The sequence below is a fragment of the Aulonocara sp. 'chitande type north' Nkhata Bay genome, linkage group LG3 (assembly GCF_057382095.1).
Source record: "Aulonocara sp. 'chitande type north' Nkhata Bay isolate Kocher_YH1m ecotype deep benthic linkage group LG3, A_spYH_male_GT1.1, whole genome shotgun sequence".
In the NCBI taxonomy this organism is placed as follows: domain Eukaryota; kingdom Metazoa; phylum Chordata; class Actinopteri; order Cichliformes; family Cichlidae; genus Aulonocara; species Aulonocara sp. 'chitande type north' Nkhata Bay.
In genome coordinates this window covers 7,833,326-7,976,259 of record NC_141346.1, presented here as the reverse complement: position 1 = coordinate 7,976,259, position 142,934 = coordinate 7,833,326, and the positions used below count along the sequence as shown (strand labels likewise).

The following is a 142,934-nucleotide window of genomic DNA, read 5'->3' as shown; positions in this document are numbered from 1 at the left end:
AGCCACCTCCGTAAAGTTGTACATGCCTACAATTGTACTGTTAATGAGGCCACTGGCTACCCCCCTTTTCTCCTAATGTTTGGTAGGTCACCACGGTTACCGGTTGACCTTCTCTTTGGTATTGAGCAGGAGGATAGTTCAGGCTCCTACCAGGACTATGTGGACAGATGGAGAAGGAGAATGGCTGAAGCTTGCACTGTCGCCTCCAAAAATGCAGCTAAGTCGGCTGGCCGAGGTAAAAGGTAAATTCCTATAATTTATAATCCTTATCTTTATAATCTCTTCTGCTATTTGCACATTCTTTACTGTAAATTCCTAAGTTAATTTGTAAATTTTTGTAGTAAATTGTAAATATTGTAAAACTTTTCTTCTGTCATTTAATGGTCGGGCATTGTACAGCTACAAGCATTTCACCCCCATGTCATACTGTGTATGGTTGTGTGTGTGTGACAAATAAAATTTGAATTTGAATTTGAAAAGGCAGTACAACAAAAGTGTGCATGGTCCACCACTTCAAATAGGGAGTCGTGTCCTTGTTATGTTATGGAGAGGGGTGGGCCAGGTAAAATCCGCTCCTATTGGGAAGACAACATCTACATCATTAAAAGACAAAAGGGGGAGGACAGTCCTGTGTTTGAGTTAGAGCCAGAGAATGGTAAAGGCAGGACAAGGATTTTGCACAGGAATATGTTGTTGCCTTGCGATTTTCTTCCGCTCCCAGCAGATAAGGAGGCAACTGTAACTAGTACTAGAACAAGGAAAAGACATTATAACAAACGGAAACAAGCATGCATACAAGTGGGGAGTGAGGAGGAGGAGGAGGACACAGATGAGTTTTCTGATGCGGTTTTCACCTGGCCTTATCCTGAGCCTCAGTGTTCACCCACATTGGACCCCACAGCGGCAGAGTTTATGCCACTAAGGGACGGGGGTGAGCCAGATGAGTTTCCTCACATGTCAGGAGATGGCCAGGGGGACCCCAGCCAAACTGATGAGGAGAAGATGGACAATATGGAACCAGAGGATGTGGCTATTGTGGGTGCAGGGGAGGTGGACAGCAGCTCTGATGTCGAAGAGGCTTTGGAAACAGACCAGCCAAGTCCATACCCAAAGAGAGAAAGGAGGAGACCACAGACTTTGACCTATAGTAAACTTGGACAACCAAGTCTTGAAGAAAGAATAGTGGCCACTAAATGTGTGAATGTTCAGGGTTACTGGCAACCTTGGTAAAAGAGGAAGACTTATCGGAGAAATAAGAGAGCGGAACCAGCTGTTCAAACCCCCCCTAAGCTGACCGCTGGAATTGAAGCGATGGGACGAGGCGCGACCTCCCACGCCGAACGCAGCATGGTTAACACCTTGGAGACGCTTACAGCTGCCGTGAAGACTCAAACTAACACCATTGAGCGTATGATGGGATACATCAGAGAGGGGCCTGCTCACAATAACACCCTTGAGCGAAAGTTGGATAACATCGCAGAACGGCTCACTGCAGCTGTGGGGTCTCAGAACCAAAAGAATGACAACACCACGGAACAGAAGCTTGATACCATCATGGGGAGGCTCGCAGCGCTCCAACGGGAAATCGAGGCCCCAGTGTCAGAGTGCTAAATTCGCTGCTCGCATAAAGGAGAAATCAACAATATTCTACATTTGGACACCACGGCGCCAGCTGCTCAGGCCCAAGGCTGGAGCCCACCAAAACAACTCCCTGATAACGACTGTGTGATGACTATTCTTCCCATCCCATGAAGGACACCTGGATCGGCTGGAGGACTGTTTACTTAGCCTGATACAGCGAAGGACACTGTCTCAGCTGAACTATGGACACGCACACACATACACTTACACTGATAAGCACGCACTCATCCCCCTCCCTTCCAAACGCCTTCGATGCTTGTTCCTGCGGGGGAAGGCAGCGGGTCTGCGTGCCGCGCTGAAATGGTAGCATGGTGCAGGACGACTGCTGTGTTCCTTCGAATCACCCCCCACCCCCCTATCCATCCCCTGTGGCTTGTCATGTGCTCTGATGTTGTGATGTGGACATTAATGTGCTCTCTGTGCAGAGGAGTTTTTTTTTGTTTCCTGTTCTCATGCTGTCCTCCCATAGGTTGCCCAGCGTGTGAAGAGGTCTCTTTTTTTTCCTCTTGTACTTTTCCCAATGTTGTGTAATTTTTTCAGTGTTATTCTCCCAACGCTGCCGATCTCCGACTGTATTCCCTTGTGTTGTCTTGTTGTTGTGTGTGTAAGTCGGGGGGGGGGGTCCTATTCCTCTGTGGGGCAACCTGCATATGGCCAATAAAGCATTCATTCATTCATTCATATAATATTTACACTTTGTACCCCTATTTCAGATGGTAACAAATGTACCTATGTTGATTGAGATATCGTGACACATGGATTGCAGGCCGAACATGTGTATGAGTAAAGGGAAGATGCTCAGTGTTCAGATGAGATGTGGACAAAGTTAACGCCCTTACAGTAAAATAGCATGGTAATTTGATAGATTGAAATTTGGACTAAAAAAAAAAAACCTAAACTGATACAAAAGGAGTACAGGGAGTGCAGAATTATTAGGCAAGTTGTATTTTTGAGGAATAATATTATTATTGAACAACAACCATGTTCTCAATAAACCCAAAAAACTCATTAACATCAAAGCTGAATGTTTTTGGAAGTAGTTTTTAGTTTGTTTTTAGTTTTAGCTATTTTAGGGGGATATCTGTGTGTGCAGGTGACTATTACTGTGCATAATTATTAGGCAACTTAACAAAAAACAAATATATACCCATTTCAATTATTTATTTTTACCAGTGAAACCAATATAACATCTCCACATTCACAAATATACATTTCTGACATTCAAAAACAAAACAAAAACCAATCAGCGACCAATATAGCCACCTTTCTTTGCAAGGACACTCAAAAGCCTGCCATCCATGGATTCTGTCAGTGTTTTGATCTGTTCACCATCAACATTGCGTGCAGCAGCAACCACAGCCTCCCAGACACTGTTCAGAGAGGTGTACTGTTTTCCCTCCTTGTAAATCTCACATTTGATGATGGACCACAGGTTCTCAATGGGGTTCAGATCAGGTGAACAAGGAGGCCATGTCATTAGTTTTTCTTCTTTTATACCCTTTCTTGCCAGCCACGCTGTGGAGTACTTGGACACGTGTGATGGAGCATTGTCCTGCATGAAAATCATGTTTTTCTTGAAGGATGCAGACTTCTTCCTGTACCACTGCTTGAAGAAGGTGTCTTCCAGAAACTGGCAGTAGGACTGGGAGTTGAGCTTGACTCCATCCTCAACCCGAAAAGGCCCCATAAGCTCATCTTTGATGATACCAGCCCAAACCAGTACTCCACCTCCACCTTGCTGGCGTCTGAGTCGGACTGGAGCTCTCTGCCCTTTACCAATCCAGCCACGGGCCCATCCATCTGGCCCATCAAGACTCACTCTCATTTCATCAGTCCATAAAACCTTAGAAAAATCAGTCTTGAGATATTTCTTGGCCCAGTCTTGACGTTTCAGCTTGTGTGTCTTGTTCAGTGGTGGTCGTCTTTCAGCCTTTCTTACCTTGGCCATGTCTCTGAGTATTGCACACCTTGTGCTTTTGGGCACTCCAGTGATGTTGCAGCTCTGAAATATGGCCAAACTGGTGGCAAGTGGCATCTTGGCAGCTGCATGCTTGACTTTTCTCAGTTCATGGGCAGTTATTTTGCGCCTTGGTTTTTCCACACGCTTCTTGCGACCCTGTTGACTATTTTGAATGAAACGCTTGATTGTTCGATGATCACGCTTCAGAAGCTTTGCAATTTTGAGACTGCTGCATCCCTCTGCAAGATATCTCACTATTTTTGACTTTTCTGAGCCTGTCAAGTCCTTCTTTTGACCCATTTTGCCAAAGGAAAGGACGTTGCCTAATAATTATGCACACCTGATATAGGGTGTTGATGTCATTAGACCACACCCCTTCTCATTACAGAGATGCACATCACCTAATATGCTTAATTGGTACTAGGCTTTCGAGCCTATACAGCTTGGAGTAAGACAACATGCATGAAGAGGATGATGTGGACAAAATACTCATTTGCCTAATAATTCTGCACTCCCTGTATACACAACTACAGTGCACGGTAGTTTGGGTAACTTTTAAAAAAATGGTGTAATGTAACCTGGTAAATAGTCCATGCCATTCTATTGTTCTCTATGGATTGTAGATTGAAAGGCACATTTATGTCGGGACGACATTTCTCGAGTCGGGGAGAGTGTGAGAGATACACATATTGACGGGGTCGGGTTATGTTAAAAAGTATAAATTGTTATACTTTGTTCATTGGTTGAAAGGTACCCCACACTTCTTTTTTTTCTTGCTTGTTTGTTCTGGTGTATTTTTCATTTGAACTGTTATTGTGCCAGAGTACTCATATTTACAATATGGCATTGAACGCCCCATTGGTGTGTCAGGAAAACTCTTTTGTACGTAGGTTCCTTGAAGGGGATTGGAGTCGTTCTCTTTTTCCACTGCAGCCAAGGGCTAGGAGTTGAAGAGGAGTTGCTGTATGTTTTTGTCATCGATCTGATTTTGAAATAAAGCATATGCAGTGAGAAAGCAACTCCCGGAGTCATCCCTGCCTTAAAGCTGCAACAAATGAAATCATTAAAAATTATTTGGTGTTTTTTTTAAATATATTTTTTTATTAGTTTTTCTGTTTTCACAAATAGTACATAATTACATAACATAATAAAGTGTACAATTCAGAACCAAAAATAAATAAATAAATAAAAACTAACAAAAAATAAAAATAAATAAACAAAACAAAAACAGACTGATAACTAAGCACAGAACACCAGCTCAGTTCCATCTAAAAATAAATAAATAAATAAAGAGAGAATACAATACAGTACAAAACCTGTGGTCCCAATAGTACGTTGCAGTTTGAACACTCAAGAGAATCCTTGTAACATAATATTAGAAACATCAGGTTCCACATAATTCAAGTATGGTTCCCACACCTTAAAGAATTGATCTGTTTTTGAATGCAGTATACATGTAAGATATTCCAATGGTACTAGATCCAACACTACTCTTTGCCAACCTTTAATAGTTGGTGCTTTTTCATAAATCCATTGGAGTAGTATATTCTTCCTTGCCGCATAGATGAGAACACAGTGGAATCTCCTATTATTCTTGGATATTAATCGCCGCCTGGGGAGGGCCAGTATGAGAGACAGAGGGTCCAAACCTCCAGGTTCATTATGACATCTATAAAGAGAAACTTCACAATTATAATTTACAACTGAGGAATGCAAGAAGGTCCTACTTCTCTGACATCATCACTAAAAACAGCCATAATGCTCGGGTCTTATTTTCTACAGTTGACAGGCTAACAAACCCTCCTGTGCCAGTGGCAGCTGAACTTCATTCAACCATGGCCTGCAATGACTTTGCCAAATTCTTCACAGACAAAATCCAAAAGATTAGACAAGCAGTTGGTACATCAACAGCAGATCCGGGATATGTACTGTGTCCACCGAAAAACTGTTTAAACACCATCAAACAGTTTCACCCGATTAACAGCAAAGACCTGGAGGACATCTTAGGTCAACTGAACTCCGCCTCTTGCTGTTTAGATGTCCTGCCAACAAGTTTTTTCAAAAAGGTCTTAAAGACTTTAGAGTCAGACCTGTTACAGATCGTCAACTTTTCCTTAACCCTTTACAGCCGATCGGAGCGGGCACGCTCTGTTTTGCGTAACTATTTTTAAATCCCGGTAGCTCTGCAACCACGTGAGCTAGCGCAATCATTTTTTTTGCATATGAAACCGGAGGAGATGTACTTACATCTTATGCCATCAGCTTGTCCTAGGTCTCAGTTTCCTTCCACATATATCTTTGCAAAAACTGTATAAAAATCACTTGCAGCAACAAAAACATAATATTCCAGAAACACGATTCGCCGATCCGATCAGCTGTTTGTAACACTTCCTACGTCCATCAGCGCGAACTATCACATGACCGCATGACCTGCCCGAAACCGGAAGTGACGTCATTTTGCGGAAATGTAGTTTTTTACGATCGGGGCCTTATGAGCTTATACTTGTGTTTTAAAAAGTTATGTTTGAGTTTATGACTTTCTGTGTTGTTTCTGGGATGCTTAGGACTCATATTTGATGCATATGCTGTTATTTTGCAAATTTGCAGTATAATATTTATTTTCGTTTTTCCTGCAGTATATAAAAATTGGTGTATTTCAAAAATAAAACTATGAAGACACTCAAAATAAATTTCCTGTGGTGGGAAACTAGTTTGTGCAACTTTTTTGTATTTACAGTTTTGAGGGATAAGCCTCTTAAATTTCTCTAACTAGAAATATATGTTAAAAAAACAAAAACGATTTTCAATTTTTTTTGTAGTTTATTGCACTTTTTTGCAATTTATGTAATTACTATGCACCTAATGCAGACATATTATTAAAGTTTGGGCTATAATGGTTGTATTGATGTATAGCAACTTGAAATGCTCCCAAAAATGGCTCCACAGCATGTAAAAATATAATATAAGCTCTGGCGGACTTGGTTCTATGGTAAGTCTTAAAGGGTTAATGTCAGGTGTGTTTCCAGAACCACTAAAAACTGCTGTAATCAAACCTATACTGAAAAAGGACAATCTTGACAAGACACAAATGAAAAACTACAGGCCGATCTCAAATCTCCCATTTTTAAGTAAGATCATTGAAAAAGCAGTTTCTCAACAGCTCAGTTACTTCTTAAAACAGAATAACTGCTACGATGCCTTCCAGTCAGGTTTTAGACAGAACCACAGCACTGAAACCGCTCTGACAAAAGTGTTTAATGACAAATGTCTGAACACAGACAGTGGAAAAATGTCAGTCTTAGTTTTACTGGATCTCAGTGCAGCATTTGATACAGTTGACCACAACATATTACTCAAACGACTGGAGAACTGGGCAGGTCTTTCAGGAACTGTACTAAACTGGTTCAAAACATACTTAGAAAACAGGAAATACTTTGTATCAATAGGTAACTTCACATCCGAGCAGACAAGTATCACATGTGGAGTTCCCCAAGGTTCCATCTTGGGACCCCCTCTGTTTAACATTTACATGCTCCCACTGGCACAGATTATAAACAACAACAAAATAAACTATCATAGCTATGCAGATGACACACAAATATATATCACAATGTCACCAGGAGACCGAGGCCCTGTACAGGCTCTTGGTAAATGCATTGAGGAAATTAATGACTGGTTGTGCCACAATTTTCTCCAACTAAACAAAGACAAAACTGAAGTAATAGTCTTTGGCGCCAAAGAAAAACGATTACAGGTCACCAGAGAACTTCAATCTATACATCTAAAAACCACAAACCAGGCGAGAAATTTGGGTGTAGTGATGGATGCAGACCTAAACTTAGAGAAACACATTAAGACAATAACAAAATCAGCTTACTATCACCTCAAGAATATATCAAGGATAAAAGATCTGATGTCTCAACAGGACCTGGAAAAACTAGTCCATGCATTCATCTTTAGTAGGCTTGATTACTGTAACAGCATCTTTACAGGTCTACCTAAAAAATCAGTCAGACAACTACAGCTCATTCAGAACTCTGCTGCTCGAGTCCTCCCTAAGACCAAAAAAGTGGACCACATCAGTCCAGCTCTGAGGTCTTTACACTGGTTGCCTGTCCGTCAGAGGATAGACTTTAAAGTTCTGATGCTGGTCTATAAAGCTCTGAATGGTTTAGGACCAAAATACATCAGTGACCTCCTGACACAGTATGAACCTTCCAGATCCCTCAGGTCATCTGGATCCGGTCTTTTATCAGTTCCCAGAGTCAGAACCAGACACGGAGAAGCTGCATTCAGCTTTTATGCCCCTTATATCTGGAACAAACTCCCAGAAAGCCTCAGATCAGCTGAAACACTCAGTTTATTTAAATCCAGGTTGAAGACTCACCTGTTCTCAGCTGCATTTGAATAAAGCACCAAATCCACACTTTTAAGCTTAAATTTCAAAACTTACATTTAACTACTGATTTTATCTATTGTTCTGATTTTATCTGTTTTGATTTTACATACTGTTTTGTTTGTTTGTTAATTAGTTAAGCTTAAATTTCAAAACTTACATTAACTACTGATTTTATCTACTGTTCTGATTTTATCTGTTTTAATTTTACATACTGTTTTGTTTGTTTGTTTGTTTGTTTGTTTGTTTGTTTGTTAAGTGTGTTAGAGCTCTGGGTAGCTCCCCAGCTGGGTCTAGACTGAGTCTAGAGAGTATTTTAAATTCAGGGAATTTAAAATAGAAAGTAGCTCGTCCACAGAAGGACTGTGCGCGAACAGGTGTGAAATGTGTGTGTTTAGTTAGTTTGTTTGTTTGCTTGTTTTAATCAATTTTAAATCATGCTTTTTATTTGTTTTTGTTTCTAATGTCTTTGTAAAGCACTTTGAATCACCTTGTTGTTGAATTGTGCTATACAAATAAATTTGCCTTGCCTTCCCTTGCCTATTCTTAATCTGATTCCACAAAAGCATAAAGAAAAAAATTGACTGAAAGTCTAAACTCTCTGGAATAGCTGCTTCAAATTCTTCTTTTTATGTGTGACAGGTGAGACCTGGGCCCTATTTCAGGAAGCCGGTTTAGAAAACTCAGAGTGAAAAACGATACTCAGGGTTGAGTAACCCCGAACTGTCCAACTCGGAATATTCGGTTTCAGAAAGGCTGATAACAATTAGTTCAGTCAACGCGGAGTTGCTTTAACCCCAAGTGAAGCGCGCGGACGAGGATACATAAAGCCCTGATTAGTGGAGCACAGATTAAGCGAGTCACCATGGAGACGGAGGGAAAGAAGGCGCGGTCAATGTATTTTACAGCGCTTGAGGCCGAAATTCTGATGGCAGCATATGCCGATAACATGCAAATTCCGCGGAAAAAAGTAACACAGCCTCAGCTGCAAAAGAAAGGGAGCATGCATGGCAAAACATAGCCGACAGAGTCAATGCGTGAGTGTTAATATAAACATTGATCTAGGGATTTCCACCCATTTAACACGTTATTTTATCATATGTTATTTTATTTGTTATTTTATACATTTTATTTTGTGATGTGATGTGAGCGCAGGTGCAACCCAACAGGCCCCAAACGTGCCTGGCAGCAAGTAAAAATGAAATATAAAAATATAGTCCAAACAGGTAAGGTGTAATTGTATTATGAGCCACAGTGCTTGGTCTGTTTGTCCCATGTAAATCAATTGCAGTTAGAGGCTACATTAATTTCCTTTCTGTAAGCACTTATTGAAATTATCTGAGCACATTACAAGTACATATTTGCTTACTCTGTATGCTCAAATGTGGTCCGTTATAGCCAACAGAAAAAAAGCGGAGGCCCGAAAAACAGGTGGGGGTCCTCCACCACCACCACTCACAGAGGCTGAGCAGTTGGCCCTCAGCCAAAACAGTGGGCGCCCTGTGGCCGAAGGCATCTCTGCGGGGACATCCTCTGAGTCAATAACCCCGCAAGACACAAGTGCCGACATAAGGGGTAAATTCAAAATAATACATGATGTGCGTACATCCTTTCTTCACAGTCACCTTTGCAGTGCTACTCATTCATCTGATAAGCTCTTTACCATAATGGATTATTTTGTAGTGAAGTTATTTTCCTACTGATTTTGCCTTGCCTCAGTCTTGGTTGTCTTTGAGAGCATAATGACAATGAAGTGTAAGGTGATTGGTATGTTTGTTAATTGCCATTTGGTCCCTTGTAAGTTTAAGTGACCTTTATAAACCTCATATTCTATCAGTTGATGGTGATGGTGTACTGCATCTGGTGCAGCCTCCTGTTGAGCCAGACCAACATGCAGTTGTGAGTAATACTCCACAGATTATATGAGTTTACAGTAGAACAGCAATGTTGTTTATTTCTTTACTACAGGAAAATAATGAAGAAACATTGACAGCTGTTACGGAGGAGGAAGCAACAGAGACACTTTATGAGGTGTACATCTTTTAATACTTTGTGTACAGGAAATACAGGCGACCAATAAAGCCAGTTGAACAAAAAATCTGTTTATCCTTCTTTCAACATGTTGAGGTGATGGGTCAAAAGAAATGATTGTGACATATGGTGTCTCTGACTGCGCTTCCATCTTGTATGTCCGTGGGAGGGTCAGGATGTTCATGGTTTGGATCACTGCTGATGTTTGGTTCAGAAGGACAGTGTTCTCCTCTAATTGTGGCAATGTTGTGAAGAATCACAAATGCCACAATAATGTCACATGCCCTTTCTGGGGTGACCCTGAGTCTTTGCAGGCACTGGAACCGGGCCTTAAGCATTCCGATAGTCATTTCAATTCTGGCTCTTGTCCTGCAATTAGCCAGATTATATCGCTGCTGTGGGCCCGGTTCAGGGTCAGGGTAAGGGGTAAGCAAATAGGGTAAACATGGATACCCCCTATCACCAAGCAAGTAGCCAGTGAACTCTCCTAAGACAGAAGGATACACTTCAGTTCAAATGTCCCTGAAGCAATTGGTCTTTATATATTTTAAAGTATTCTCAACTCACCATGTCCAAATTTTGTGCTCAGTGTACATTCACGGAATATTTGTGAGTCATGGACAGAGCCTGGCCGCTTGGCTTCCACATTTGTGATAATGTTGGCAGCATCACATATGATCTTCACAGTGCAGAGAACACAAATTAGCATCCATTACTATAATGGAATTGTTTGTTAGTTTGAAATGCTACAGGGAACTATGTACCTGCACATTAATGCTGTGGAAAGACTTCCTGTTCACATAGTCTCCTTCATTTACTGAAGGAGCAATGATTGGAATGTGAGTGCCATCTGTACAGCCAATCACGCCTGGGAACCCTGAAAATAAATGTACAATTTAAGTAGTAGTTCAAGTATCACCACATCATAAATTAAGTTTTGGTCATCCTGATACCTGCAATTTTGTGGCATCCCTCTTTGATGAATCTTGTGGGTCTGTGACCGGGGAACACCACAAACGAGTACAGGAGACGTTTCAGTGCAACTGTAACATTCCTGACTGCCCGACAGACGGTAGCCTTGGAAACGTGCTCAGCGTCACCAATATTATACAGAAAGCTCCCGTTTGCAAAAAACCGAAGTGCAATACAAATAATATGTACAGAACTGAGAGGATGTCCGCGATGTGTCACATGAGCAATATTAGGCCTGAGGATGTTATTCACATAACTTATAGATTGTGCTGAGAAACGGTAACGTTCGCACAGAAAATCATCAGGAAATGATAAAATGTCCAAACGCGCTCTAATCACTCTCTCCCGGCGGTGAGCTCTGCGGAGAATTTGGGCTTCACGATCTACTGGCTCTTCAAGGAAGTGGCACGCCATGTCCGACACTTCCTACTGTCAGGTTTCCGACAAAGAGGCGGGGACAGTCAGGGTTAGTTGTAGTAAACCTGCTAGGGGGCAGGTTAGCTTCACGGCGTGTGTCGTCATAGTGACTTGTAACGTTGGGTTGTGTTGTGTGGTTGAGAAGAGGCGGCAAAACACCTAGCAGGCTAGGCGGAAGGATACACACCCACGCTGGTATCAGTAATCCACGGTGGTTCTTTAATACGCATTCTTCAGCAACCGTATAAAAGCCCGGCTGAACGGCTGCGGCTCAACAACAAAATGCCCAGCGTTCATACAACCCAAGCGTTGCAAACAAAACAAAAAAAAGGGTCTGGAAAAGAAAACATAAGTCCGTCCCTCGTTAAGCACGAGCGTGAAGGCACGTGTCCTCATAATCCCAGAGCGAGAGAGAGAGCAGTGGCACACACTGATGACACCATCAACCCTCGACTTGGGTGTCTTAAAGGGACACCACACCATAGTGGCTGTTACATATTCCCCCCGGGTTAAACAAAGGCTGTCCCCAGCCGAACACAGCAAAGGTACAGTTCAAACTTAACCAGCCTCCATACATGGTCAGCAGGATAAGACGTTAAAACCAAAATAGGGGAATGTACAGTCCAAAATTGACAAACTGGCATACATGACAGTGTCCCACATGGTGAATGCCCATTCAAATAAATGTCAAAGAAAGAAAATAAACTTAGGATAGCCAGGACAATGACAGAATGAAATTCCCTCTTATTGGTACATTGCGTTTCCACCGTTTTCCCAAAAATTGCAACAGTAAGCATGAACAAATCACCACAACATGAAAACAGTGCCAACATGAATCGTAGAAAACTCAAACAACGGTCCTGTGACAACAGTAGACCACATGAAACACATCAGAAAGCAAACAAGGTCACTTTATGTCAAATCTGTCAGTATGAAAAGGGTTGGTCCACCTATTGACTGACCAGTCAGCGGTGACCCTAGGAACTCGTCTTGGTCTGAGGTCATAAGAACCTCTAACAGCACACCCATCGGCAGCAGGAGGTGAACTGTTAACCTCTGTCTCCAGAGCAACATCAGCAGTCTCTTGGAAAGAGTTCTGGTCCATGACAAGCGGGGCAGCGTCAGCACAGTCAAAGTCAGTCTCAGCAGGGGCGTTGCTAAAGACCGCGGGAGTTGCGTCAACCGCGTCACAGTCAATGCGGCCCGGGACTGAAAGAGCAGGAGGCAAACTGCTGTCCGGGACACTGAGATCCAAAGCTGCTGTAACATTTAGCTTCGCACGCTGGCTAGACAAAGCTGAGTCCCAGGTATGGAATGGTTGCATGTTCGCAACATGAAAAACTCCCACTCTCTCCCCAGTGTCCACTGTGGTGAGAGAGTAATTCACATCCGACATCCTCTTGGAGATGCGGTAGGGACCCGTGTAAAGCGGGGCCAACTTAGCAGAGAAGTTGGACGATGCATCTGATTTTGGGTGTGACTTTACCCTGACGAGGTCCCCAACTTCATAAGAAACCGTGCGACGTCTCAGATCATAGTAGCGCTTTTGCCTTTCATGACTCTCTCCGAGCACCAAGCGAGCATGTTCGTGAGCATCCCGAAGCGAAGCTCTCAGGTTATCTGAGTGGGACGTTTCCGGGTCGCTCAGTCCCTCCCAGGAGGGTTGAGTGACAAGGTCCAAGGGCGTGTCCAACTCTCGCCCATACAGCATCATGGACGGGCTCAGGCCTGTGCTCTCGTGAGGCGCAGTGCGCAGTGCAAAACAGATCTGGGGAAGATACTTGTCCCAAGAGGTGTGTTTATCCCCAACATAGGCTCGAATGGCCGTTTTCAAAGTGCGATTTACACGCTCAGTTGCATTCGTTTGAGGATGGTATGCAGTTGTTAGTCTGTGTTCAGTCCCAAGAGTCAACAAAACATGCTCAAAGAGTTCACTGACGAAAGGCGTTCCCCTATCAGAAATAAGGTGGGAGGGAGAACCATGTCGGGCAAAAATGTCAGTAATGAACTTGTTCGCAGCAACTTGAGCAGTGGCTTCTCTCACAGCACTCACCTCGACCCATTTTGAGAAATAGTCCACAAAAACAAGGATATAAGCATTCCCTCTTTGTGTGCGGGGCAGCGGGCCAACATAGTCCACCCCTGCGTACTCCCATGGTCTTTGTGGCTGGATAGGGACCATAAGGCCTGCTGTTTTTCTTTGACTCGGCTTAGTGGTTTGACATGAACAACATGAGACCACATACTTTTTCACGTCAGAGTTCATGTGTGGCCAGAAGAATCTGAGACGCAAGCGTGCCAGCGTTTTTGCAATGCCCAGGTGTCCAGCTGTGGGATGATCGTGGTAATATTTGAGCAGATAACCACGGAGGGCAGTAGGAGCAAACAGTTTAAGCTGCTTGAGTGGGTGGAGACCACACTTTGTCTTTGGGTCGAGGAAATAGAGGAGACTGTCATGGACAACGTACTGTTCCAGATCTTGATTATTCTCCCCCGTTTGTTGGTCAGTTTCCAGTTGATTGAGCAACGGGCCTGTGACCGGGTCCTCAAGCTGCAGCTGACGAACATGCAGGCGGTCCGAAACAATCACAGAAGGTAGAGCACGAAGGTCCATGCTCCCAATCACGGCATAGGGAGGGAGAAGATCAATGGGGGCATCCACATCAGGTAGAGGATTACGGGAAAGGGCATCGGGCACCTTATTACGTTCTCCAGGTTTGTGGATGATGCTGAAGTCAAAGTCTTGAAGGCGCAGAGACCACCGAGCAAGCCTGCCAGAGGGATTCGGTCGAGACATCAACCACTTGAGGCTGCTGTGGTCGGTGTAAATGGTTACATGCAAGCCTTCGACATAGGGTCGGAAATGTTCCAAGGCTCAGATCACGGCCAGACACTCCTTCTCTGGAGTTGAGTAGGGCTTTTCCGATTTGTGCATAGCCCGGCTAGCAAATGCTACAGCAACGTCTTTGTCATCCTCATCTTTTTGCATTAATGCTGCCCCAAGACCAGCATCGCATGCATCAGTGTGAATGAAGAATGGACGCGAAAAATCTGGGAACCTGAGGACCGGCGCTGAGGTTATTGAATGTTTCAGAAAGTCCACAGCTGCCTGGCACTTGTCATCCCAGTGAAACTGCACGTCCTTTTTAGTGAGGGCGAAGAGTGGCTCTGCATGGCGGGCATAGTCCTGCACAAAGCGGCGATAGTAGCCAGTCAGGCCAAGGAACTGTCGCACCTGCTTTGTTGTGGTCGGCACTCTGAAGTCAGTCACAGCTCTCACCTTGTCAGGGTCAGGATGAATGCCAGCCGGCGTAACCCGATAACCAAGGAAGGTGAGTTCTGAAAGGCAGAATTGGCATTTGCTCAGCTTTAAAGAGAGGCCAGCGGACTGAAGCCTACCAAGGACCTCTTTTAAGTCAAGCAGGTGTTGCTCAAAGGTCGGTGATGCGACAACAATGTCATCTAGATACACCGCGCAGGACTTATAAATCAGGCCAGCTAGAACATTGTTCATAAGCCGCTGAAAAGTCGCAGGGGCGTTACACAGGCCGAAAGGAAGGACTCTGAACTGAAACAGGCCACAGTGCGTGATAAAAGCAGTCTTTGGTTTAGCTTCTTCAGCAATGGGGACCTGCCAGTAACCTCGAGCGAGGTCTAGTGTTGTGAGAAACTTCCCTCTCGACAGAAAGTCCAGTGATTCATCCACTCGCGGGAGTGGGTAAGAATCCTTCACGGTCAGCTGATTCAGACCACGGAAGTCAACACAGAACCGTGGTTCGCGGGGGGGTTTGTTCACAATGACCACGGGGGCTGCCCATGGTCCTGATGCAGGTTCGATGATGTTATCCTGTAGCATTTTTTCCACTTGCTCTTCTATGATTTGCTTTTTAGCTGGTGAGGTGCGGTATGGTGGCAAGTTAACAGGCTTTGCATCCCCAGTTACAATGACATGTTCTGCCAGAGAAGTGCGACCAAGGTGGCCATCAAACAGGTCACCAAAACTATTTAATAACTCCAACATTTCTTCCCGTTCCTCAGAATCCAAGTTAGCTTCTCCAGCCTTATCATGGAGCTGCGGGGTGTTCTGCAGGGTCATATTTCCACACTCAAGATCAGCTTCCACAAAGCCATTTTCAAAGAGTTCATCAAGACATGGGGGATTATCATCCATAATTACAGTTCTTGTTGGGACATGTATTGTCAGTGAAGTGCGAGTCATGAAGTCCATCCCAAGAACAAAGGGGGATGACAGGTCCTGCACTATCACAAACCGCTGATAGACTCGCTTGCCCATAAATCCAATGGTCAGCCAGGTTATTCCTAATGGACTGCAGTTGGTGCCATTGGCCAGTCTTATTGGGGGAGAATCCCACGGATTCTCTAATGACTGGTTTCGGTGTCTCTTAGATAACAGGTCTGCATTTACTGCTGAAAGAGATGCTCCTGTATCTAGTGTGGCATCCAGAGCCGCCCCATTAAAGTTCACTTTAACTCTGAGAGGGGTGTTCCACGATGCTTGCGAAGTTCCATCTTCAACGTGATTGAGCACTGGTGGCACACTTTGATTTGACAAAGGCGATGAGGGCTGAGTTATTGGTTGGGGGGAGGGTTGCCCCTGTGAAACACTCTCCCCCCCCTGAAGTTTCCCAGCCTCCTGCCCGTTGCTCTCGTCTCCCTGACCCCGCCAGTTTCATCTGGATCCGCAGGCTGAGTTACTGGATGTTGGTCAGGAGACAGCGTTTGGGGAAGCTCCGGAGCCATCCTGGGAGAGTGTCGAGCTCCCTGAAAATCAGTGGAACAGTTAGGGCACGAACGAGAGGTAACACCAGGCATGGCACATTTGAAACAGCGGGGTCCTCCCTCAGCTCTGTTTTTCGGCTGAGCTCGGGAGGGCCGTGAAAGGTTAGTGCCAAGAACAGAATGCAGCTCGTGGGCACGCAGCACTAGATCAATTACTGACTTTACAGGCGTTCCGTACAGTGCTACTCTGTACTTCTCCACTGCGTGTTTACAGATGAGCTCAATTTGCTCCAGTTCAGATGGTGGGTTCCTCAGTCTCCTAAATTCACTGAGCATGTGGGCAACAAACGTTAGCAGAGGTTCTTCGGGGTGCTGGAAACAGTCCAGGATGCCTCTCAAAATCTGCTCCTGGTTGTCAGCAGGCAAGAAGACGGTTCTGAAAAGTTCACAAAACTTAGCCCATGTAGATACGTGAGGAATGAGCACATTAGACCACTTTCTTGGTTCCTTAGCTAGGAAGTGTGGCAGCTCTCTGAGGATTTGGGCGTCTGTTAGGTCTAAGGAGGTTTTATAAGCAGCAACAGACTGCAGCCATTCTTCTGGGTGAAGGCTGCCATCATTAGAATCAGAATCAGAATCAGAATCAGAATGGGTTTATTGCCAGATGTTGAGGTTTACAACATTAGGAAATTGCTGCGGTGCTTCAGTGCAGACAATAAGAATTAAAGTGCTATGTAGAAAGAAAGATATGTGCATGAGATATACATGAGATATATACATGAGAATAAGAATTAAGAGTGCTACGTAGAAAGATATATACATGAGTGCAGGTGGTGATCAGTGCCAAACATGAAATGATGCAGTGACACAGCGTAGGGTCATGTGTTAGTGGCGGGGACAATCATGTGGTTATTGTTCATGTGTCCAACAGCAGAGGGGAAGAAACTGTTCTTGTGGCGAGAGGTTCTGGTGCGAATGGACCAGAGCCTCCTGCCTGAGGGGAGCAGGTCAAACAGACTGTGTCCAGGGTGAGAAGGGTCAGCTGAGATCCGGGCTGCACGCCGCAGTGTCCTGGAGGTGTACAGGTCCTGCAGAGATGGGAGTCTGCAGCCAATCACCTTCTCAGCAGAGCGCACAACACGCTGCAGTCTCTGTTTGTCCCTGATAGTGGCTCCAGCGTACGTGATGGAGGAGGTGAGGATGGACTCGATGACTGCAGTGTAGAATTGCATCATCGTCCGTGTTGGCAGGTTGAATTTCTTCAGCTGCCTCAGGAAGTACATCCTCTGCTGGGCTTTCTTGATGACGGAGGTGATGGTGGGCTCCCACTTCAGGTCCTGGGTGATGGTGGTACCCAGGAAGCGGAATGAGTCCACAGAGGTGATGGGGGTGTCAGTCAGGATGATGGGGGGGAGTGGGGCTGTGTGCTTCCTGAAGTCCACAATAATCTCCACTGTCTTCTGGGCATTCAGCACCAGGTTGTTGTGGCTGCACCAAGACACCAGACGTTCAACCTCCCTCCTGTAGGCAGACTCGTCCCCGTCCGAGATGAGCCCAATGACGGTGGTGTCATCTGCGAACTTGATTAGCTTGACAGACTGGTGGGTGGAGGTGCAGCAGTTGGTGTACAGGGAGAAGAGCAGAGGAGAAAGAACACAGCCCTGAGGGGAGCCGGTGCTGATGGTCCGGGAGTCCGAGACATTCTTTCCCAGCCTCACATGCTGCTTCCTGTCCGTCAGGAAGTCAGTGATCCACCGGCAGATGGGATCAGGCACATTCATCTGGGAAAGCTTGCCTCGGAGATGGTCTGGAAGGATGGTGTTGAAGGCAGAGCTGAAGTCCACAAACAGGATCCTGGCGTAGGTTCCTGGGGAGTCCAGATGCTGCAGGATGAAGTGTAGGGCCATGTTGATGGCGTCGTCTACAGACCTGTTGGCTCTATATGCAAACTGCAGGGGGTCCAGGAGGGGGGCCGTGAGGGTCTTGAGATGGGAGAGAACTAGGCGCTCAAATGACTTCATGACCACAGATGTCAGAGCCACGGGTCTGTAGTCATTTAGTCCAGTGATCCTAGGTTTCTTGGGGACAGGGATTATGGTAGAGGACTTGAAGCAGGCAGGCACATGACATGCCTGCAGTGAGGAGTTGAAGATGCCAGAAAACACTGGGGCCAGCTCGTTTGCACAGTGTCTGAGGGTGGCAGGAGACACACCGTCTGGGCCGGGAGCTTTCCGAGCATTCAGACTCCTAAACTGCTTCCTCACATCTGCTTCATGAATATGAAGAGTTGTGGTCGGAGGAGGTGGTGTGAAATCCTCTTTTGTGTGGGGTGAGGGGGCGGGTGTTGTAGGTGAACAGTTTGAAGGTGGTGATGGCTCTATGGAGGGGGGAGAGGTGGGGGAATTAGTGTCCAAAGTGCCTCTATTGTTGGGGCCGTTGGAGGTGTGAAGGCTGCCTGATGGCTCGTCAAAACGGCAGTAGAAGTTGTTAAGGGTGTTGGCTAAGAGCAAGTCATCAGTGGAGTGGGGGGTTTTAGACTTGTAGTTTGTAATATTCCTAAAACCTTTCCACACAGAGGCCGAGTCATTCTCTGAGATCTGCTGCTGCATCTTCTCAGAGTGCTGATGTTTGGCAATGTCCACTTCTTTAGTGAACCTGTACTTGGCCTCTCTGTAGCAGTCCCTGTCTCCGCTTCTGAACGCCTTACTCTTTTCCAGCCACAGCTTTTTGAGTTTAGGAGTAAACCAGGGTTTGTCATTGTTATAACTCACCCTGGTGCGTGATGGCACAATGCTGTCCTCACAGAAGTGGATATAGGAGGTGACAGTGTCCGTAAACTCGTCCAAGCTGTTAGAAGCAGCCTTCATTGTGTCCCAGTCTGTAGACTCCAAACACGTGCGAAGCTCCTCCACAGCCTCGTTGCTCCACAGTTTTTTAGTCCTCACGACAGGTTTGGAGAGCTTCAGCCTCTGTCTGTACGCGGGGATTAGGTGGATCATGACGTGGTCAGAAAGTCCGAGTGAAGCGCGGGGCACCGCGCGATAGGCCCCGCTGATCGTACTGTAACAGTGGTCTAATGTTCTCTCCTCTCTGGTCGGGCATTTAATATGCTGCTTATATTTTGGAAGCTCATGGCTCAGATTGGCTTTGTTAAAGTCCCCAAGAGCAATGATGAGAGAGTCCGGGAATGTCCGCTCCGTGTGGAGAATCTGCTCCGCGAGTGCGCACTGAGCTGCCTGCGCATCTGCGTCTGGTGGGATGTAAACAGCGGCCAGGATGAATGAAGCAAACTCCCGCGGAGAATAAAACGGTTTGCAGTGAATAAAAAGATATTCCAGAGAGGGAGAGCAGTGCTGAGCAATCACTGTTACATCTGTGCACCAGCCACTATTGATGTAGAAGCAGACACCTCCACCTTTGGTTTTACCGGAGAGAGCGGCCTGCCGGTCCGCGCGCAGCAGATGAAAGCCCTCCAGCTTGAGCGCGCAGTCCGGGATGTCCTCACTGAGCCACGACTCCGTAAAACATAAGACACAGGAGGAGGCAAAGTCTCTGTTCATGCTTCTCATCAGGGCCAGTTCGTCTATCTTATTCCAGAGTGAGCGTACATTAGAAAGGAAGATCCCAGGAAGGGCCGTTCTCAGTCCGCGTTTCCTCAAACGCACGAGTACGCCGGCTCGCTTACCTCTCTTTCGACGTCTCACTTTCCTGATCAGAGTCAGCAGTAAATCTGCCGCAGATGCGACAAATATTGGAAATAAATCCACAGGCGTTGTAGTCCTGCAGTTAAGGAGCTCTTCTCTGGTGTAAGAATATCCAGAGGAGTGCCCAGACACAGAAGAAATGCACAAAAACAAGACAAAAAAAAAAAAAAAAAAAAAAAATTAGCGAACACCTTGGGCTCCAATTTAGCTTGGTGCAATGCCGCAGCAAGGACTCTGGTTGTATTAATTAGCTCCAGTGAATCTGAGTGAGATTGTGACAAGGCTCTGGCGGGCTGTGTGGGGCCAGGTGTTGAGATAGATTGCTGCGTTTCCCTGGTTGGCAGGCCTGGCACATATGGGGTAGAGGAGGCCTGAGGAAAAGGGTGAGTAATCTGGGCAGCTGGCACTTTTGGGACTGGTCGTTTTTGTTGAGTCCACTGCTCCAGAATATTCCTCTGGAGGTCCAAAGAGTCATGAAGACACTGCTGAAGCATATCAACCTCTGCTTGCAGACTTTGCACTTTATGCCCAAGGTCAGCAGTACTATGTCTGGCAGTAAGTCGGTTGGGGTGTAATATAAAGTCTATATCATCACACATGTCATTCAAGTCAGGATGAGTAGCCATAATACACACTTATCAAAGACCCAAATCTATACAAGGTAGCAGTTAAGCAGAAATCAACTTCAGTTCTGGTCACACAAAAATATATGAAACGTGAATTCTGAAGTTTAGCTACACAGCTGACTTTGAAACGTGGAGGTAGAAGGAGTAAACACCCCGGATCAAAAGCATTTAGGTGTAAAATAGATCCAAACTTACGAGTAGCTGTGTATGAGTAACACCTTTTCAAGTCAGATGCACTTAAAACAGCATCTCAATAAGAACAGTTAAGCCACTGAGAATCAATAGCAAATCAGTTTGAAATATAGGCAGCGTTTTTTTTTTTTTTTTTTTTTTTTTTTTTAAATATACACTCACAACATCAGTCCGACGATTTTCCAGAGGACTCCAAACTTGTCCAGTCCTGACACGGCATAGAGGTTTGTCCCGTGGAAAAGTTCCCACTTGCAGAGACCGTACGAACGAAGCAAAGTCTGCAGCGTGAGCTCAGCTGGTGAGGAAGAAAAATCCGGTGCTCTTCACTTCGCATACATGCACTTCAGAAACTATGAAGAAGCGGCATCCGTCTCGCGTCCAAGTAGCGTGAATCCACGTTAATCCAAAAATGTCGCAGTAAAGGCGTTCAGCAGATGACGATAATACATCTCGAAAACAGCGCTGCGGCGGCTTCACTCGTTGCCGTGGAAACACACCTCCGTGATCCGGCGAATCGGACGTCCGCGTCGAGGCCAGCCTGGTCTGTTTCTGCGAAGTATGGCGGGCTACTACTAGATCTACTTTGCCGCGATGTACCTTTTAGTGTATCAATCATCAGCTGCTCGAAGATACTGCATACTGAGGTCCAAGAGAAGATGTTCGGGCGCCATTTTGTAACGTTGGGTTGTGTTGTGTGGTTGAGAAGAGGCGGCAAAACACCTAGCAGGCTAGGCGGAAGGATACACACCCACGCTGGTATCAGTAATCCACGGTGGTTCTTTAATACGCATTCTTCAGCAACCGTATAAAAGCCCGGCTGAACGGCTGCGGCTCAACAACAAAATGCCCAGCGTTCATACAACCCAAGCGTTGCAAACAAAACAAAAAAAAGGGTCTGGAAAAGAAAACATAAGTCCGTCCCTCGTTAAGCACGAGCGTGAAGGCACGTGTCCTCATAATCCCAGAGCGAGAGAGAGAGCAGTGGCACACACTGATGACACCATCAACCCTCGACTTGGGTGTCTTAAAGGGACACCACACCATAGTGGCTGTTACAGACTCACTCAGGCTTCAGCTGAACTCGCTTTGTGAAACCGAAAACCCAGAGTTTTCGTTAACTCAGGGTATACTTACTCAGTTTTTCCACTAAACCGGCTTCCTGAAATAGGGCCCTGACCTTTGTCGGTAGTTTTCCCCTTTTAGGCAACAGAACATGTCCCACTTGAGTTTCTGTAGTTTGGCAGAGGCTTAAAGTCATTTTTACTCTTGTAGAAGGAAACACTGTTTTATTCCTGCAGAGAAATGTGTAGTGGACTCCGCCACCACTTGCCGATACTTATTAGGGTGTGACCCTAACTTGTGAACAGGGATATTCCTGCTGTGGTAAACTGTTCAGTGTAAGTGATGTCCTGTTTTCATTTACAGATTGTCAAGCTGCAGCTTTGCTTTGCCTGGATGGATTTTTGGCTGCAGGCCGAGGTCCCGAAACACCAGTGCTTGTTTTAATTTGTTTTAGACTGGTTTAACTCGACAGCGAAGAGCTGAAGATTATTGTGACAGCTGTGGCTGTCGATGTTGTTTTGTTTATTTGTTTGTTGTTTTTCTTCATTGTATCAGTAGGCACCAATGTGTGTACTGATTGTAGTTGAGAGTGGTTTACTTTCTTCTTTTTTTTTTTTAAAAATATCGTTGCAGACAGCAAAGGCACTCCAAGGAAACGTTTCTTTTTCTTGCCGCTTTTGCATGCACCGTGGTGGTGAGCTTGGGTGGAGACGGCAATGATGAATTTCCTTTTTATAGTGTTTTGCCCAGTTGGGGGAACTGACTATATACTTACAGCTCCATCCTATTGAAATAGGTACCTCCCTCAAGTCACATATTTTATTTAACTTTAGCAACATATGAGGAAATCAGGGGCAGCTCAAGACTTAAAAACCTGAACTACATGCTGGCCTTAAACTCGCTGCTTTATCAGCATCAAGGCGTTTATTTCTTTTCAGGGTTTTACTCCTGCTAAACAATAATCTCACAGATGAACTCAAACTGCACTGATTGTTTCAGTACGACTGTGAAAGACAGCCAAACACACCTGACTGCAGTCTTTAGCTGATGCCCAGTGTCTGATATTTTACACAAATTAGACTCCGAAATTAAATTAATCACCAAGGTAACAGCTTTCTGCTCCCAGCTAACATCAGAGAAATCCCGGAGACGCTGACGAGCTTTCATGTCTTCATCAACAGAGAGGAACCTGAGCTCAGCACACGTGTCCGTACCTGAGCCGTGTGAGTGTGTGTCGGGTCTCCGGCTGATATCCAGCAGTCTGCGCTGACGCTGGATCTCCTCCTCATACTGGACGATGGTTTTCTGAACCTCGCAGAAGATTTGTTGGCAAACAGCAGCCAGCCTCTCCTGTATGAACTCTCTCAGAGACTCAGCTGAACACATGGCTGCTTCAGCTGCGGCGGGTGTGTAGTAGTGACAGTTAGTGACGGTAGTGACAGTTGCTACTCTGCTGAGGTTTGCTGTAAGCGGTCACGTGGGGCGCTCATATCCTACGGATCTCCGCATGGGACATTAAAGCAAAAGAAATGAGGGGGTGTTTTGTGGGATTCCGCAAACGTTTTAAATTATTTCCAGTTTAGTGATGTTATTTCACAGGGAACAGAACCGGTTATTTTCTAAACCTAAAACCTGGGGTTAGGTTAATTGGTCATTCTAAATTGCCCATAGGTGTGAATGGTTGTTCATCTTTATGTTTTAAACCACCGGTGTCGAACTCTAGGCCTCGAGGGCCGGTGTCCTGCAGGTTTTAGATGTGTCCTTGATATAATACAGCTAATTTAAAGGTAAATAACCGACCTCAACATGTCTTCAAGTTCTCCAGAAGCCTGGTAATGAACTAATCATTTGATTCAGGTCTGTTGACCCAGGGTGTACCATGCATCTCACCCCATGGTAGCTGGGTTCATCGTCGGTTCAAGATGGCGCCGAGTATGGCAGCCTCGTCGCGAGCTCCCCCAAGCAACGGCTTTCTTCTGTGTTTTATTTTACTTTTCCTTTATTTTTTCACGAGCAGCACTTGTCTCCTTGTGTACGACCGACAAACCTTACTGGACATAAAAGACGGTCTTTCTAATAACTTTCCGGAGTTCAAGTTTTGCAACACGGACGCTCCGTTTGCAGACCCCCCATTCATCTCACCTGAGACGCCTTTGTTCTCTGGCCCTGGAGGCCGCAAACGCCGACGCAGAGGGAGAAGATCTGGCGTTCTGGTTCGACTGAGACGGCGCACTTACAGACCACCGTTACCCAGTTTATTACTGGCTAATATGCAGTCTCTGGAGAACAAGCTGTGCGAGCTTCGGGCACGGATCTCATTCCAGCGAGAGATGCGGGACTGCTGCGTGATCTGCCTCACAGAAACCTGGCTATCGGACAAAGTACCGGACTCCGCAATACAACTGCCGGGGTTCTCTGTGCACCGCGCGGACAGGTCACAGGATCTTACTGGGAAAAGCAGAGGCGGTGGTGTGTGTTTCATGATCAACAACAGCTGGTGTGATTATGCGAACGTGCACCCGGTCAAATCCTTCTGCTCACCGGACCTGGAGTACCTGATGATTAAGTGCCGGCCATTCTGGCTACCGAGGGAATTTACAGCAGTGATTATTACGGCTGTTTACATACCCCCACAAGCCGACACTGACCGTGCACTCAGGGAACTGTACAGCGCGATCAGCAGCGAGGAAACCGCACACCCAGAGGCAGCGTTTATCACAGCCGGAGACTTTAATAAGGGAGACCTGAAGAAAGTCTCACCAAAACTCCATCAACACATCCTTTTCAACACACGTGGAAACCGGCTACTCGACCACTGTTACACCTCTTTCCGGGATGCGTACAAAGCCCTCCCCCGCGCCCCATTCGGCCAATCAGATCACTGCTCCATCCTGCTCCTGCCCGCCTACAGGCAGAAGCTGAAACGGGAAGCTCCAACCCGGAGGGCGGTGCACTGTTGGACGGACCAATCGGAGTCTGCGCTGCGGGACTGTTTTGATCACGCGGACTGGGAAATGTTTCACGTGGCCGCCAGAGACACTGATGAATACACAGACTCAGTCTGTGGATTTATCAGGAAATGCGTGGAAGATGTCGTCCCATCCAGAACAGTCAAATCCTTCCCAAATCAAAAACCCTGGATTAACGGAGATGTTCGCGCGGCACGGAACACCGCCTTTGCCTCCGCGAACACATCGGACTACAAACACGCACATTACCAACTCCGGAAGACGATCAAAGCAGCCAAACGTGAGTACAGGGACAGGGTGGAGCAACAGTTTGACAACCCTCGGAGTATGTGGCAGGGACTAAACACGATCACAGACTTTAGAGGGAAAACCAGCACACCGCAGACCACGGCCTCTCTATGTGAGGATCTAAACGTATTCTACGCTAGATTCGACACAGCGAACACCATGAGACCGGACAGTGTGCGCACCGCGGATGACGTCAGTGCGCACACTGTGTCTGAGGAGGATGTGCGGAAGTGCTTCAGGAAGGTGAACGCACGCAAAGCTACTGGTCCGGACGGGATTCCCGGCCGCGTCCTCAGGTCATGCGCGGCTCAGCTGGCTGGAGTGTTCACGCACATCTTCAACCTTTCCCTCTCTCTGTCTGTAGTCCCAGCCTGCTTCAAAATGGCCACCATCGTCCCTGTATCCAAATCCTCCACCATCTCCTCATTGAACGACTGGCGACCTGTAGCCCTGACCCCCATCGTAAGCAAATGCTTCGAGAAGCTGGTCAGGGACTTCATCTGCTCTGCACTACCCGACTCACTGGACCCTCTACAGTTTGCATACCGCCACAACAGGTCCACTGATGATGCCATAGCCCTGACACTACACACTGCCCTGTCACACCTGGAGAAGAGAGACACGTATGTGAGAATGCTGTTTGTAGATTACAGCTCAGCATTCAATACCATCGTTCCCTCGAAGCTGGACAGGAAACTGCAGGATCTAGGACTGAGCAGCTCCCTCTGCAGCTGGATCCTTAGCTTCCTGTCTGACAGACGCCAGGTGGTCAGACTGGGCAGCATCACCTCATCCCCCATCACACTGAACACTGGTGCTCCACAGGGGTGTGTACTGAGCCCTCTCCTGTACTCACTCTACACCTACGACTGCACAGCCACTAACAGCTCCAACATCATTGTGAAGTTTGCGGACGACACTACAGTGGTGGGTCTTATCACCAACGGTGATGAGACGGCTTACAGGGAGGAGGTCAGCGCCCTGACCCACTGGTGTCAAGACAACCATCTCACCCTCAACGTCGCAAAGACAAAGGAGTTGATAGTGGACTTCCGGAGGTGCAGAGAAGTACACACCCCCATCACCATCAACGGCGCTGCTGTGGAGAGAGTGAGCAGCTTCCGGTTCCTTGGTGTACATCTGGCTGAGGATCTTACGTGGTCAGTACACACAAACAAAACAGTGAAGAAGGCGCAGCAGCGCCTCTTCTTTCTCAGGAGACTGAAAAGATTCGGCATGAGCCCCCGCATCCTCAGGACCTTCTATCACTGTGCCATTGAGAGCATCCTCACTGGATGCATCACCACCTGGTTTGGCAACAGCACCGCCTACAACCGCAAAGCTCTCCAGCGAGTAGTGCGGTGCTCTGAACGGATAATTGGAGGTGAGCTTCCCTCCCTCCAAGACATCTACAGGAAGCGCTGCCTGAGGAAAGCGGGGAGGATCATCAAGGACTCCAGTCACCCCAGCCATAAACTGTTCAGACTGCTTCCATCAGGAAGGAGGTTCTGCAGCATCCGGTCCCGTACCAGCAGACTGAGAGACAGCTTTTTCCATCAGGCCATCAGACTGCTGAACACGTCATAGACACCTCAGCTTCACTACTGGAACTTCAACATTCAACATCACTTGTTTTGCACATATTCAACTCTGTATATTTTATATATTTTATTATTATTATTATTATTATTATTATTATTATTATTTTTTTTAACTATTTAATTTGTAAAAATGTGCATACACACACACACACACACACACACACACGCACACACACACACACACACACACACACACACACACACACACACACGTAGGAAAATATTTAGTATACACATCCAGAAATGCATACACTATTATATATTGTACATATATTTATTAGTTTCAGGTTGGCCATTCTTGTATTTTGCTCGTTTGTGTTGTTGTTTTTGCACATCTCTGTTGCTTGTGGGGCTCGCACACAAGAATTTCACTCGCATGTGCTGTGCCAGTGTGCCTGCACATGTGATGTGACAATAAAAGTGATTTGATTTGATTTGATTTGGGATACACTCCAGCCACACCTTCTTTACCTAACACAAAGAGAAAGATCACATGCGTCCTCATTACGAGAGGGATTTGTTGGTGTGTAGTAAAAGCGCAACACTGATGAATATTCTCATAACTAACATATAACTTAAGGCCCTTTACATTTGAATGCCTTTTGACATGGACCTCAAACTTACACAGACGGACACAAAACTAAAGAAACAAAAAAGCTTCAGTGTCAAACTAGCTTTACTTTCATGGATCTGTAGCAATTTCACCTGATTTATCACTCAGAGTCAAAACACACAAATGACTCATTCATTTATTAACAGAAAAGTACAATCAAGTTACCTACACCACAAATTAAGTTCACATGAATAAAATGAAATTATTTTCATGGGTTTACTCCAGCTAAGCTAATGAAACAAACAAAGATGTCAATATTGGCAAAATATAAATTTGTTGAAGTCAAATTATATTATTAAATAAGAAATTAATCTATGAAAGGCAATAAATAATGGTTCAACCATTCTGTTTACTTATTATTTTAATATATCTCTCTCGTTTTGTATTACTTTTTCTATACCTGTCTACATGGATTTATCATTTTCAAACACACAAAAACACGACTTAAACCACAGAACACATTAAAACCCTTTCAAATATATCATGAAGAAAGCTGAAAGCTACAAAAACAAAAAGTAGAGAAACATGTCAACACAGGTGAAAATACAAGTCAAAACTAAGACCACAACAGTAACTATGGCAACACCAGCACAAACTTTACCCACCACCTGCAGTTCTTACTAGAGTGACTGTGACTTTGTCTGTGCCTCCAAAGTGACAGTCAAGTTAAAGTGTCAGATACGAGGACATCCAGCATGCTTTGCAGCTGCACTCCATTGAAAACAATGATCCACATTTATATCAGGTAAGGTTTGGGACTGTTATGGTCTCATTGATAGCTGTTAATTGTTCAATCAGTTGTTTAATCTCTGCCTCTCTTCCACAGCATGTCTTTATCCTGTTTTCCTTCTCTCACCCCAACCGGTCGCAGCAGATGGCCCCGCCCCTCCCTGAGCCTGGTTCTGCCAGAGGTTTATTCCTGTTAAAAGGGAGTTTTTCCTTCCCACTGTCGCCAAAGTGCTTGCTAATAGGGGGTCATATGATTGTTGGTTTTTTTCTTTTTTCTCTGAATTTGTTATTGTAGAGTCTACCTTACAATATAAAGCACCTCGATGTGACTTATTTTGGTGCTATATATGTAAAATTGAATTGAGATGAATTGAACTGAATTCATGGCTGTTACAGTTATTAAACAGTAGAAGTAGAAACAGGACATAAACCGTACAATGTTTTGTTCTCCCCCCTGACCTCCTCACTTTCTTCTCTATCATTTGTGTAAGTCAGCAGAGGTTGCTGTCAGATGAAACAGAACTATGGATCCTAATAAACTGCACACAGACAAAGCCTGTGCAGTGACGTCCACAGAAGGACAGTGTCTATAGTGTTGAAAGAGACGCTGCAAATCAAAACAAGAGACTAGAGCCTATCAGGAAAACTAGTGAGTGGACCTCTGATTAAAGAATTTCTACCAAACTACAACTGCAGCTGAACAAATGAGCTGTTGGTGGAACTTTACACTCTGAAATATTGAAAGATTCAAAGGATGAGACAGCTCAGCACAGCATGTTATTAACTTCACACATGAAGTGGTTCAGTCCAGTCAGACTTCAGTTTTGCAGTCACCGTCCACATCCTGTTTCTTTGACTGGTCGTCACGGCAACTCTGGAGTTTCCTCCAACGAATCCTGAAGTCTGTCAGTCCTTCTGACAGCATGAGGCCTGACAGCTGGACAAAATGTGCAGATGATGAAAAACATGAAGCATAGTTTGAACTTGTGTCAAGTTTGTGTTGGTGACTGAACTGCTGACCTGCTGTGAAACCTGCTGCTGGAGCTCTGTGCTGTGCATGTCTGCCTCTGACTGAAGCTTCATTTTCACCACTGTTTGCTTTGTCACTGCTAAAAATGAACCACATATAACAACACAAACATTAGTGTTTGACATGATGACAGGATCTTACAGTGTTTGCATTCTGGACCTCACCTGTGAAACAGAAAAAACTGAATCTGGTGGTGCAGGGGCCATCTTCCCATGTCCCGGTCTTTAAATAAAATGCTCCACAGTACTCAGTGTGATAATAGTTTCTAGGCTCAAAAGGCATCCAGTTAGTGAATGTGGAGGTGGTGTTGTCAGACCAGAAGGACCAGGGATCCCTGTAGAGGCCAATCCACACATACTGAACCCCTGATCCATTCAAAGTGAGCGTGATGTTGGATTTCTCCTCTTTGCTTCTTATACTGGTCAGGTCTGTGTGGTATGTCCTGCAGTACGACTGAGCCGCTGACCAGGAGCGGCTCTCCATCACTAAGATGTAACTTGTATTTTTGGCTGTGAAATTAAAAAAAAAAGGATTAATTTTGAAACACACAGACTATGAATCTCATAAATTAGTAGGACAACTATGCCAACAAATCTTTTTCCTACCATTGTAACACAGGAAAGGGTAAGAATCTCCACAGGGTCTATCATTCATCTGTGTTTGTCCCTGAAGAGCCACACAGTATTCCTTTGCATTTACACAGTCTGGTTGGCCGTTAGCCCAGATCAGAAATTCATGTGTGCTGCCAACATAAAAAAGTTTTCCCTCCATGGACCACTTCCAGCTGTAAGGATCATCATAGAGTCCTATCCAAACCCAAGCATTGATCCTTGGTGAAATTGAGAAAAGCAGTTGGTTGATGTTGCTGTTGTAGATGGTGACCAAGTCAGTGAAGTGTTCTCTGCAGTAACTCTGAGCTTCAGTCCAGGTCTTCAGCTGGTTCACATAGTGGTATTCTCTGGAGTGGGGAGGAAGAGTGGAAAGTCCTCCTGAGAAAAATAAAAAGTTTTTATTGTGGAAACTGGGCTGTTAGACAAACCACTGAAAAAGACTGAAAAATTTAAACCCTTTAAATAGTTATACTGTTCTTTGAGTTTAAATGGAGAAAACTATAACACACAAAAGAAAGTCCTGCTGGTGAATGAGCAATATTTTTTAATTCTGTTTATTTTTCTTTTCTTTTTATTCAAACTGCAATAACTATGTGTAGCGCAATCATGTACAATTAATATTATTAATAGTATTAATAATGTTACAGCATTTTTATAACATAACCTAAATAGAATGAGTACAACAGAGTAACTTTTTCTGTTTAGCAAAACTCAATAGTTTTTTCTTTACTTTTGTAATCTTTTTAATTACACAAAAGTCAAATAACTGGATATTAAAATCTCAAAAAACATGTCAGACTGTCAGGGTCCTGGGCCTGAGCGACCAAGGATCCATGGGCAGTCATGGACTTGTGTTATTTTATGTATTTTTGGTGTTGCTGCCCCTCTTCTCCCTCTTTGCGCACGTGTGTGTGTGTATATGTGTTTCTGCGGGCACCTTCAGGCCTGGTGGGTGTGGCCCTGCTGGCGAACTGGCCACACCCGAAGCCACACACCTGCTGCTGATCAGGCCTCGTCGGGGGAGCTACCTAAGAGAGTCTTGGAGCTCCCACCGACGCGGGATCATTGCGTGAGACTTCCCGTCAGTTCTCCAGCTGGTCTGTTTGTGAGTGTGAACTTACCAAGTGTAATTAAGGGTGCTAACTACTGCCTCTATTTTTCCAGGAGGATTGCTGGATGAGAGGGCAGCAGGCACAGTCTACACGGGCACAAGGGAGCAGACACATGGAGCACAAACACTGGGAGAAGACACGGAGTGGAAGTCGGGGAAAGCACGGGGATTTATTGTTCTTATTTCCACACACTTTAAATAAACGCACTGTTTATACACAGAGCACTGCGCCTGGGTCCTCCTTCCCCACATCCCCACGGTCTGCCACGCCAAACCGTGACACAGACAAAATGTAAAAATCTTAACGTAGCTGATTACCCAGTTGCACAGATTGCTGCTTAATTTAAAACCTTAAGTAGATTTCATCAGTTCAACAGTATCGTCACGGTCCTGGGTCACTGACCCAGTCTTTTGGATTTGTTGCATTATTATTATTATTATTATTCTGTGACTTCATGGTTTTTGATTACTTTTGTTTTGGTTTCTGTGTTAGCGCTCTAGTCCTTTTTTGCTTTGTTAATTCCTAGTTCCTAGATTTTGTTCTGGTGCCCCCATGTTTAGTGTCGGTTTAGTTCTGTCCTCGTGTTTGTGTTGTTCCCCAGTCAGTAATGTCTCATGTTGCTCCTGTCTCTGTACTCTGTTCAGTGTCTAGTGTGGGTCTCTGTCAGTCGTGTACTTCCTGTTTTATTTTGACAGTTCTGCTCTACGTTCAGCCTCTGTTCCCCATCTCCTCTGTGTAATTAGTACCAGCTGTGTTTCCCTTCTGTCTCCCATTTCCTGATTACTAAGTCATGTATTTTAGTCCTCTTTCATCCCCTGCTTGTTGCTGTGTCATCCCTTTTGCTGTGTGCTTTCCTGTGTGTCTCTCCATGAGTTTAGTTCATATTATCTCAGTATCATTTTTGTATTGTTTTTCTTTTGAGTCAGCAATAAAGCTGCTTTTGAGTACTTGTTTTTGAGTAATTAAAATTGCAATCCTAAATAGGGATGCAACGAAACCAATTTTTTCAAACCGATACGATACCGATACTTGGATCTGAGTACTTGCCGATACAGAGTACATAAACTGCTACTTCTACCACACACACACACACACACACACACACACACACACACACACACACACACACACACACACACACACACAAATACAATTAATTGGAAGACAGGTTTTATTATATTCCCTGCCGATAAAAAATAAAATCTTAATAAAAATGACCACAAAAAATTTTCAAGTGAAAAATAAGCACTTCTGTTAAATTATTGCAGAGTCTCCACATTGTAATTTTACAAAATATCACTGAACTATTGGCACTGTCTCGAGCTTTCAGAATAATAAATAAACACTTCTGTGTGGAATAAAATAAATACAAATAAGGTTTGAGAATAAAATAAACTTTTAAATTATTGCAGTGTCCATATTGTAAACAAACAAACAAAATAATGAAAGTATTTGGCATTGACGAACAAACTCCTCATCAGTCCACTGTGCCGTTAAACTGAGGACTGACATCGCGCACACACTGCTTGTCTTTACCCCTTCAGAAAGTTTTGGCACCACTATCTCCCTGATGTATGGGCGGTTGGGAATTTCATATGGCATCTCGAGTATGCTGAGAAGATGGTGCAATCCTATGTTTTCCACGACCGGCATTGGCTGGTCATCCAGAGCGATAAAATGAGTCAGAGCCTCTGCTATTTAAACTGCCCGTGGATTTTCTCTTGACATTTTTCATCACTTTTCCAAAACCTGAGTTAAAGTTGGCTGTTCCAGTCCACACTGCTGACATTTTGTTTAGTCTAGCTACAGCAGCCTCCAGTTTCTCTTTTTTATCTGGAGTCGTCAGTCTCACTCCCCTAACCCTGTGCCTGTTTAGCGCGGGATGTCCCCCTAGTGGCCAATCTAAAAAACTACAACAGAAATGACAAGCCACCCTCTGATTAATGAAATAAGTTGGTATCGGTTAACTTTTACGAGTATGAGTACACACACATTTTACAGTATCGGCCCAGATACCCGATACCAGTATCGGTGCTTCCCTAATCCTAAATACAAACTTAACAATGTGGTATATGTAGTGTATAGTGTATGCTGTACAGTGCAGCGAGGAATGCTCAGACCTCTACATTGGAGAGACCAAACAGCCACTTCACAAGCGCATGGCACAACACAGAAGAGCCACCTCCACCGGACAAGACTCAGCAGTCCATCTGCATCTTTCGAGGATGCCAATGTTCACATTTTGGACAGAAAGAACAGATGGTTTGAAAGAGGAGTAAAAGAAGCCATTTATGTCCACTGTGAGCGACCATCTTTGAACAGAGGCGGTGGCTTACGACACCAACTGTCTGCCATCTATAATCCAGTTTTGAGATCCCTTCCCAGATGCCTTAACGCCCACTCACATCCTGGGCCATCTGACCTCAGGACATCACATCATAGGGTGGGGCCAGGTTTCACAATGAGCTCACCTGAAACCCTGGTTGATTGTGACCCACACCCAGTTTCACACCTTGACTCATGTGATTAGGTAGATGATCATCAGGGGGTCCTTTTGTCCCTCTGTGGGGGGAAACTCCCACTAGGTTTATATCTGGGACTCTCCACCATTTGACCTTAGAACTGAAGAAGCTTCTCGGGTGACAGGTGAAACGTCTTCAAGCAACTTAAAGAAGTCCAGACGCTTTTCTTTACAAGCTCTTTAGACAGATTGTTGATTGAGCATTTTTATACACCGAGTGTTGTTCTTCCTTCAGCCCAAAGATCAAAGAATTGGGATATTTAACAGAACATTTCAAGTTTCTACACATCAATACAACCGTTATAGCCCATTTTTAAAAAATATGTATGCATTAAGTGCATAGTAACTACATAAATTGCAAAAAAAAGAATAATAAACTACAAAAAAACTGAAAATAATTTTTGTTTTGTTTTTTACATATATTTCTACTTAGAGAAATTTAAGAGGTTTATCCCTCAAAACTGTAAATACCAAAAAGTTGCACAAAATAGTTTCCCACCACAGGAAATTTATTTTGAGTGCCTTCATAGACTTATTTTTGAAATACACCAATTTATGATATTGGTACCGGACATAAAAAAGTGGTATCATGCCATCTCTAGTTGTAACCAATGACAAGCCTCTTGTTTACAGTCACTCATGGATTAATACCATGAACTCTCAACTGGCAAGCATATATGAACTGAGTAGGACATAGTGTGTACCATTTCTACGGTTCTGTGACACAGAAATGGAAGGTCAGCATCATGGAAGAGGGGTGAGGATGCGGGGGGAACAAAACAGGGGAAGACGCCACATACATAGGCAGATTCCTAATGAAATTGGGGCAACACTTGTTGTCCATGTTGTCAATCGCGGCCTCAAAGTGGATGAGGCTTGTCGGAGGGTGCAACCAAATGTTGGAAGAACCACTGTGAATTCAATCATTCAAACATTTCATAGGCAGAACAGGTATGTATAGTATGGGACAGTAATCCAACATCTCATAATATCTCATGTTTAGTGTGCATTACTGTAGTTTTACTGTAATTTGCACCACAAAGGATTGAAAGACAGGCTCACAGAGGTGGAAGACAGCCCCCTTTTACCCCGCAGTAAGAGGAAACTATTTGTGCAATGGTGATTGCAAACAATGCAATAAAGTTGAAAGAAATTCAAAGCGCTGTCATAGAGGATAACGGTGTATTTGGTAATATTGGATCTGTGTCAATTGCAATAATGGACAGAGTGCTCAAGAGAAAAGTAATGTGCATGAAACAATTGTACAAAGTGCCATTTGAACGGAAAAGTTAAAGAGTGAAGGTCACCAGTATGTACAGGTAAAACATGTCTCGTATACTCTAATGTTTAGCACTGTAAACTCTTTTACTTTGTGTAGTTTCATGTAGTAGACTAGCAATTCTGTTTCTATATTCACAGAACATGCAAAATGCATTATGTTACACTGGATAGGGAACCACTGCACACATTCATATATGTTGATGAGGCGGGTTTCAATCTGGCCAAAGGCAGAAGGCGTGGAAGAGATCGCTTTGGACAGACAGCAACCACTGATGTCCCAGGTTGGCACGGAGGGAATGTTACAATATGTGCAGCCAACTCAGACAATGGCATCCTCACCCATATTCCCTTTTTGTTCCATATAAACACAACATCTCCTGACTTTTCAGACACTCTTTACAGGGACATAGTCCCTGAGAATGAGAGGGGTGGAGGCCAACTCAACATGAATGTTGTTGTGTGGGATAATGACCGTTTTCACCACTCACATCTGGTCATAAAGTGGTTTGCAGCACATGACACAATGCTGGTTTAACTTCTCCCTCCCTGCTCCCCATTCCTTAATCCAAAAGAGGAGATTTTCTCTGCCTGGAGGTGGAAGGCCCTGCTAGCAGCCATGGATGCAGCATGAGACGACATTACAGAGTCATGCAGAGGGTGGATTCGCCACTCCAGGAGATACTTTCCTCGTTGCATCACAAGGGATGATATCCGTTGTGATGTAGATGAAATTATGTGGCCAGACAGACAGGAATGTCTGGATGTGCCACAAAACCCTAGAACTGAGGAAGCTTCTTAGATGAGAGGTGAAGTGCCTTCAAGCAACTTAAAGAAGTCCAGACGCTTTTCTTTCCAAGCTCCTTTAATAACTTAAGTATCATTTCCTGTAACTGGAGCTATATCAGCACATGAACTGTGTAAAGATGAATGATGAATTAATAAGAACCCCTGTTTTGTTCACTGGTAAGTCATTTGAGGAACTTTTTCCACTATAGTTTTGAAGTGCAACATCACTCTCAACCCAACTGTATATATATAAAACCCTATTTATTGGACATTACTTTTTAAAACTGGTTTGTATATTTGTACATTTCTCTTTTCTTTGCTTTAACCATCTTGTGACTCTTATCTAACAATTGCATTTTTTTAAATCTTTACTGTGACCGAAAATTTCCTCACTAGCTTTTTATTAGAGAAATGCATTTAAAGCATTGAAAAGCTAAATAAAGAAAAGTCAGTTGAGTCTTTTTAAAGATTGCAGTTGATACATGCTTCATTTTAATGCTCCAGTAAATTCATTTTTTTTTTTCATGAATTGTTTTTAAAATCATTATGCCATGTTTCAAAACAGAAGTAAAAACAACGACATCAAAAACTATTTGTTAAACTTTGTGCATAATGTTAATGCAAGAACCTGAGAGCAATTGATAAAAGACAAGGACATTTTACTTTTACTCGAGTTCCTTTGCTCAGAAAAGTCTTTTATGTTTGTGGTCAAATTGACCCCAGGAATCGAAACCTTTCAAAGATGACCTCCATATAATAGAAATAAATAAGTCAAACTTAATGATATTTTTAAGTAGCAGATTACTACTAAGTTGATCAGAAATAATACATTAAACTAAGTCAAATAAAAGAAAATGTTAGATGAACTTAATTTAATTTAGCAGCACTATTTTCTTTTAATTACACTTACAATTCCTAATTTATTTAATATCAATACCAATGTATGTACATTCATTATCTGCAGCCAGTCCTTTCCCTTTACAGTCATAGTCCCTATATTTAAAATCCTTACTCTTACACACCACACTGCCTTTACCTCTCTCTATTTACACATATTTCCCTGTCCTCCTCCTTTGTCTAAGCCCAGCAGTTTGTAATGGCGCTGTTATTAGCAAGTGTTAACTCAGGGCACATCCAGTATGGAAATTCTATTCTTATCCACATTTGATTTGGCAGTGATTTGACGTCAGGTGTCGATAATGATGCCACTCACAGCATTTTGTCTGGGCTTGGGACAAACTATAGGTTTACGCTGGCTTGTTGTTAATAACAGTAATAATAAGAATGAGGAGGAAAAGAAGTGAAGAGAAAAAATATTCATTCCCTAAGCTGTAGAATTGCCACGAATCAACAGCCAAAGTTTAAAAATCTATTTGGTTCAATAGATATCATTATAAACAACAACAAAACAACAAAATATTAACAAAGGAAGATAATTTTACATTAATGCAGGTGTTGTGGTAGGGGGAGATAAAGATTTTCTGACTGTTCTTGTGGTTGATGTGTTAATAAAAAAAAAAAACTGTACATGTAATCTGATTACCCAAATGACATCAGTCTGCCTCTGTGTGTTTATAGGCTACATTTCAAATGTTTAAGATATTAATATTACTGACCTGAGAGCAGCAGGAGTAGCAGTAGACAGGTTTCTTCCATTCTTCTGTATAATAGATACTCATCATGATTATTATTGTACTGTAATTAATATCAAGTGTTTATCATTTAAGGTTTCTCTTCTCCAGTCTAATAAGTATATAGTTTATATGCATATCCAAAATAATTCTATTCAATGATTTTTAAATATTTCAAAACTATCATGTCTTAAAAACGGTTTAAATCATCATTTCTAAGTTTTAGAATAATGGATATAATATAAACATATCCAAGAATATAACTTTAGGATTAATGATGCATAACTTACCTGACAGCTTATCTTCTCCTCTGTTGACTGAAGCTGACTTTTAAGAAAGTCTTTGTTTGTTCTTTTCATATATTTTACTGTCAAATGAGGAAAGCAGAAGGGAGTGACCTCTCTGTAGAAACACACTTTTATCTAAACTATTATTGTATGTTCTGAGCTCTGACCAGTTTATTGATTATCCCCTTAGCTTCTCTAATTGGAGATCTTACGAAAAATTGTTAAACATGAAAATGTTTCAAACTGAATACTGTATATGTAAATGTTTGATATCTTCAAGTGGGCCTATCTGTAATTTTCAGAAAGGTAACACGTGGACATGCAGGTATGTTCTATAAAACCTTTGAGGCAACAAGTTTTCTGAGTCTATACAGTCATGAAACGTTTTTGCAGTGGCACCAAAGTGTTAAACTTTTATTTAACATGTTTCAAGGTGTGCCTCGATGCTCGATGCAGATCTATCATTAATAATTTTCCAATAATTCAATTCAATTTTATTTATACAGCACCAAATTATAATACATCAGACATAATACATGTGAGGCCAAAAGACCACTAACTATACATCAATGCATTTAATCAGAATCAGAATACTTTATTGATCCCTGGGGGAAATTATTTTTTGTTACAGTGCTCCATTATAAACCAACATTAAGACAAGACAGACAATACACTAACTAAGAATAGTACAATATATACATACATACATACATACATACATACATACATACATACATACATACATACATACATACATAAGTCAACAACAAGAACCTAACCACATTCAAATGCCATTTAAGCAGTTTATTATTAAAATATGATCTATACCAGTGTTTCCAAACCACTGTGCCACAAGAAATTATCAGGTATGCCTGGAAAATTATCTGGTTCCACCTGATTAGTACTCAAAGTACGGGCTAGTAACGGGCAGAACAATTACAATCTCTACCACTAGAGGGGAGTACAACTACCAGCTGTAATTAAATTGGTTGCCAACTGCCGGAAAAACAGAAGAAGACGTAGAAGAAATTACATATTAGTCGTAATATGTGTGAAATAGCAATAAATAAATATTTAAAAAGAAAAAAGTAGTCAATCTCACCTGGGTCCTGGAGAAAATTTCGACCCAGATGAAGGCCCCATCATGAGTAGTGGAAAAAAGTGTTGTTAAAAATAACAGTGCATAATAATCAATGTTGATGTTGATCAAGTAGATGTCCCGGACTCTACTATTAATAATACAGCAGTCCCTCGTTTATCGCAGGAGTTACGCTTTAAAAATAACCCGGGATAGGTGAAATCCATGAAGTAACCAACTTGATTTTTTTTTTACATTTATTATAGATGTTTTAAGACTGTAAAACCCCTCACTACATGCTTTATACACTTTTCTCAGACAGGCATGAAGCTGACTTTTAAGAAAGTCTTTGTCTGTTCTTTTCATATATTTTACTGTCAAATGAGGAAAGCAGAAGGGAGTGACCTCGCTGTAGAAACACACTTTTATCTAAACTATTATTGTATGTTCTGAGCTCTGACCAGTTTATTGATTATCCCCTTAGCTTCTCTGATTGGAGATCTTAAGAAAAATTGTTGAGCAGGAAAATGTTTCAATTTAATGCTTCAAACTGAATACTGTATATGTAAATGTCTTCAAGTGTTCCTATTTGTAATTTACAAAAAGGTAGCAAGTGGACTTGCAGATATGTTCTACAGAACCTGTGAGGCAACAGGTTTTTTCTATACAGTCATGAAACGTTTTTGCAGTGGCATCAAAGTGTTAAACTTTTATTTAACACGTTTCAAAGACTTTTATTGACAATAAAACAACTACATGTAGCTGGAAGTGGTGTCACTCCCAAAACTAAATATTATGGTATTTTTGGCCATGTGACCATACCTGTGCTTTTTAAAAACCAGGAATTCTGTAAATGGTGTGCCTCGATGCTTAAAGAAACACACGCAAGGTTACGCTAAAATGATTCTGCTTCACCAACATGCAAACCATTAGGAAAATCAAGCTGTTAATAAGTTTAAAAAAAACAAAGCAAATTAACTCAGGCGTGGTTCTAGGAACAGGCGCAGTTGTTAGTAGGATTAAGTGGGGAAGGATTGTTGAGTCTGTGCTCGTCATTTGTCTCCATGCGTTAAGGACACTGTAGAGTTTGTCACTGAATCTCAGGGATGGGAACGCTTAAGCTTCTAAGATAAGATAAGATAAGATAAGCATTATTTGTCCTACATGTGGGAAATTTGTTTTGCCACAGCAGGAAGTGGGTGTCTGTAGCTCAGGTGGCAGAGCAGGTCAGCCACTAATCAGAAGGTCAGTGGTTCGATCCCAGGTTGCCTCCTGGCTGCATGCCAAATATCCTTGGGCAAGATACTAACCCCATGTTTGCCTACTGGTGGTGGTCAGAGGGCCCGGTGGCGCCAGTGTCCGGCAGCCTCGCCTCTGTCAGTGCGCCCCAGGGCAGCTGTGGCTACAATGTAGCTGCCATCACCAGTGTGTGAATGTGTGTGGGTGAATGCCTGAATGTAGTGTGAAGCTCTTTGGGGTCCTTAGGGACTAGAAAAGCGCTATACAAAAGCAGGCCAATTTACAGTGCAAAGGTTATATAGCAAAAAATAGAATACAATAAGAATACAAAACTGTACAGAATAAAATAAAATACTATATACAGTAGAATAAAATATACAACAGGATAAAAATACAATACAAATTCTATATGTAACTGAGTAAAAATACAACTTTGTCAGAAAAAGAGTATTGCACTTAGTCTTATTGCACATGTGTGGATGTGTGTGTTTGATCAGTTAAAGTCTTTGTTGTGGAGTCTGACAGCAGTGGGGAGGAAAGACCTGTGAAATCTCTCCGTCCCACACCGTGGGTGCCGCAGCCACTGAAGGAGCTGCTCAGTGCTGTCACAGTCTGCTGCATGGGGTGGGAGATGTTGTCCATCAGGAATGACAGCTTAGCCGCCGTTCTCCTGTCACTCACCACCTCCACTGGGTCCAGAGGGCATCCTAGAACAGAGCTGACCCTTCTGATCAGCCTGTTCAGTCTCTTCCTGTCCCCGGTTGAGATGTTGGAAACCCCAGCAGACCACACCACAAAAGATAGCTGAGGCCACCACAGAGTCATAGAAGCTCTTCAGGAGTGGGCCCTCCACTCCAAAAGACCTGAGTCTCCACAGCAGGTAGAGACTCTGCCCTTTCCTGTAAAGGGCATCTGAATTAGGAGTCCAGTCCAGTTTGTTGTTCAGATGAACACCAAGGTACCTGTAGCTGTCCACAGCCTCAGTATTCATACCTCGGATGTTCAGTGGTTGCAGTGGAGGTTGTTTGTGCCTGCGGAAGTCTACCACCAGCTCCTTGGTTTTACTGGTGTTAATCTGGAGGTAGTTCAGCTGGCACCAGTCCACAAAGCATTGGGTCAGCATCATCTGCTCCAATGCTAGGTTGGTAGGCAAACTGAAGTGGGTCCACTGATGAGCTCACCAGGTGCCGAAATTGAGCCAGAAACAACCACTCCAGGGTCTTCAGGGTCAGCTAAAAATAATTTTTGTATTCACTAAAATATAAATTTTAAGTCGTCCTAAACCTAAATCATGATCATCATTCAAACAACCAGCAAAATATTCCTGAGTTGTCTGCTCAGTACATTGGGCGTGGCTGTAGCTCAGGAAGTTGGTGGTTCAATCCCTGGCTGCTCTGTCTCTGATGGATCCTTCTGTGTCAATTTATGATAGAAGAAATGTTGTAGTTGTGAAATGATTGTATAGATGTGTGGAATGAGGCATGTTGAGTGCTCAGGGAGAGTAGAAAAGATGCTGCATATGAACAAGCCCATTATTTTGGAACTTTACAGTGTTGTTTATTAGAGATTTACATCATTAATTTATTACTGAGACTAAGTGGAAGTTAAAATACAAAAATACATAAAATAAATATGTTTATGTGTGAATGAACAGAAATCTGTTAAAAACCTAAAATATAAATTAAAAATAACCATGCAGTGACACCTGATACACAGTAATCGCATCAATGCCAGCAAAATGAAGGAGCTAGTGAGTGACTTCAGCAAGAGGCCACCCCCTATTACACCAGTGAACATCCAGGATTTGGCAATTGAAATGGTGGAGGAGTATAAATACCTGGGTTTTCTGCTCTCTTTTATGTTGGAGTGGTGGAATGGCAGAGAGGGACAGGGGGAAACTTAACAAACTTTTCAAGATGGCGCGGCCATGTCCAGACGCCTTCCTGACCGCTCTGCTCCGACTATCCACTTTTCTTGTTTTTTACTTTTTTTTTGCCCTGGTTGACATCCCAAAATCCTCTAATCTTATAGTATACGACAGCAGATCACTTGTAAACATCGGTGACAAGGTTGCACATCTAATCTTGGACAATTTTAAACCCGACCCATCCTGGCCGCCAGAGATTCTACGCGGCGCGGAGAACAACAAAGGACGGGGCGCTCATCCGAGGCGTAGAACAAAGAAGCGCCGGGGGAAACGCGCTGGCATTAGGAACAGACTGAGACAGCAGGCGCATTGCGCACCACTGCCCAGTATCCTACTGGCCAACATACAATCCATGGAGAACAAGCTCGATGACCTAAGAGCAAGAGTCACCTTCCAACGTGACATGAGGGACTGCAACATTCTGTGCTTCACGGAGACATGGCTGACCCCCACTGTGCCGGACTCCGTCGGATTCCACAGAAGAGGGGCCTGAAAACTGAAGGCTCTGCCTCCCATTCTACTTTTAAATACTCTAGGAACAACAAGTAGGCCTGCAGAGCGAGAGCGAAGTGCTCTAATAGGGTGATATGGTACCACAAGGTCATTAAGATAAGATGGGGCCTGATTATTTAAGACCTTGTATGTGAGGAGCAGGATTTTGAATTCAATTCTGGATTTAACAGGAAGCCAATGAAGGGAAGCCAAAACAGGAGAAATATGCTCTCTCTTTCTAGTCCCTGTCAGGACTCTTGCTGCAGCATTTTGAATTAGCTGAAGGCTTTTCAATGAGTTTTTTGGACATCTTGATAATAATGAATTACAGTAGTCCAGCCTGGAAGTAATAAATGCATATATATATATATATATATATATATATATATATCTGATGACGTCACAGAGCAGAATCATTCTGTCCAATAAAGGATCTCAGATCAGCTGCTGCCATCTTGTGGCCACAGTTGGTTACTGTCTCTGAAAGCTGCCTCATGTTTCCTGTTTTCCTGTTAACAAAGGTTGGAGCTCATCATGCTGAGAGGGGAGCAGCATTTGTCGGCTCTTCACACATGTTCATTATATTCTGATGATCCGGGATGGAGACAAAGTGTGATAAGTGTGTTCAGCACAACTAGTTTTGTAGTGGAGATATCAAAGATAGGCACGGCTGTGGCACTGATTCAGTCTTTGAGCACTACGGTCACCCCGGTGTGTCGGCCAGATCACCACTGAAGGCCAAATTGTCCCAGTGTATGAGAGAAGAAGGGAGCTTGAGGTTTGAGGCACTTTATTGTCACCACTCAATTTCTGGGGCTGTAAACACAGCGGGTGTACATAGGTGTGTGTGTGTGGTTTTCTACAAAGGAAATAAACAATGGAAATAACGATAAATAAAGAGAATAGACAAGTAAAACACTCAAATACAGACATAATACAATATAGTTAACATAATTAAATATAAAGATCACAAAAATATAGTACACTTCAAACTGCTCACACTATGCAACTAAACGGCATTAGTGCGAGGTTAAGTTACCGTGGGGACATAGGAACTTCCGGTAGTTATAATATAAAAAAAAGTAAAGCGTCCGCATTATAATCAGCTGTAATGCTCTTATTGCGAAGGGCAAGCAGGAACGCCATACTTCCGGTCGAACTATGTTTGCTATTTTATTAATCCTCGTACCTAATTGTTCGCTACAAACTCCGCTACTTTAAAGTAAACAATCACAAGCATCACATACAACATACAGAGAAGGTCTGATAACACAGGAATGACGTTATGGACATACGAGCGACCGTCATGCATCAACAAAGCTAAACCGGGGTAAGCTAACAACATGAATTAGCATATGAAATGAGGGTGAACTCACGCGTTGCATGCGTGGCCTACCACTCCAACTATGGACTACATTAGCTCCTAAATGGTAACATACTACAGTACTGACACAATGGCAAAATACAACACAGGCCAATACTTACTTGTCATTTACGCACACATAACATTCCCCATTCAGTGCACCCCCTCCGGACCAACACTGCTCATCCGACATTAAACTGCCCACCTTATTAATCGTCACTAGAAGGTGGGCTGGCCCAAACTGACAGAAGACTGAACATTAAATGAACTTATATAAACTTATAAACACCAATAAAACTATTCTATGAACTTTGGGGCCTTTTATACAAGTTTATCTCATTACAGCAGTTTGATGTTTCCCTTTGAATCCCCCTGAAGATCCTGACAGTGAAGCACGTACATAATACTCCAGCCTTTCAACTCTGAGCTTATTTAGTTCTATTAATACACTGAAATCTCATTTGTGTCATGAAGAAAGTCTTTAATCAAACAGAATTCAAAGATCAGAAACATTTCATATATGGAGTTAAACATGAATCATTGTTTCAACAACATATTTATTGTTGTCATAAACAGACAAGAAGACAACAACAAACTGCTCCTCCCATTCAACACATGTCAGTCCATATCCCAGCAAACTAAATCATCTCCATTTACACATCAAATAGAAACATGAATCACTTGTAATGATTAGAAACTTGATAGAATTTCAAATCTAGTTTGGGGAGTCATTCAGTGAGAAACAGTGAAATGATTTTCCATGTGAAAAGGTGGACAGCAGAAACAGAAAGAAACAGTGAGAACTAAAAGAGAAACAAAGAGCTTTGGAACAACGAGGCAGCAGGAGGACAGCTGCAGTTTAACAGCTTCAACTCACTGACAGGAAACAACATTAGAAATATCATCATCCTCAAAAAAGGGATTGGCCATCTCTTGAATTTATGTAAGCATCTTGCCTGAATTCAACACAATTGCCTTATACTTTAACCCTTTAAGACCTACCATAGAACCAAGTCCGCCAGAGCTTATATTATATTTTTACATGCTGTGGAGCCATTTTTGGGAGCATTTCAAGTTGCTATACATCAATACAACCATTATAGCCCAAATTTTAATAATATGCATGCATTAAGTGCATAGTACTTACATAAATTGCAAAAAAGTGCAATAAACTACAAAAAAATTGAAAATCGTTTTTGGTTTTTTAACATATATTTGTAGTTAGAGAAATTTAAGAGGCTTATCCCTCAAAACTGTAAATACAAAAAAGTTGCACAAAATTGTTTCCCACCACAGGAAACTTATTTTGAGTGTCTTTATAGTTTTATTTTTGAAATACACCAATTTTCATATACTGCAGGAAAAACCAAAATAAATATTATAATGCAAATTTGCAAAAAAGCAGCAAATGCATCAAAATAAACTATTTCCAGCAGTGCAATATGAGTCCTAAGCATCCCAGAAACGACACAGAAAGTCATAAAGTCAAACATAACTTTTAAAAACACCAGTATAGGCCCTGAGGCCCTGATGGTAAAAAACTACATTTCCGCAAAATGACGTCACTTCCAGTTTCGGCCAGGTCATGGCGGACATGCGACAGTTCACGCTGATGGACGTAGGAAGTGTTATGAACAGATGATCGGATCGGCAAAGTGTGTTTCTGGAATATTATGTTTTCGTTGCTGCAAGTGCTTTTTATGCAGTTTTTGCAAAGCTATATGTGGAAGGAAACTGTGACCTAGGACAAGCTGATGGCATAAGATGTAAGTACAACTCCTCCGGTTTCATATGCAAAAAAAATTATTGCGCTAGCTCACGTGGTTGCAGTCCTACCGGTATTTTAAAATAGTTACGCAAAATGGAGCGTGTCCGCTCCGACCGGCTTTAAAGGGTTAAAGTTAAGTGTAACTATATAGTGTAGAAATTACATGATATGCAGAGAGGGTATATAAAATTGTTCATATCATGTTTGAGGGAAATAAGTCAGTAATGTAACAATGCTAAATCTCCCAACACCGCATGCAATTTCCACTCGTGAGCTTCAGATTGTGGTTTGAGGAAGGTATCCATCTCAGTCAAGTCAAGCAGTCACCTCTACTTTTGTTGGTATACCAAAAAGGAAATTGGTTGGTTCTTACATTTACAAAAATCGAACTTATAATTTGAACAAAATAATTTCATGTTTTTGTGGTGAACGTAATGAAATCATGTAGGATCTGTATGAAATTCATCAACTTAATTTGTTCTTGTTGAGATGACATGATGCAATCTAGTAAGTTCAAGTTCAAATTTTATTCGCCACACGCAGGATGCCCTGCATGGTTCCGAATAGGTAGATATCTTCAGCGTCCTCGATCGACAGTCCCGCCAGGCACACGACCCTCCATGTCTGCATGGAGACATCGTGTACTCAGCAGGGAAAGTCCCTCCAGGGCACTCGGGCTCTCCCAAGCCCAGACTTCTTGTTGAGAAAAGGGTGTCAATAGCATTCAGAGACCAGTTGATCAAATCCTTAATTCTCTTTTAGGTTTTTAGACACAGACTGTGAGAGAGTGTTCCAGAGAAAGTAATACATACGAGACAAGACAAGGACACAAGAGGCTAAGCAGGGAAGATAAGGGAGAGGAGGAGAGGAGAAAAGTGCGACTGCCTTCGCCAAGAGCCAAACGAGAAGAGTGGTTAGTTGCTGGACTCATGAAATCAACAAGATCGCACAAGATTTCAAACTGCAGGACAAAAACCTACAGAAAAAGCTGCATCAAGCCTTGTAATCATAGCTTTCCTGCTCTCATTAAGTCTGGAATGGTGGCATTGTGTTTAGGGCAGTTACCTCACCGCAAGAAGGTCCTAAGTTCAAATCCACAGTCTGGCTAGTTTGCAGTGGGTTCCCTCTGGGTATTCTGGTTTTCTCCCACAGTTAACAGTCACACAATTGGAGTTGGGTGTGTTGGTTATTCCAAATTGCCTATGAATGTGAGTGCAAATGGTTGTTTATCTCTATGTGATAGAGCTGTCCAGGGTGTACCCTGCGGCTTAACCTATCGCAACGTAAGCCCTACAACCCGGATAAAGATAGGAGAATGGTAGTTGTTGTAAATCCATTCAATTTTTATGTTAGCCAGACTCTAGACTTTGTTGAACATGTCATATGTAATATGAAGACAACATGTAGTATTTAAGTCACCAAGTAGTATTGGGGTAACAGTTATTGAATAGTGTTGCAATAAAATGACAAAATTGTGAAGGACTAAAATATTCCGTATTATTGAATATGAATCAGGTGTGTTGATTTAAATAAGTTGTGTAAGTTTCTGCCAAAGCAAAAAAAAATGTGTGCAACCAATGTCCACTAATGAATTAAGTAAATCCAACATGCTCTTTTTTTAGTGCACTGACACCTTCAACGGACACACCTTCACTTTACGCAAAGTTTGAATATATGGGAACATCCTGTGAGTGAAAGTGTGTGTGAAGGTGTGTATGTGTGTGTTAGTATCAGGATCAGAGAACGACAGCTTTCCTCTGTTCCAGTCCAGATTCACTCTGATCCTCTGGAGCTTCTTCTGGACTGAGAGAGCAGTGGATGGAGCTGATGGTGAGCGTGCTGAGTATTTACCTTCATAGAACCATATTCTCCATAATCCAGACTGTATCAGTCCCTTCCTCTGCACAGACTCTGCTAACACACCCAGTTCCCACCCTTTACTGTCTCCAACTTCAACATCCCAGCTGTGAGTCCCTGAGTTAAAGCCCTCAGAGCCCAGGACAGAGTAGAACAAATCAAACCTCTCTGGATTATCAGGAAGCTGCTGCTTCTCTCCTCCATATCTCACACTGGTCAGATCTTCAGACAGGATGAGTTCTGGATGAGCAGTGTTTGGGTCCAGAATGAGAGGAGTGTAGGAGACCATGTCCTTCATGTTGTTCCAGATGTTGAAGGTCAGGTTGCCCAGGTGTTTGGCCTGGTCTATCAGAGCTCCTGAGGGCAGCTGTGGATCATCCAGCAGGGGGCAGCGCTGGACTCTTTCCACTGCAGCCTTGTAGTTGTGCAGGAATGAGACGTCTTCAGCTCTCAGCTCCTCCTCTGTGGCTCTGACTGTGTCTGAAAGAGCTGCTATCTCTCTGCTCAGAGCCTCCATCTTCTCCTTCATCATCCCACTCTTCTGCTCCTCTTCCTCCCTCAGTGCAGCCAGCCTGGCCTCCTCTTCCTCTGCTAGAAACTGGTGAAGCTCCTTAAACTGCTCCTTAATCTGCCTCTCTGTGTGTCGGGCCTGGACCTTAATGTGTTCTGCTGTTTGATCAAACTTCACTTGAACTTCTTCACAAACCTTTAACTTCTTCTTTAAGGGCTCCAGAGTTTCCTGAAGTCCCTTCTTGTGTTGTTGTGCAGCTTCATCGATGGGTCTGAATCTGTGATTGGTGTGTTTTTCTGAGTCTCTGCAGACGACACACACTGGCTGCTGATGGTCCAGACAGAAGAGTTTGAGTTTCTCAGAGTGCAGACTGCAGAGAGCCTCTGAAGCTCTCTGATCTCTCTCCTGTAAGAACGACTCACGCAGGTTCTTTAAAGCCAGATTAAAAGGTGGATCCTCCCTTGAAGATCTTCTGTTACAAACTGGACACTCGTGTGTTGGTCTCTCTTTCCACCATCTCTTCAGACAGTCTTTACAAAAGCTGTGGCTACATGACAGAAGAACAGGATCTCTGAAGACCTCCTGACAGACCGGACAGCAGAGATCCTCCTCTGATCTGGAAGCCATTGAGTCTGTGAGTGAAGCTGAAAACAGCAGACAGGAAGTACAGTCAGTCCTGGCTCCCCTCCCTCCTCTACCACCTTCACTGTAACTTCCTTTGAGTCGTGTTTTTGCTCAAACTCACATTCAGTGTGTGGAGCGTCAGCAGCTTGAAGCAGCAGTGTTGGAGTTTTCCACTTTTCTCTCCTGTAGCTGGACTCACTCAGAGGAAGCTGCTAGTTTGGTCTTAGCTCAGTCTGATCGTCTGTGCGTCTCTCTTTACTGAGGACAAAGAACTTCCTGTTTCCTGGTTTGTTGCATTTGAGTGACGTAAGGGGAGGAGTAAAATGTTGCTGTTTCACCTGTGACTGAGGTGTGTTTCATTCCAGAGTTAAACTGTAATCCTGCCTTCAGGTCAAAAGCTATTAAACAGGTTTTGCATCATTTTCACCTTCACATGTCACAACATAAAACCTTTTGTTAATTCTATAAAATAAAGCGTGGCTCAGTCGTGCAGTTGTTTGGCAGCTTTTATTTCAGACTTTGTTCTGGTTATTGTTCAGGTTCCCTAGCAGTGGGAGTGTAATGCAGTCACACAAACACAGGTTTTGTTAAGGTGTATTCACTTTTTTGCAGACCAAAAAATTCAAATGGATCATAGATGTGCGTTTTTTGCTCCTCTCACTGAAGAACCAGCTGTTACTGTAACAGCAGCTACATTTCCATCAGACCAACACCAACATCAAATTGTCTTTGGGAAAAACTACAGCTCTAGATGGAAATTAATCTTTGAGTTTAAGTCCTGCTGTTTATTCCCTAAAGCACAATTACATTAATTCATTGATTATTTTACTCAGAAATTTCGTTTATTACCATTAAATATGTTTAAGAATTACACATTTACAATTCATTCATGAGTGCACCTGCAACGCTTACCTGTTGAAGATCATGGTTGATGTAATAGCATTATTTAAGACCAGCATCCACATCTCCTTTTTGCCAGTTTGTCACCTTTCTCTATATCCACCAGTCGCTCTGCCTGCAGCTCGCCCACTTCTCGGACATCCTTTTCACTTGGTCACCTGAGGCAGACTCAGCCTTTAGGCAACTAAAACATCTGTTCACTTCTGTACATCCTGACTCATCCAGACACTAGCAAACCATTCAATGCTGAGGCTGATGCCTCAACTGATGCTACAAGCCTGTGCCTTTTTTCCCATGGTTCAACCCCTACTGAGTGAAATTATGATGTTGGTGAGCGAGAACTGTTGGCCCTTGAGGAATGGTGTCTTCTGTTAGAGTGGACAGAACAATCTTTCATCATTTGGACCAACCATCAAAACTTAACGTACTTAAGAACTATCAAATGGCTTGCAGCCTGTCATGCCTTTGGGTCCCTGTTTCTTTTTACTTTTCTTTCTTTTCTTTTTTTTTTTACTGTTTTTTTGTTGTTGTTATTTTTTACTCTACCAGATTCCTGCAACACCAAACTAGATGGATTGTCACATCAATTCATCACCAACACAGATACAACTGAGCCCATTACCATCCTTCCACCCACCTGGAAAATCGGCTACTTTACCTATGATATGGAGGGGGCCATTCATCAAGCTCTGGTATCAGCACCAGATCCCGACGCATGTGGCAGGGCCTGCAACACATCGCTGATTTCCAGCAGAGTAGCAGCAGAGTCACAGTCAGCTGCAAAACGCTACCAGATGAGCTGAGTTGTACGCTCGCTTCAACACCAACCAAAACAGAGGAATTTTATCAGCAGAGGTAGCACAGAGCTCTTCACTCACTCTGACTTCGGCTGAGGTATGCAAGGTTCTGAGGAGGACTAACCCCTGAAAAGCAGCCGGCCCTGACTACATCCCTGGCCGTGCTTTGAGGGTCTACTCTTCAGAGCTGGCTGAGGTGTTTACAGACAGTTTCAATTTGTCCCTCACATGGTCAGCTGTGCCCACATGCTTCAAGTCCACCACCATAGTGCCCCTCGCCAAGAAAAACAACATAATCTGTTTGAATGACTATTGCCCCATTGCACTCACTTCTATTGTAATGAAGTGTTTTGAGAGGATAGTCATGTCCCATATCAAAGAAGCCATCCCGGACACATTAGACCCTCTGCAATTTGCATATTGGAAGAATCGTTCTACTGAAGATGCCGTTAATGCAGCCATCTACTCAGCCCTCTCACACCTCAAAAATAAGCACACCTACGTTCAAATGCTGTTTAGACTACAGCTCAGAATCTAACACCACCATCCCAAACAGACTGGTGGAAAAGCTCTCTCCTCTTGGACTGACACCCCTCCTCTGTCGCTGGGTCCTAGACTTCCTCACAGGCAGAGTTGGTACCAGGACATCAGGTACAAAGATAGTGAGCACAGGGACTCCCCAAGACTGTGTGCTCAGTCCACTCCTGTACACCCTCTTCACTCATGACTGTGTCCCCTCCAGGAGGAACACCTCCATCATTAAGTTCGCTGACAACACAACCATCGTTGGCCTGATCACTGGTGGAAAGGAGACGGCCTACAGGGAATAGGTGGCTCAGCTGGTGTCCTGGAAAATGATCTCTCCTTAAATGCTGAGTAGACTAAAGAGTTGATTATTGACCTGGGATGAGGAAAGACCAGCACGCCCCAACACACACCAATGGGACTCAGGTGGAGAGGGTGAAGACCTTCAAGTTCCTCACCACCCACATCAGTGAGGAACTCAACTGGACCCATAACACACGGCAGCTCATCAAGAAGGCTCAACGACAAATCTAAGAAAGCTGAGAAAATTTGGATGAACTAAAAAGCAGTTTCTATCCACGGGCCATCAGGCTACTGAATCACTGACTATGTCAAACTGTTTATCCATAACTGTAAATTTGCAATTTTGTACATCTCTACATATACACCTTAATATTGCATATTCTGTATATATTATCACTGTGACAGTGTTGCAACTACTTGCGCTTTAAAATTCTGTTTACACTCACACATAAGGTACAAGATCTACAAAGCACTACTATACTTATTATTTCTTTTTTTAGCCGTGTGAAGAGAACCTGCAAAGTAAGAATTTCATTGCTCTGCAAAACTGATTCTGTTTTGCGGTGTACATGAAAATAAACTTCTTGAATCTTGTCATAGTTCTGAGTCTGATGACTGAGTGGTTTTGTTTTGATTTATATTGTCTTATGTTTCGGTTGAATTCTTGTTAAGATTTTCTTGTTCTTAGGTTCTGGTTTCCATGCTCACACTGCTGAGTGTCTGGTGTGTGTCTATGCACCTGCCCTGGTCCCATGTCTCCTGTCTAGTCATCCCTGTCCTTGTGTTCCCACTGTACTATGTCAGCATGTTGTCTCTGTGTCTGTAAGTTCAGTCTGAAAACTGAAAGAAGATGCACATTCTCTGTCATATGGACCTGCATGAATAAACTTTCTGAATCCTTTATCATCTGCAACTGAAAATAGTTGTGGATGATTACTATACCTTTCTAATATGACGTTGTTGTCCCTGGCTCTCTTTCTCTGTCCCCCCCCCCCTCCCGCTCTGTTCCTGTGCTACTGCGAGTGTAACTACCGCCCCTCTCCCCTCTTCCCAGCGCAAAGCACAAGGCTCGCATGCGGAGTGAAGGGGTAAAAAGTGCGCGCGAGAGAGAGAGGGTGAGAGAAAGAAAAAAAATCCTACGGCTCACAATAAGGAGTCGGCTCACGTCGTTCACGTCAAAGATCCGCCTCTAAGAGCCATTTCGTTCGCGACCGACACATCACTACCTCATACTGGACGATGGTTTTCTGAACCTCGCAGAAGATTTGTTGGCAAACAGCAGTCAGCCTCTCCTGTATGAACTCTCTCAGAGACTCAGCTGAACACATGGCTGCTTCAGCTGCTGCGGGTCGATAGAAGCGACAGCGACGCTGTGTTATTGGTGTTTGATCGACAGGAACAGGAGCGATACTTTACTTTCTGCGTGAGCTCGGTCTGCTTCATAGGACGGCAGCCATGTCTGCGCACGCGCAACTCTTCTCCCGCTGTCGCTACTCTGCTGAGGTTTGCTGTAAGCGGCCTGGAGTTCGACACCCCGTGTTAAACCAGTGACGGGATGGCGCCCTTTCCAGTGTGTACCATGCATCTCACCCCATGGTAGCTGGGATACACTCCAGCCACACCTTCTTTGCTTTGTATTCATACCTAACAGAGAAAGATCACATGTGTTCTCATTAGGAGAGGGATTTGTTGGTGTGTAGGGCTGTAGCCTCAGGTTTTTATTATGAGACAGCGTGTTTCAGATCATTTTACAGAGTAACATCAAAGTAACTTAACAAGTAGTACAAGTTAGCTAATTACACCCAGGTCTTTCTCCTGGGTGTAAATATAATTCATGTCTGAGCAGGGACGCTGAGATTGGAACTTTTACTACCATTGGTGAAAAGTGATCTATTAAACAAAACTCTACTATAAAGCATAAGCGCAACACTGATGAATATTCTCATAACTAACATATAACTTAAGGCCCTTTACATTTGAATGCCTGTGATTTTGACATGGACCTCAAACTTACACAGACGCATACAAAACTAAAGAAACAAAAAAGCTTCAGTGTCAAACTAGCTTTACTTTCATGGATCTGTAGCAATTTCACCTGATTTATCACTCAGAGTCAAAACACACAAATAACTCATTCATTTATTAACAGAAAAGTACAATCAAATTACCTACACCACAAATTAAGTTCACATGAATAGAATTAAATTAGTTTCATGGGTTCACTCCAGCTAAGCTAATGAAACAAACAAAGATGTCAATATTGGCAAAATATAAATTTGTTGAAGTCAAATTATAATATTAAATATGAAATTATTCTATAAAAGGCAATAAATAATGGTTCGACCATTCTGTTTACTTACTATTTTAATATATCTCTCTCATTTTGTATTACTTTTTCTATACCTATCTATGGATTTATCGTTTTCAACCCAAATAGCTGTGTATTATTTGTAACACACAAAAACATGAATGAAACCACAGAACACATTAAAACCCTTTCAAATATATCATGAAGAAAGCTGAAAGCTACAAAAACAAAAAGTAGACAAACATGTCAACACAGGCGAAAATACAAGTCAAAACTAAGACCACAACAGTAACTATGGCAACACCAGCACAAACTTTACCCACCACCTGCAGTTCTTACTAGAGTGACTGTGACTTTGTCTGTGCCTCCAAAGTGACAGTCAAGTTAAAGTGTCAGATACGAGGACATCCAGCATGCTTTGCAGCTGCACTCCATTGAAAACGATGATCCACATTTATATCAGGTAAGGTTTGGGACTGTTATGGTCTCATTGATAGCTGTTAATTGTTCAATCAGTTGTTTAATTCTTTCTCTCTTCCACAGCATGTCTTTATCCTGTTTTCTTTCTCACAACAAGAGACTAGAGCCTATCAGGAAAACTAGTGAGTGGACCTCTGATTAAAGACTTTCTACCAAACTACAACTGCAGCTGAACAAATGAGCTGTTGGTGGAACTTTACACTCTGAAATATTGAAAGATTTAAAGGATGAGACAGCTCAGCACAGCATGTTATTAACTTCACACATGAAGTGGTTCAGTCCAGTCAGTCTTCAGTTTTGCAGTCACCGTCCACATCCTGCTTCTTTGACTGGTCGTCACGGTAACTCTGGACTTTCCTCCAACGAATCCTGAAGTCTGTCAGTCCTTCTGACAGCATGAGGCCTGACAGCTGGACAAAATGTGCAGATGATGAAAAACATGAAGCATAGTTTGAACTTGTGTCAAGTTTGTGTTGGTGACTGAACTGCTGACCTGCTGTGAAACCTGCTGCTGGATCTCTGTGCTGTGCATGTCTGCCTCTGACTGAAGCTTCATTTTCACCACTGTTTGCTTTGTCACTGCTAAAAATGAACCACATATAACAACACAAACATTAGTGTTTTACATGATGACAGGATCTTACAGTGTTTGCATTCTGGACCTCACCTGTGAAACAGAAAAAATAGATTTTGCTGCCACAGTTGCCATCATCCCATTTCCCTGCCATTAAATTCATTGCTCCACAGTACTCAACTGAATTTGGGTTATCAGGCTGACCAGACCCCCAGTTAGTGAATGTGGAGGTTGTGTTGTCAGACCAGGAGGCCCAGGGATCCCTGTAGAGACCAATCCACACATACTGAACCCCTGATCCATTCAAAGTGAGCGTGATGTTGGATTTCTCCTCTTTGCTTCTTATACTGGTCAGGTCTGTGTGGTATGTCCTGCAGTACGACTGAGCCACTGACCAGGAGCGGCTCTCCATCACTAAGATGTAACTTGTACTGCTGGCTGTAAAAGATTAAAAAAAGGATGAATTTTGAGGCACACATTATAATTCTCATTAAATTGTAGGGATAACTATGGTAACAAATATTTTTCCCACCATTGTAACACAGGAAAGGGTAAGAAGCTCCACAGGGTCTATCATTCATCTGTGTTTGTCCCTGAAGAGCCACACAGTATTCCTTTGCATTTACACAGTCTGGTTGGCCATTAGCCCAGATCAAAAACTCATGTGTACTGCCAACATAAAAAAGTTTTCCCTCCATGGACCACTTCCAGCTGTAACGATCACTATAGAGCCCTATCCAAGCCGCAGCATTGATCCTTGGTGAAATTGAGAGAAGCAGTTGGTTGATGTTGCTGTTGTAGATGGTGACCAAGTCAGTGAAGTGTTCTCTGCAGTAACTCTGAGCTTCAGTCCAGGTCTTCAGCTGGTTCACATAGTGGTATTCTCTGGAGTGGGGAGGAAGAGTGGAAAGTCCTCCTGAGAAAAATAAAATGTTTTTATTGTTGAAGGTGGGCCGTTAGATGAATAACTGAAAATACTGAAAAATATTTAACTATTGAAATAGTCACACTATATGGAGGCTATCCAGAGGTAAGTCTAAATATATACAGTATATATGTATCAATCTATCAATTTGTTGTAAGACTCAGATAATTTTTTTTTAAAAGCTAGACATCTTAAATGAGAATAAGAAAGAAAAGTATTTCCTTGTGCCCCCCTTTCCCTGTTAATGCCCTACACTGTAAAAAAAAAACATCTTAAAAGAATGGTAATATTCAGGCAGCTGGGGCGCCAAAATACTACCGTAAAATAACAGAAAATAGCTTTCTCATGAAAATACGGTTATTTTCAGTAATGAAAATAGAGTTTGTTACGCTAATTTCACATGGGATTCTGCCTTTTCCAATTGCTTTTAGACATTAAATTAGGAACATTTTAACGTGATCAAACAATGAAATTACCTACAAACAAGGTCAATGAATATGGCAATATGAATCATAATACGTAAACGTACAGAAATATACAGTTAACAGTTGGTTTAAATAATAATGGATTGCATGCCCTGGGACAGACTGACAGAGGCGAGGCTGCCATATCACACCATCGGCCCCTCTGAGTAGGCGAAGAGTCTTGACCACAGACACAATACCGACAGTGTCCGAGCAGGGGCTCGAACCGGCAACCTTCTTGTTGGTGTTATTTGTTATTTGTCTCTCAGAAACAGTTCAGAACTTCCCTTCAACTCATCCATGTCACCTAAAAGGTAAACCTGTTTCTCCATCACCTGTTCAGCTCTGATGATTCAGTAAGGACATCTCCTGGTTTCATCTTCATGTTTCCCTCTCACCAGATAACCAAACCGATATCATGACCAGCAGCTTTTACAGCTGTGGCTCCAGCAAACATCAGCTGATACTAGAAATTAATATTAAATAAATTCTAACAACAGCTGATCAAGCTTAAACGTGCTGCTGTTGTTTAACGTGACCTCCGCTGGTTTCCTCTTTCTGGTGCAAAGTGGGCGATAAACAAACAAGAGAGAAAAGCCGATCAGCTGATCATTGATCAGTTTTCATGATTGAAGTAGAAAAAGGAGAGGGAGGGGGGAGAATGAGAGAAGAAGAGGCAGCTGTGCAGCAAAGACACAGAAAAACTGCAGCTTTGTGTCTTTTTCATTGTAGCTGAAGTCCGGGACAAACTGTTCCTTTTCACCTCAATAAGAAACGCGTAATATTTTCTCTGAATACGAGACGATTCTGTTTTTTACGGGACGGTTGGCAACTCTAATAATTAACCTTATGAACAAAATAAAGTTCACTATCAGTAACTTCATAGCACCACCCAGCTGTATAGAAACTCCGTCATGCTAGCTAGCACGCAGTAGGAAAAAGTCAGAATAACGAAAATAAACTCCACCTAAACTTAGTTTATATCTGACCAAGATAGACTGCAGGTCATAACTTCTTACCTGAAGTTAAGTTCACACTCAGACCGGCGGCTGCCTCGGCTCTCTCTTCCTTCTGCCTCCCCTTTCTCTCATCCTCCTGCTGGCCTCCACCACTTGCTAATGTTACTGAATCTGTGGAAGCTCCGCGATAGCACCGCACGAAATAACGAGTAACGACCCTATCTAAATCCCAGTAACGACTAACGCGTTCCTGATTTTGGCATAATAACTAGTTACCGTGCTCGTTACCACAATAATAACACTGTAACTGTTACTTAATAACGTGTTAGTCCCAACACTGATAAAAAGTGACAAAAACATTAGCGTCCGCTGTTCACTGTGTGGGAAGAAAACTTCTTTTTACAGTGAAAAAAACCCCGTAACTTCCGAGCACCGAGCACCGAGCGCGCTACCACGTAATGTGAAATTCACAGAGAAACTCGCGGATTCTTCAACTGAACGCCGCGGCACACCTGCACCCGGGCACAACATTTTGTATGATGGATTATGCAGAAAAAGTAGAATTGGACTGAAGGATCTTTTGCTTTATCACCTATTCAGGGTGTAAATCATGTTTTTAAAAAGTAACTAAGTTATTAATTACTTTTGAAAATAAGTAATCGGTAAAGTAATGATGATTACTTTTTGGGGGAAGTAATCAGTAATTAGTTACTGTGATATTATTCTGTTATTATATGTTACCTTATATATGTAATCAAAGTAGTTGAAGTATGATACTGCTGTAGATCATATTATACCCTTTAATATAGAGTGTGTGATCAGTATGTAGTTTTAGTTTGCATTATACTTCTGACTTAAAAGAGTGTGAAAATCATTAGATCTATTGGTTTGACCTGTATTACTCAACACTGTTGAATGTGTTACACTGTTTCTTGACATGTTTTACTGCTGAATCATGAAGAGAATGTTGTGTGCAGAGGACCTTGTGCCGATAATAGAAGAAACAGACCACATTCCAGACCCCCACCTTTCAGAAGAGCAGAAAGACAGGGAGCCGAGGTCATAACTTAGGCGCCGTAAGAGAGAAAGAATGTAATGTTTAGGCTTTTACGACTAGGTGGGGGCCACTAGAGGGTATAAAAAGCTGAGTAACCCGTCACCACTTTGAGACTTGCTGTGACCCTCTGCAGGCAGGTCTCCCCATCATGATGGTTCTAATGCTCATAAGTGTTGAATTGTATGGAAATAAATGATTGTTGATTGAGCATTTATACACCGAGTATTGTCCTTCCTTCAGCCCAAAGATTAAAAGAATTGGGAGATTTCAACATTACTGATTACTTTTTTCAAGTAACTTGACCAACACTGATCATGTTTAGATGGAAGCTAGCGAGCCAACGCCCTGCTAACTTATAACTCCGTTAAATGTCATAAATTCTGTTTTCATGGATGCCTGGATGTTAAACTTAATTGTTACACCTGGTATAGCAGCAACGCTGATAATTTTATTACTGATGAAAAAATTTAGTCAGTTTTTCAACTTTCAGTGATGCTTGATCGTTTGACTTAGGAACCCGCAGCAGAGTTTGGGCCCAGATATGGCTAATGACATCAGAACCTCCCATCCCCCCACAATTGGCATGAACTCAGCAGTCAGCAGCTAACACATGGGGAAGGGTCTGAGGCAAGGACATGTGAAAGAACCTGGTCAAGACTTTTTTTTTTGTTCTTTTTAGTTTTTTTAAGGGGAATGAATCACTAAAGGGATTTCCAAGGGGTTGTATGTTGAATGTATCCTGCTCGGTTCAGTTCTGTTTTTAGGTGATTGCCTGATTTCTCCCATTTCAGGCAGTTTTTTGTCTCTTTTGCCTCTGTTCAGTCTCCACTACTCTCCTTTTTTCCATCTGACAACCCTGGTTTTTCATTTTGGTCCTGTTCCTGTATTATATCAATAACTACTTTTATAAGTTCAATATGTCTGTGAAGGTTCTCAGTCATCCACATCATCGTAGTCTAAGGAGCTTGTAAAGAAAAGCGTCTGGAGTTCTTTAAGTAGCTTGAAGACGTTTCACCTCTCATCCGAGAAGCTTCTTCAGTTCTAGGGTCAAATGGTGGAGAGTCCCAGATTTAAACCCCGTGGGAGTGTCCCCCCAAAGAGGGACAAAAGGACCCCCTGACGATCCTACCTAATCACATGAGCCAAGGCATGAATACGGGTGTATGAAGCTCACCGGTTCAATTCCCGGGATCTGTGTTAGTCGTTGTGTTCTTTGGGCAAGACACTTTACCCTACCGCCTACTGGTTTTGGACAGAGGAGCTGATGGCGCGATATGGCAGCCTCGCTTCTGTCAGTCTGCCCCAGGTAAATTTATTGCCCCAGGTAAAATTATTGCTGGCGCAATAATTTTTTTTGCATATGAAACCGGAGGAGTTGTACTTACTGTACATCTTATGCCATTAGCTTGTCCTAGGTCACAGTTTCCTTCCACATATATTTTTGCAAAAACTGCATAAAAAGCGCTTGCAGCAACAAAAACATAATATTCCAGAAACAGCCCTTGCCGATCCGATCATCTGTTCGTAACACTTCCTACATCAATCAGTGTGAACTATCGCATGTCCGCCATGTCCTGTCCGAAACCAGAAGTGACGTCATTTTGTGGAAATGTAGTTTTTTACCATCAGGGCCTTATGAGCCTATACTGTTTTTTTTTCTAAAGTTATGTTTGACTTTATGATTTTCTGTGTCGTTTCTGGGATGCTTAGGACTCATATTGCACTGCTGGAAAGTTTATTTTGATGCATATGCTGTTTTTTTGCAAATTTGCATTATAAGATTTATTTTCGTTTTTCCTGTGGTATATAAAAATGGTGTATTTCAAAAGTAAAACTATGAAGACACTTAAAATAAATTTCCTGTGGTGGGAAACTAGTTTGTGCAACTTTTTTGTATTTCCAGTTTTGAGGGATAAGCCTCTTAAATTTCTCTAACAACAAATATATGTTAAAAAACCAAAAACGATTTTAAATTTTTTTGTAGTTTATTGCACTTTTTTGCAATTTATGTAATTACTATGCACTTAATGAATACATATTATTAAAATCTGGGCTATAATTGTTGTATTGATGTATATCAACTTGAAATGCTCCCAAAAATGGCACTACAACATGTAAAAATATAATATAAGCTCTGGCGGACGTGGTTCTATGGTAGGTCTTAAAGGGTTAAAGATTGCAGTTGATACATGCTTCATTTTAATGCTCCAGTAAATTCATTATTTCTTTCATGAATTGTTTTTAAAATCATTATGTAAGGTTTCAAAACAGAAGTAAAAACAACAACAACAAAAACTATTTGTTAAACTTTGTGCATAATGTTAATGCAAGAACCTGTGAGAAAATGATAAAAGGACATTTTAATCTGTTATCACTACTCTATTAAGTCTTTTATGTTTGTGGTCCAATTGACCCCAGAAATCAAAACCTTTCAAAGATGACCTCCATATAATAGAAATAATAAGTCAAACACATCATTAAGTTGATCAGAAACCAAGTCAAATAAAATAAAATGTTAGATGAACTTAAACAATTTAATTTAGCAGCACTGTTTTTTTTTTTAAATTAAGTTTAGATACCTAACTTATTTAGTACCTGTACCAATGTATGTACCTTCATTCTCTGAAGCATATCAGCCAGTTCTTTCCCTTCACAGTCATAGTCCCTATATTTAAAATCCTTACTCTTACACACCACACTGCCTTTACCTCTCTCTATTTACACATATTTCCCTGTCCTCCTCCTTTGTCTAAGCCCAGCAGTTTGTAATGGCGCTGTTATTAGCAAGTGTTAACTCAGGGCACGTCCAGTATGGAAATTCTATTCTTATCCACATTTTATTTGGCATCGATTTGACGTCAGGTGTCAATAATGATGCAACTCTCAGCATTTTGTCTGGGCTTGGGACAAACTATAGGTTTACGCTGGCTTGTTGTTAATAACAGTAATAATAAGAATGAGGAGGAAAAGAAGTGAAGAGAAAAAATATTCATTCCCTAAGCTGTAGAATTGCCACGAATCAACAGCCAAAGCTTAAAATCTATTTGGTTCAATAGATATCATTATAAACAACAACAAAACAACAAAATATTAACAAAGGAAGATAATTTTACATTAATGCAGGTGTTGTGGTAGGAGGAGATAAAGATTTTCTGACTGTTCTTGTGGTTGATGTGTTAATAAAAAAAACTGTACATGTAATCTGATTACCCAAATGACATCAGTCTGCCTCTGTGTGTTTATAGGCTACATTTCAAATGTTTAAGATATTAATATTACTGACCTGAGAGCAGCAGGAGTAGCAGTAGACAGGTTTCTTCCATTCTTCTGTATAATAGATACTCATCATGATTATTATTGTACTGTAATTAATATTGATAGTGTTTATTGTTTAAGGTTTCTTGTCTCCAGTCTAATAATTTGCTAAGTATACAGTTTATATGCATATCCAAAATAATTCTATTCAATGATTTTTAAATATTTCAAAACTATCATGTCTTAAAAACGGTTTAAATCATCATTTCTAAGTTTTAGAATAATGGATATAATATAAACATATCCAAGAATATAACTTTAGGATTAATGATGCATATCTTACCTGACAGCTTATCTTCTCCTCTGTTGACTGAAGCTGACTTTTAAGAAAGTCTTTGTTTGTTCTTTTCATATATTTTACTGTCAAATGAGGAAAGCAGAAGGGAGTGACCTCTCTGTAGAAACACACTTTTACCTAAACTATTATTGTATGTTCTGAGCTCTGACCAGTTTATTGATTATCCCCTTAGCTTCTCTAATTGGAGATATTTAACATGTTTCAAGGCATTTTATAACGCTCATGTTTCAATGTTTCAAAGACGTTTATTGACAATAAAACAACTACATGTAGCTGGAAGTGGTGTCACTCCCAAAACTAAATATTATGGTATTTTTGGCCATGTGACCATACCTGAATACTTTATTGATCCCTGGGGGAAATTATTTTTTGTTACAGTGCTCCATTATAAACCAACATTAAGACAAGACAGACAATACACTAACTAAGAATAGTACAATATATACATATATATACATACATACATACATACATACATAAGTCAACAACAAGAACCTAACCACATTCAAATGCCATTTAAGCAGTTTATTATTAAAATATGATCTATACCAGTGTTTCCAAACCACTGTGCCACAAGAAATTATCAGGTATGCCTGGAAAATTATCTGGTTCCACCTGATTAGTACTCAAAGTACGGGCTAGTAACGGGCAGAACAATTACAATCTCTACCACTAGAGGGGAGTACAACTACCAGCTGTAATTAAATTGGTTGCCAACTTCCAGAAAAACAGAAGAAGACGAATAAGAAATTACATATTAGTCATCATGTGTGTGAAATAGCAATAAATAAACATTTAAAAAGAAAAAAGTAGTCAATCTCACCTGGGTCCTGGAGAAAATTTCGACCCAGATGAAGGCCACATCTTGAGTAGTGGAAAAAAAGTGTTGTTAAAAATAACAGTGCATAATAATCAATGTTGATGTTGATCAAGTAGATGTCCCGGACTCTACTATTAATAATACAGCAGTCCCTCGTTTATCGCAGGAGTTACGCTTTAAAAATAACCCGGGGTAGGTGAAATCCATGAAGTAACCAACTTGATTTTTTTTACATTTATTATAGATGTTTTAAGACTGTAAAACCCCTCACTACATGCTTTATACACTTATAATAATAATAATAAACTTTATTTATAAAGCACACTTAAAAACCAAGGGTATGCCAAGGTGCTTAACAAGTAAAATAGAGTATAGGAGGAGGATAATAGAAATAGGACCAAAGCAAGTACTAAATATGCAAGCAGATAACTGTCACTAATACATAGGAAAGCAACAGGTACAGAGCAAACAAGAATTTAAATGAGCATAAAAGTGCATAATATAAAATCATAAAAGAAATATTAACTAGAGGGAAAGGCAAGATTGAATAAGTGGGTTTTTAATCGTGATTTGAACAGTGCAATGGAATCAGATGCGCGGAGGTCGAGAGGAAGGGTATTCCACAGTACCGGGGCAGCCAGAGCAAACGCACGGTCACCCCGGGACTTCAGTCGAGATCTGGGTTGGGTCAGAAGTAGTTGAGTGGCAGATCTGAGTGTTCTAGCAGGAGTATGTGGTTTGAGAAGTTCACTAAGATAACTTGGCACTAATTTATTAATAGTTTTGAAAGTAAGGAGTAATATTTTAAATTGAATACGGTACTTTATGGGCAGCCAATGCAGGCTAGCTAGGACAGGGGTAATATGGCAAAATTTCCTGGTACCAGTCAAAAGGCGGGCTGCTGCATTTTGGACTGTTTGCAGTCTAAGAAGAAGAGAAGAGGAAAGACCATAGTACAAGGAATTACAATAATCCAACCTGGAGGTCACAAAAGCGTGAATAAGCTTCTCCAGGTCCTCATGCGGAATATAATGCCTAGCCTTAGAGATAAGGCGCAGTTGGTGGAAGCTAGATCTCACTAGCTAGATCTCAGACAGGCATGAAGCTGACTTTTAAGAAGGTCTTTGTTTGTTCTTTTCATATATTTTACTGTCAAATGAGGAAACCAGAAGGGAGTGACCTCGCTGTAGAAACACACTTTTATCTAAACTATTATTGTATGTTCTGAGCTCTGACCAGTTTATTGATTATCCCCTTAGCTTCTCTAATTGGAGATCTTACGAAAAATTGTTGAGCAGGAAAATGTTTCAATTTAATGCTTCAAACTGAATACTGTATATGTAAATGTTTGATATCTTCAAGTGGGCCTATCTGTAATTTTCAGGAAGGTAACAAGTGGACATACAGGTATGTTCTATAAAACCTAAAAGTTTTCTGAGTCAATACAGTCATCAACTGTTTTTGCAGTGGCACCAAAGTGTTACACTTTTATTTAACACGTTTCAAAGACGTTTATTGACAATAAAACAACTACATGCAGCTGGAAGTGCTGTCACTCCCAAAACTAAATATTATGGTATTTTTGGCCATGTGACCATACCTGTGCTTTTTTAAAACCAGGAATTCTGTAAATGGCGTGCCTCAGCGATTAAAGAAACACACACAAAGTTACGCTAAAATGATTCTGCTTCACCAACATGCAAACCATTAGGAAAATCAAGCTGTTAAATATGAAAAAAAAGCAAATAAGCTCAGGCGTGGTTCTCGGAACAGACATAGTTGTTAGGAGGAACAAGTGAGGAAGGATGTGTCTCCATGATTCAGTTTGTTAGTGAACCAAAGGGATGGGAATGCTTAGGCCTCCAAATCCTAACCAGTCGCTGGCTTTAGACAGGAAACAACATCTGTAAAACCTGAAAAACTGAAAGCAGCGACTGTGCTTTTAAGTAAGATTTGGGTGAACCATATACTTATTTTGATTTTGAATTTTTCATCTTTAAACTATGAAAGGGGAAATGTACTGACATCATTGATAGTCACCTGCTAGTCTCGTTCTGTCCTATCATTAATTTTATGGAAACATGCAAGTAAGAAAAGTCGCAGAACATTTGAAGCTGTTGCTTTGTTTCCTGTTTTGGTGCATTAATGGCCTGATCATGTTGAGTACTCGGGCAAGGGCAACAGAGAATGGAGTTGATAATCCACAGGAGGACAGGAATCTAGGGAAGAATTTCCAGTCATTTTTCCAGGAGATTCACCTGGAGACCGACGAGAAGGCCGAGAAACTAACAGAGCAGGATGCAAGAAAATGGAGTAAGAAACAGGGAGCTTGATCATGATCACGAAGGTGAAAAGAATCAGAGGCACGAGCTGGTGACTGGAATAAGAAATGGTTGTTAGGATTGAACCAGGAAAATTTGCCCCAAAGGGGGAGCAGCAAGGGAAAGATGGTCCACCTTATTACTTATTAGTACTACATGGGTAAGATTAAAGCTTTAATAATCGAAGCAACTCAACATGACTGCTCTTGTAAACTGGCACCATATAAATGTATTTAATTCATTTACTGGTTTGATAGTTTCTAGAGCCTCAGTTATAGACATGTGGGGGTCATACCATTACTTCCAGTACTTCTTGTTCTTCTTTACACTGAAGATAGTTCTTAATGACTTTGGCTTTGGGTTTTGGGTTGTTGTCCTGCTGCTGAATACATTTGGTGCCAATAAACAATCATTTATATATTTATATTCTTTCTTTACAACAATTTTTTTAAACCTGCCTAAAATGTTTAATAATAATAATGGATGGGATTCATATAGCGCGAGGATCTCTATGGGGAACTGGTCGTTCACGCTGAAGTCCGTTCCTTTTAATTCCCTGCCGTGGCTTTTTTCACTTGTTCCTTTTGTTTGAAGTGGCTGAATTTGGCCACAATAGGTCTCCTGGTCGCAGCCCGCATGGGGCCGAGGCGATGTACCCTATCGAAGATATATGTATTTTTTTTGTCTGCTTATTTAGTTGGTTTGTGGTTTTTTGCCCTTTATCCTCATCCCTCGTCTCCGCTGTTTTTTCCCCCTCTTCCTTTCTCCCTTTTCTTTTCCTCATTCATGTCCCGTATCTAGCAAGTGAAGATGAAAAAAATAAATAAAATAAACAATAAAAGGTGAATCAAATAGACCACTACGGCAAGGCTGGGATGGTCAATTTGGTAAAGTAAATCCGTTGGATTTATATAGCGCTTTTCAAGGCACCCAAAGCGCTTTACAATGCCACTATTCATTCACTCTCGCATTCACACACTGGTGGAGGCAGCTACAGTTGTAGCCACAGCTGCCCTGGGGCAGATTGACAGAAGTGCAATAATGTAGGTATAAATATAAATATTAATACAAAAGGACAAGTATGTGTGCAAACATGTGTTGTGGTGTACAAAAGTGACAGGATGCATTGAGGTGATTAATTCTCTTCCACATGTGTGGACTTGACCCAAAAGGATAAATTCAAGAGTCTAATAGCAGCTGGAAGGAACGACCTCCTGTAACATTCCCTCAGACAGCGAGGTGGAAGGAATCTGCAGCTGAAACTGCTCTTCAGATTGTCCAGTGTGTTATGGAGTGGGTGGGAGGCATTGTCCATGATTACCAGCATTCTGTCACTGATCACCTCCTCCAGGGTGCTGAGCTTTATGCAGACAACAGACTCAGCCTTCCTGATGAGCTTGTTCAGTCTGTTTGCGTCCTTTGCTTTGATGCTTGCACCCCAGCACGCCACAGCGAAGAAGACGGTGCTCACAACAGCAGATAAACATATAGAGCAGCCTGAAATCAGTTTTCATTACCCACTGAAGGAGTCTCAACTCACTAAGTGTCTGACTACAAAACTGTGGCATTTATCACAGTGCATGTTTTACACCTGAAATACTGAGCTCTTTGCTGGTTGCACATCATGAGTCTAACTCATTATTCATCAACTTCAAAAATACAAAAGATGTTTAACCTGAGATTCTTGCGTTTCTGGCAAAATAAATTTATATTTAAATGTTGATTCAGGACTTAATGAACCAACATCACATTATTTAAACTAAAATTTAATAGGTGAAATTGATTTTTTAAACTCACCCCTACCGACAAGGTTTTAAATGGTCTGACATATCTCTCTTACCTTTTCCACCTCTATGTTTCACTCCATGCTCTGATCTCAGGATACTGGCCTTCTGAAAGTTCCTAAAACCAGAACAAAACTATTGAAGCGTCCCTTTTCTTTTAATGCCCCGTCTTTGTGGAACAACCTCCCTCAAAATATTAGGCAGACATGCTCCGTGGAGGTTTTCAAAGCTAAATTAAAACCCCACTTGTTCATCCTATCCGACGTGTCTTTATTCCATGCCTAAAGTTTTTACTGGTTCTGTTTGTTGTTTTTTTATCTGTTTTTAAACTGTATTGTTTTTATTTATTTATCCTCTTTACCTTCAAATAGCAGTTCAGCACTCTGAAAGCATTTGATAATACAATTATTATTTGTATTGCAAATGTGGAAGACATGAAGAAGTATCCCATGCTATAATGTTTAACTCCCACCACTGGATTTTTGCATAATGAAGGATTTGTTTAACCTGAGAAATCAGTGGCTGAAAGTCTATAAGCCTCTGAATCTACAAACACATGAAGTTTTGGTAGAGTTTTCCACATCTTAACATCCCACTGTTGGTCTCTCATTAATCCCCTGTAGCACTACAATGATTTCATGAGTAATTGACTGATAATCCAAATGAACATCTACATAGTCTCCAACCTGTGACATTGTTGAAGGACTGTGGCTGTGATGCATTACAGCTCAGTGAATAATACATATATCATCTCTAAGGCAGTTATATGTGTATTGTTGACTTATTATGACTTCTCATGTCCATATGGAATATGTTTTCTACTCTTTGATATCGCTGCTCTCCATCAGTGGCCTGTTCTTTCTCTGTTACTCTCCTATAGCCACCATCAGCATTGCGTGTCCATCACTGGTAACTCACTGGTGTCATAATCCAACCAATGTAGGATTATGCATTTGTATTGGGAGAGGTAAGTAGTCAGTTACTGCAATCTACTAAAACCTAGGTGATGTCATTTAAGTCAACTAGCTAACATATTTGCCATTTTCACCTTGTGTGTTAGTTTTCAATAAACAATAGCTTTTCTATTACTTGTAGCACACAAAAACATGTGTAACGCGGTTAAAGGACCAGGGCACCTGACTGCAGCCTCATAGACAATGAGCTATCAGAATAAGATTCGCCTATGGAGCCTGAGGGTGTGAATAAAACACAGGAAACAAAAGTAGAGCTCAAAATATATATATTATGTTTGTTATGAGAAGTGTATAGACGGATGTACAAAAGCAATAAAAACATATGCATATATATCACAAACAAAAATAATGTTGACAATACAAAACAGCTTATTAGGTTCCAAAAGGAGGTGGGATGAGGTGTAGTCCAGTATGTGATTTAGTTTAGTTCCATGGACCTGTGATAGGTCATGCGTCAACAGTTTGTGATTCAGTCCATAGGTTCACAATTCCTACCGCAACGTAGCGGTGGTCGGGTGGCTCGCCATCTCGCGCCGATCAGGGCGTTGATCGCGGGAGAAACCTGACCTAAACAAGGTCAAAAACATAAATTATCATTCACAAAAGAAAATGAAACAGCATTCTACTGCTGTGACAAAATAAATACATAAATAACAAAGACAAGTAATTAATGCCATGTTTCATACAATAATCAACAAACCATCATTTCTTATAATGAATTTCATTCAACATACTATTATAGAAAAACATTCTCATGGGTCCCATCAAAGTAAAGTATATCAGCCATAAAGCTAATAACCATTATCCAAAGTTAATCAAATATATTTACAAAACTCCTTTAATCACAGGTGTTTGCGCAACAGATTCAATAATCTAAATGAAATTTTACTCAATACAAAATCTCATAGGCCGTTTTGGCATTTCATCAGAAAAGTAACAAAAAACATCCAAAACGGACAAAACTACAAAAATCAAATCACTTGCTCAACTCTAGATACATTAAGTCACCATTCGGCCATAATGGAATAAAAATAAAAACAACAATATTCAATAAATAAAACTAGTAATTGCACTTACTGTCGCTAGCCTAGCATTAGCTTACCGGCGTTTTAGGATGTGCAATCGCGGCTCCGCATTTACATTAATTGTGACAAAACAAAACAAACAAATAACTCACCGTTGAGTCGATTGTGAGGTAGTGTAAAGATGAATGAATCGGCTGGGTTATTGCACGCTGTCAACTGGTCTGTAGTGTAAAATTTGTCGATATATGACAAATACGCCAACCACAGGGACAACAGCAGCCAGAGGAGCAGGGACATGCAACTGATTGACCCGGAACTTATATAGGATTCATTCCCGCCACAATAAAGGGACTGGCGGAAGTGGGGTCAGAAGTTACCGTGGTTACACATGACTTAAACCACAGAAAACATGAAAACCCTTTAATATATAACATTGAAGAAAGCTGAAAGCTACAAAAACAAAAATAGAAAAAAATGACAACAAAGGAGAAAATACAAGTTAAAAACTAAGATCACAACAGTAACTATGGCAACACCAGCACAAACGTTACCCACCAACTGCTCTGCTTACTACAGTTAGGTCTCTGTGACTTTGTCTGCTCCTCCAAAGTAACAGACAAGTTAAAGTGTCAGATACGAGGACATCCAGCATGCTTTGCAGCTGCACTCCATTGAAAACGATGATCCACATTCATATCAGGTAAGGTTTGGGACTGTTATGGTCTCATTGATAGCTGTTAATTGTTCAATCAGTTGTTTAATTCTTTCTCTCTTCCACAGCATGTCTTTATCCCATTTTCATTCTCTCACCCCAACCGGTCGCAGCATGAGGCTCCGCCCCTCCCTGAGCCTGGTTCTACCGGAGGTTTCTTATTGTTAAAAGGGAGTTTTTCCTTCCCACTGTCGCCAAAGTGCTTGCTCATAGGGGGTCATATGTTTGTTGGGTTTTTTTTCTCTGAATTTATTATTGTAGGGTCTACCTTACAATATAAAGCACCTTGAGGTGACTGCTGTTGTGTTTTGGTGCTATATAAGTAAAATTTTATTGACTTGAATTGAATTGAACTGAATTCATGGCTGTTACAGTTATTAAACAGTAGAAGTAGAAACAGGACATAAACAGTACAATGTTTTGTTGTCCCCCCTGACCTCCTCAAGCAGATCTCTGGCTCTCCTCACTTTCTTCTCCATCATTTGTGTAAGTCAGCAGAGGCTGCTGTCAGATGAAACAGAACTATGGATCCTAATAAACTGCACACAGACGAAGCCTGTGCAGTGACGTCCACAGAAGGACAGTGCTGAAAGTGTTGAAAGACACAGTGAAAAACAAAACAAGGGACTAGAGCCTATCAGGAAAACTAGTGAGTGGACCTCTGATTAAAGAATTTCTACCAAACTACAACTGCAGCTGAACAAATGAGCTGTTGGTGGAACTTTACACTCTGAAATATTGAAAGATTCAAAGGATGAGACAGCTCAGCACAGCATGTTATTAACTTCACACATGAAGTGGTTCAGTCCAGTCAGACTTCAGTTTTGCAGCTACCGTCCACATCCTGCTTCTTTGACTACGCTAGATTCGAGACAGCAAACACCATGAGACCGGACAGTGTGCGCAGGAGTGTCTGAGGAGGATGTGTGGAAGTGCTTCAGGAAGGTGAACACACGCAAAGCTACTGGTCCGGACGGGATTCCCGGCCGCGTCCTCAAGTCATGCGCGGCTCAGCTGGCTGGAGTGTTCACGCACATCTTCAACCTTTCCCTCTCTCTGTCTGTAGTCCCAGCCTGCTTCAAAATGGCCACCATCGTCCCTGTACCCAAATCCTCCACCATCTCCTCATTGAACGACTGGCGACCTGTAGCCCTGAACCCCATCCACAGCAAATGCTTCGAAAAGCTGATCAGGGACTACATCTGCTCTGCACTACCCGACTCACTGGACCCTCTACAGTTCGCATACCGCCACAACAGGTCCACTGATGACGCCATAGCCATGACACTACATACTGCCCTGTCACACCTGGAGAAGAGAGACACGTATGTGAGAATGCTGTTTGTAGATTACAGCTCAGCATTCAATACCATCGTTCCCTCGAAGCTGGACAGGAAACTGCAGGATCTAGGACTGAGCAGCTCCCTCTGCAGCTGGATCCTTAGCTTCCTGTCTGACAGACGCCAAGTGGTCAGACTGGGCAGCATCATCTCATCCCCCGTCACACTGAACACTGGTGCTCCACAGGGGTGTGTACTGAGCCCTCTCCTATACTCACTCTACACCTACGACTGCATGGTGTTACCTCTGAACAGTTTCTCCCGGTTCGTAGATTCCTCAGGCCTCCAGAAAGAACACCGGGGACTCAGTAGTCAATTCACAACACTTTTATTAATCTACACTCATTGATCACACTTATCGATTACACCTTCTAGAAGGGAGATGTACAGGACCCCGGAATTCCTCTGCAGATCTCAACTCCTTTGTCTGTTACATGCAGTTTTGTATCAGTGACCCCCTTCTAAACCCTCTACAAGGTGCCATAAAACTAAGTACTATGTTTACCTACTTTCACTTGTGTGTGTGCGAGCCTGTGAATGCCTACATGTGCGCGTTCCTGCGTGTCTATGCGAGTGCTCGTGTGTGACTGTGTACACATAGCTGTGTGTATGTGTGAGTGCACATGAGTGAGTGTGCGTGTGGATGTGTGTGCGTGACAGTTAAAACACTGTGGGGGTAGGTGACTCCCTAGAGGTCATAAAAGTCCATCTCCCTTCCAGATCACAGTTATCCAATTACAATGTTGAGACCCCCACCCAAAACATCCGCTGGGGAATTTCCACTTAGCATTAACTCCTCTCTGTTTTACTTTCACAGTACAAGTGGGGGAGGGGTCTCCTACAATCTACTCCAAAGTTCGTGACACTATCAGGCCTTTACTTTTGAGGGCAGTGTCAGTGTCTCCACAATAATTCTAGATTCTATGTTAACACATTTCTAAACTCTAAAATAAGCTAAACATTTCTACAACGGCCACTAACAACTCCAACATCATTGTGAGCTGGAAGCATGTAAATATAATAATAGCCACTGCAGCCAAGAAGAGAGCCTGACGAGCCCAGTTGTAAGTAAGCTATTAAGACTCAACTGTGCACTGTGTTATTTTTTTCCTCCGGAAAAAATTTGTTCCGTTGGAGCAGCCTTTCAATGCCTCTCTCTGTCTCTGACAAGCAAAATTGACCCAGACAACAAAGTAAAGCTATTTTTTGACTACCAGCCCGACACGAACCCGACGTATTAGCCAGAGGTCGCTTTACTACGGTTCGGAGCCGCAGACCTTTAGTAATTGTAATAACTTAAACAGCAATAGTACATTCATTTAGTTGTAAAAAGCATGATAATATATTAAGTAATCCAATGTATTCAGAACATGTTACTCTCATTGAGTAACGTAATGGAATACGTTGCAAAATACATTTTGGGGCATGTATTCTGTAATCTGTAGTGGAATACGTTTTAAAAGTAACCTTCCCAACACCACCAACAGCATCACTGAAGTGACACTTTAATGTACTGCTGATGTACATTAAATCTTTACGATAGAAAAACAGGTTCTCTCGTTAACAGATGTTTGTGCTGTCACTTGTCATTAAAATGGACGGAGCCTGGGTTCAAGCTTCCTCTCCTTCCTTCCTCTTTATTAATTACCAAATATGATAATCTCTTGCTCTAACCATCTTCTTCTATCTATCTAAAGGTTTTATTGCCTCCAGCGCTGTGGAAGGTCAAACACAGTCAGTGCTGTATGAGTCATCTGAAGTGAATTTCACTCTAAAGTGATTTCCATGCATTTTGTTCATAATCTCTCTGTGGTTTTTCTTTTCTTTTACTTTTTTTGGGGGGGAGGGGGTTGCTTTCACTCAATCAAAGATACATGATTACACATTCATACAATAAGCAAGGCTTCTATAAAAATTACACCCAGTGTAAGAAAAACATTAACATGTTCCTGTTCTTTGATGATCATATTACATTTGTCATATTTGAAAACACATAAGATACTTGGAAAAGTGTTCACAAAACACTTTAAGAGAACTTACACACCTTTACTTTTTCCACAGTGCCTGTATGAGCCACGGTATCCAGTGCTGTACACAATGAAGATGAAACTGGCATGGTTCAGGGTCAACTGACTCAGTATTTTGAGTATAGTATAGTGTTGGGTCTTCAGTGTGTCAGCCTGTCATTCCCCCTGTGTTAAAGTCTCCCTCTCCTTTGTTTATCCCAGTTGCGTCTTTGTGTCTGTCTCCATTTTCTGTCCTCCTTGCGTTTCATTCCATGTTTTCCCAGCCCGTCACGTGTGATGGGAAATTCGACTTAGCCCTCACATTTAGATTTATGTGGTTAGAATTTCACTGTATGTTTTTTGTGTAACCTTTTCATGCTTAGATAAGGTATTTGTGTATGTGTCAGTATGACCTCGTGAAATAAAAAACAGCTTAGCTAGGCCTAACAATGTTTCACTTTGTTATCTGCTAGCCGCTTTGCTCAGAAGGATGAAGCTCAGAGCCAGCCAGCGCCAGGTGCTGCCCTGGGAAAAGATAGTGGGAGTCTGTTCAGCAACAGCGCGGGTTGGACAAAAGACTGTTGTAACTGAAAGATACACAGAGTTTGTGCGATGTTATGAAAGGTGTGCTGCGATGCCCCAGGTCAGAGTGCTAATAACTTAGACCTGTGATGTTTTGATGTGTGTATCCCTTTTCCTGCGCACAGTAATAAATAGCTTGACCACAGCCAACAATCATATGACCCCCTATGAGCAAGCACTTTGGCGACAGTGGGAAGGAAAAACTCCCTTTTAACAGGAAGAAACCTTCGGCAGAACCAGACTCAGGGAGGGGCGGGGCCATCTGCTGCGACCGGTTGGGGTGAGAGAAGGAAGACAGGATAAAGACATGCTGTAGAAGAGAGACAGAGGTTAATAACAGATATGATTCAATGCAGAGAGGTCTGTTAATACATAGTGAGTGAGAAAGGTGACTGGAAAGGAAAAACTCAATGCATCATGGGAATCCCCCGGCAGCCTATGTCTATTGCAGCATAACTAAGGGAGGATCCAGGGTCACCTGGTCCAGCCCTAACTATATGCTTTAGCAAAAAGGAAAGTTTGAAGCCTAATCTTAAAAGTAGAGATAGTGTCTGTCTCCTGAATCCAAACTGGAAGCTGGTTCCACAGAAGAGGGGCCTGGAAACTGAAGGCTCTGCCTCCCATTCTACTTTTAAATACTCTAGGAACAACAAGTAGGCCTGCAGAGCGAGAGTGAAGTGCTCTAATAGGCTGATATGGTACTACAAGGTCATTAAGATAAGACTGATTATTTAAGACCTTGTATGTGAGGAGCAGGATTTTGAATTCAATTCTGGATTTAACAGGAAGCCAATGAAGGGAAGCCAAAACAGGAGAAATATGCTCTCTCTTTCTAGTCCCTGTCAGGACTCTTGCTGCAGCATTTTGGATCAGCTGAAGGCTTTTCAGGGAGTTTTTTGGACATCCTGATAATAAAGAATTACAGTCGTCCAGCCTGGAAGTAATAAATGCATGAACTAGTTTTTCAGCGTCACTCTGAGACAGGATATTTCTAATTTTAGAGATGTTGCGCAAATGGAAGAAAGCAGTCTTACATATTTGTTTAATATGTGCGTTGAAGGACATGTCCTGGTCAAAAATGGGAGGAAGTAGCGCCAGACGGTATGTTTGCAAGATGGCAGCTGTTGGTCTAACTCTCTCTTGAAGAGAGAGTCTTGTGGTTGTCACAATGGAGAGTAATTCTTCAGATTAGCAGTAGGTGGATTACAGCTTCCCGATTTCAATTAAAGTCAAAAACACAAAAATCACAGGAGAGCACAGAGAGTGCACTGTGGTCACGCCAGAATCGAATCCATCAAAGTTACATGGTTTATTAAAATAATCAAATTACAGCATTTAGATTTATGTTACACTACTTAACTGCTTAAGCCCACTTACGATGAAAATGTAAAAAAAATCTTGTTCATGACCTGTGTAGTATGTTAACACTATTGGAAGTAAAATTAACTTGAACTCCAATTTTGAAAACACAACTTTCTTTCTTTTTAAAGCTGACTTGTATTATGAGTATGAGTCTGCGGTCTGGGAGAGAGTCTGTAACTCTCTGTCTGAAAAATACAGTAAATAATGTCCAATGTTGAGCAATTAATTATATAGTTACTTCTTCAAAAAAGTTACTGAGTTATGCAAACAACAAAGTTTTTTGCAGCTGTTTATCTAAAAATAGAGCCAAGTCGTTTTTTTTAAAATAAACATTTCAAACTATTTACAGAACAATCAGCTGCTCTGCATGAAATCTGATGCCACACAAATTATTTGTGCCACTCCAAAAAATTATTTCTGTCCACTATGAAATAAAGGAGAACAACAGCCTAATACCTGCAGGCCTGACAACAGGAGACGTATCACTGCTGTAACCCCTGTAACATTCAGCAGTCGCCTCATTCTTCTGACACGCACAACAAAACTATATTGACTACACTACACACTAACTACACAAGATTTGCGCTAAATGTTGCAAATCTCTCACATCTCAGAACAACGCTATCATTCCTAAAACTTCAGTTTCTTAACAACTAGATGCCACGTTGCCATATCATTTTTGATTGGTCGACATGGTACATTTTTCCACCAATAGGAAAGGGTGGGGGGGTTTTTGGTTCTGTTTTTGCTCACAGGCGGAGGGTGCTTTTGAGCGCTTTCCTCATAAAACACCGTTTTTACCGTTTCTTTCCGCAGTAAATATAAACAACGACAGTATTCAGGAAGAAACCCAAACATTGCATATATTTTTATCACAACTCTGGTTTTACGTGGCCTATCAACACAATTTAAAAACTGGTATAAAGTCCACACTGTTTCCGTCAATTGCTCACATCTCCAATGGTTGTACACGTTGTCATTAACTCACTTCACTCCACATCAGCCACACTGCTTTGCTAGCTAAAACACCGGTGTCGGCACATAAGGACACTGTCAGCTGCTGTGTCCTAAAACGTCGGCTGCATCCTCCGCAGGCCGCATTTGAAAGCCGATTATGTCACAGCCATGCGACGAAGGCTGTCCCAATTCATCGACTCCTTCAAATGCGGCCGACAAATGCGTCCTTCATTTCCCCGAATTTGAAGGATGGGTTGGGTGTGTCCTTCGTGGCCCACCATATCCCAGAATTCATAGCACGGCCCAGCCAAATTTCAGCTGCCAACAACTGCTACTAAGTTTTAAAATTAGTCTTATTAATCTTTCTGGGTCACAAAATAAACTTTTAACATATTTTCAGGCGAGAAAGTATCTGTGTAAACATCAAATATCTGCTTGGTTTATCAAGACATCGCATATTTGCAAAAGTGCGCCGACATTTTCGGAGATGTCTGTTACCCACCCACTCGATAGCAAGCCGGGGGGGGGGGGGGGGTTTCAATGGTCACTCCAGCCGGCGAGAGCAGTGGACTCCCGGCTTCATCATTTTCAGACCCCCGCTTTCGCTACTCAGGTTAAACATGATATATAAGTCACTTAAAAATTTAATTGTTTGCCTATTTTCTGTGTTTTATTTGTTCCGGAGTAAATCGGTTTGGCTGAGATCGAAGTTATTAGATTATCAGATTAAATAAAACTTTATTAATCCATCGGGTGGGTTCCTCCGGGATTTTCACACAGCTGAATAAACGTCAAACAGAAAACTGATTAAACCGAAGTGTGAGATGGTCGATAATTTACGCCAGTGTCCTGTTATATTTTAGATAGCAAGGAGCAGATGGCCGTGTTTATTAAACTCAACCGAGACAGCGGTGACGCAAATCTGAAGGCTAGACCGTCCCATTTCACAGCGTCGCACTTCCGGCCTACTCTGTCTTTGAAGAACCCGGCCCACGTAGAGCGCGAAGGCCGGGTCCTCTGAAGGATGCAGCTGACGTTTTGGGACACAGCTATAGCCTGTCAGCTACGTTGATTAGCTGCGTATATACGAATGTGAATCGCTTCATTGGCTGGACTATGGGATAAGGTGGCATCGTTCTAATCCCATACGGGAGCAGCCAGTAGTGATGTGCGATACCACTGATTTCCTTTCCGATCCTATACCAAGTGTAAGAGCCAATTAAAGGTTAATTTTATTGGTACTGGTAAAATGATTAGAGGAGAAATATATATGTTTGATGTTAAGAATATAATTCTAGTTGATTTTAAAATACTGTTTGTTAAATGTATAGAATAGAGAAGTGCAACATTCTAAAGCGCTTTTTAGTATTTTGAGCTTCCGGCGCACTGTAGTTACGTAGTTGAGGAGTTGGATAAGCTGGAAGCGACACAGTTTTTTGACCGAGTCTTGCCATGTAAACTAAAAGTGTCAATAAACATATTGTTTGCAAGAAGGATACTTGGACTTGCTCGCGTTTCAATGCATGTTGCCGGACTGACTCCTAACGGCGGTACAGAAGAGTGAAATAGGGACGGAGTGCCGCCGCTACACCAAGTAATATTCATGGTGGTATCGACGATACTGATCCGATACCGATTTGGATGCACACAAACGGTGAGAGAGAGTCCAGCGTTGAAACACTCTCATTTCTAACAGTCCAAGTGGTACTACAGCGATCATAGATGAAATCAAGCCCAACAAGCTTCATATCGTCTGGAAACGCAGTCTGCGTTCCAGCTGAAACTGAGCGAGGGAGCGATGAAATGCAGCCACTCTGTGCTCTGACAAACGTGCGCAGCTGGAAAGCGAGCATATTTCCAAACCGAGAAAAGTAATCTGCTCCCTTGGGATTACCCTCCTCCCCCTTTTGCGAGTGTGGACGCTTCAAATAAATTAGCGAGCTCTTTTGAAAGTTCACAGAGAATCTGATCAGAATCAGAATACTTTATTGATCCCTAGGGGAAATTTTTTTTTTTTTTACTGTGCTCCATTAAATACAAGTCAGAAAATAAAGAATACGTAAGAAAACAGAGTTAATCTAAGAGAAAAAGCAGGAGCGACTGCAACAGGCTGCATGCTGGTTGGCACATGCGCACTGAACCCCAGTGTCTGAATATGTGACAGAACCAGTGACAGCTGTGTCTCCGCCTGCTCTCTGGAGCAAGCTACAAGAGCCCAGTCATCTAGGTAGGCTACGATGCGGATGCCTGTCTCTCTCAGGGGTGCTAGCGCTGCCTTGGTACATATCGTAAAGGTGAGGAGCGAGCGACAGCCTGAACGGCAGCACTAGGTATTCGTAGGCTACGCCCTCGAATGCAAACCTCAGAAACTGCCTGTGTTTCGGGTGTATAGCTACATGAAAATAAGCATCTGCAAGATCGATTGTTGCAAACCAATCTCCCGGGCTGACCGCATTCAAGAGCTGTCTGAGTGTTAGCATCATGAACCTGTACGTTCGTAGATACGTGTTCAAGACTCGCAGGTCGAGGACGGGACGATGCCCTGCCCCTTTTTTCGGAACAACAAAATAACGGCTGTACCAACCTTTGTCTGTCTCCGAAGCGGGGACCACTCGTATTGCTCTTTTCTGCAATAGCGCCTTTATTTCCTCTCTGAGTATCATGGCCACCTCGGTGTTGAAAGTCGTCTTTACGACTCTTTGGAAACGAGGTGGATTGACCTGGAACTGCAACCAGTGACCCATGGCAATGGTTTGCAGCACACACGGAGAGGGTGCGCGAGTGCACCACTGAGGGAAGTGAGCAGCGTGCCGGCTGACCTGCAGCACCGTCGGCGGGGCGTTGTCTCCCCCCAGTGTGTCTGCAGGGGACAGCATCACCTGCCTGACCTAACTCATTCTGCCTGCAGGCTGAGCATTTGTGACTGTTTGAGAATAAACAACACTCTTTATCGATTGTAACATGGAAACATGTTGTCATGCGCCGTGCCGCGCATGCACAAAAGGATCCAGACGCAGACTCAGCGCTAACAGAAAAAGACACTTTATTATAATAACGAAAGGCAACCAACTAGGGAGCAAAACGAGGAACTAAAAACCCGGGGAAACAATGACATGAGGAAGCCGGGATCGGGACCGTGAGAGGCTGCAATAGAAAGGGGAGAGGATTACTAGAGAGTCGGGAAGTGGGGAAAACACATCAGGACTGAGTCAGAGTAGGGGGGCTTACGATAGAGCAGGACAGTGGGAGCTCGGGAGGGAAGTGTGGCAGTCCGTGAGCAGGAAGTCCGTGGGAATAGCGAATGGGCCAGATGATGCACCGAGTGATCCAGTTGAGCCGGAGGACAGGCAGGTGGCAGACGCCGGACGCCGGGTCGAAACCTGGACACAAGTAGGCGGATTAAACACAGTTCCAACCAGAAGTGAACGCACGCTTTCGTGGAAGTCTAGTTACCACTGTGAGGTGAGTAACGGACTGGCGTGGAGCATCCGTCAGCGCCGGGTCAAGTAGCTCTTCATGTAACCACCGCGATGGAGAGCAGGTTTATGGCCCAGCCCGGGGGTGTGGCTACCCGAGCATCATGCATTCCACAGGCACAGGACCACGGACCATGACAGTGGCCCCCCCTCAAGGGTCGCCCCCAGGCGACCGACCGGACTGCGGCCTGCAGAGAGAAGCATGGAAGTCAGCGACGAGGGACGGATCCAGAATGAAGGAACGCGGAACCCAGAGGCGGTACTCAGGACCGTACCCCTCCCAGTCCACTAGGAACTGCCACCCCCGCCCACGCCGGCGCTCAGCCATGATCCGCCGGACCGTATAGGCCGGGTGACTGGCGATAAGCCGGGCGGGAGGAGGGGACTCGGACGGAGGGCACAACGGGCTGCGGCGGACAGGTTTGACCTGGGAAACGTGGAACGTGGGATGTATGCGCCAGGAAACAGGGAGCTTGAGCCGAACTGCCGCTGAGTTAACAACCGCATCAACTTCATACGGGCCGATGAAGCGGGGGGCCAGTTTTCGGGATGTCACGCGCAGCGAAACGTTTTTGGCAGCTAGCCAGACCCTCTGCCCCGACCGATATTCGGGGGGTGGGGGTTCGACAGCGGTTGGCATGGCGTGTGTGCTGTTCCTTCGTCCGCAGGAGAGCTTGGCGGACCCTGAGCCAGACCCGCTGGCAGCGCCGGAGATGATGCCGTGCAGAGGGGACTGCAAGATCGAGTTCATTTTCAGGGAAAAGTGGAGGCTGGTAACCGAGGGAAGCTTCGAACGGGGACAAACCAGTGGCAGACGAGGTAAGTGAGTTATGTGCGTATTCCACCCAGGGTAGATAGGTGACTCAGGAGGTGGGGTTTTGGGACGCTACGCAGCGTAGCGCAGCCTCAAGCTCCTGGTTAAGCCGCTCAGTCTGGCCATTAGATTGCGGATGGAAACCCGAGCTTAAACTAACTCCCAGAATGGAACAAAAGGTCCTCCATACTTGTGAAGTAAACTGCGGGCCTCGGTCTGAGACGATGTCAAGGGGAATACCATGGAGCCGGAACACGTTCTCAATTAGGGCTTGGGCTGTGTCAGAGGCGGAGGGTAGTTTTGTTAGCGGGACGAAGTGAGCGGCTTTGGAGAACCGGTCGATGATGGTGAGGATGACGCTCTTTCCCGAGGAACGAGGAAGACACGTAACGAAATCTAATGAAATATGAGACCAAGGCAGGTGAGGAGTGCTGAGCGGGTGGAGCAGGCCCGCTGGGTGCTTAGTGGATAGTTTATTGCGGGCGCAAACAGCGCAGGCAGCCACGTACTCCCTCGCATCTTTTCTTAAAGTCTTCCACCAGAAATATCGTTTGAGGAGATCAATGGTTCTACTCACGCCAGGGTGACATGAAAATCGTGCAGTGTGGATCCAATGAATTACCGCTCCACGGGCGGCAGCGGGGACAAAACGCCATCCAGGCGGTCCGGTACCTGGGTCATGGTCGCCCGGGAGGACCTGGCGGATAACCTCCTCAACATCCCAGGAGAGGGCGCCCACCACACAGGTTGGGGGGAGAATGGTGGTTGGTGACGATGTTTCCGTGTCTGGGGAGTACTGACGGGAGAGCGCATCTGGCTTGACATTCCGTGAACCTGGGCGATACGAGAGAGTGAAGTTAAAGTGGGTAAAAAACAGAGACCAGCGGGCTTGTCGGGAGTTTAACCTTTTAGCAGTCCTCAGAAAAATCAGATTCTTATGGTTCGTCCATATGAGAAAAGGCTCCCTCCAGCCAGTGGCGCCACTCCTCCAAAGCAAGTTTTATGGCCAAGAGCTCCCTATTGCCTACGTCACGATTTCTTTCAGTAGGAGTGAGCCGGCGAGAGAAGTAGGCGCACGGCTGGAGCTTACCTTGAGGCCCAGACCGCTGAGAGAGAACAGCCTCGACTCTCATGTCGGACGCGTCCACCTCAACGATGAATTGTTTGGTGGTGTCGGGGTGGAGTAGAATGGGTGCCGAAGTAAACAATTCTTTTAATTTAGTGAATGCTGTGTGGGCATCTGGGGGCCAGGTGAAAGTTACCTTAGAAGAAGTGAGGCGAGTGAGGGGCGCGGCGACGTGGCTGTAGTTTCGGATGAAGCGTCGGTAGAAGTTTGCAAACCTGAGAAAGCCTTGAAGCTTCTTCCGCGAATCCGGGACTGGCCACTCCAGAACTGCCTTGATCTTAGCTGGGTCCGTCTTCACCTGCCCTCCTGCTAAGATATAGCCCAAAAAGGAAACTGATGAGGCTTGGAAGTCGCATTTCTCTGCTTTGGCAAACAGTCTGTTCTCCAGTAACCGTTGCAGGACGCTCCGGACGTGAATGCGATGCTCCTCCATGGTCCTGGAAAAAACGAGGATGTCATCCAAGTATACAAAAACAAACACGTTCAGGAAGTCTCGGAGCACACTAGAGTTTGAAAAACTGCAGGGGCATTTGTTAAGCCGAATGGCATAACCAAATACTCAAAGTGGCCCAGTGGTGTGTTAAAAGCGGTCTTCCACTCATCCCCCTCCCTTATCCGGACCAGATGGTACGCGTTTCGCAGATCCAGTTTCGTGAAAACGGTGGCTTCCTGGAGAGATCCAAAAGCAGAGTTAATCAGCGGAAGAGGGTATTTGTTCTTTACAGTGATGTCATTTAAGCCCCGGTAATCAATGCATGGCCGCAACGAACCGTCCTTTTTCCCCACGAAGAAGAAGCCTGCAGTTACAGGGGAAGAAGAGGGTCGAATAATACTGGCCGCGAGTGATAATTGGATATAGTTTTCCATCGACACCCTCTCAGGGCGAGACAGGTTGTACAACCGGCTGGAGGGCAGCGGGGCACCAGGTAGCAGGTCAATGGCGCAGTCATAGGGGCGGTGAGGTGGCAGAGAGCAAGCCTTGTCCTTGTTAAACACTTCCTGTAAGTCATGGTACTCGGGTGGGATGGAGGAAAGGTCATGTGCTTGTGTAACAAGTGGGGTCAGGTTAGCTGGTGCAGCAGGAACTGCTGATCTCAGGCAATTAGCTAGGCAGAACAAACTCCAACTGGCGATCTTGCTCCCTGCCCAATCAATGTGGGGATTATGTCTTTGCAGCCACGGGTAACCTAACACGAGCGCAGTGTCGGGAGACGGGAAGGTAAAGAATGAAAGTGATTCGTTATGATTCCTGGAAGTGATTACTTTCACAGGCGCAGTCTGATGGGTGATGTAAGCAAACACTTGTTTATTCAGCGCTGACGCAGGGAGGGGAGGTTCCAACAGAGTGAGTGGTACTTCCAGCTCTTTAGCCAGCTTCTCATCTATGAGATTTTGCTCCGCCCCAGAATCCACTAATGCGCTGCATGTAACAGTCTTTTTGTTGGTTACTATGGCAACGGACACAACTAATCGGGGTCTAATAGCATTTAATGTGCTGCCCACCCGTATCCCCGAACCTACCGGTGAGCTGGTCCATTTGGGCGAACCGGGCAGCTGGCGATGCGGTGTCCCGGCTTCCCACAGTATAAGCAGTCCCCGGCCCGAAAACGGCGTTCCCTTTCCTCCGGCGAGAGCTGAGAGCGCCCGATCTGCATCAGCTCCGGCGGAGACAGTGAGCGAGCGCACGCCGCTGGAGAGCTAAATGGGGGCAGGGGGGGGTGACACGCGAAGTTCTGGGTACAATACGGGTTTCGGTGGCTTGGACTGCCGTTCAGCCTCTCTCTCCCGTAGACGCTTATCAATTCTACGGGCGAGTGACACCAAATCCTTGAATGATTTAGCTGCCTCGTGAAACGCGAGCTGATCTTTCATCTGATCGTTCAGGGAGCGTAGGAAAATGCCCCTTAGGGCCGAATCGGGCCAGCCAACAGCGGCTGCCACTGTGCGAAACTCCACTAAATACTCCGCAACACTACACCGGCCCTGGCAGAGCGCCACTAGCTTTTGAGCAGCATCATCCTCGGAAACTGGCGGGGAGAAAGTTGCTTTGAATTCTTCGAGGAAGTCATCGAAGTCGCAACTCTGTATCGAGTTAAAAGATACATAGGCTTCAGCCCACGCCAACGCCCTTCCACCCAGCAGTCCCACAAAGTGGGAAATCTTGGCCGCGTCAGTGGGGAAGGCGAGTGGCGAGCGACTGAAGAAAAGGGTACACTGAAAAAGGAAACCCCACACTGGTCCAATTCGCCGTGGAAACACAACGTCACACAACGGTATGCCGGGGTCGGGCTGTTTAGCGTGCATTTCTCCCCGTTTCCCGCTAAGCTCTTGATACTGATCCTGAAGTAAGAGAAGCAACTGATCGTGTTGGCCGAGCATGGCACCCTGCTTATTAATAGCTGAACGTATTGGGTCTGCTGGATCCATTCTGGCCAGTCCGTACTGTCATGCGCCGCGCCGCGCGTGCACAAAAGGATCCAGTCGCAGACTCAGTGCTAACAGAAAAAGACACTTTATTATAATAACGAAAGGCGACCCGGGAAAACTAGGGAGCAAAACGAGGAACTAAAAACCCGGGGAAAAAAATGACACGAGGAAGCCGGGATCGGGACCGTGGGAGGCTGCAATAGAAAGGGGAGAGGATTAGTAGGGAGCCGGGAAGCGGGGAAAACACATCAGGACTGAGTCAGAGTAGGGGGGCTTACGATAGAGCAGGACAGTGGGAGCTCGGGAGGGAAGTGTGGCAGTCCGTGAGCAGAAAGTCCGTGGGAATAGCGAATGGGCCAGATGATGCACCGAGTGATCCAGTTGAGCCGGAGGACAGGCAGGTGGCAGACGCCGGATGCCGGGTCGAAACCTGGACACAAGTAGGCGGATTAAACACAGTTCCAACCAGAAGTGAACGCACGCTTTCGGGGAAGTCTAGTTACCACTGTGAGGTGAGTAACGGACTGGCGTGGAGCATCCGTCAGCGCCGGGTTAAGTAGCTCTTCATGTAATCACCGCGATGGAGAGCAGATGTGTCGGTGATGGCCCAGCCCGGGGGTGTGGCTACCCGAGCATCACGCATTTCGCAGGCACAGGACCACGGACCATGACACATGTACATTCATACATTTTGTTGGAGGCACCTTTTCTGGGACACAACAATGAAAAACAGCGGGAACACTCGATGTGGTCACCTGAACATTTAGCACACCTGAACAGAGGGTTACCTGAGGCATTTTGTGTGCAGATGTTTTGTGCTTGGGAGACATTGTTAGGAAAGTGCAACACCTTCTGGGGCTGACAACCTGAACAGAACTTAAGCGGCACCTCTTGTGCGGCAACAGAGGGGTAAAAACAGCGTCTCCCTGCTGCTAGACTCCCTCTCCACTCTAAGCCACAGCTAGGAGGGCTGAAGCTTCTTCCTCCTGGACGTCAGGTCCCGCCGGGGGCCCGAGGGTGGGCCTTTGCTCCAGGCTGACTGGCGTGGAGCTCGGGCCGGAGGATGTGCTCTCGCTGGTGGCACACCCAGTTCAGCAGTGGGCGCTGGTCTCTTGCCAGTCATTAGAGGAGTGGCGGGCCTGTGAGAGCTGGCTGCGGGCTTGGGCTGACGTCTGGGGATGATGTCGCGCAGAGCTTCCATCTGCTGAAGCCCGTCAGCGCTCCTGCATGGTTCCGGCTCGTCATCGGCTAACCCGTCAACATATTCCATGTGGTCAGCCCAGCTAATTGCAGGGACATCGACCGGAAAATCCTCGTCTTTGGACTCAGAGAAAGCTGGGGCTCCAGACTCGGAAAGGTGAGGGTCTTGCCTTGCGACAGCCGAGCGTCCCAGCACTTTTTCCACAAATGTCACCCGTCTTTCCAGGGTCGAGCGCCGGAACTGGCGACAAAACGCACAGGCTTCGGGCTCCGTCAACGCTCTCCGAGCATTGACGATCCCCAGGCAGACAGGGCAGGCATTGTGCTAGTTGCTGTCGTGCAAAGAGAAAGGGCATCCCTGAGGACAGGGGCGATCAGAAGATTTCTGCTTTGCTCGCTTCGGTTTGAAGTCCATAACAAAACACAAAGCAAAACACTGCACGGGAAAAACTTGAAATAAGCGCTCCACGGGCAGCCTACACACCAACTGCGCAGTGGAGGCTAACACCAACAGGGGCAGTTAAGCAAAGTTCAAGTCTGCAGACAACGGAGCTAACTAGCAGCAGTTAGCTAGCCCAACTCAGCAGAGGTGTTCTCGGCGAGTTGAAGAGCGTAAGAACTGAGGGATGACTGTGATGACAGTGGCTATATGTGTCATCACACGTCATCTGCCTTAAAGGCGTGAATAAAGGTTTCTTCAGCCAGGACACGTGAAAGAGCGTGATATCCCATATATATTAGAGATGGCACGATACCACTTTTTATGTCCGATACCGATATCATAAATTTGGATATCTGCTTCCAATACCGATATGAATCCGATGTAGTGTTTTTTAATCAACAAAACTGTTTTTTTAAATATCTTGCTGCATTTTGTATAAGTTGTATAAGTTTAAAACAACAACACTACACTAAAGCTATTCTGTTATACCTGTATGCAAAAAAAAATATTTCATAGTTCAGCAATACTGATCAATCTAATAAACTTAAACCATCCTCCCTATTCTGGTATTTTAAAGAGTACTTAACGTAAATATTAAGCAACCTAACTAATAGGGTTCCAACTCCCAGCAACAACAAAAATAAATAAATAAAAAATAGGGAACCACCCCTCACGCTCCACCTCATGATGCTTAATCGACGTAATCAACCTTAAATTGATGCAGTCTGGAAAAAAAACGCACAGAAATCAATTATTTTACAAGAAATATTAAATAGATTCAACATCTTTCTTCAACAAAATTGCAGACTGCACAGATGGTACCTTCCCAAAGGAAAAAGTACTATAGCTTACTAGGGTATATATATTAGACTTAATAGTTACTATATACAGTAATTGACTTCTATTCATTTTACATCAAATTAAAACTTTGGGTGTCAGATAATTATTTATTAAAAGCTCGACATTTTAAATGAGAATAAGAAATAAAAGTATGTCTTTGTGCCCCCTTTTCCCTGTTAATATCTATCAGCCCCCCTGGCTAAACTTTGCTAGATCCGCCCCTGCACAGTTACCAGCGTCAGCTATGTAGAAAAAGATCCTGGTGTAGAAAGTAATATTAAATACATTCTAACAACAGCTTATCAAGCTTAAACGTGCTGCTGTTTTTTATCCACTGGTTTCCTCTTTCTGGTGCAAAGTGGACCAAAAACCAACAAGAGAGACGGACAGCCGATCAGCTGATCATTAAGCAGTTTCATGATTGAAGTAGCAGCAAGAAGAGGTAGTGCTTGTTAAGCTTAACGCAGGAATGCTTTACAAACATTCAGAGATGGACTTACACACTTGCTTTACTTCTCTCGGGTATGATTTTGTCGGAGATGAAATGGCGGTTTGCTAACGAAGCTCCAAAACTATCCAGACCACCGACAGGCCACAGCCGCTCTATCACGTGATGCATACTGCTCCGACCTGCTAACATTCTGAGGCGAGTTACGGCGTGTTGCAAGTTTTGTGAGGTGCTTTCATGATATTTAATGTTATGTTACTTTTGCACTATGATGCACATGTTGTTATTACATGACTTAATAGAGCTCCAGATATTCCAAATATTCCTTCATCACATCTTCTTTAATGTTAATATTTCATGTTTAATAGTAACAAACAACATTTCTGACTAAAATAATCAATGAATGAATGAAAGTGTGTTTCAGAGAATAAAGAGGAGGACTTAAAATCAAAGGATAAATTCCATCTAGAAGTGTTGTTTGTATCAGACAGAATTTGATGTTGGTGTTGGTCTGATGGAAAAGTAGCTGCTGTTACATTAACTCGGGCATGGGGAAACTCCAGGCCTTGAGGGCCGGTGTCCTGTAGGTTTTAGATGTGTCCTTGATCCAATACAGCTGATTTACATGGCTAAATTACCTCCTCACCATGTCTTGAAGTTCTCCAGAGTAAATCCAACTGTGTTTGTGTGACTGCATTACACTCCCACTGCTAGGGTACCTGAACAATAACCAGAACAAAGTCTGAAATAAAAACTGCCAAGCAGCTGCACCACTGAGTCACAGTTTATTTTCTACGCTTAAGAAAAGGTTTCGTTTCTGATCTGCAACAAACGTCTGCACTCTGCTGTCACACTCACGCTGAATGATGTTCCGGCCTCTATGTCACTGAAATGCTACAAACCAGGAAACAGGATGTTGTTCTTCTTCAGTGCAGAGAGACGCACAGACGATCAGACTGAACTCAGACCAAACTAGCAGCTTCCTCTGAGTGAGTCCAGCTACAGGAGAGAAAAGTGGAAAACTCCAACACTGCTGCTTCAAGCTGCTGACGCTCCACACACTGAATGTGAGTTTGAGCAAAAACACGACTCAAAGGAAGTTTCAGTGACGGTGGTAGAGGAGGGAGGGGAACCAGGACTGACTGTACTTCCTGTCTGCTGTTTTCAGCTTCACTCACAGACTCAATGGCTTCCAGATCAGAGGAGGATCTCTGCTGTCCGGTCTGTCAGGAGGTCTTCAGAGATCCTGTTATTCTGTCATGTAGCCACAGCTTCTGTAAAGACTGTCTGAAGATATGGTGGAGAGAGAGACCAACACATGAGTGTCCAGTTTGTAAAAGAAGATCTTCACGGTCAAAACCACCTTTAAATCTGGCATTAAAGAACCTGTGTGAGTCGTTCTTACAGGAGAGAGATCAGAGAGCTTCAGAGGCTCTCTGCAGTCTGCAATATGAGAAACTCAAACTCTTCTGTCTGGACCATCAGCAGCCAGTGTGTCACATCTGCAGAGACTCAGAAAAACACACCAATCACAGATTCAGACCCATCGATGAAGCTGCACAACAACACAAGAAGGAACTTCAGGAAACTCTGGAGCCCTTAAAGAAGAAGTTAAAGGTTTGTGAAGAAGTTCAAGTGAAGTTTGATCAAACAGCAGAACACATTAAGGTCCAGGCCCGACACACAGAGAGGCAGATTAAGGAGCAGTTTAAGGAGCTTCACCAGTTTCTAGCAGAGGAAGAGGAGGCCAGGCTGGCTGCACTGAGGGAGGAAGAGGAGCAGAAGAGTGGGATGATGAAGGAGAAGATGGAGGCTCTGAGCAGAGAGATAGCAGCTCTTTCAGACACAGTCAGAGCCACAGAGGAGGAGCTGAGAGCTGAAGACATCTCATTCCTGCACAACTACAAGGCTGCAGTGGAAAGAGTCCAGCGCTGCCCCCTGCTGGATGATCCACAGCTGCCCTCAGGAGCTCTGATAGACCAGGCCAAACACCTGGGCAACCTGACCTTCAACATCTGGAACAACATGAAGGACATGGTCTCCTACACTCCTCTCATTCTGGACCCAAACACTGCTCATCCAAAACTCATCCTGTCTGAAGATCTGACCAGTGTGAGACGAGGAGGAGAGAAGCAGCAGCTTCCTGATAATCCAGAGAGGTTTGATTATTCCTGCTGTGTCCTGGGCTCTGAGGGCTTTAACTCAGGGACTCACAGCTGGGATGTCGAGGTTGGAGACAGTACATGGTGGGCTCTGGGGGTGTTAGCAGAGTCTGTGCAGAGGAAGGGATACATTGAGTCTGGATTATGGAGATTATGGTTTTCTACAGGTAAATACTCAGCACGCTCACCATCATGTGAAACTGCTCTCTCAGTAGAGAAGAAGCTCCAGAGGATCAGAGTGAATCTGGACTGGAACAGAGGAAAGCTGTCGTTCTCTGATCCTGATACTAACACACACATACACACCTTCACACACACTTTCACTCACAGGATGTTTCCAATCATTAACACTGATGATACAGTGAAGGTGTTGCCGTTGAAGGTGTCAGTGTCAGTGCAGCAGATGAGTTGAGGATGATGATGTTTCTAATGTTGTTTCCTGTCAGTGAGTTGAAGCTGTTAAACTGCAGCTGTCCTCCTGCTGCCTCGTTGTTCCAAAGCTCTTTGTTTCTCTTTTAGTTTCACTGTTTCTTTCTGTTTCTGCTGTCCACCTTTTCACATGGAAAATCATTTCACTGTTTCTCACTGAATGACTCCCCAAACTAGATTTGAAATTCAATCAAGTTTCTAATCATTACCAGTGTTGGGAAGGTTACTTTTAAAATGTATTCCATTATAGAATACAGAATGCATGCCCCAAAATGTATCTGGTTGTTCAGTCTGACGTCACTAGCCGTGTCTGGGTCTAAACTCCGCTGCAGGTCCATATATCAAACGATCACTATGGCATTACTGAGAGTTGAAAAACTGTCTAAAGTCTTTCATCTTTAATAAAATGATCAGCGTTCTGCTCTACCAGGTGTAACAATTGAGTTTAACATCCAGGCATCCATGAAAACGGAATTTATGACATTTAACGGAGTTAGAAGTTAGCAGGGAGTTAGCTCGCTAGCTTCTATCTAAATACAATATAGCATGTCCTGACTGCGGGGTTTTGGAAACAAATTAAAACGTACAGCTCTGTTATCACTTCCAGCATAAATGAAGACAGAAAATTAAACAGCAGTGACGTTTTTAGAGTTACTGAAGTTGGGCTAGCTGGTATATAATGATGTGCTACGTGACCGCTAGCGACACATCTATGTTAGCATAATATAAACAAGCTAACTTTTTTTCCACTCGATAAAAGTTAACGTGAGTGTTCTCGGTGGTCAGGAACAAATGTAATCGCTGTAAAAGGACCAAACTTCAGCCAGGAGAACAACTGAGATAATCCATCCACAATACGAGGTTAGTCATTCATATACTGCTGCGTGGGCTGGGCTGTAGTTACATCCTAAGGTTTTAAAAACTGAGCTTAAATAAATGATTAGCGGTAATAAAAGCCGAGGGAGGTCAACAGTGATCACTGACTGTTTTAGGAGCTTTTTGAGATCAAATAGAAGAAAATACAAAACATTAAACATGTTAACAACACAAAAGCTATATTAAACGCAGACTACTTTAGACCTGGAAGTAGGATTCATCGCGTCATCACTGAACAACCGGATTCTGTAACGTATTCCGTTATGTTACTCAATGACAGTAACGTATTCTGAATACTTTGGATTACTTAATATATTATCATGCTTTTTACAACAACGTGAATGTACTATTGCTGTGTGATTTATTACTATTACTGAAGGTCTGCGACTCCGAACTGTAGTAAAGGGCCTCTGACTAATACGGCGGGGTCCCTGTCGGCTCGTAGCCGAAAACTAGCTTTACTTTGTTGTGTGGGTCAACTTTTCTTGCGAGAGACAGAGAGAGGCGTTGAAAGGCTGCTCCAACGGAACTTATTGTTTCGGAGGAAAACACGAACACGGTGTACAGTCGAGTCTTAATAGCTTACTTACAGCTGGGCTCGTCAGGCACTCTTCTTGGCTGCAGTGGTTATTATTATATTTACATGCTTCTAGCTCCCATTTTTCCTCGACGACAACTCGTACTTTTCCACTATCCTTTTTCTCCCTCCTCGAGCTCACAGACCCAATACGTGTATGGCAGTCCATTCTCCCTGCAGCACGGACTACACTGCCCATGATGCTACATTCTTTAGAGCTATGCTTGTAGCATTCTGCCTGTTAGCTTAGCACAACAACAACAACAACGAAAAGGCGCTCTCTCACCCAGGAAACACACAGTCGCAGAGAGAGAGAGAGAGAGAGAGAGCGTCGTAACCATGGCAACCGTAACGCTGCCGCCTGGAACAACAGAACGTAGCTGTCAAACAAAACCCAAACAGTCCTGACCCGCGACAATATGAAACAGGAAAGTACCGCAGTGTAATCCATTTATTTCAACAAAGTAACTGTATTCTGAATACCAGCTTTTTAAACGGTAACTGTAACGGAATACAGTTACTCATATTTTGTATTCTAAATACGTAACGGCGGTACATGTATTCCGTTACTCCCCAACACTGATCATTACAAGTGATTCATGTTTCTATTTGATGTGTAAATGGAGATGATTTAGTTTGCTGGGATATGGACTGACATGTGTTGAATGGGAGGAGCAGTTTGTTGTTGTCTTCTTGTCTGTTTATGACAACAATAAATATGTTGTTGAAACAATGATTCATGTTTAACTCCATATATGAAATGTTTCTGATCTTTGAATTCTGTTTGATTAAAGACTTTCTTCATGACACAAATGAGATTTCAGTGTATTAATAGAACTAAATAAGCTCAGAGTTGAAAGGCTGGAGTATTATGTACGTGCTTCACTGTCAGGATCTTCAGGGGGATTCAAAGGGAAACATCAAACTGCTGTAATGAGATAAACTAGTTGGGCTGAACACACTTATCTGTAGTTTGTCTCCATCCAGGATCATCAGAATATAATGAACATGTGTGAAGAGCCACAAAATGCTGCTGCCCTCTCAGCATGATGAGCTCCAGCCTTTGTTAGCAGGACAACAGGAAACATGAGACAACTTTCAGAGACAGTAACCAACTGTGGCCACAAGATGGCAGCAGCTGATCTGAGATCCTTTATTGGACAGAAGGACTCTGCTCTGTGACGTCATCAGAGAGACGGCCTTCACTCTGATAGATCTGACGTCATGTCTGCACTGCGATGATGAAAGCTGATAAACACATTGTTATTGATCCATGAAATCACCTCTGTCCTCTCAAGTGTAGCTGTTTACAGAGCTGAAGAAGTCCTTCATCATCAAAACAGACAAACATGTATTTCCTGTATTAAGTGACGTCATCCTCACTCTGACCTCTTACATACATTCTGTTCAGTTTTCCTGCTGTAAGAAATAAACTGTGTGAAAATAGAAATGCAGGGAAACATCCATTAATCACAGCTGAGCCGTTTGTTTCTGACTCACATTCAATGAGGCTTCAGGTGTAAATACCTCAGAAGTGTTTGTGAGTTCAGTAGAAGCAGACCCAGTCGACCATCATGGCCTCCACAGCACTACACAATGCAAAAGAAAGGCCTTCATCATCTGCTGAACCACCTCTGAACCACGACGCTCTCCCTGCATCTAAAAGCTGTTAGTCAGGATGAGATGCTGCTGTGATCGCTCACAATTTACCTGTGAGACCTTTGTAAATATTGTCTTTGTTTCTGGAGGAAACACCTTTAGTCTGTTTGTATTTGGAGTGCAGATCTGGGCGTCCATCACTTTAACCTGCACACGTTTAGTTATTGAGTGTAGTTGATGTTTGGCAGCATTTTATAAGTGACAGTTCATGAACGGTGAAGGAACAGAGGACGCCTGACCATCCTACCTGTGTCAGTAAGAAGACTTTCATCACAACTTCACAACTTAACACAACTGAAACCTGAATTCAGTGTTGCATAGTTTACTAACAGTGTGTGCTGACACTGAAGTTAGCAGTTTGTTTCCTAAGAGCTGCTGGGACAAACCACAGTGACCGGCTACAGAGTTTAGTTAAGGTGGTTCTAACATGTGACCTGTTGAATTATTTACAGGGATTTATTTTTCATTTAAAGCATCATTTGTGAAGTTTTTATGAAGTTTACTTCTTTTTTGTTCTTTGTGTAACGTTTAATGTAATTTCCAACAAGCAGACCTGTGATCACTTTGACTCAGTATGATGGATTGTTTGGATTTGTCTTTGTTTCTCTGGCTTTTCTTGTGTGTCTTTGTATGTTGGATAGAGTCATGTGACCTGCCCATGGACGACACATGGAAATGAGCAGTTTAGCTCAAATCTGGCAGGTTTCCATCTTCTACTGTTTCATATTGATTTTATTGAAATGAGCCATCCTGTAAATAAGTGAAAATAAAAACAACTGGCTAACTTTTAGTCTGATCCAGTTTTTTTCTTCTTGAGTGAGTGTTTACATCTCAAAACGCTCGCTCACAGCTTTTCATCATCCTGTTTCAATGAATAAAACAGGTGTGAGGTCACTTCCTTTGGGTGGAGTCAGCTGCTGGTCACCTTGAAACAAACACACAGCTGTTCCACTTGTCAGCTAATCAGCTTGTAGCATATGCACAGTTTACAGAACCCCTTTTCTGTAAATTTAATTAATTAACCTGCTAAGCAGATAGCATATGATATGAATACCACTGTACTTTCAAAATATAGAAAGTGATTTGTAGAGGGACAAGCAAAATTTACTCTTTTAAACTCTGCCAAATTAAAAAAAAAAGACTAGTTTGTTTGTTTTTTAAAGTACAAGCTTACTGGGCCCTGTTTCAGGAAGCCGGTTTAGTGCAAACTCTGAGTAAGTATACCCTGAGTTAACGAAAACTCTGGGTTTTCGGTTTCACAAAGCGAGTTTAGATTGATCCTGAGTGAGTTACTATGACGACACACTCCGTGAAGCTAACCTGCCCCCTAGCAGGTTTACTTCAACTAACCCTGACGTTCTCCGCCTCTGTGTCGGAAACCTGACTGTATAAGTGTCAGACATGGCGTGCCCCTTCCTTGAAGAGCCAGTAGATGTTGAAGCCCAAATTCTCCGCAGAGCTCTCCGCCGGGAGAGAGTGATTAGAGCGCGTTTGGACATTTTATCATTTCCTGATCATTTTCTGTGTGAACGTTACCGTTTCTCAGCACAATCTATAATTTATTTGGATAACATCCTCAGGCCTAATATTGCTCATGTGACACATCGTGGACATCCTCTCAGTTCTGTACATATTATTTGTATTGCACTTCGGTTTTTTGCAAACGGGAGCTTTCTGTATAATATTGATGACGCTGAGCACGTTTCCAAGGCTACCGTCTGTCGGTCAGTCAGGAATGTTACAGTTGCACTGAAACGTCTCCTGTACTCGTTTGTGGTGTTCCCCGGTCATAGACCCACAAGATTTATCAAAGAGGGATTCCACAAAACTGCAGGTATCAGGATGAACGAAACTTAATTCATGATGTGGTGATACTTGGACTACTACTTAAATTGCACATTTATTTTCAGGGTTCCCAGGCGTGATTGGCTGTACAGATGGCACTCACATTCCAATCATTGCTCCTTCAGTAAATGAAGGAGACTATGTGAACAGGAAGTCTTTCCACAGCATTAATGTACAGGTACATAGTTCCCTGTAGCATTTCAAACTAACAAATTATTTCATTATAGTAATGGATGCTAATTTGTGTTCTCTGCACTGTGAAGATCATATGTGATGCTGCCAACATTATCACAAATGTGGAAGCCAAGTGGCCAGGCTCTGTTCATGACTCACGAATTTTTCGTGAATGTACACTGAGCACAAAACTTGGACATGGTGAGTTGAAAATACTTTAAAATATATAAAGACCAATTGCTACAGGGACATTTGAACTGAAGTGTATCCTTCTGTCTTAGGAGAGTTCACTGGCTACTTGCTTGGTGATAGGGGGTATCCATGTTTACCCTATTTGCTTACCCCTGACCCTGAACCGGGCCCACAGCAGCGATATACAGAAGTCTGGTGAGGAACTTTGTCGCATGGAGTCACACAAACCACCTGCAACTCAACACCTCAAAGACTAAGGAACTGGTTGTGGACTTCGGGAGGTCCAGAGAAGGTCCACTGCCGGTTCAGATAGAGGGGGAGGAGGTGGAGGTGGTCAACAAGTACAAGTACCTCGGGCTGTGGGTGGACAATAAACTGGACTGGTCATGCAACACAGAGCACCTGTATAAAAAAGCCCAAAGCCGACTGTACTTCCTCAGGAGGCTGAGGTCTTTTAACATCTGCAGGAAGCTCCTGAGGATGTTTTACCAGTCGGTGGTTGCTGGAGTACTTTTCTATGCTGTGGTGTGCTGGGGGAGCAGCACAGCAAAGAAGGACTCACACAGGCTGGAGAAACTGGTCAGGAGGGCTAGCTCTGTGGTCGGCATGAAGCTGGACACTCTGGTGACAGTGGCAGAGAAAAGGACATTAAAGAAACTGATGGACATTATGAACAATGCTGGGCATCCTCTGCACACGGCCATAAACAACCAGAAGAGTCTGTTCAGTGACAGGTTGCTTCTCCCCAAGACAAGAACTAACAGACTTAAAAACTCCTTTGTCCCACACGCCATCAAACTGTTTAACTCCTCTCTGGAGGGGAGAGGGAGGGGAAACAGGAAACAGGAGGACAAAGGAGGGGGGAACAACTAAGCTGTAGTGCCTCTTCACCTCACTGTGCAATACCTTGTGCAATACTTTTGTAAATAGTCAACAGTGCAATAGACCTCAATACTTGAAATGTGCAATTCACTTGTATTTTTATTTTTTATTCCTATTTATTCTACTTATCCCCTTCGTATAGTTTATTTATATTGTCTCTGTATTTATATATGTGTGTGTGTGTGTGTGTGTGTGTATATATATATATATATATATATATATATATATACATATATATATAAATATATATATATATATATATATATATATATAAAACACTGTCCACTGCTGATGGACAGTGTTATATACATACATATATATATATATATATATATATATATATATATATATATATATATATATATATATATATATAACACTGTCCACTGCTGATGGACAGTGTTGGGAAGGTTACTTTTAAAATGTATTCCACTACAGATTACAGAATAAATGCCCCAAAATGTATTTTGTAGCGTATTTCGTTACGTATTTCGTTACGTTACTCAATGAAAGTAACGTATTATGAGTACTTTGGATCACTTAATATATTATCATGCTGTTTACAACTACATGAATGTACTATTGCTGTGTTATTTATTGCTATTACTGAAGGTTACTCGTCATACCAATACCAACTAGATTTTTAAATGTTAATATAAATGAGTAACAGTAGGTGGACATTAGGTAAGGGTGCACTTATTGCAGCGATCTCGTATAGAAAACTATTCAGCGCGTATATAAAGACTAGTAAAGGGACCTCTGGCTAATACATCAGGTTCGTGTCGGGCTCGTAGCCGAAAACTAGCTTTACTTTGTTGTCTGGGTCAACTTTGCTAGCGAGAGACAGAGTGAGGCGTTGAATGGCTGCTTCAACGGAGCTTATAGTTTCAGAGGAAAACACGAACACGGTGTACAGTCGAGTCTTAATAGCTTACTTACAACCAGTGTTGGGTAAGTTAATTAAAAATAGTAACTTAGTTACATTACTAGTTACTTCTCTCAAAAGTAACTCAGTTACTTCAAGTTACTCGTTACTTTCAAAGTAACTAGTTACTAGGGAAAGTAACTTTGGTTTTACTCAGAATTCTCTTGTTAATGTGTTGCTTCCATAACTTTGCCAGTCTTCTAGCTTGCTTACTTGCCACAAGTGCACTGTGCCACCTACCAATAGAAAGGAAAAGATAATGTGCATATTTCCACGAGAGAAATCCCACGCCTGGACCGTCATTTACTGCTGCCATGATTCTAGCCTACGTCACAGCGTCATGTGCGCCTTTTACATCCAACACAAAAACTGCAGTTGTGGTGCTTTCGATTGTACTCAGAACTCGGAAATTCTGCCTTCTGAATAGGAAGATGTTGGTAACACCAGACTGCAGATGAGCTGCATACAGGGCTGGACTGGGACAGAAAATTGGCCCGGACATTTTGACTAGAGGCCCACCATTATAGGAAAAAACAATGAATGAAAATAAACACTGTTGTGACAGTGATGTACACCGTTTTGATGGTATATATGCATCAATCTATCAATCGTTTGTTGCAAGATTCAGATAATTATTTTTTAAAAGCGAGACATTTTAAATGAGAATAAGATATATAAGTATTTCTTTGTGCCCCCCTTTCCCTGTTAATGCCCTACCTGCCCCCCTGGCAACACTTTGCTAGATCCGCACCTGCACAGTTACCAGCTGTCAGCTACCTAAAAAAGGATCCTGGTGTTATTTGTCTCTCAGAAACAGTTCATAACTTCCCTTCAACTCATTCATGTCACCTAAAAGGTAAACCTGTTTCTCCATCACAGCTCTGATGATCCAGTAAGGACATCTCCTGGTTTCATCTTCATGTTTCCCTCTCACCAGATAACCAAACCGACATCATGACCAGCAGGTTTACAGCTGTGGCTCCAGCAAACATCAGCTGACACTAGAAATTAATATTAAATACATTCTAACAACAGCTGATCAAACGTGCTGCTGTTGTTTAGCGCGACATCCGCTGGTTTCCTCTTTCGGCGCAAAGTGAGCGATAAACAAACAAGAGAGCCGATCAGCTGATCACTGATCAGTTTCATGATTGAAGTAGAAACAGGAGAGGGAGGGGGAGAATGAAAGAAGAAGAGACAGCTGTGCAGCAAAGACACAGAATAAATCCAGCTTTGTGCCTTTTTCATTGTAGCTGAATTACGGGACAAACTGTTCCTTTTCACCTCAATAAGAAACGCGTAATATTTTCTCTGAATACCAGACGGGACGGTTGGCAACTCTAATAACTTATGAACAAAATAAAGTGCAACATCATTAACTTCATAGCACCACCCAGCTGTATAGAAACTCCGTCATGCTAGCTAGCACGCAGTACGGAAAAAGTCAGCATAACGAAAATAAACTCCACCTAAACTTGGTTCATATCTGACCCGGAGAGACTGCAGGTCAGAACTTCTTACCTGAAGTTCAGTTCACACTTGGACCGGCGGCCGCCTCGGGTCTCTTTTCCTTCTGCGTCCCTTTTCCTTCATCCACCTGCTGCCTCCACCACTTGCTAATGTTACTGAATCTGTGGAAGCTCCGCGATAGCCACCACACGAAGTAACGAGTAACGACCCTATCTAAATCCCAGTAACGACTAACGCGTTCCTGATTTTGGCATAATAACTAGTTACCGTGCTCGTTACCACAATAATAACGTAGTTACTGTAACGCGTTACTTAATAACGCGTTAGTCCCAACACTGCTTACAACTGGGCTCGTCAGGCACTCTTCTTGGCTGCAGTGGTTATTATTATATTTACATGCTTCCAGCTCGTTTCTGCTCGATGACAGCTCCTACTTTTCCTTTTTCTCCCTCCCTCGCTCACAGACATATAACGGGTAGGCAGTCCATTCTCCCTGCAGCACGGACTACACTGCCCATGAGGCTACATTCTTTAGGGCGATGCCTGTAACACTCTGCCTGTTGCCTTCATATTAAATCATTTAAAAAAATATTTCTTCACGTCATTATGAGACGAGAGAGACACCGACATTAGAGCCTCTTAATGTGTGTTTTGTTTGGGTTTCCAACGGTGTGTAAGTACCAAAAATAGTAACTGTATTCTGAATACCACCTTTTTAAACGGTAACTGTAAAGAAGTACAGTTACTCATATTTTGTATTTTAAATACGTAACGGCGGTAAATGTATTCCATTACTTCCCAACACTGGCTGCAGCTGATGAAAACAGTGCATTGTGTTTGATGGAGGACTGAAGTGTGTGTCCAGCTGAGCTCTCTGTGTGCTCATGTATACAGATGCTGATAAACACATGTTTGTATTTGGACCCTGTTACTGATCAGGACCTGCTGTGTGTTTCCTGTCCACAGGTCTACAAAGAGTCGCACTTCCTGCTGTGGTTCAGATGTTCAGCGTGTTGCTTTGTTTCTCACATGTTGGCTCCACGGTCTCTGCTGCTGTGGGCTGATGTCATGCAGCAATACAGCTGCTCAACATCTGGCCTTGTTTTCATCAGCAGATATTTGGCTTTTAGATCAAATGATATTTGCATCCAACCTTCAAACACGTGTGGAGAATTCATTATTTCTTTGAAAGGTTTTTTAGTAAATAACAGAAAAACGAAAGTAAGAGAAAATTTTATTCTATAAAACGTGAAAAATTCCACACACATGTAACTCACCACTGTGTGAACATCACAGGGGAGAAATCGTTTCTCTGAGTCAGAGATGAGTGTCAATAACACAAAAGTAACACTCAGTGTCATGCAGTGACTTTTACACAACCAGATCAGATGAACCAACTCACACTAAAACATGCATTTTGCTGCACTCTTTACACTTATTTCTTTTCTTTCTGCTCTTTTATATGATTTGTAAAAGAACAAAAAAATATTTTATATCAGCAGCAATTTTTCTCAAACTGCTGCATCACAGCTTTCATGCTCTGACCTGCATGTGAAATGAGATAAAAGCTCTTTATTAGTAACTTTTACAACTTCTGGCAGGTTAATGTCTGAACTTTGGAGTGAAACACACCCTTAGTTACAGGAAATAAGTAAGTAAGTAAGTAAGTAGTAAGTAAAATTTATTTATATAGCGCTTTTCACAGATAAAAATCACAAAGTGCTTTACAACACAGAAAATGGGAATATAAAACAATATAACAGTAAATAAAACAATGTAAAACAATAAAACTATAAAAACAGCATAAGAAGAAATTAATCAAATGCTTTTCTAAATAAAAATGTCTTCAGCTGTTTCTTAAAACAATCAATGGAGTCCGTGCCGCGAAGAGACAGTGGGAGAGAATTCCACAACCGTGGTGCCACAGTCTGAAAGGCCCGATCACCACGAGTTTTAAAACAAGTGCGTGGTACCACCAACAGTCTCTGATCTAATGACCTTAAAGCCCGAGAAGATGTATGTGATTTCAGCAGGTCAGATAAATATTGAGGAGCCTGACCGTGCAGGGCCCTAAAGGTTAGAACTAAAATTTTAAACTGAAACCTAAAATTTACAGGCAACCAGTGAAGGGAGGCCAAGACTGGAGTGATATGCGATCTTCTCTTGGTGCCTGTTAAGAGACGTGCTGCAGCATTCTGCACAGTCTGAAGACGATTTAAGGCTGATTTGTTAAAACAAGTAAAAAGGCCATTACAATAGTCTAAACGAGAAGAAATAAAAGCATGAATAATCATCTCAAGTTCAAGCTTTGATACCATTAGTCTGAGTTTAGAAATATTCCGTAAATGATAAAAACAGTTTCGGACTAGCTGCTTAGAATGCTGCTCGAGCGACATCGAGCTGTCAAATAAGACACCGAGATTTCTAAGGCTTGATTTTACGTAAGGGTCTAAGAAGCTGATATGCTGTCTAATTTCTGGGACCATATGGTCTGGAGCAATAATTAGAGTTTCTGTTTTATCAGAGTTTAGTTGGAGAAAATTGTCATATAACCATTTGTTGATTTCTGTCAGACAATTACTTAAATTAGACAATTTATAAAACTCAGACATTTTGAAGGAACAGTATAGTTGGATGTCGTCAGCATAGAGATGATAGGAGATATATTTATAGCGCTTAATAATTTGGCCTAGGGGAAATACATAAAGTAAAAAGAGAACTGGACCCAGGACAGATCCCTGAGGTACCCCACACGGCAAAACTGTTGATTCTGATGTGACATGATTCATGCAAACAGTAAAAGATCTCTCAGACAGATATGATATAAACCATTTTAAAACAACACCAGTAATCCCAAACAAGTTCTCGAGTCTGTTTATCATGATACTGTGATCTACAGTGTCAAAAGCAGAGCTGAGATCCAGCAGGACCAGCACTGTGTATTCTCCAGAGTCTGCTGCCATCAAGATATCACTAGATACTCTAAGTAAGGCCGTTTCAGTGGAATGCAATTTACGAAAACCAGACTGGAAAGTGTCCATAACAGCATTTTTATCCAGGAAATAGTTAAGTTGTTCTAGTACTACTTTTTCTAAAATTTTCGATATAAAAGGCAATTTGGATATTGGCCTATAACTGTTAGGAAGAGATGGATCCAGCTGGGGTTTCTTTAATATTGGCTCGACGATAGCTTGTTTAAAGAAGCTGGGGACTGAGCCAATATGAAGAGAAGTATTTATCATTTCCACAATACAGGGGCCAATTGAATCAAACACACTAGTGAAAAATGAAGATGGAAGGACATCAAGGGGGCTTGAAGTCTGTTTTATATGACAAAGCAGGCCTCTGATGTCTTGTAATGTAACAGGAGTAAAAGACGACCAAGTATCAGAGGAGAGCAAGTTAAAAGTTTGATATTGAGAAGATGATGGAGAGATATTAGACCTGGTTTCAATGACCTTATTTCTGAAATAGTTCATAAACTCATTGCAGTCGGACGTTGAGTGAACTGGTGCACAAGGAGCATCAGGAGAAACAATACTCTTAATTGTTTTAAACAAGAATTTAGGATCTTTCTTTTTTGAAGCTATGAGGTGTGAAAAATACTCTGTTCTAGCATTTTTCCACATGTCATTTAGCAAGAGGATAGATTCTTTAAGGTGTAACTTATAAACCTCAAGTTTGGAAGCCTTCCACAAACGTTCTAGCTTGCGACAATATCTTCTGAAATTACAAATGTTTTCATTTAACCAAGGATGAGATTTCAAACGTAGGACAGTACTTTTTTTCAGAGGTGCCACTATGTCTAAAATAGAAGTACACTGGTTATTAAAGGATGAGACAAGAGAGTCCAAATCATTGTAAGTCATTTCAGCGTCAAACATGGCAGAGAACCTTTTGCCGGCGTTCAGGTTTATGATTCGCCTTTCAATCGTTATTTTGGGAGCCGGGGGATCCAAATAAAACGACAAGTTAAAATATATGCAGCTATGGTCACTCACATGGACATTTTCCACACGAATGTCATTTATATTTAAACCCAAGGAGAAAACAAGGTCCAATGTGTGACCCTTTACATGTGTAGGGCCAGAAACATGCTGCATAAAATTAAAAGACTCTGTGATAGTCATGAAGTCAGCAGCCATATTACAGGATGCATCATCAATATGAAAGTTAAAATCTCCCAACATTACCACCTTCTCTAATTTAATAATGGATGATAGGAGGTCGTTAAATTCAGTTAAAAAGACTCCGGCAGGGCCAGGAGGTCGGTAGATTAAAATACAATAAAAGGTGTGCAAAGAGCCGACCTTTATCATCTGAAGTTCAAATGAGGTAAAGGAATCCGAGTTCATCAGTCTGCATGTGAATCTGTCCTGGTGCACAACAGCGAGACCTCCACCACGTCCCGAAAGACGTGGAGTTCCGATGACGGAGCAGCCAGTCGAACAAATTTCCTTCAGATGTATATAATCCATGTTTTGTTGCCACGTCTCAGTTAAACACAAGAAGTTGAGAGATTCCTTTATAAAAAGATCGTTTAAAATAAACGATTTGTTTGTGATTGAGCGAGTGTTGAGCAGGGCAAACCTGATTGAAGACTTTTGGTTGGTGCAGTCAACAGCTGACTGCAGTGGCACTCGAAATAAACACCTATGCGCACCTCTACACCTGTTACGCCGGGCGGGGACTTCAGGGCTAGCAGAAGCTAATATCCATAGTGGTACATCACCTCTGCCATCAAAACGGCGGTCGAAGGAGGGACGCCAAGTGAACATGGGGCCATCAGACCATAGACTCCGAGCTGGGAACTGCAGTGTAGCGTCGGCACCAGGTGACAATAGATGAATTGGTCGTAGGCACCGGGATTCTTCCCACATCCAAGAAGCTAATCTTCGGTACCTTCTCAGTCGCACCTGGACACCGGCCCTGGTTCCCCTACTACTTCTTTTCTTCGTGTTAAATCCCACCGATATGTACGGTAACATGCAGTCAGGTGAGGAACACACAAAGGGTGGAGGGAAAAATTTCCTGTAACTGTCCCAGCTGTCACAGTAGCTCTCCATTGAATCTTTGATATACAACATCATGCCCCGATCATAAGTATTGGTGGCAGAGACAAAATCAAAACATAGGACGGTAAAAATAATATTGCAAGTGACAATAGCGGCCAGTATAAAACTATACCAGCGAGCTGTACAAGCGGCAAAGCCAAACACAGGCGCCATCTTGAAAAAAATACAAGTACACACCAGCGGTCGCTTCTGTTTCCAACCCCTTAGTTCCAACACCACTGTCTGTAACTAAGTGAATCCACCTTAACACCACCTGTGTTTGTGTGACTGCATTACACTCCCACTGCTGGGAACCTGAACAAGAACCAGAACAAAGTCTAAAATAGAAGCTGACAAACAGCTGCACCACCGAGTGACACTTTATTTTATAAACTTCACAACAGGTTTCATGTTGTGACCTGTGGAGGTGAAAAGACACAAAACCTGTTTTACAGCTTTTGAGCTGCAGGCAGGATTGAAACACACCTTAGTTAAAAGTCAAACAGCAACATTTTCTCCTCCCCTCACGTCACTCAAATGCGACAAATCAGGAAACAGGAACTTCCTGTCAGGAAGTTCTTTGTCCTCAGTGCAGAGAGACGCACAGGCGATCAGACTGAGCTCAGACCAAACTAGCAGCTTCCTCTGAGTGAGTCCAGCTACAGGAGAGAAAAGTGGAAAACTCCAACACTGCTGCTTCAAGCTGCTGACGCTCCACACACTGAATGTGAGTTTGAGCAAAAACACGACTCAAAGTAATTTTCAGTGAAGGTGGTAGAGGAGGGAGGGGAGCCAGGACTGACTGTACTGCCTCTCTCCTGTTTTCAGCTTCACTCACAGACTCAATGGCTTCCAGATCAGAGGAGGATCTCTGCTGTCCGGTCTGTCAGGAGGTCTTCAGAGATCCTGTTCTTCTGTCATGTAGCCACAGCTTCTGTAAAGACTGTCTGAAGAGATGGTGGAGAGAGAGACCAATACATGAGTGTCCAGTTTGTAAGGAAATATCAGTGAATGATCCACCTTTAAACCGAGCTTTAAAGAACCTGTGTGAGTCGTTCTTACAGGAGAGAGATCAGAGAGCTTCAGAGGCTCTCTGCAGTCTGCACTCTGAGAAACTCAAACTCTTCTGTCTGGACCATCAGCAGCCAGTGTGTCTCGTCTGCAGAGACTCAGGAAAACACACCAATCACAGATTCAGACCCATCGATGAAGCTGCACAACAACACAAGAAGGAACTTCAGGAAACTCTGGAGCCCTTAAAGAAGAAGTTAAAGGTTTGTGAACGAGTTCAAGTGAAGTTTGATCAAACAGCAGAACACATTAAGGTCCAGGCCCGACACACAGAGAGGCAGATTAAGGAGCAGTTTAAGAAGCTTCACCAGTTTCTAGCAGAGGAAGAGGAGGCCAGGCTGGCTGCACTGAGGGAGGAAGAGGAGCAGAAGAGTGGGATGATGAAGGAGAAGATGGAGGCTCTGAGCAGAGAGATAGCAGCTCTTTCAGACACAGTCAGAGCCACAGAGGAGGAGCTGAGAGCTGAAGACGTCTCATTCCTGCACAACTACAAGGCTGCAGTGGAAAGAGTCCAGCGCTGCCCCCTGCTGGATGATCCACAGCTGCCCTCAGGAGCTCTGATAGACCAGGCCAAACACCTGGGCAACCTGACCTTCAACATCTGGAACAACATGAAGGACATGGTCTCCTACACTCCTCTCATTCTGGACCCAAACACTGCTCATCCAGAACTCATCCTGTCTGAAGATCTGACCAGTGTGAGAGAAGGAGGAGAGAGGCAGCAGCTTCCTGATAATCCAGAGAGGTTTGATAATTATATCTCTGTCCTGGGCTCTGAGGGCTTTAACTCAGGGACTCACAGCTGGGATGTTGAAGTTGGAGACAGTACAGTGTGGGAACTGGGGGTGTTGGCAGAGTCTGTGCAGAGGAAGGGAAGCATACAGTCTGGATTATGGACAATAGTGTGCAGTTTAGGTATGTACTACACACGCTCACCACCAGGTCCTTTCACTGATCTCTCATTCCAGAAGAAGTTCCAGAGGATCAGAGTGAATCTGGACTGGAACAGAGGAAAGCTGTCGTTCTCTGATCCTGATACTAACACACACATACACACCTTCACACACACTTTCACTCACAGGATGTTTCCATACATTAGCACTGTTGATGATGGTAAAGCAAAGGTGTGTCCGTTGAAGGTGTCAGTGTCAGTGCAGCAGATGAGTTGAGGATGATGATGTTTCTAATGTTGTTTCCTGTCAGTGAGTTGAAGCTGTTAAACTGCAGCTGTCCTCCTGCTGCCTCGTTGTTCCAAAGCTCTTTGTTTCTCTTTTAGTTTCACTGTTTCTTTCTGTTTCTGCTGTCCACCTTTTCACATGGAAAATCATTTCACTGTTTCTCACTGAATGACTCCCCAAACTAGATTTGAAATTCTATCAAGTTTCTAATCATTACAAGTGATTCATGTTTCTATTTGATGTGTAAATGGAGATGATTTAGTTTGCTGGGATATGGACTGACATGTGTTGAATGGGAGGAGCAGTTTGTTGTTGTCTTCTTGTCTGTTTATGACAACAATAAATATGTTGTTGAAACAATGATTCATGTTTAACTCCATATATGAAATGTTTCTGATCTTTGAATTCTGTTTGATTAAAGACTTTCTTCATGACACAAATGAGATTTCAGTGTATTAATAGAACTAAATAAGCTCAGAGTTGAAAGGCTGGAGTATTATGTACGTGCTTCACTGTCAGGATCTTCAGGGGGATTCAAAGGGAAACATCAAACTACTGTAATGAGATAAACTAGTTGGGCTGAACACACTTATCTGTAGTTTGTCTCCATCCAGGATCATCAGAATATAATGAACATGTGTGAAGAGCCACAAAATGCTGCTGCCCTCTCAGCATGATGAGCTCCAGCCTTTGTTAGCAGGACAACAGGAAACATGAGACAACTTTCAGAGACAGTAACCAACTGTGGCCACAAGATGGCAGCAGCTGATCTGAGATCCTTTATTGGACAGAAGGACTCTGCTCTGTGACGTCATCAGAGAGACGGCCTTCACTCTGATAGATCTGACGTCATGTCTGCACTGCGATGATGAAAGCTGATAAACACATTGTTATTGATCCATGAAATCACCTCTGTCCTCTCAAGTGTAGCTGTTTACAGAGCTGAAGAAGTCCTTCATCATCAAAACAGACAAACATGTATTTCCTGTATTAAGTGACGTCATCCTCACTCTGACCTCTTACATACATTCTGTTCAGTTTTCCTGCTGCAGCAAAAAATGCTGCTGTTTGTCGATTCATTTCATTTATCTAAACTTTCAGCCACTAATTTTGCAGATTAAACAAACAGTTTCATTTAGTATGAACAAATCCTAATTTATAACAATAATAATGACAATAATAATGATAGTTTTATAAAGCACTTTCAATGTAGCAGTAGTAGTAAGTAATAAGGTAATAACTTCTTAAAGATCTAATCAAGACATTATTAAATGAACAACAAGAAACTTGTTTAGAGTGTGAATGTTACACAGAAAGCATTTAAACAAAAAATAAAACTGAACAAGGTATGTTATATAAAGTGTTGTAAAGGCTGAGATAGAAAAGAACCAGCCCAGTTAAAACATTCTTAAGTAACAACCTGAGTAGAAGGTGGAGAAGTAACAGCTGTGGTTTTCAAAAGATGATTATTTCCTTGTGTCACAGAAGAAAAAGGCTAAGCAGCTGAATCTTGGACCTTTAAATCTAATAGTGTCATAGTCCTGGCTGGCCTGGAGTGTTCTTCCTTCTTTCTGTCTCTCTCCACCTCTTCACTCTTTCTATCTTTTTACTCTCAGGTGAAGTTGTGAACCATCTTTCTCTTGTTGGTCACACATGGCTCTTACAAGCTAGGTCCCTAACTTTTGCTAGCTGTTGAAGTTGTGGTATATCAGTGGTTAGAAATGCTATTATTGCTTCAGGGTTAGTTTAACACAAAGTCAGGACTGACCCAGGACCATTGCTGTGAGTCACACTACGCAGGGTAAAGGCCCTTTCACAGCGGATGTAGCATGCACTGCGCTCACCACTAAGAGCTGAGGATCCAAAATTTGTAGTGCTGGCTACGCTCTATGCTCTGTCATTTCTTTGTGTGGCAGCTCTGTGTGTACTAGATATGCCTGAATCTTGTTTTTGGAGTTTTACATTTGGGATTGACATGAACCATCAGCTGAAAGGAAGAAAAAATTGGGTAACAAAAACCAAAACAAAAAAACAATTGGGTCGTACTGGCAAGTTGAAACTCACACACAGCCAGGCAATTTGATTGCGGAGTTTTACAGGTAGGGTTTTGCTTTGTATATTTAATCAGGCCTTAAGAAAACAAAATGTAACTTCTTTTTATGTATAGATGCACAAACATAAAACCTTCAGACATTTTGGTTTGCAAGGTTAAAAAAGTTCACAACAACGCATTTGATTTACAAGTACAAAATATTTTTTACCACAACAAAGCCTGTTATCTCCTGGAAAAATGACTCAACATTCTTCCTTGGATTTCTGTGCTTCTGTGGATGATCAGCTCCATTCTCTGCTGCCCTTACCTGCCCAAACCCCGTGAAAGTTGATTAAAACACTCAAAAACAGGTGATCATCACTTTTATATGTTTAAGTGCATAGTGTGGATGATATCATAAGGCCTTGAGGCAATCAGATGTAAAACACAGTATTTATGATTTTTAAGTTGTAATGATTTCACCCGAACGCGACGGAAAGGTTCGAGAATTCAAATTCAATATGTGGTTCATTTTTTGTTACAGAAGCAGGAATTTTTTTGTCCTGCATGTGGAGAAATCTGCTGTTAAATCAGAACACATGAACACATCTGTACAGGACAGGCTGCATTCAAACCCATATTACTGTGTATCATGTGTCACTGTGTATAGCGCTTTATGACTGACTGTCTACGAAAACACTTTGCATGTTCTCCCCGTCTCCTCTGGTACTCCGGCTTCCTCCCACAGTCCAACGACTTGCACTTAGTGGGGATACGTTAACTGATCAATCTACATTGCCCATAGGCGTGAATGAAGAAGTAAATGTGAGTACGCAATGTTGTCTGACGCTGTGTGTTAGTATTAACCCCGATTCTTTTGTCCCCATGATAGAACAGAGAAAACTGACTCAGTGTGTTAAAGCATTTCTATTTCTTTTTATTCAATCATCTTCCGGAAGAGAGACACCCCTGCACAGCCCAAACGCCAGTTGCAGGATCTCTAACATTACAAGCTCAACATGTGTCTTATATGGTGTTATTTCTGTACTTTACACGTCACGCAGTTTCGATACCAACATTGCTTATATGGCAAAGGTCCTCTTTTCTGCGTCTTATCTATTAATATGCCTGTGCACTAAAACTTCCTGTGCAGCTTGTAATAACTTGCAATAACTCTACAAAAAACATGCAGTTTCCTGTCAGCCTGTGACCTAGTCTCAAAGCTGGCCTTCTTTTATACATAAAACAATCTAATGAGCGGATACGCATTAAAAATATTTCTCTATTTCTTAGCAACAGACTGGCGACCTGTCCAGGGTGTACCACGCCTCTCGCCCTATGACAGCTGGGATAGGCTCCATCGACCTCCACTACCCTGAAGAGGATAAGAGGAAGCAAACAGATAGATGGAACATATTTATTTATCATTTTTTGTATTTTTTGTCTTTTAACTTCGACTTAGTCTCAGTATACAGGGAGTGCAGAATTATTAGGCAAGTTGTATTTTTGAGGAATAATTTTATTATTGAACAACAACCATGTTCTCAATGAACACAAAAAACTCATTAATATCAAAGCTGAATGTTTTTGGAAGTAGTTTTTAGTTTGTTTTTAGTTTTAGCTATTTTAGGGGGATATCTGTGTGTGCAGGTGACTATTACTGTTCACCATCAACATTGCGTGCAGCAGCAACCACAGCCTCCCAGACACTGTTCAGAGAGGTGTACTGTTTTCCCTCCTTGTAAATCTCACATTTGATGACGGACCACAGGTTCTCAATGGGGTTCAAATCAGGTGAACAAGGTGGCCATCAGTGTTGGTCAAGTTACTTGAAAAAAGTAATCAGTAACTAATTACTGATTACTCCCCCCAAAAGTAATCCCGTTACTTTACTGATTACTTATTTTCAAAAGACTTAGTTACTTAGTTACTTTTTAAAAACACGATTTACAACCTGAAGAGGTGATAAAGCGATAGATCTTTCAGCCCAATTCTACTTTTTCTACATAATCCATCATACAAAATGTAATCAAATGGAAAAGTCTCTTTTTTTAACTTGTTTTATCAGTTTTAATCTTTTAACTTTATGCATCAAGCAAAAATTTAATTATATGCAACATTCTCTGACTTGAATAAATTAGTTTAACATTTAAACCTATTTTCTGCACATTCCAGCACATAAAATAAAATATTTTTTGTGTTTACACTGACTCTTTCAAATAGATGCAAGTAAAACACAGCAGAAAATAAATAAAGTCAAAGACTCAGCGGTCTTTTTGCTCTATTTTCACCTGTAAAGCAGGACTGGGGGTAGGCGGAGGTTTACCCTGGTGCAGGTGTGCCGCGGTCAGTTGAAGAATCCGCGAGTTTCTCTGTGAGTTTCCCATTACGTCGTAGCTACTCGGTGCTTGCTTGGAAGTTTAGGTGTTTTTTTCGCTGTAAAAAGTTTTCTTCCCACGCACAACGGACGCTAATGTTTTTGTCACATTTTATGGAATCAAACTCAAAGTAAGGTCAGTACTTCCAAGTTTTTAAACGTTGCACGCTCATACTCTCTCCCACAATCGATATATGATCCATTGTTGATCTGCACACAGCTGTTGTCACTAACGGCGCACTCGCTTACATCACTGTCATGAGACATTCTCGCAAAAAAAAAAATCACGGTTTTAGTAACGTAGTCACGCAGCGTTCCTACGGGAAAGTAACGGTAATCTAATTACCGATTTTGCAATAGTAATCCCTTACTTTACTCGTTACTTGAAAAAAGTAATCAGATTACAGTAATGCGTTACTGCCCATCTCTGGTGGCCATGTCATTAGTTTTTCTTCTTTTATAGCCTTTCTTGCCAGCCACGCTGTGGAGTACTTGGACGCGTGTGATGGAGCATTGTCCTGCATGAAAATCATGTTTTTCTTGAAGGATGCAGACTTCTTCCTGTACCACTGCTTGAAGAAGGTGTCTTCCAGAAACTGGCAGTAGGACTGGGAGTTGAGCTTGACTCCATCCTCAACCCGAAAAGGCCCCACAAGCTCATCTTTGATGATACCAGCCCAAACCAGTACTCCACCTCCACCTTGCTGGCGTCTGAGTGGGACTGGAGCTCTCTGCCCTTTACCAATCCAGCCACGGGCCCATCCATCTGGCCCATCAAGACTCACTCTCATTTCATCAGTCCATAAAACCTTAGAAAAACCAGTCTTGAGATATTTCTTGGCCCAGTCTTGACGTTTCAGCTTGTGTGTCTTGTTCAGTGGTGGTCGTCTTTCAGCCTTTCTTACCTTGGCCATGTCTCTGAGTATTGCACACCTTGTGCTTTTGGGCACTCCAGTGATGTTGCAGCTCTGAAATATGGCCAAACTGGTGGCAAGTGGCATCTTGGCAGCTGCATGTTTGACTTTTCTCAGTTCATGGGCAGTTATTTTGCGCCTTGGTTTTTCCACACACTTATTGCAACCCTGTTGACTATTTTGAATGAAACGCTTAATTGTTCGATGATCACGCTTCAGAAGCTTTGCAATTTTGAGACTGCTGCATCCCTCTGCAAGATATCTCACTATTTTTGACTTTTCTGAGCCTGTCAAGTCCTTCTTTTGACCCATTTTGCCAAAGGAAAGGACGTTGCCTAATAATTATGCACACCTGATATAGGGTGTTGATGTCATTAGACCACACCCCTTCTCATTACAGAGATGCACATCACCTAATATTCTTAATTGGTAGTAGGCTTTCGAGCCTATACAGCTTGGAGTAAGACAACATGCATGAAGAGGATGATGTGGACAAAATACTCATTTGCCTAATAATTCTGCTCTCCCTGTATGAAAGGCAGAAGAGGAAGTAGTTCCTTTGAATGTAGACAATCCGAATGTTATAGTTTCTTTCCACTGTGTTCCTGTTAATGATAAACTACAAATTTACTCTAAATTACTAAAATATCGACATTTTAATGTGAGAATCGATTCTAGAACATAAATGATTGGTATCGGAGGAATCGATATTTCAGGATCGATCCGCACATCACTAGCAGCCAGTCACTTACTGACTAACATTGCAAAACAGAATTGTTAAAGTTTTAATTTTAAGTTCAATTCAGGTTAGATTTTGTTTTTGTGCACAACGCAGATTTTCTGTGCGCAGAGACCGTGCCAGCAGTGTGCAATTGCGCTCGCGCGCAGCTTAGAGGGATCATTGGTTGCGACCAACCCCAACGGACAGACAGCAGGAAAAAGCCCCAAGGGCTTTCCCAGGTCCCCCTTTAAAGGTACCAGTAATCCCACCTCTTGCTGCTGAGTAACTTTCCCAATATTCATCTGGGAACACAGTATATGACCCGAAACAAATAAGCAACATTTTCAGGGATTTGTATAAAAGATTGTATTCACCACAAATAAACCCATCTAAAAAAGAAATTGATCAGTTTTTAGACAACATAACTCTTGCAAAATTATTAGACACTCAAGCAATGGCACTGGATTCACCACTGACACCAGGTGAACTCCAGGAAGCCCTGATAAGTATGCCCAATAATAAGGCTCCAGGTCCAGATGGCTTTCCTGCAGAATTCTACAAAGAATTCTGGTCGATTCTAGCACCAGTTTTTTACAGAACGCTGTTGGAAATCAAAGAAAAGGGCAGACTTCCATCAAATATGAATTCTGCAAACATTAATCTCCTGCTAAAACCAGGCAAAGACCCTGTATGTCCCTCAAGCTATCGTCCAATATCCCTTATAAATGTAGACCTTAAAATAATCTGCAAAGCTCTCTCAAAGAGACTGGAGAAAATAACCCCCCTCTTAATTCATCCTGACCAAACTGGTTTCATAAAAGGTAGGCACTCATCAACAATACACGTAGATTACTTAATTTGATAGACTACTCATACAGTAAAAACCTAGAAACTACAATATTCTCTTTAGACGCAGAAAAAGCATTTGACAGAGTTAACTGGAAATTTCTATTTGCAACTTTACACAAATTTGGTTTTGGATCCTCTTTCATAAACTGGTTAAAAATATTATATAATTCCCCAACAGCTTGTGTTAGAACAAATGACCAGACATCCTCCAGCTTCTGTCTCCTGAGGGGCACCAGGCAGGGATGCCCACTCTCCCCTTCACTATTTGCAATTTTTATTGAACCACTAGCAGCAGCAATTAGACAGAATTCAGTAATTAAGGGCATAAAATGCAAGAACGTGGAACATAAAATCAGCCTTTATGCAGATGATGTGTTACTCTTTCTCCAGAACTCACAAACCAATATCTCTGGGGTGATTGAATTGATAAACTCTTTTGCAAGAATATCAGATTACTCAATTAACTGGTCAAAATCTACAGTCCTTCCGATTAATTGCTCCTTCCATAATTCCTCTTCTACACCACTGCAATTGGGAAATATAAAATATTTAGGTATTAATGTTTCTCCCAAGCTTGCAGATCTAACTAAATTAAACCATATCCCACTTTTAAGGAAAGTAGAAGGTGATCTGGCTAGGTGGAAATGTCTACCCATATCACTCATAGGGAGGGTTGCCACTATAAAAATGATGGGACACCAGCCCTCGTGGACTGAGATTGCCCAGCCCTGGGTTAACCTAAGGGTGTCCCTTTGGGCAGGGCACTCAGCCAGAGCCCTGCCCGAACCCTGGCCCGTACTTTTTCAAGGTTTAATGCAAATGTATGGGACATTTATTTATTCTTCAGTGCACATTTGCATTCTAACATGCAGAGCTGGGTGATGGCTACACAAGCTCATGGCTGGAGTGCATGTGTGAAATTCATCTGCAAAGACAATGACAGCTTTATTTTATTTGATTATAGATGTTCTTCGATATATTTCTGTGATGTTAGTCGATATTTAAAAAAGGAAAAGAGAGAGATGAAACTCGTGTTTCTTTTCATATTAATCACACTCAATTATATCAGCTTTCCGTAACAACTTTCATGATTTTTATTTTATCTGGTGTTGAAATCACCCAATCCTTTTAATCTTTGGGCTGAAGGAAGGACAGTACTCGGTGTATAAATGCTCAATCAACAATCATTTATTTCCATACAATTCAACAATACAGAGCATTAAACGTCCGGACGGGAGAGATGCCGGTCAGAGGTTCGGCCGCATGTCTCAAAATGGTGGCGAATCTCACAGCCTTTTATAGCTTCTGACGACCCCCACCTAGTCATAAAAGCTACCTCTTCACATGTTTTTTTAATTCTTAGCAAGACTGTCTCCTGACCTTTGCTCCCTGTCTTTCTGTTTTAAGGAAGGTGGGGGTAAGGAATGTGGTTTATCTCTTCTCCCTAGACACAGAGTCTCCTGCTTTACAACCTTCTTTTTATGATTCAACAATAAAGCATGTCAAGAAAACAGTGTAAGACATTCACAGCAGATCAAGGATACAGAGTGATGCACATTTATCTAATAAACTAATAAATGAATATGTTCTTTTAACTCAAGAGTACAATGAGAACTAAACTACATACACAGCACACCATCTAACCTAAAGGATAATATATGTCCTACAGCTGTTAACATAATTCAACTACATTGACTATGGTCATATAAGAACATATGTTTTACCACTGGCCTCAACACTGGTAATTAACGTCACCCTGTGTGGAAAAAGTGACTCTTATTCTACTGGGATTATGTATTATTCATCGAGTGTATTACATCACTGTGTATGTCAGTTTATAATTTAGAGTCAATGAAGTCTTCTCCCAGGTCAATCATCATTCTCACTGCGCTCAGGATCAAAGTGTCAACATCGTCATTCAGTTCTGTTTCTTCACTGTAGTTCTTCACAGGAAGGATGAAGTTAAGCGGGATCCCCAGTTTTGAGCTCAGATCTCCCATCTGGTTTTTACAGAAACAAATGAATTACTGTAAGATCTGAGTTCAGGTTTGCAATGTTTCATTTACCCAGCCAGTATTGTTGTAATGTTAATTTTTTCCAGCCAAAATTCACCTTTCTCTTCACGAGCTTGCTTTTGTACACATTCTTCAGGTCCTTCTCAGTTTCAGGACAGGCCTCATCAAATTTGGTGAGAACAGCTAACTGGGGAATACCTGCAATATGAGATATTTTCTGATAAGTCTGGGGTTAACTTGACAAGAACTTTGACTATGCATACAATATGAACAAATACCACTCAAAAGCCTGTGATTCAATCAGTGAAATGTCTTCCAGCAGAGACCGTCCATATTTAACCAGGTATAGTTATAAAACTTCTCTTATCAGATGTTTTAAGACAAACAAGTCTAATGCAGAACTTCAGCTGTGTTTTTCATGCACATGTATTTGTTTTGTTTTACAAGTAAAGTGTTAGAATAAATAGCCAAGATGTTCTTTAAATGCACTGTAAGTCTGTTACACACTTAATCCCCTCTTACCCAAGTCGCTGGCTGCCTCTCTGATGATTTTCATCTTCTGTAACACTGAGCTGTTAATTTCTGTTGCGTTACCAGTGTGGACACAAACCAGAACATGAACTCTGTCCTCTGGAGAAGGTGAAGGGTTGTAGCCAGAATCAGAAGTGGACAATGGAGAAGCAGGGTTTAACTGCAATATGTTACAAAGATCCAGTGAACCCACACTCATTGTATAGTATAACAAGAATCTCATTAACAACATGAATGAAAGAAGACTGTGCAAATCTGTATTTTAAAAAAAAAAACCTTCAATAAATTAATCAATATATGATTTACTTTTTCTCTCACAAAATAACTTGAAGAAAATTTGAGAGTTTTACTTAAAGAATAAACAAAGTTCACAGTTTGATGATTGTACCTTATAACCCTCCTTCACATGTCCCATCATGGCCAGTTTGATGTCTTCCACTCTCACTCCTCGTCCACTCCCATCTTCCAAACCCATCAGGTCATTGAAGACAAATGGGTAAAACTGCCCTGTGTCTTTCTTAATGTTGTGGGTTTCATACTGAATGACAAAAGTTTACAAACAACTTGGAAGGAGATACGATTTGTTTTGAACATGATGTAAAAGTTTTAATTACTTATTAAATCTTTAACATGGTGTGTAGGCTAATATTTTACCATATGTTACAGTTTCACTTGTTAAATTTCCATACATCGAGTCAGTGTAACTAAAAGGAAGTTACTTTTTTGGTGAAACTTCCTTCCTCCTCATTTGTTGCGTTGGTCAAAGCTGGACAGGTTATTCTTCTCCGTAAGACATTGCTGATAGAATTGATGAAGCTGGACTTCCCGGCACCGACTGGGCCATAGAGCAAAACTCTGACATGTGTCACTTTGTCATTTTGAAGCTGAAAATTCTTCACATACTGCAGATCTGCCTGGTTCCTGTAAAATGGGGTTAAAAAAGTTTAATATATTGTAGATGTAGTTTTAACATGACTGATGAGGTTAAAACATTCTAACAGCTCTGTGAGGCTGCTTTTTAAACACAGCAGTTCAATCAGGAAAATGCTAGTTATGGGATGTTTTCTGTGACGTTTGATAATGCCTGTTATCAGAATAGCATGATAACATTTTCTGAATTGGACATAAGGGATAGTAAAAATCGTCAGTTTTCCAATGCAAGTTAAATTTTGACCTCATGATGGAGCTATATGAAAAAAGTTAGATAATTACGGAAGCCACAGTAATTCATCCTGAGGAAAAACTGCATGTTTGAACTACATTTTTGTATATTACATTTTTAACAAGAGCATTAACATCCAGTGTAAGATCAAAGAATGCTTAAGGCACTTCAGCAGACCCAGCGAAAGACACATTATTAACTAAAAATGCACGTATAGAAATTGTGTATGAGATGTGGCTAACAATAATAGGGCTGTGGTTGGCTGAGCAATGTTTGCAACATCTGATAAGCTTTTCTGTTCATGTGAGAAAATCAAACATCTCTTTTGCATTTTTCATAAAATAAAATGGTCGGTGAAGGGAACCAATTTTTTTTAATTACTTATTAGTACAGCCTTCCAAATGTATTGCAGTAGTTAGAGTTAAACAGAAGAAAATTGGTCTAAGTCAGCAACTGATATTCTCAGTCCTGTTCACAAGACTGGAAACTGTAGATTTACCCCCAAGATACTTGTCTCCACGGAGTTTTCAAAGCTGAAAATTGAATTGAAAAGCATTTTAGAGCGTAAAAAAGATGAACTCTATTTGTAAACAGGAGAAATCAGTTTTGTTCAAAATAATCTGCAAATAACAGTAACCAATGTTCTAAAATGAAACTTACTAGGAGAAGGTGGAGGTGCTAGAAAATAAAAACAAACAACATGAAACACGCATTAGACAGGTATGTGCAAATTAATTGTAGAATTTATGTTGTTAAATTTATGATATAACTTACTAGGAAGACGTGGTGGAGCTGGAGATGTTACAAAGTAAAACATAGAGAAAGTAAAATACAATTTCAGTTTCCATTAATATTTCTGATTTTTTTGCAGTGGGAATATAACTGTGCAACAAAGACTAAAATTCCATTCTAATATGCAGCTCTTGCCTTATTCTGCAACAGAGAACAATTTCTTCACTATATACTACTTACGTGTAGGAGAAGAAGAGCTACCTCCCATTGCTAAAACTGAAGAAGTAAAGATAAAGTTAATATCAATCAATAACACACAAATATTTCAATGATCAGGTGCCCACACCCGAAAAAAGAAAAAGTTTATAAAATAATTATAAAGTTAAACTAAATGAGTTTAAAGCTTAAACGTAAAACCACAGTCGTTGCACAAATGTTGCCTTCTACAATAAATTCATTAAGGGAAGGAGGGAAAAATGCAACATTTTAGAGAGTAAGACTTAAAGTGTAGTGGCAATGATTTTACAGCATATGGTCTGCAGACTGAACTTTCCACTCACTAGTGTGGGATTTCCAAACTCCTGAGCAATGAGAAAAGTAAGAAAACACAATAAAAATGAACTGGTATGAATCACTAAGGCTCATTTTTAACCTGATAACATACATGGTAAAGAATTCTTACCTGTATTGTGATGCAGCTGCAGAGGCAAAGATCAAGTGAAACTGTTGAATGGAACAAAGTCGGTCTTATATAGACTGATCAGATCTTATACTTTCACTTTCTTAATGACAAAGTGAAAGTATAAAAAGGTACTTCCCAGAGTCCCTTCTGGGAAGTACCTTACCTGATGTTTTTCTTTCCTGCTACTTTTTGATGCAAACCTCATCTGACCTTTCTCTTACTTAACTTTTGCAATAATTAGAAAAGATAAAACTGAAATATGTATTTAGCTTTTAAAAAGTGAAATTGAAACTGAGTGATGAGACAAAATGATGTGATGTGAATCACAAGATTTTCCTCTTTAATAATAATAGATGATCCCCGTGGGTAAATTACTTTCTTTGAATTTGTTAGGGGCAGCCACTAAGCAGGTGACCGGGGAGCAATGTGTAGGGATGGTGCCTTGCTCAGGGGTATCTCAGCATAGCAGTTAAGTGGATTTGAACCACCGACCACTCTACCTACTGAGCTATCCCTGCCACCTTTGCATTCTTTATAAGTGTTTGCAGGCTATAATTTATCATTACTGATGAACAAAGCAACTAAAAAAATGCTTGTTCACATTATTTATATTTAGTCTTTTTATTGTTTTATCTCTGCAACCAGCAGACTGCTCACTTATTATTTTTCTGCAAAAAGTTGTCAGGTGCTAAAACATAAAGCTCAGGGGAATTAAGAGGATTTCCAAGACACAGGGGGTTGATTTCTTATAAACCACATGCTTTATCATAAAATAAAACAGAAAGTGAAAGTGGGCAGGCTACTGTATAAAAGACCAAGTGCTCTCTTTGAGTAGTTTCACTGCATCCTCCTCTCTGCAGCAGTCACAGCAGCAGCACAAGGTAGGAAACCAGACTGATGTTGTTTTATATGTTTTGGTATTTTAATTTCATTTTCCCCTGTCTGGTTGGTTTTGTTTTCTAGTTTGTCTGATGTTTGAGAACATGGGTTACACAGAACAGCTTCTCACTTTTCTTATTTTTTTTATATTTTTGGTTACACTATTAAACCTGATTGTTTAGACTGATGATCTGTCCAAAGTGTAGCCCCTTGTAAAGTATGTTAGGATACACTTAACATAGTGGAGTTTGACATCTGTTACCTGTTGCTTCTGAGTTTTGTCTTTCTTTCCTTCAGGTCTTCAGATTTGATCATGGACCCTAAGAGTAAGGGACAAATTGTTTAATGGCAATATCTAACGGAGTCACTGCAGTGCTTTCATGTTGCTGTTAATGGCATTGATATAATTCTAATGATGATAATAATCATAATACCTGATTTTAATAATAGTGCTGAAACATTATTAATGTGCTCACGTTATGCCTGCTATGCAGAGTCAGTAATATTATTTCACATTTAAATCCCTCACTCTCAACTGTTTCAGACATTATGTTTCTATACACAACACCAGGGGTACCCAGGTCCAGTCCTCGAGAGCCACTGTCCTGCAGCTTTTAGATGCATCCCTACTCCAACACAGTTGAATCAAATGGTCTGATTACGTCTTCAGCATGGCTTCAAGTTTGGCAAAGGCCCGGTAATAAGCCATTCATTTGATTCCAGTGTGTCGGGACAAGGATGCATTTAAAAGCAGCAGTAGCTCTCGAGGACTGGGCATCCCTGAACTACACACACAATCATAGCACAGGATGGAAAAGGCCATACAAATCTCAGCTAACTGATCTTTTCTTTACTTTGTGTGAAATATAATGCAAGTCAAAATAATATAACAATTTTTAACAACACTCTTTGATTTGTTAAATATTTTTTCCTCAGATTCACCTTCAGCTGCTCCAACGCCACAAGTACAGGTTAGCAAACCTCCTTGGTCACTCACATCACAACTAACATAAAACATACACACGCAGAACTCACTTTATAACAGGAGCTATCATGATGGAGCTAAGAAAAACACTTTTTCATTAACTTTAAGAGCAATGTGCAGTACTCTGGCCACAAAAATACAAGGTTAGATAATGGCATGATTTTTGGGTAACACTTTATAATAACTACAATGAGCTATCAAAAATTATTAAGTTATTATAAATTACATAAATCATCATTTTTGTAATCGCACAGTTGTAAATGCTTGCAATGTATCTAATGTAAATGTCTTTAGTGAGTTCACATATAACAATATTTTTGACACAAGTGTTTTCATACTTAATTACTGAATTATGGATTCAACAGAAAGTACAAACCAGTTATTTATAAGCTGTTAATGGTTCATGGCAGCATTCGCAAAGTCTAAGTACATAATTAACATTACATATAAACACAGTATGTAGATGCACATGTATACATACAATATTAATAGAGGTTTTATAAATAATTGTTAATTATTGCCATTCATGGTACAGTTGTTAAGTATTTTATGTGACCTCATCTAAAAGGAGGACTATCTATGATTATAATGATTATAATATGAAGCATTTACACATGAAAATAAAAGACAAGGTGGACATTTAGAATCAAAACAAGTTTCTGCTATCTTTAAAATACAAAAAGAAAATAGACAAAGTACAAAGTTATGCGGTACATACAGGACGGAAAAATAATAAATATGAAGTTTACAGAAAACAGTAATGTAAGTTGGACGAGAGTTCAAACAATCAGAAATCACAAAGTTTTTCACAGCGCATCAAGAGCAGGTATTTATGTCAAAAACAAGACTGCCAATTATATTGCATATGTATGTATGTTGACAGAATGCTGGCAATCATGAACAATGAACCCCCCATAACACACTGCACAATCTAAAGAGAAGTTTCAGCAACAGGTTCCTTCAACCTTGCTGTCTGAGGGAATGTTGCAGGAGGTTGTTCCTTCGTTATTAATGTTCTTTGGTCAGGTCCACACATGTGAAACGGAATTATTAAACCTCAGTGCACAGGGTGCATTTTTGTACTCCATGACATATATTTGTAGACGTACTTGTCCTTTTATATTTATATACATGTTTATATTTATATTTATACCTATATCTCTAGATTTATCTATTTATCTTAATCTCCAAAAGTTGACTCTGTTCATCTGGACGTAGCGTTTTGTAGGAGAAACATTTCCGCACTCATCCAAGTGACTTCTTCAGTCTCAGCTTCAGTCTCAGCTGACTGCAAGTTTCCCCAAACCTTATAACCAGTATGTCTGTGAAGGTTCTCAGTCATCCAGGCCATCGTAGACTAAGGAGCTTGGAAAGAAAAGCGTCTGGACTTCTTGAGTTGCTTGAGTTGCAGAAAAGAAGATCAGACACCAGCGAGGGAGGATAAGAAGGACAGACGCAACAACATTGTCATCCCCTATGTAGCCGGTGTATCAGAGAAACTCAGGAGAGTTTTCTCTAAACAAGACATCCCAGCAACACACTCAGACAGAAACTGGTTCACCCGAAAGGCAAAACTCCTAAACCCAAACTGAACAATGTGGTGTATGCTGTACAGTGCAGCGAGGAATGCCCAGACCTCTACATTGGAGAGACCAAACAGCCACTTCACAAGCGCATGGCACAACACAGAAGAGCCACCTCCACAGGACAAGACTCAGCAGTCCATCTGCATCTTAAGGATAAAGGACACTCTTTCGAGGATGCCAATGTTCACATTTTGGACAGAGAGGACAGATGGTTTGAAAGAGGAGTGAAAGAAGCCATCTATGTTCACTGTGAGCGACCATCTTTGAACAGAGGCGGGGGTTTACGACACCAACTCTCTGCCATCTATAATCCAGTTTTGAGATCCCTTCCCAGACGCCTTAACGCCCACTCACATCCTGGGCAATCTGACCTCAGGAAATCACATGATAGGGTGGGGCCAGGTTTCACAATGAGCTCACCCGAAACTGGCTGATTAGGACCCACACCCGCTTTCACACCTTGGCTCATGTGATTAAGTAGAGGATCATCAGGGGGTCCTTTGTCCCCCTTTGGGGGGGAACTTCCACTAGGTTTGGCCATGGCCCCCCCTGCCATGGTTGGGCCATGAAAAGGAAAAAAACAAAACGCTTGGACACTGCTAGCGCCCACAGAAACGCAAAGCAGGAGATGAAGCATCGCTGAATATGTTTCCAAACCAACTTCATTCTAAGCCAAAGACTATAAATATGAAGAAGCATATCTTCCCTTTGGTTTCACCTGCACAAGTGCCAAGATAGGTCTCCTGCAGGATTGGTTTTCCCTTCGTCGGGAGCAGTGCTGGGCTGTTCAAATCATGGACAAACAGGATCCCACATTCTTGATATTTAGTTCACAAACACTTCTCATAATGACTAACTACTCCTGACATTTTGGAGATGTTAGCTCTTTATACAGTAAAGTTACAGCGGGATACAAATAATATCAGGCTGATCCTGCCACGATTTGTTCCCTCGGTTCAAATCACGGACAAACAGTATCCCACAGTTGTTTATGGTTTTAAGACCATTTTACACAGAGAGGCATTTTTTTTTTTTTTTGCCTGTCCCATTTGGTTCTTTAGCCATCAGAATTGTTGTCTGAAGACCAACAAGGATACCCAATGGATTTACTTTGCCAAATGGATCATCGTGGCATTGCCGTATTGGTCCATTTGGTCGATCTTTGGTTTTATTATTTATTATATTTTATTTTCAGATGTTACAGACGGGACAGACATCAGTGAGGGATAGGAAAGGGAGAAAGAAAGAGGAAGGAAAGGAAAAACAGAAGGGGAGAGGGACAGTGAGAAAGGGGGGGTGAAAAAAAATAAAAATCTCCTGGATCACCTGTTGAGAGAAGAATAGAAGACAAGCAAAAAAACAAAAAAAAACAAAGCAACATACTAAACACAACACCATCGCATTAATCTAGCTAAGTGTAAACAGCAGTAAATACTAAATATTCAATGTTGTTGTGCAGCACGCAGGACAGATGTGCTTCGAAGTAGTAGCCAAGAAGGGTGTAATTTAAGTCTACGAGCAGTGAACACCCGTGTGCACAGAGAGGCATTTTTTGAAAAATATATTGATAGCAATGTTGAATATTATTACACAGGGAAAAAACAACTACATGTAAAATAATTACACCATAACGCCTCTGACTTTCTAAATGGAGGCACAGTAACTGCGTGTGTGTGTGTGTAAGCATGTAAAACCTGAAGATAGTGACAAAATACTGTTAATCTGACTATCTGCCATTCTGCAATTAATCTCATGTAAACAATAACGTGGCGCACAGCGTGACGTGAAAAAATGCTCATACCTGTGATGTTGCGTGACGAACTCTGTATTCCTCGTCCACACGTAAATGCAAAAATCAGGAGTTTTAATTAGTATTCACTTCATTAAAAACAACAAAAATAAAGCTGTCATTCCTTTAAGTGAGTCAAAGCAGCAAATCAACAGTAGTTTGATTTGTAAATAAATCAATTTGTCTGCAATTTCTTCCAGAAGCTGCACAAACACATTAACAATCTTCCAGAAGAATACAGGGAGGGTATGTACCAACTAATTAAAGGGTATTTCTTCTTCGACTTCTTAAACCGTATTGCCATTTCTAAATAAAATTATGCAAAGTTTTCTTCTCTGCCACATGCCCTATTGGTCAGTATGTTCTGAATCATTTCATGCCATATATTAATCTGCTCATTTTGTCGTGTAACTGTCACACTGTAAGAATTGGTTAATGAATTTCTGACACAGAAAACCTTCGCTTTCCAAAGCTCCATCAGTAATGCCTCCTGGTATACCTTGGACAAACAATTGGAAGCGAAAACTAAATACTTTTCTACTTTTCAGCTGAAGCAGCTAAAAACCATTCACAGTGAAGCAGCCTGAAACTCTCATTTATCTTTTCAGCTGCTAAAACATTGTTGGTGGCCTATCAAAAACGCCATGAGGATGATAAAATCAACAAATTCTTCAAATGCTTCGTTGATTTCGTGAAACACCCTCATACAGGTATGTGCATAAATACCTGTATGAATTATATAAATTTCACCTTTTCATTATACAATTTCAGGCCAAAATGGTATGATAAAATAGCATTTATCAGATTTCTTATATCTTTAATAAAAGAGAGCTACTAAAATGATTTCATTTGTTTTTTGATAAATACATTTAAATATTCTTGTAAATGCAGTGGTTATACATTTACCCTCTGAACTTGTTTAGATGACTTTCATAAATATTCTCTACATGACACTGAAGGTTGTACAAAATAAATAATTGGTAGATTAACGGTGCTTCCAGAGTATTTTCCATGGGAGGGACAAAGAAGAGTTTCAACCTCTTGCCAATTCCCCCTTTTTTAACAAATCACACCACATTGTGTACCACAGTATGCATTACTTCATTACATGGTAAATACAACCTCGTTTCTTATCAAGAAGACAAAATTTGCCATCTAGTCATGTGTCTGAGTGAGCGTCCAATCAAAGTAAAAGTTTTAAAGCTTTTCTGTTAAGTTTTTCCTCTTTTCAAAATGTGTGCAGATGCAGTAAAGTTCTACAGTTACTGTACAGCTGAGACCTTCGGGGCAGACAAAGATGTGCTGTACCAAGTAAATTTGTCTCAACAGCTACTGGTGGAGAGCATAGACCTACAGGAATGCAACACTGTCATTGTTTTCTGCCCAATCAACTCTCGTGTTCGGTCAGATGTGGAGGCAGCCATGGCTAAAGCACCAGGTATCATAAAGCTTGGTCACAATAATATAAAGTATGTTCAGTTTTTTATAGTTTTATAGTTTCTCTTTTACTTTACTCACTATCAATATACATATGAATATTTTAATTCAGTTTTCAAGATAATCATGGAAACATCTTTTCTTATGGTTTCAGCCCTCTAACCATCCAAAACAGTAACAATGCAATGGCTTTTTATTTGATTATATTTATTTAGGGATGTTTCTGCTGTGTGCAGGTAATAAAGACATCATCCTGGTTGTGATGCACCATACCCGAAAGACAAACTACTCAACAAGTGGGACAGGATGGTCTCAGATATTTCCAAATGTAATCCTGCATGTTGATGTTCTCTTTCATGAGACTGAGAGAGGATTACTGAGATGTCAGAAGAATGCACAGGCAGTCTGTCAGATACAACAAGGATTACAGAAACACAATGATATTAGTGAACCAACCAACACTGTGGGAGCACAGGGTCCTCTGGCCCCGTCCCAAAGTGAGAGATTGCCTGTTCCACAGAGGCAGGGATCTAATACCCCACATAATCAAAATCCATGTTTGATTATGTAGTAAGACAGCTGGTGACACTGACAATGACAAAGACTGTTTAGCTGAGAATAGTTTTAGCTGAGATTTACACTTTGCATGAAAAAAGGATAAACCTAAATAGTCTAAATGAACAACATAATGCTTATTACAATGTTGAGCCTTTACAATATGAGATTTAATGTCACAATTAAATAAATGAAAATGCTCATACTGTAGATGTTCATGTCAAAATGAATGACTAAATAAAGTCTTGTGATGAGTCCTCAGTTTCCTTTGTGGTAACACTTTATTGTAGCATGCCTATTTTGCATTTGTATGCTGTCTATACAAAAGATTGCATGATGTACACAGCTCTAACAACTTAACAAATGGTCTTTGTATACAATATGTGTACGAAAACATGAATGATAATGAAACAAAAGTCTACATGAACATCAAGGAATCCTTCAAATGTTATTGATTTTGTTTGTCAATAAATTCTTTGATGTTGAATTCAGGCCCAGGGCCCAAATTATTGTGATACAGAAAATTTAGCTTTTTCTTCCCCAGTGTGCCTGAATGTCAAACCTCTAAAGATTTATATCTATAAATATATACAAAACACAAAAATATCCATGAATTTTTTCATTCAGGAGCATTTTGAAACTGAACCTGCCTGGATGCCATCTTGTCTGACTAAGCTGACAGACTACAAACTGAGGAAGGCGGAATCCCAGGAATGAACTAAAGAAACTCCAAACTCTGAAATTTTGTGTTGTTGTTCTAAAGTAGTTGCAGTGGATTGAGCTGTTTCATCCTCAGGTTTCACAACTACTGCTTGCAATATTGCTCTTTTAACATTCTGTGCTTCTCTTCTCTTTTGAGCCTGCTCCAGCCACAACTTAGCAACTGCTAACTGCAATTCCTTCCTCTGCTTCGCTTTCCCTGTTTTACCTGCTACACTTACAGCTATTCTTTCTACAAGCATTTTACACTGAACTTCCACTAATGTCCCTTCAAATCCATATTTCTCACACCAACAACCTACATACTGCGTGCTGCCTGGTAAAAATTTCTCCATAAATTTTACATTCCCTTCTAAGGCAGACTTACACATTTTATTCTCCATTACAAGACAACAATCAGCCACACTCACGCAGACCACGTCTGGCCCGCACACACACACAACATAGGCCTATCGCTTGCGTCTGCACGCACAGCTAGCGCTCTCTGTTGAAAACTCTCAAACGCCCCAAATGGCGGAGAATTCAACCGTCGGACACTCTCCAAACGACCCAAATGGCGGAGCTACCGAACCTAGGTTGTCTCCACGCCCCAAACGGCGGAGAAGCCTGCGTCTCTCTCACGCGGCTAGCGCGCTCCCGTACCTGCGGTCAACGCAGGGTCACGTAGCCGCTCTCTAAGGCCTTCTGTACTAACTGTTTGTTTACGTTCATGGGAAGAGTCTCTGGATCCCGTCAATCGTCATCCATCCCGAGGGGAGTTCAGGCGCAAACTTCCCGGCCTGGTGACAAAGCAAAGTGAAACACCAGGGCTTTACGTCAATCATCCCAGACGTTGCGGTGGCGTCCTCTCCCTCTCCTCGGTGGATGCAAGGTTCCGGCTCCGAAGGACAACAAGGTCTGTGTTTCCACAAGCCCCGCTAATTCTAGAGACTTATTCATCATGAAGAAAACAAGACAGTCGATCGATTTATTATTTGCGCAAGGGAGGCCTCTCATCTGTGTCCAGCACGACAATGACCCCCAGATCTGACCTCCTCCTGCTACCTTTTATTGGGAGACAGTTCACACAAAACACGTCAGAACAAAGCCACGGACCCTTTGTTCTAAGACAAAGCATTTTATGTATATGTGTGAACTTCTGTAAGAGTGTGTGTGTGTGTGTGTGTGTGTGTGTGTCAGACCTCCTGCTGACCAAAGGGTCGTAAACCCAGGAAGTTTACATCAAAAGAAACAGATCTTTCAGATAGGATGTATCTACAATAAAACCTCCCCCAGCACAGAGTGGTTGGAGAGGTGGTCAGGATCAAAGGAATGGCTTTGATCCTACTGCTTAAGCTAAAACTGTACAAATTTAAGAAACACAATGGCAACATTCAACAATTAGACTTAACAAAACACGTTCAGGAAGTCTCGGAGCACACTAGAGTTTGAAAAACTGCAGGGGCATTTGTTAAGCCGAATGGCATAACCAAATACTCAAAGTGGCCCAGTGGTGTGTTAAAAGCGGTCTTCCACTTGTCCCCCTCCCTTATCCGGACCAGATGGTACGCGTTTCGCAGATCCAGTTTTGTGAAAACGGTGGCTTCCTGGAGACATCCAAAAACAGAGTTTATCAGCGGAAGAGGGTATTTGTTCTTTACAGTGATGTCATTTAAGCACCGGTAATCAATGCATGGCCGCAACGAACCGTCCTTTTTCCCCACGAAGAAGAAGCCTGCAGCTACAGGGGAAGAAGAGGGTCGAATAATACCGGCCGCGAGTGATTCTTGGATATACTTTTCCATCGACATCCTCTCAGGGCGAGACAGGTTGTACAACTGGTTGGAGGGCAGCGGGGCTCAAGGTAGCAGGTCAATGGCGCAGTCATAGGGGCGGTGAGGTGGCAGAGAGATAGCCTTGTCCTTGTTAAACACTTCCTGTAAGTCATGGTACTCGGGTGGGATGGAGGAAAGGTCATGTGCTTGTGTAACAAGTGGAGTCAGGTTAGCTGGTGCAGCGGGAACTGCTGATCTCAGGCAATTAGCTAGGCAGAACAAACTCCAACTGGCGATCTTGCTCCCTGCCCAATCAATGTGGGGATTATGTCTTTGCAGCCACGGGTAACCTAACACGAGCGCGGTGTCGGGAGACGGGAAGGTAAAGAATGAAAGTGATTCGTTATGATTCCCGGAAGTGATTACTTTCACAGGCGCAGTCTGATGGGTGATGTAAGCAAACACTTGTTTATTCAGCGCTGACGCAGGGAGGGGAGGTTCCAACAGAGTGAGTGGTACTTCCAGCTCTTTAGCCAGCTTCTCATCTATGAGATTTTGCTCCGCCCCAGAATCCACTAATGCGCTGCATGTAACAGTCTTTTTGTTGGTTACTATGGCAACGGACACAACTAATCGGGGTCTAATAGCATTTAATGTGCTGCCCACCCGTATCCCCGAACCTACCGGTGAGCTGGTCCGTTTGGGCGAACCGGGCAGCTGGCGATGCGGTGTCCCGGCTTCCCACAATATAAGCAGTCCCCGGCCCGAAAACGGCGTTCCCTTTCCTCCGGCGAGAGCCGAGAGCGCTCGATCTGCATCGGCTCCGGCGGAGGAGGAGACAGTGAGCGAGCGCACGGGGGCAGGGGCGGTGACACGCGAAGTTCTGGGTACAACACGGGTTTCGGTGGCTTGGACCACCGTTCAGCCTCTCTCTCCGTAGACGCTTATCAATTCTACGGGCGAGTGACACCAAATCCTTGAATGATTTAGCTGCCTCGTGAAACGCGAGCTGATCTTTCATCTGATCGTTCAGGGAGCGTAGGAAAATGCCCCTTAGGGCCGAATCGGGCCAGCCAACAGCGGCTGCCACTGTGCGAAACTCGGGCCCTGGCAGAGCACCACTAGCTTTTGAGTAGCGTCATCCTCGGAAACTGGCGGGGAGAAAGTTGCTTTGAATTCTTGGAGGAAGTCATCGAAGTCGCAACTCTGTATCAGGTTAGAAGATAAATAGGCTTCAGCCCACGCCAACGCGCTTCCACTCAGCAGTCCCACAAAGTGGGAAATCTTGGCCGCGTCAGTGGGGAAGGCGAGTGGCGAGCGACTGAAGAAACGGGTACACTGAAAAAGAAAACCCCACACTGGTCCAATTCGCCGTGGAAACACAACGTCACACAACGGTATGCCGGGGTCGGGCTGTTTAGCGCACATTTCTCCCCGTTTCTCGCTAAGCTCTTGATACTGATCCTGAAGTAAGAGAAGTAACTGATCGTGTCGGCCGAGCATGGCACCCTGCTTATTAATAGCTGAACGTATTGGTTCTGCTGGATCCATTCTGGCCAGTCCGTACTGTCATGCGCCACGCCGCGCGTGCACAAAAGGATCCAGTCGCAGACTCAGCGCTAACAGAAAAAGACACTTTATTATAATAACGAAAGGCGACCCGGGAAAACTAGGGAGCAAAACGAGGAACTAAAAACCCGGGGAAACAATGACACGAGGAAGCCGGGATCGGGACCGTGGGAGGCTGCAATAGAAAGGGGAGAGGATTAGTAGGGAGCCGGGAAGTGGGGAAAACACATCAGGACTGAGTCAGAGTAGGGGGGCTTACGATAGAGCGGGACCGTGGGAGCTCGGGAGGGAAGTGTGGCAGTCCGTGAGCAGGAAGTCCGTGGGGATAGCGAATGGGCCAGATGATGCACCGAGTGATCCAGTTGAGCCAGAGGACAGGCAGGTGGCAGATGCCGGATGCCGGGTCAAAACCTGGACACAAGTAGGCGGATTAAACACAGTTCCAACCAGAAGTGAACGCACGCTTTCGGGGAAGTCTAGTTACCACTGTGAGGTGAGTAATGGACTGGCGTGGAGCATCCGTCAGCGCCGGGTTAAGTAGCTCTTCATGTAATCACCGCGATGGAGAGCAGGTGTGTCGGTGATGGCCCAGCCCGGGGGTGTGGCTACCCGAGCATCACGCATTCTGCAGGCACAGGACCACGGACCATGACACATGTACATTCATACATTTTGTTGGAGGCACCTTTTCTGGGACACAACAATGAAAAACAGCGGGAACACTCGATGTGGTCACCTGAACATTTAGCACACCTGAACAGAGGGTTACCTGAGGCATTTTGTGTGCAGAGGTTTTGTGCTTGGGAGACATTGTTAGGAAAGTGCAACACCTTCTGGGGCTGACAACCTGAACAGAACTTAAGCGGCACCTCTTGTGCGGCAACAGAGGGGTAAAAACAGCATCTCCCTGCTGCTAGACCCCTTCTCCACTCAAAGCCACAGCTAGGAGGGCTGAGGCTTCTTCCTCCTGGACGTCAGGTTTGCTCCAGGCCGACTGGCGTGGAGCTCGGGCCGGAGGATGTGCTCTCGCTGGCGGCACACCCACTTCAGCAGTGGGCGCTGGTCTCTTGCCAGTCGTTAGAGGAGCGGCGGGCCTGTGAGAGCTGGCTGCGGGCTTGGGCTGACGTCTGGGGATGATGTCGCGCAGAGCTTCCATCTGCTGAAGCCCGTCAGCGCTCCTGCATGGTTCCGGCTCGTCATCGGCTAACCTGTCAACATATTCCATGTGGTCAGCCCAGCTAATTGCAGGGACATCGACCGGAAAATCCTCGTCTTTGGACTCAGAGAAAGCTGGGGCTCCAGACTCGGAAAGGTGAGGGTCTTGCCTTGCGACAGCCGACTTTTTCCACAAATGTCACCCGTCTTTCCAGGGTCGAGCGCCGGAGCTGGCGACAAAACGCACAGGCTTCGGGCTCCGTCAACGCTCTCCGAGCATGGACGATCCCCAGGCAGACAGGGCAGACATTGTGCTAGTCGCTGTCGTGCAAAGAGAAAGGGCATCCCTGAGGACAGGGGCGATCAGAAGATTTCTGCTTTGCTCGCTTCGGTTTAGAGTCTATAACAAAACACAAAGCAAAACACTGCACGGGAAAAACTTGAAATTAGCGCTCCACGGGCAGCCTACACACCAACTGCGCGGTGGAGGCTAACACCAACAGGGGCAGTTAAGCAAAGTTCAAGTCTGCAGACAACGGAGCTAACTAGCAGCAGTTAGCTAGCCCAACTCAGCAGAGGTGTTCTCGGCGAGTTGAAGAGCGTAAGAACTGAGGGATGACTGTGATGACAGTGGCTATATGTGCAGGCGGGGCCGTGTGCGTGTCATCACACGTCATCTGCCTTAAAGGCGTGAATAAAGGTTTCTTCAGCCAGGACACGCGAAGGAGCGTGATATCCCATATATATTAGAGATGGCACGATACCACTTTTTTATGTCCGATACCGATATCATAAATTTGGATATCTGCCGATACCGATATGAATCCGATATAGTGTTTTTTAATCAACAAAACTGTTTTTTTAAATATCTTGCTGCATTTTGTATAAGTTGTATAAGTTTAAAACAACAACACTACACTAAAGCTATTCTGTTATACCTGTATGCAAAAAAAAAAATTTCATAGTTCAGCAATACTGATCAATCTAATAAACTTAAACCTACACCATCCTCCCTATTCTGGTATTTTAAAGAGTACTTAGCGTAAATATTAAGCAACCTAACTAATAGGGTTCCAACTCCCAGCAACAACAAAAATAAATAAATAAAAAATAGGGAACCACCCCTCACGCTCCACCTCATGATGCTTAATCGACATAATCAACCTTAATTTGATGCAGTGTGGAAAAAAAAATGCACAGAAATCAATTATTTTTCAAGAAATATTAAATAGATTCAACATCTTTTTTCAACAAAATTGCAGACTGCACAGATGGTACCTTCCCAAAGGAAAAAGTACTATAGCTTACTAGGGTATATTAGACTTAATAGTTACTATATACAGTAATTGACTTCTATTCATTTTACATCAAATTAAAACTTTGGGTGTCAGATAATTATTTATTAAAAGCTAGACATTTTAAATGAGAATAGGAAATAAAAGTCTGTCTTTGTGCCCCCTTTTCCCTGTTAATATCTATCGGCCCCCCTGGCTAAACTTTGCTAGATCCGCCCCTGCACAGTTACCAGCGTCAGCTATGTAGAAAAAGATCCTGGTGTAGAAAGTAATATTAAATACATTCTAACAACAGCTTATCAAGCTTAAACGTGCTGCTGTTGTTTATCCACTGGTTTCCTCTTTCTGGTGCAAAGTGGGCCAAAAACCAACAAGAGAGACGGACAGCCGATCATCCATCCATCCATCCATCCGTGGGCAGCACGGTGGCACAGTGGTTAGCACTGTTGCCGCACAGCAAGAAGGTCCTGAGTTCAATTCCACCATCAGGCTGGGGTCTTTCTGTGTGGAGTTTGCATGTTCTCCCCGTGTTTGCGTGGGTTCTCTCCGGGTACTCTGGCTTCCTCCCACCGTCCAAAGACATGCAGCTTGTGGGGATAGGTTAATTGATTAATCCAAATTGTCACTAGGTGTGAATGTGCGAGTGAATGTGAATGGTTGTCTGTCCCTGTGTGTTGGCCCTGCGACAGACTGGCGACCTGTCCAGGGTGTACCCCGCCTTTCGCCCTATGACAGCTGGGATAGGCTCCAGCGCCCCCCGCGACCCTGAAAAGGATAAGCGGAAGCGAATGGATGGATGGATGAAGTAGCAGCAAGAAGAGGCAGTCGCTTGTTAAGCTTAACGCAGGAATGCTTTACAAACATTCAGAGATGGACTTACACACTTGCTTTACTTCTCTCGGGGATATTTTTGTCGGAGATGAAATGCCAGTTTGCTAACGAAGCTCCAAAACTATCCAGACCACCGACAGGCCACAGCCGCTCTATCACGTGATGCATACTGCTCCGACGTGCTAACGTTCTGAGGTGAGTTACGGCGTGTTGCAAGTTTTGTGAGGTGCTTTCATGATATTTAATGGATCGGATTACATTTTTTATTTTTTTCTGATATCCGATCCAGTAATTTAGGTCAGTATCGGGCCGATACCGATACATAATATCGGATCGGTCCATCTCTAATATTTATGTGTTATACCGAGTGAATCGACTGAAAGGTAACTGTCTGAACAAAGCTTTGTTATGTTACTTTTGCACTATGATGCACATGTTGTTATTACATGACTTAATAGAGCTCCAGATATTCCAAATATTCCTTCATCACATCTTCTTTAATGTTAATATTTCATGTTTAATAGTAACAAACAACATTTCTGACTAAAATAATCAATGAATGAATGAAAGTGTGTTTCAGAGAATAAAGAGGAGGACTGAAAATCAAAGGATAAATTCCATCTAGAAGTGTTGTTTGTATCAGACAGAATTTGATGTTGGTGTTGGTCTGATGGAAAAGTAGCTGCTGTTACATTAACTCGGGCATGGGGAAACTCCAGGCCTTGAGGGCCAGTGTCCTGTAGGTTTTAGATGTGTCCTTGATCCAATACAGCTGATTTACATGGCTAAATTACCTCCTCACCATGTCTTGAAGTTCTCCAGAGTAAATCCACCTGTGTTTGTGTGACTACATTACACTCCCACTGCTGTGGAACCTGAACAATAACCAGAACAAAGTCTGAAATAAAAACTGCCAAGCAGCTGCACCACTGAGTCACAGTTTATTTTCTACGCTTGAGAAAAGGTTTCGTTTCTGATCTGCAACAAACGTCTGCACTCTGCTGTCACACTCACGCTGAATGATGTTCCGGCCTCTATGTCACTGAAATGCTACAAACCAGGAAACAGGATGTTGTTCTTCTTCAGTGCAGAGAGACGCACAGACGATCAGACTGAGTTCAGACCAAACTAGCAGCTTCCTCTGAGTGAGTCCAGCTACAGGAGAGAAAAGTGGAAAACTCCAACACTGCTGCTTCAAGCTGCTGACGCTCCACACACTGAATGTGAGTTTGAGCAAAAACACGACTCAAAGCAAGTTTCAGTGAAGGTGGTAGAGGAGGGAGGGGAGCCAGGACTGACTGTACTTCCTGTCTGCTGTTTTCAGCTTCACTCACAGACTCAATGGCTTCCAGATCAGAGGAGGATCTCTGCTGTCCGGTCTGTCAGGAGGTCTTCAGAGATCCTGTTCTTCTGTCATGTAGCCACAGCTTCTGTAAAGACTGTCTGAAGAGACAGTGGAAAGAGACAACAACACGTGAGTGTCCACTTTGTAAGAGAAGATCTTCACGGTCAAAACCACCTTCAAACCTGGCTTTAAAGAACCTGTGTGAGTCGTTCTTACAGGAGAGAGATCAGAGAGCTTCAGAGGCTCTCTGCAGTCTGCACTCTGAGAAACTCAAACTCTTCTGTCTGGACCATCAGCAGCCAGTGTGTGTCGTCTGCAGAGACTCAGAAAAACACACCAATCACAGATTCAGACCCATCGATGAAGCTGCACAACAACACAAGAAGGAACTTCAGGAAACTCTGGAGCCCTTAAAGGAGAAGTTAAAGGTTTGTGAAGAAGTTCAAGTGAAGTTTGATCAAACAGCAGAACACATTAAGGTCCAGGCCCGACACACAGAGAGGCAGATTAAGGAGCAGTTTAAGAAGCTTCAGCAGTTTCTAGCAGAGGAAGAGGAGGCCAGGCTGGCTGCACTGAGGGAGGAAGAGGAGCAGAAGAGTGGGATGATGAAGGAGAAGATGGAGGCTCTGAGCAGAGAGATAGCAGCTCTTTCAGACACAGTCAGAGCCACAGAGGAGGAGCTGAGAGCTGAAGACGTCTCATTCCTGCACAACTACAAGGCTGCAGTGGAAAGAGTCCAGCGCTGCCCCCTGCTGGATGATCCACAGCTGCCCTCAGGAGCTCTGATAGACCAGGCCAAACACCTGGGCAACCTGACCTTCAACATCTGGAACAACATGAAGGACATGGTCTCCTACACTCCTCTCATTCTGGACCCAAACACTGCTCATCCAAAACTCATCCTGTCTGAAGATCTGACCAGTGTGAGACGAGGAGGAGAGAAGCAGCAGCTTCCTGATAATCCAGAGAGGATTGATTATTCCTGCTGTGTCCTGGGCTCTGAGGGCTTTAACTCAGGGACTCACAGCTGGGATGTCGAGGTTGGAGACAGTAGATGGTGGGCTCTGGGGGTGTTAGCAGAGTCTGTGCAGAGGAAGGGATACATTGAGTCTGGATTATGGAGATTATGGTTTTCTACAGGTAAATACTCAGCACGCTCACTATCATGTGAAACTGCTCTCTCAGTAGAGAAGAAGCTCCAGAGGATCAGAGTGAATCTGGACTGGAACAGAGGAAAGCTGTCGTTCTCTGATCCTGATACTAACACACACATACACACCTTCACACACACTTTCACTCACAGGATGTTTCCAATCATTAACACTGATGATACAGTGAAGGTGTTGCCGTTGAAGGTGTCAGTGTCAGTGCAGCAGATGAGTTGAGGATGATGATGTTTCTAATGTTGTTTCCTGTCAGTGAGTTGAAGCTGTTAAACTGCAGCTGTCCTCCTGCTGCCTCGTTGTTCCAAAGCTCTTTGTTTCTCTTTTAGTTCTCACTGTTTCTTTCTGTTTCTGCTGTCCACCTTTTCACATGGAAAATCATTTCACTGTTTCTCACTGAATGACTCCCCAAACTAGATTTGAAATTCTATCAAGTTTCTAATCATTACAAGTGATTCATGTTTCTATTTGATGTGTAAATGGAGATGATTTAGTTTGCTGGGATATGGACTGACATGTGTTGAATGGGAGGAGCAGTTTGTTGTTGTCTTCTTGTCTGTTTATGACAACAATAAATATGTTGTTGAAACAATGATTCATGTTTAACTCCATATATGAAATGTTTCTGATCTTTGAATTCTGTTTGATTAAAGACTTTCTTCATGACACAAATGAGATTTCAGTGTATTAATAGAACTAAATAAGCTCAGAGTTGAAAGGCTGGAGTATTATGTACGTGCTTCACTGTCAGGATCTTCAGGGGGATTCAAAGGGAAACATCAAACTACTGTAATGAGATAAACTAGTTGGGCTGAACACACTTATCTGTAGTTTGTCTCCATCCAGGATCATCAGAATATAATGAACATGTGTGAAGAGCCACAAAATGCTGCTGCCCTCTCAGCATGATGAGCCTTTGTTAGCAGGACAACAGGAAACATGAGACAACTTTCAGAGACAGTAACCAACTGTGGCCACAAGATGGCAGCAGCTGATCTGAGATCCTTTATTGGACAGAAGGACTCTGCTCTGTGACATCATCAGAGAGACGGCCTTCACTCTGATAGATCTGACGTCATGTCTGCACTGCGATGATGAAAGCTGATAAACACATTGTTATTGATCCATGAAATCACCTCTGTCCTCTCAAGTGTAGCTGTTTACAGAGCTGAAGAAGTCCTTCATTATCAAAACAGACAAACATGTATTTCCTGTATTAAGTGCAGTGTTGGGACCAACGCGTTATTAAGTAACGCGTTACAGTAACTACGTTATTATTGTGGTAACGAGCACGGTAACTAGTTATTATGCCAAAATCAGGAACGCGTTAGTCGTTACTGGGATTTAGATAGGGTCGTTACTCGTTACTTCGTGTGGTGGCTATCGCGGAGCTTCCACAGATTCAGTAACATTAGCAAGTGGTGGAGGCCAGCAGGTGGATGAAGGAAAAGGGACGCAGAAGGAAAAGAGACCCGAGGCGGCCGCCGGTCCAAGTGTGAACTGAACTTCAGGTAAGAAGTTCTGACCTGCAGTCTCTCTGGGTCAGATATGAACCAAGTTTAGGTGGAGTTTATTTTCGTTATGCTGACTTTTTCCGTACTGCGTGCTAGCTAGCATGACGGAGTTTCTATACAGCTGGGTGGTGCTATGAAGTTAATGATGTTGAACTTTATTTTGTTCATAAGTTATTAGAGTTGCCAACCGTCCCGTCTGGTATTCAGAGAAAATATTACGCGTTTCTTATTGAGGTGTAAAGGAACAGTTTGTCCCGTAATTCAGCTACAATGAAAAAGGCACAAAGCTGGAGTTATTCTGTGTTTACGCTGCACAGCTGCCTCTTCTTCTCTCATTCTCCCCCCTCCCTCTCCTGTTTCTACTTCAATCATGAAAACTGATCAATGATCAGCTGATCGGCTCTCTTGTTTGTTTATCGCTCACTTTGCGCCGAAAGAGGAAACCAGCGGATGTCGCGCTAAACAACAGCAGCACGTTTAAGCTTGATCAGCTGTTGTTAGAATTTATTTAATATTAATTTCTAGTATCAGCTGATGTTTGCTGGAGCCACAGCTGCAAAAAAGCTGCTGGTCATGATATGGTTTGGTTATCTGGTGAGAGGGAAACATGAAGATGAAACCTTACTGAATCATCAGAGCTGAACAGGTGATGGAGAAACAGGTTTACCTTTTAGGTGACATGAATGAGTTGAAGGGAAGTTATGAACTGTTTCTGAGAGACAAATAACCCCAGGATCCTTTTTTGTGTAGCTGACAGCTGGTAACTGTGCAGGGGCGGATCTAGGAAAGTGTTGCCAGGGGGGCAGGTAGGACATTAACAGGGAGAGGGGGGCACAAAGAAATACTTTTCTTTCTTATTCTCATTTAAAATGTCTAGCTTTTAAAAAATAATTATCTGAATCTTACAACAAACGATTGATAGATTGATGCATATATACCATCAGAACAGTGTACATCACTGTCACAACAGCGTTTGTTTTCATTCAAAGTCTTTATGATTTTTCCTATAATGGTGGGCCGGTCTCTAGTCAAAATGCCTGGGCCAATTTTCCCAGTCCCAGTCCAGCCCTGTATGCAGCTCATCTGCAGTCTGGTGTTACCTACATCTTCCTATTCAGAAGGCAGAATTTCAGAGTTCTGAGTACAATCGAAAGCACCACAACTGCAGTTTTTGTGTTGGATGTAAAAGGCGCACATGACGCTGTGACGTAGGCTTGAATCATGGCAGCAGTCAATGACGGTCCTGGCGTGGGATTTCTCTCGTGGAAATATGTACATTATCTTTTCCTTTCTATTGGTAGGTGGCACAGTGCACTTGTGGCAAGTAAGCAAGCTAGAAGACTGGCAAAGTTATGGAAGAAACACATTAACAAGAGAATTCTGAGTAAAACCAAAGTTACTTTCCCTAGTAACTAGTTACTTTGAAAGTAACGAGTAACTTGAAGTAACTGAGTTACTTTTGAGAGAAGTAACTAGTAATGTGTTAGGGAAAATGTTCTAAAACACTTCTTCAGTAAAGACTCAGAGAAGAGAAACACACAGAACTTCTTGCTAGCAAGGGCAGCCTCCACTCTAAGAGACTCCAGTGAGAGAACTGCCCCGGTCTTTATTTATACTCCATTGAGCGTATGTGTGTGTGTGTGTGTGTGTGTGTGTGTGTGTGTGTGTGTGTGTGTGTGTGTGTGTGTGTGTGTGTGTTGATCAAAGGGTCATATAACATGAACGCACAAAGAAAGAAAACTGACTCAGTGTGTTAAAGCATTTCTATTTCTTTTTATTCAATCATCTTCTGGAAGAGAGAGACCCCTGCACAGCCCAAATGCCAGTTGCAGGATCTCTAACATTACAAGCTCAACATGTGTCTTATATGGTGTTATTTCTGTACTTTACACGTCACACAGTTTCGATACCAACATTGCTTATATGGCAAAGTTCCTCTTTTCTGTGTCTTATCTATTAATATGCCTGTGCACTAAAACTTCCTGTGCAGCTTGTAATAACTTGCAATAACTCTACAAAAAACATGCAGTTTCCTGTCAGCCTGTGACCTAGTCTCAAAGCTGGCCTTCTTTTATACATAAAACAATCTAATGAGCGGATACGCATTAAAAATATTTCTCTATTTCTTAGCAACAGACTGGCGACCTGTCCAGGGTGTACCACGCCTCTCGCCCTATGACAGCTGGGATAGGCTCCAGCGACCTCCACTACCCTGAAGAGGATAAGAGGAAGCAAACAGATAGATGGAACATATTTATTTATCATTTTTTGTATTTTTTGTCTTTTAACTTCGACTTAGTCTCAGTATATGTACTGGGTGGCTGTAGATCAGGCGGTAGAGCAGGTCATCTACTGATCGAAGGAAAAAAACAAAACGCTTGGACACTGCTAGCGCCCACAGAAACGCAAAGCAGGAGATGAAGCATCGCTGAATATGTTTCCAAACCAACTTCATTCTAAGCCAAAGACTATAAATATGAAGAAGCATATCTTCCCTTTGGTTTCACCTGCACAAGTGCCAAGGTAGGTCTCCCCTGCAGAATTGGTTTTCCCTTCGTCGGGAGCAGTGCTGGGCTCTTCAAATCACGGACAAACAGGATCCCACATTCTTGATATTTAGTTCACAAACACTTCTCATAATGACTAACTACTCCTGACATTTTGGAGATGTTAGCTCTTTATACAGTAAAGTTACAGCGGGATACAAATAATATCAGGCTGATCCTGCCACGATTTGTTCCCCCGGTTCAAATCACGGACAAACAGTATCCTACAGTTGTTTATGTTTTTAAGCCCATTTTACACAGAGAGGCATTTTTTGAAAAATATATTGATAGCAATGTTGAATATTATTACACAGGGAAAAAACAACTACATGTAAAATAATTACACCATAACGCCTCTGACTTTCTAAATGGAGGCACAGTAACTGCGTGTGTGTGTGTGTAAGCATGTAAAACCTGAAGATAGTGACAAAATACTGTTAATCTGACTATCTGCCATTCTGCAATTAATCTCATGTAAACAATAACGTGGCGCACAGCGTGACGTGAAAAAATGCTCATACCTGTGATGTTGCGTGACGAACTCTGTATTCCTCGTCCACACGTAAATGCAAAAAACAGGAGTTTTGGAGTCTACAGACTGGGACACAATGAAGGCTGCTTCTAACAGCTTGGACGAGTTTACGGACACTGTCACCTCCTATATCCACTTCTGTGAGGACAGCATTGTGCCATCACGCACCAGGGTGAGTTATAACAATGACAAACCCTGGTTTACTCCTAAACTCAAAAAGGTGTGGCTGGAAAAGAGAAAGGCGTTCAGAAGCGGAGACAGGGACTGCTACAGAGAGGCCAAGTACAGGTTCACTAAAGAAGTGGACATTGCTAAACATCAGCACTCTGAGAAGATGCAGCAGCAGATCTCAGAGAATGACTCGGCCTCTGTGTGGAAAGGTTTTAGGAATATCACCAACTACAAGCCTAAAACCCCCCACTCCACTGATGACTTGCTCTTGGCCAACACCCTAAACGACTTCTACTGCCGTTTTGACGAGCCATCAGGCAGCCTTCACACCTCCAACGGCCCCAACAATAGAGACACTTTGGACACTCATTCCCCCACCTCTCCCCCCTCCATAGAGCCATCACCACCTTCAAACTGTTCACCTACAACACCCCCCTCCTCACCCCACACAAAAGAGGATTTCACACCACCTCCTCCCACCACAACTCTTCATATTCATGAAGCAGATGTGAGGAAGCAGTTTAAGAGTCTGAATGCTCGAAAAGCTCCCGGCCCAGACGGTGTGTCTCCTGCCACCCTCAGACACTGTGCAAACGAGCTGGCCCCAGTATTTTCTGGCATTTTTAACTCCTCACTGCAGGCATGTCATGTGCCTGCCTGCTTCAAGTCCTCCACCATAATCCCTGTCCCCAAGAAACCTAGGATCACTGGACTAAATGACTACAGACCCGTGGCTCTGACATCTGTGGTCATGAAGTCATTTGAGCGCCTAGTTCTCTCCCATCTCAAGACCCTCACGGCCCCCCTCCTGGACCCCCTGCAGTTTGCATATAGAGCCAACAGGTCTGTAGACGACGCCATCAACATGGCCCTACACTTCATCCTGCAGCATCTGGACTCCCCAGGAACCTACGCCAGGATCCTGTTTGTGGACTTCAGCTCTGCCTTCAACACCATCCTTCCAGACCATCTCCGAGGCAAGCTTTCCCAGATGAATGTGCCTGATCCCATCTGCCGGTGGATCACTGACTTCCTGACGGACAGGAAGCAGCATGTGAGGCTGGGAAAGAATGTCTCGGACTCCCGGACCATCAGCACCGGCTCCCCTCAGGGCTGTGTTCTTTCTCCTCTGCTCTTCTCCCTGTACACCAACTGCTGCACCTCCACCCACCAGTCTGTCAAGCTAATCAAGTTTGCAGATGACACCACCGTTATTGGACTCATCTCGGACGGGGATGAGTCTGCCTACAGGAGGGAGGCTGAACGTCTGGTGTCCTGGTGCAGCCACAACAACCTGGTGCTGAATGCCCAGAAGACAGTGGAGATTATTGTTGACTTCAGGAAGCACACAGCCCCACTCCCCCCCATCATCCTGACTGACACCCCCATCACCTCTGTGGACTCATTCCGCTTCCTGGGTACCACCATCACCCAGGACCTGAAGTGGGAGCCCACCATCACCTCCGTCATTAAGAAAGCCCAGCAGAGGATGTACTTCCTGAGGCAGCTGAAGAAATTCAACCTGCCAACACGGACGATGATGCAGTTCTACACTGCAATCATCGAGTCCATCCTCACCTCCTCCATCACCGTGTGGTACGCTGGAGCCACTATCAGGGACAAACAGAGACTGCAGCGTGTTGTGCGCTCTGCTGAGAAGGTGATTGGCTGCAGACTCCCGTCTCTGCAGGACCTGTACACCTCCAGGACACTGCGGCGTGCAGCTCGGATCTCAGCTGACCCTTCTCACCCTGGACACAGTCTGTTTGACCTGCTCCCCTCAGGCAGGAGGCTCCGGTCCATTCGCACCAGAACCTCTCGCCATAAGAACAGTTTCTTCCCCTCTGCTGTTGGACACATGAACAATAACCATATGACTGTACCCGCCACTAACACATGACCCTACGCTGTGTTCACTGAATCATTCCATGTTTGGCACTGATCACCACCTGCACTCATGTATATATCATGTATATATCTATCCACTTAGCACTTTTAATTCTTATTCTTATTTTTATATTTTTATGACAGTATGTTTGCACTGAAGCACTGCAGCAATTTCCTAATGTTGTAAACCTGCTCAACATTTGGCAATAAAACCCTTTCTGATTCTGATTCTGATTCTGATTTTAATTAGTATTCACTTCATTAAAAACAACAAAAATAAAGCTGTCATTCCTTTAAGTGAGTCAAAGCAGCAAATCAACAGTAGTTTGATTTGTAAATAAATCAATTTGTCTGCAATTTCTTCCAGAAGCTGCACAAACACATTAACAATCTTCCAGAAGAATACAGGGAGGGTATGTACCAACTAATTAAAGGGTATTTCTTCTTCGACTTCTTAAACCGTATTGCCATTTCTAAATAAAATTATGCAAAGTTTTCTTCTCTGCCACATGCCCTATTGGTCAGTATGTTCTGAATCATTTCATGCCATATATTAATCTGCTCATTTTGTCGTGTAACTGTCACACTGTAAGAATTTGTTAATGAATTTCTGACACAGAAAACCTTCGCTTTCCAAAGCTCCATCAGTAATGCCTCCTGGTATACCTTGGACAAACAATTGGAAACGAAAACTAAATACTTTTCTACTTTTCAGCTGAAGCAGCTAAAAACCATTCACAGTGAAGCAGCCTGAAACTCTCATTTATCTTTTCAGCTGCTAAAACATTGTTGGTGGCCTATCAAAAACGCCATGAGGATGATAAAATCAACAAATTCTTCAAATGCTTCGTTGATTTCGTGACACACCCTCATACAGGTATGTGCATAAATACCTGTATGAATTATATAAATTTCACCTTTTCATTATACAATTTCAGGCCAAAATGGTATGATAAAATAGCATTTATCAGATTTCTTATATCTTTAATAAAAGAGAGCTACTAAAATGATTTCATTTGTTTTTTGATAAATACATTTAAATATTCTTGTAAATGCAGTGGTTATACATTTACCCTCTGAACTTGTTTAGATGACTTTCATAAATATTCTCTACATGACACTGAAAGTTGTACAAAATAATTAAATAATTGGTAGATTAACGGTGCTTCCAGAGTATTTTCCATGGGAGGGACAAAGAAGAGTTTCAACCTCTTGCCAATTCCCCCTTTTTTAACAAATCACACCACATTGTGTACCACAGTATGCATTACTTCATTACACGGTAAATACAACCTCGTTTCTTATCAAGAAGACAAAATTTGCCATCTGAGTGAGCGTCCAATCAAAGTAAAAAAAAGTTTTAAAGCTTTTCTGTTAAGTTTTTCCTCTTTTCAAAATGTGTGCAGATGCAGTAAAGTTCTACAGTTACTGTACAGCTGAGACCTTCGGGGCAGACAAAGATGTGCTGTACCAAGTAAATTTGTCTCAACAGCTACTGGTGGAGAGCATAGACCTACAGGAATGCAACACTGTCATTGTTTTCTGCCCAATCAACTCTCGTGTTCGGTCAGATGTGGAGGCAGCCATGGCTAAAGCACCAGGTATCATAAAGCTTGGTCACAATAATATAAAGTATGTTCAGTTTTTTATAGTTTTATAGTTTCTCTTTTACTTTACTCACTATCAATATACATATGAATATTTTAATTCAGTTTTCAAGATAATCATGGAAACATCTTTTCTTATGGTTTCAGCCCTCTAACCATCCAAAACAGTAACAATGCAATGGCTTTTTATTTGATTATATTTATTTAGGGATGTTTCTGCTGTGTGCAGGTAATAAAGACATCATCCTGGTTGTGATGCACCATACCCGAAAGACAAACTACTCAACAAGTGGGACAGGATGGTCTCAGATATTTCCAAATGTAATCCTGCATGTTGATGTTCTCTTTCATGAGACTGAGAGAGGATTACTGAGATGTCAGAAGAATGCACAGGCAGTCTGTCAGATACAACAAGGATTACAGAAACACAATGATATTAGTGAACCAACCAACACTGTGGGAGCACAGGGTCCTTTGGCCCCGTCCCAAAGTGAGAGTTTGCCTGTTCCACAGAGGCAGGGACCTAATGTCCCACATAATCAAAATCCATGTTTGATTATGTAGTAAGACAGCTGGTGACACTGACAATGACAAAGACTGTTTAGCTGAGAATAGTTTTAGCTGAGATTTACACTTTGCATGAAAAAAGGATAAACCTAAATAGTCTAAATGAACAACATAATGCTTATTACAATGTTGAGTCTTTACAATATGAGATTTAATGTTACAATTAAATAAATGAAAATGCTCATACTGTTCATGTCAAAATGAAATAAAGTCTTGTGATGAGTCCTCAGTTTCCTTTGTGGTAACACTTTATTGTAGCATGCCTATTTTGCATTTGTATGCTGTCTATACAAAAGATTGCATGATGTACACAGCTCTAACAACTTAACAAATGGTCTTTGTATACAATATGTGTACGAAAACATGAATGATAATGAAACAAAAGTCTATATGAACATCAAGGAATCCATTAAATGTTATTGATTTTGTTTGTCAATAAATTCTTTGATGTTGAATTCAGGCCCAGGGCCCAAATTATTGTGATACAGAAAATTTAGCTTTTTCTTCCCAGTGTGCCTGAATGTCAAACCTTTTAAGATTTATATCTATAAATATATACAAAACACAAAAATATCCATGAATTTTTTCATTCAGGACCATTTTGAAACTGAACCTGCCTGGATGCCATCTTGTCTGACTAAGCTGACAGACTACAAACTGAGGAAGGCGGAATCCCAGGAATGAACTAAAGAAACTCCAAACTCTGAAATTTTCAAGAGCCATTTCCTGCATTATCAGTCATTATGGATAATTTGTTTAAGGTGTTTACACTCATTTGTGAAGCTCTGTGAAATATTGTTTTTGTAAGTGTCACGGAAAAGGCTTATGTAGGTTAAAAAGAAGGTTAATTGTTGGTTCCAGCAGTTAAAATGTTTTTGCTTGTACATTTCTGTGCACAATATTGTAAAGGTGTGTCTA

The 142,934-nt window shown here is 42.6% G+C and overlaps 10 protein-coding genes across 12 annotated transcripts; 5 read left to right on the top strand and 5 right to left on the bottom strand.

Moving 5' to 3' along the window:
* Positions 1–15,412: 15,412 nt before the first annotated feature.
* On the bottom strand, positions 15,413–20,812 carry LOC147333766 (uncharacterized). Its single transcript, XM_086269834.1, has 2 exons — positions 20,046–20,812; positions 15,413–16,780 (listed from the first exon to the last, which is right to left on the bottom strand). The coding sequence occupies exons 1-2, from the start codon at positions 20,485–20,487 to the stop codon at positions 16,008–16,010; spliced, it is 1,215 nt and encodes a 404-aa protein (XP_086125960.1). The 5' UTR covers positions 20,488–20,812; the 3' UTR covers positions 15,413–16,007.
* Positions 20,813–28,847: 8,035 nt separating this feature from the next.
* Positions 28,848–37,283, bottom strand: LOC147333765 (C-type mannose receptor 2-like). Its single transcript, XM_086287281.1, has 5 exons — positions 37,204–37,283; positions 36,899–36,942; positions 29,577–29,960; positions 29,136–29,480; positions 28,848–29,050 (listed from the first exon to the last, which is right to left on the bottom strand). Exons 2-5 carry the CDS (start codon positions 36,936–36,938, stop codon positions 28,848–28,850), a joined length of 972 nt encoding a protein of 323 aa, XP_086143407.1. The 5' UTR covers positions 36,939–36,942; positions 37,204–37,283.
* A 6,740-nt stretch (positions 37,284–44,023) lies between these two features.
* LOC147333764 (nuclear factor 7, brain-like) lies at positions 44,024–48,062 on the bottom strand. Its single transcript, XM_086269779.1, has one exon. The coding sequence runs from the start codon at positions 48,060–48,062 to the stop codon at positions 46,686–46,688; it is 1,377 nt and encodes a 458-aa protein (XP_086125905.1). The 3' UTR covers positions 44,024–46,685.
* A 4,643-nt stretch (positions 48,063–52,705) lies between these two features.
* On the bottom strand, positions 52,706–61,249 carry LOC147333763 (putative C-type lectin domain family 20 member A). The gene is made up of 6 exons (XM_086269792.1): positions 60,950–61,249; positions 60,635–60,678; positions 54,479–54,862; positions 54,040–54,384; positions 53,866–53,954; positions 52,706–53,782 (listed from the first exon to the last, which is right to left on the bottom strand). Exons 2-6 carry the CDS (start codon positions 60,672–60,674, stop codon positions 53,657–53,659), a joined length of 984 nt encoding a protein of 327 aa, XP_086125918.1. The 5' UTR covers positions 60,675–60,678; positions 60,950–61,249; the 3' UTR covers positions 52,706–53,656.
* Positions 53,260–123,619, top strand: LOC147333759 (uncharacterized). 2 transcript variants are annotated; one of them, XM_086269820.1, is made up of 7 exons: positions 53,260–53,355; positions 117,306–117,334; positions 117,945–117,979; positions 121,569–121,614; positions 121,977–122,078; positions 122,612–122,806; positions 123,042–123,619. In XM_086269820.1, exons 1-7 carry the CDS (start codon positions 53,306–53,308, stop codon positions 123,374–123,376), a joined length of 792 nt encoding a protein of 263 aa, XP_086125946.1. In that variant the 5' UTR covers positions 53,260–53,305; the 3' UTR covers positions 123,377–123,619. The 2 variants fall into 2 exon arrangements, with proteins under 2 accessions (XP_086125946.1, XP_086125950.1); XM_086269824.1 differs by lacking the exon at positions 53,260–53,355 and adding an exon at positions 116,995–117,010.
* On the top strand, positions 86,569–90,409 carry LOC147333762 (nuclear factor 7, ovary-like). Its single transcript, XM_086269755.1, has 2 exons — positions 86,569–86,687; positions 86,789–90,409. The coding sequence occupies exon 2, from the start codon at positions 86,806–86,808 to the stop codon at positions 88,192–88,194; it is 1,389 nt and encodes a 462-aa protein (XP_086125881.1). The 5' UTR covers positions 86,569–86,687; positions 86,789–86,805; the 3' UTR covers positions 88,195–90,409.
* Positions 102,474–104,488, top strand: LOC147333761 (nuclear factor 7, brain-like). The gene is made up of 2 exons (XM_086269735.1): positions 102,474–102,592; positions 102,694–104,488. Exon 2 carries the CDS (start codon positions 102,711–102,713, stop codon positions 104,103–104,105), a length of 1,395 nt encoding a protein of 464 aa, XP_086125861.1. The 5' UTR covers positions 102,474–102,592; positions 102,694–102,710; the 3' UTR covers positions 104,106–104,488.
* LOC147333760 (interferon-induced protein 44-like) lies at positions 112,207–116,143 on the bottom strand. 2 transcript variants are annotated; one of them, XM_086269813.1, is made up of 10 exons: positions 116,130–116,143; positions 115,688–115,723; positions 115,490–115,507; positions 115,376–115,393; positions 115,215–115,248; positions 114,273–114,474; positions 113,942–114,091; positions 113,545–113,713; positions 113,120–113,220; positions 112,207–113,007 (listed from the first exon to the last, which is right to left on the bottom strand). In XM_086269813.1, the coding sequence occupies exons 2-10, from the start codon at positions 115,713–115,715 to the stop codon at positions 112,843–112,845; spliced, it is 885 nt and encodes a 294-aa protein (XP_086125939.1). In that variant the 5' UTR covers positions 115,716–115,723; positions 116,130–116,143; the 3' UTR covers positions 112,207–112,842. The 2 variants fall into 2 exon arrangements, with proteins under 2 accessions (XP_086125939.1, XP_086125930.1); XM_086269804.1 differs by having other exon boundaries at positions 115,490–115,516; positions 116,130–116,141.
* An 8,163-nt stretch (positions 123,620–131,782) lies between the features above and the next one.
* Positions 131,783–133,798, top strand: LOC147333758 (nuclear factor 7, ovary-like). Its single transcript, XM_086269743.1, has 2 exons — positions 131,783–131,907; positions 132,009–133,798. Exon 2 carries the CDS (start codon positions 132,026–132,028, stop codon positions 133,412–133,414), a length of 1,389 nt encoding a protein of 462 aa, XP_086125869.1. The 5' UTR covers positions 131,783–131,907; positions 132,009–132,025; the 3' UTR covers positions 133,415–133,798.
* A 3,216-nt stretch (positions 133,799–137,014) lies between these two features.
* LOC147333757 (uncharacterized) lies at positions 137,015–142,013 on the top strand. Its single transcript, XM_086285841.1, has 5 exons — positions 137,015–137,041; positions 140,210–140,255; positions 140,618–140,719; positions 141,249–141,443; positions 141,679–142,013. Exons 1-5 carry the CDS (start codon positions 137,015–137,017, stop codon positions 142,011–142,013), a joined length of 705 nt encoding a protein of 234 aa, XP_086141967.1.
* The last annotated feature ends 921 nt before the right edge of the window (positions 142,014–142,934 follow it).

What these genes read in the sequence shown, in the direction of transcription:
- LOC147333766 (XM_086269834.1), bottom strand. Translation starts at nt 20,487, where the DNA reads ATGGCTACTCATCCTGACTTGAATGACATGTGTGATGATATAGACTTT. An exon ending in ATTGGAGCCCAAGGTGTTCG is followed by an intron (nt 16,781 to 20,045) that starts CTAATTTTTTTT and finishes CTGATTCTGATT; the next exon opens with CTAATGATGGCAGCCTTCAC.
- LOC147333765 (XM_086287281.1), bottom strand. Translation starts at nt 36,938, where the DNA reads ATGGAAGAAACCTGTCTACTGCTACTCCTGCTGCTCTCAG. An exon ending in GCTACTCCTGCTGCTCTCAG is followed by an intron (nt 29,961 to 36,898) that starts GTCAGTAATATT and finishes TATTTTTCTCAG; the next exon opens with GAGGACTTTCCACTCTTCCT. An exon ending in CAGTTTTTTCTGTTTCACAG is followed by an intron (nt 29,051 to 29,135) that starts GTGAGGTCCAGA and finishes GTTCATTTTTAG; the next exon opens with CAGTGACAAAGCAAACAGTG.
- LOC147333764 (XM_086269779.1), bottom strand. Translation starts at nt 48,062, where the DNA reads ATGGCTTCCAGATCAGAGGAGGATCTCTGCTGTCCGGTCTGTCAGGAG.
- LOC147333759 (XM_086269820.1), top strand. Translation starts at nt 53,306, where the DNA reads ATGCTTTGCAGCTGCACTCCATTGAAAACGATGATCCACATTTATATC. An exon ending in ATGATCCACATTTATATCAG is followed by an intron (nt 53,356 to 117,305) that starts GTAAGGTTTGGG and finishes TCTTTCCTTCAG; the next exon opens with GTCTTCAGATTTGATCATGG. An exon ending in CTCCAACGCCACAAGTACAG is followed by an intron (nt 117,980 to 121,568) that starts GTTAGCAAACCT and finishes AATTTCTTCCAG; the next exon opens with AAGCTGCACAAACACATTAA.
- LOC147333763 (XM_086269792.1), bottom strand. Translation starts at nt 60,674, where the DNA reads ATGGAAGAAACCTGTCTACTGCTACTCCTGCTGCTCTCAG. An exon ending in CCCTTTCCTGTGTTACAATG is followed by an intron (nt 54,385 to 54,478) that starts GTGGGAAAAATA and finishes AATCTTTTACAG; the next exon opens with CCAGCAGTACAAGTTACATC. An exon ending in AGCAGCAGGTTTCACAGCAG is followed by an intron (nt 53,783 to 53,865) that starts GTCAGCAGTTCA and finishes CATTTTGTCCAG; the next exon opens with CTGTCAGGCCTCATGCTGTC.
- LOC147333762 (XM_086269755.1), top strand. Translation starts at nt 86,806, where the DNA reads ATGGCTTCCAGATCAGAGGAGGATCTCTGCTGTCCGGTCTGTCAGGAG.
- LOC147333761 (XM_086269735.1), top strand. Translation starts at nt 102,711, where the DNA reads ATGGCTTCCAGATCAGAGGAGGATCTCTGCTGTCCGGTCTGTCAGGAG.
- LOC147333760 (XM_086269804.1), bottom strand. Translation starts at nt 115,715, where the DNA reads ATGGGAGGTAGCTCTTCTTCTCCTACAC. An exon ending in TAGCTCTTCTTCTCCTACAC is followed by an intron (nt 115,517 to 115,687) that starts GTAAGTAGTATA and finishes TTTACTTTGTAA; the next exon opens with CATCTCCAGCTCCACCACGT. An exon ending in AAGGAAGTTTCACCAAAAAA is followed by an intron (nt 114,092 to 114,272) that starts GTAACTTCCTTT and finishes TTTGTCATTCAG; the next exon opens with TATGAAACCCACAACATTAA.
- LOC147333758 (XM_086269743.1), top strand. Translation starts at nt 132,026, where the DNA reads ATGGCTTCCAGATCAGAGGAGGATCTCTGCTGTCCGGTCTGTCAGGAG.
- LOC147333757 (XM_086285841.1), top strand. Translation starts at nt 137,015, where the DNA reads ATGTACTGGGTGGCTGTAGATCAGGCG. An exon ending in GGGTGGCTGTAGATCAGGCG is followed by an intron (nt 137,042 to 140,209) that starts GTAGAGCAGGTC and finishes AATTTCTTCCAG; the next exon opens with AAGCTGCACAAACACATTAA. An exon ending in AGCCATGGCTAAAGCACCAG is followed by an intron (nt 141,444 to 141,678) that starts GTATCATAAAGC and finishes TGCTGTGTGCAG; the next exon opens with GTAATAAAGACATCATCCTG.